Genomic DNA, 144,179 nt, shown 5'->3' with positions numbered 1-144,179 from the left:
TATTTATGTATCTGCTCCTTGAAGTTGCAAGCGTTCAACATTTTCTTGAGGAGAGTTGGTTGGCCGACTTCCGATTTTAGCTGTCCTATGAAAATGGAATCGGTAAGAGCTGCCGCCATCTTCTTGGCAAAATTGATGACACATTTGAGATTCATACACTGGCTGTGTGGTTTTACCAAGTACGCCTAGTAAGAATCCCAATTCAACTTGGTTAACCTTTGGATTGACTCTACCTTTTCTTGAGCCTTCTATCTCTAGCTTGTTTATAGATGCTGCACATTTGGCAGATATCTACATATTGCTTGATGATATACCTGATAAATATTACTGGTTTTGAGTTCCAATTTTACTTTCCGTCTTTAGCGCATTTTCCTACAAATTCCCGCGCTTACAGGAGACTGAGAAATTTGAGGCTTTCCATCTTGAGGGGTTTTGCCTCACGCATCAGAAACTGCCTCTGTTTCTTGATTCGAGCTTCCTTGATGTGATTTTCACCTCTTGCGTGTTTTTTTTAGAGGATATAAAGCTTAAATTCTGTAGAAAGAATGGTTTTATACGTCCTTGGTTCTGAGCTTTGATACGTGATATCAGCATTATTTAGTACTCATTTAACCATGTCCGTATACGGGAGAATTTTGGGTCTCACCATTGTCCTGTGCAAGAATGAACATGGTAGATCTGTAATAGACGCCTCAGAATACCCGTGTGAGCCTGCAATGGCCGTTACCTCCATTACCTTGGGGTCTTCATCCTCAAGTAAACTATACATGCCTTCCCAAGTAGTGATACCGGCGTATTTGTTGCAGGTGGTGTCTAGGTACAACAGAATCATCTCTTTATCTTCAGTATTGGGGGCTTTACCCTTCTTTCCCATAATATCTTGAACTCTGCTCTGTATACTTCTCAGTTCTTCGCTCCTGCAGTTTACAAGTGAGGTGAGAACGATGATAAGAAAAGGTGACGGGAAAGCTTTAAATGCAGAAAACATATAAAAGATATCACCTTACGTGAACTAGCTCCTTGATATGATCAAAAACATATTTCATTAATGATTGCCAACTAACTCGTTAATTAACATAAATGCCCATGACCAGGCCTCGGTTTATGGAAAAAGCTTTCTCGAATAATGGGCCGTGCAGATCTGCGATAAGGCGATTTTTTGATTTGCTTCACAATATCGCAGATCACAGTATCGTAGATTGTAATATCGCAATATCGCAAATCCTTTATGTGCAACAAGCATCCATTAATGTGTTTTCTGCGAAACGTGATTCGCGAGATGCGCCATCGCATATAGGCGTTTTAAGGCACTTCAATGTAGGTGAGATTTAAGGCATGTGATGCGATGAGGGTTTTTCATGCATGATTTCGCATCACGATTTCGCATTTTTAGAATTCCGCTTGTGAGAAGGTATCCTTTACCCTTTTTGCGATGTGACGTGCTTTTAAGGAGTGATTTCCTTCTAACTTATCATAAAACTTAAGTCTTTTTAGATGTTTGATGGTATTCTTCTAAGTTTATGATAGTAAGTTTTATTAAAAAGGAAATACAAGCATTAATTGATTTTTTTTAATTTTTGAATAAGGGTCCCCACTTATTTAGTATTAGTGATAAAACTAAATAAGAAGGGGGGTTGTTGCTGGCCACAACAGGCTCATATATCATATAGAAATAAAAGACTATTTCTATGATGAACCAAACGAATCAATCTATGAAACTGTAAATGCACTAGTGCAGGAATGCATGCTTGCATGATCCAGGAAGAAATGATATTAAGCTTTGAAGAAAAGGAATCATAAAACTAAATTCAACTGAGCATGCACACCACAGATCCGTCCCACAGTAATGAAATCCAATCTGAACTTTGTAGAAGAATAAAGCATATGTTTAATTCACACTTTGCATTAAACAAAATCAACACACCTTAACTGAAAAAGAAGAATATGAGGGAGAACGAGTTGGGTTGGCTGGGCCCTAGCCAACCAACTCGTTTCCCTGTTTAGGAAATGTGAAGATTCAACTCTTAACGATGCATCAACACATAATTATAACACAAGATTGAAATAACATGGTGTAGTCCCTTTCTATTAATAATCAGAAAATGTACCTCATGAGTTCGAATTTAGCCCAGAATGAGGGCAATACCAGCAAAATTACAGAAGAACAAAATTAGAATATCCTTTCTATAGCTATCACTCGCTACTATTTTCTATGTGAATCCTATATTTTATACATCCGTTCAGGCCTACGATCGTAACCAAATTACATTCATCATTCCAATTTGATCCTTTCAACTATAAAAAAATAGCAACAATAGTTCATACTAAGCCTTTCGGATATAACAAAATGCTAATCTAAGCATTCAACCGCCGATCCAATCTCCACCATATCCCTGACATATCTCCGCTCTGAGCCCAACTTGAGTTGACCATTTGGGAACAAGGTGTCCACATTAGGTAGTGAGTTGTCACGGTAGTTTATGATTCGCCAGTGGTGCAGGAATCCTACATGCACTCGACCATGCTAACGGAATGATCAATACATTTCTTATCAAATACTTTAGGAAAAGAAATATTAGTTGCAAAGAATATTAAAGGCACAAAATCTATGAAAATGATTAACTAATCACATTCGTAACCCTTAAACATGAAATATAAAGCTAGTGCAAGAAAAGGCATGATTCTTAGACTAGTGCAGGAATATGTAGGTTGCAAGGTTAAAACATAGGTCTATCGTTATGGTTTTGAAGTGGAAAAGGGGTTAAAAATGAAGAAATTTAGCATACCAATAGTGTTTCCCCTAAAAAGCTTCTTACCTCTGTAACTGTATTGGACTTGGGCCAATTCAGAATGAAATCAACCTTAGAGGGGTCTATCTTCAGCTCACCTCCTCCAACAATGTGTCCCAAATACACTAAATAAGTCTTTCCAAATTCAAATTTTGACATCTTTAAAAACAATTGTTCTTTTCTCAAGACATCAAGTACTTTGATTACATGCATGACATGTTCATCTTTGGATTTGTTGAATATGAGAATATCACCTAAGTAAACTATGACAAAGTCATCTATAAATGGTCTCAATACATCATTCATAACTCTCATGAAAGTAACTAGAGCATTTGTAAGACCGAAAGGCATAACAAGCCACTCAAACAATCCTTGTTTACTTTTAAATACGGCTTTTCAAATGTCTTCTTCAGCTATTCTAACTTGATGACAACCACTTCATAAGTCTAACTTAGTGAAATACTTTGCATACCTCAACTTATCAAGCAAATCATTAATTCTTGGGAGTGGATAACGATTCTTTACCGTGATTTTGTTCAGTGCACGGAAATCCAAACACATGCACCAAGTCTCATCCTTCTTTGGCACCAAGACAATGGCCGAACCACATGGCAAAGTAGATGGGTGGATGATACCTTTGTTCAACAATTCTTGAATTTTCTTCTTGATTTCCATGCTCTCCATAATTGACATGTGATACATGCCAATGTTTGGAAGTGGAACATCATGTTGCAGCTATATCTCATGTTGAATTCCCCTCTTGGGAGGTAACCCCTTTGGTTCATGAAACATCTCAACATGCTTTCTTACCACATCAAACAAATCAGATGTCAATTTTTCATCACAACCTTCAAAATATTCATAATCAATATCATTCTTTTTCTTGATCATGAGAAGCACAAAACTTTTACTTGCATTAACCAGTATCTTCATCTGCCCTGCATTAACCATAGAATTGTTTAAATTTTTACGACGGGCCCTCACAATGTACTCAATCCATTCTTTAGCAATAGATATTTGTTTTCAAGGTGATAAAATACTACTTTCCTATCATACAAATAAGGACTACCCAAAATAATTCCTGATATGTCAAGTGGAACTACATCTAACTCAACTTCATCAATGAACTTTTCAGTAATGGTGAACTTGAATAAACACTTCCTTATAACCTATAAATTTGCATTGTTGACTATCCAACCCAATGGATATGGCTTATGATGAGTTACAATTTCAAGGTTAAGCTTTTTGACAAAGTATTTTGAAATTAAGTTTGATTGTGACCCACTATCGAATAATGCATCAATCTTTGTATCATTTGAAATCAATCTTACATGTAACAATTCTATTCTTGATTCTTCATTTGGAGTGTTGGTTTGACTGTGTGAGGAACTAGTGCTTGCAATAGCTTCTTTTCATTTTGTAACCATGGTTGAGATCTTGGTCTCATCACCAGAATTTGATCCAAGGTCATGTTGTGTGGTAGCGGTTGTCTTTTGTTTTCCCTTGTTGTTTTTTTTAGGCTTTAGTTTGGGATGTAATTTCCAATAATGGGCTTCATCATGCCCAGCTTTGGAACAATGTTGTCATATGGTTTTCTCCCCTTCTTTATTCACACTTGCATTCTTCTTTCCCTTCCATTTTCCTCCCTTCTCTTTATCCTTACCCTTGAATGGATTCTTCCTACCCTCTTCCTGAATTTTCTTTCCCCTTGCTTAAAGGTGTGTGGTTTGCACACATACCTCATCCAAATTTCTTAGATTGAACATAAGGATAGTATGTTTCAAATAGGAATGTAAACCCCCAATATATTTCAACAGTGTATCTTGTGAATTAAAATTTACTCCTAACAACAAAGCCCTCTTTCTAAAGTCTTGAGTATAGCCTTGGATTGTTTAGCCTTTGAGCTGCCTAAAATTTTGCCAACTCATAATGGATTTTTGGATATATGATAAAGATAAAACTGTCTTTTAATTGCAGAAACAAATTCAAACCAAGAAATGGATATCTTACCATGAATTTTCATTTCCTCTTGAGTCTTTTCTTCCCACCAGAGTAATGCTGCTCCTTCTAGCCTCAATGAAGCCAACTGGATCTTTATGTCATCTTCCTAAAGGTTTTGAATTCTGCAATAAACCTCCAATTGTCGAATCCAATTATCTATCTTTTTTGCATTCACCTCACCATTGTACATGGGAAGTTCAAACTTAATATCCAATTTGAGTAAGGGAATTTTTCGTTTGCGGTTTAGGAATGAGTATGGATAGTTTTGGTGGTGGAAGTGGAATATTTTGTTGTTTGGGATGCTAAGGATGATGAATATGATGAGGAATATGAAGATGGTGGAGATGGAGGAGGATTTCCTCCATTAGCCTTTGAGTCCTTCTTATCATCTTTTTTATCTCCTGAGCTTCCCTCTCCATGTGCAGGCTTAGAACTCTCTCCAGTGTTCCTCTCTTCATAGAGGACTCTAACCATGTCATCCAAGTCATAGAAAGATTTCTTGAATGCTTCCTCTTATGAAATACCTTCAGTCTCTCTTGCTCCTAACATGATTGTTATGGATTCAAGCTCAGTTTCTAGTATTTCTTGTACCTCTTCAATCTCAATTGAAGGCAAAATTTGAGGTGTTTCAAGTGCAATTGGAATTGGAACTTTGGCTAGAGATTGTGGCCTTTTGGCTCTCCTTCTTTTGGGCATTACCTCAGGAGTTGTAACCAACAATTTCCCTTCTCCTCTCTGCAACTTTAACCTTGTAAACATCACAATTTTACAACCATTAAAACCCTACTTGCACAAAACTCAAGAAATAAAGAAAATAAACCTTTGCCCTGATACCAACTTGATATGTTATTGAATGTTAGTTTTGTTGTACTAATTTCAATTATAGATTTATAAACAAGTGCTTGTCCATTTCTTCCTATGCATAGGTTTCCTTATGTTGTTTGTGAATGTAAACAGATAAATTTTATCAAGTTTGATGTGACATTCATGAGAAAAATAGCATAAAATACAATTGTTGAATAACAGTAATGAAAAGTACAGCAAACCATCAACATGAACACTTAACAAAATGTTTTGATGAAGGAGTTCACCCTCCTAGGCTACATCTCCTTGGTCCAACTTCCATGGCTTGGGCCTCTATATTAGCTCAATATGGAAAAGAAATGTTGTTTACAAAGCTCTATTACTCCTGAAACCTACTTCAATGTGTTCAGAATGTCGAAATTAGCTAGGAACACCTTTTCCTGAGCTCAATTTGGTCAAAATTTGCTCCAGTTATGACCCAAACTATTTTTCCCTAGAAAACCTCCTCCAAAACTGGAGGAACTCCAGTTAGCTATGCTAAAATTGGTGGAACCTCCAAATTTATCAGATCTGCTAAACATGCCGCCAAATTAAACTGGAGTTTAATTAAATTTAAGTGCAATTAACTGGGTGTTAATCCAAGTTAATTAACATTAATCACATGGTTTAAGGGCTAACTATTTCCGTTTATGTTGGAAGTTTAGGCGGATGTTTCACATGGTGGCATTAACTATCACATTGGTCGCCAGTTCTCCTCACTGCAACCTTAGTTGTCACCACCAGATAAAAAATGTCACATGTCTTGGGTTCGTGGTTTCGTAACCGCTGATTTTTGTTAACCGTAACATGTTCCACTTGAGCATTCACATGGAGGGTTGGTCTACGGGCTACCTCTCCTAACCGCCAACATTAACCATTTTAAAACTAAAATATGCATTATGTGCTATACATGTTAAGAACTAATGTGTGGTGTAGCGGTTTGACTCGGAGTTTTTTGGAGGCAGGTCCCAGGTTCACCCCCTTGGCCTACCATAAAATTTTGGTTTGATGCATGCCGAGCCCGATCCTTTGGGTAGGGACAAGTGGCGGCCTCCTAGCTTGCCACTTGTCCCCTCCTCATTGGACCACCTTCAACCACTAGAAACCTACCACGTCACCACCTGTGAACCCAATAAAAACTTGACACTTGGTGAGCTCTAACTGGATGTTGATCATTGTTGACCTTTGCACAATCACCTGCCACATCAATAGAATAGACTGTTGACTGTGCATTTTTTTTTAAATTTCTCTTGTTTGGACAAGCAGACAGAACTCAATAAATTCCTCATATGAACTTGGTTTTCAATCAAACAAGTTTTTTTAGGATCTTTTTGCCGTGACGGACGCGGTCGTCCAGGTTTTGAGCCATTCTGAGAACTTTGATTTTTGAACTAAATACTGAGCACCTGATCAATGATCATTAGGTGGTGGGTAGTGGTCGATGGCCCCACATTTGTAAAACTATGAAAATATAATAAAAACATTAATACTGAAAACCTTTGCAAAATTAGTCCTTAGTGCAAATATCGAGGTTCTGCAACATCACCTACTATGTCATAGTTTTCCATGTGTCAATCCACATCAACCAATCAAAGCATGCCATGTGTTCTCTTTCGACACAAGCCTTCCACTATACTTCTATGTGTCACTTTCAAACTATTCATTCAGTTGTCCAAATAATACCAAATTCAACTGCCACATCTAGCACTTACATGTTTCCACATCATCATCTCTGACACCTGTTGTGCCACATGGAAGTTATATGGATATGTCACTTCTCCTTCCCCATGTGCAGGCCATCTATCATCCTAGTACAATGTTGAGTGCACTTTATTTTTCTCTCGGTTTGCTAATAAGCACCTTGGTGTTAAGGTCGAACTCCCTGTAACCTAGGGCTATGACTAGGGACTTTGTCACCTTGTCACATGTCATTCATCACTTGTTTCCTTGTTGTTGTTTATAATTTTACAGGACTCAATGGTTTGGCATGTGCCTAAGAACTTTAGCATAGCTCCCTATGATCAAGGGTTGGGACTAACAACTTACCACTCTACTACCTACCTCCCATCACTCTTCCTCTTGAGCTATGTTTTATAGTTTGGAACTAATTTGGTGAGGAAGGTCCCATGCTAAAACCATGAACCTTGGAAACCTACTCAAACTTCAAAGCATTATAACTTCTTATCCCTTTTGATTTATACTGAGTTCCATATACCATTGGAAAGGTCTCTAATAGGATTGTCTAACTAAATACTTGTCATGTACTTTTGAACAATGAAAATGTAGACAAATTACCTTCAAAGATACTCTACATAACCAATTCACACAATGATCATCATGCATGACATCTCAATAAGCTCCCCATGAACTTGACATCACTTGTTGACATCAATGACAACAAATTTCAACATGCTCAACAATATGCCCCTTTGGCATTGATGGAAACATCACCAAACATTGTTGTTCATTGATGGAAACATGACCACTTGGAAATACTCCCCCCGTCGGGTTGAATATATTGTTATTGTTTGCTCACTCTCCCCCTTTGTTTTTGAAGATATAGTGGTTGATAACTCTCCATCTTCAATACCTTTGTACACATTTTGTCTCATTCCATCTCATCTCCAGTGTTTGCTTACCATTCCCCTTTGACATCAATGACAAAGGAGTTATGTATTATCTTTTTGAGTATGTCCTCCTTGAAAGATATAATAGGATGCTAAATATTCTCCCCATGAAACCATCTAGTATAGATGTAATAACATCGTGACACTATTGTTGAATTTACACTCTACCTCCATTAACCTTGTACTAATCTTGCTAATCTGAAGGACAACCATTCTTGTACATATTTAAATGAATTCCTCCCCCCCACCCCTTTTCTCTCTTGTGAACAAAGATAATGAAAAGAAGAGTGAGATATCACTCCCAAATTATGCCATAATACTCAAAAGGTTCTCATGAAAGAGAGTTTGGTGAAGATATAAACAACTTGTTCCTTGATTGAGATATATTCTAGCTTTACGATATGATCAGCCACATGTTCTCTAAGAAAATGGTACTTCATGGGGATATGCTTCATTTTTTAATGAAGAACATAATTCTTGGATATGTTGATTACACTCATGTTATTACAAATTATTGGAATGGGATTATCATAAGTATCCTTCATGTCCTATAAAGTTTGTTTCATCCACAAAATTCGAATGCAACTAGTTGCAGTTGCTATATATTCAGCTTCAATAGTAGAAAGGGAGATATTTGATTTTTTTTGCTCAAATAGGTTAGTAATAAATTCTAAATAAAGAAACCACCACCACTTTTGATTTTCCTATCATTTACATTTATAGTCCAACCAACATTTGTGTATGTAGTTAATGAAAAATATTGACCATTGGATACCATAGACGACAGTACATTGTGGATTTTAAATATCTTATAATTCTCTTGGAAGATAAAAGATGAATTTGTTTGGGGGTTTATTGATACCTTGCAACTATACTAACAACTTGCATAATATCTTGTCATGAGGTTTTTAGGCACAAAATATTTCCAATTATTGATCTATGCAATTTTTTATCTACCTCTCGTGTCTCATCGTCTTTTCTAAGCTTGCAACTAGTGACATAGGATTACTGACTAAATAGCATTCTTTTGTCCCAAACTTCTTTAGCATTTCATTTAGATGCATACTTTGGGAAATGAATATACCTTTATTTGATCAAGTAATCTGCAATCCAATAAAAAATGAGAGTTCCCCAAGCATAGACATCTCAAACTCATTTTGCATATTTACTGCAAATTTTTTATTGAGTTAATTTGCATCACTACCAAAAATAATTTCATCAACATAAACAAAAATAATTAGAATATTTTCATTTTTTTCTTTAATATACAGTTTTTTCTATGTAATCCTGTTCTTCAATATCGCCATTCAAAAAAGCTAATTTCATCCATTTGATGTACTTTAAAAAATTTAGGACAAGGAAGAGTTAAAAACAGTTGAATTTCCTCTAATCTTGTCACATGAGAAAAAGTCTCATTAAAAGCAATTCCTTCAATATAAGCATAGCCTTTGCATATTAATATGGACTTGTTTCTTACCACCTATACACTTATTTAATTAGTTCTTGAATATAAATTTTGTGTCTGTGACATTTTTATTTAGTGGTCTTCGAACCAATGCCCAGATCTAATTTTTCTCAGCCTAATTTGGTTCCTCATTCATATATTTCTTACAATGCTCATCTTGAATCACCTTAAGAAAATATTTTGGTTCAATCAGGGTTAACATACCAATGTGTGCTTAGTTTCAGGTATTCATTAATCTTCTTCGAGTTTGAACCCTTGCTTCCTTATCACCAAAAATTTGATTTGTGGGATGATTCTTTTGTACGTATCTTGATGGAGTTTTTGGGTGAGATAATTCTTCTTATGCTTCTTCCTCTTCTCTTTATTCTTTAAGCTATTATGCTTCATCGTCATCGTTGGTTTGATCAGGTGGAGTAATAAATTTCATTTGCTTTCGTTTGAGAGGTAATTCCTCATCTACCATTACATAAATGCAATCAATTATTTTTCATAGCCTTTTATTGTAACAAATGTAATCATTGATCTTATTAAAATATCCCAAACATATTCCTTCATCAACCCTTGCATTGAATTTTCCAAGCTTATCATCATTGTTCTTAATATATCACCTACTCTCAAAGACTGTTACACAAAAATATCGTCACCATGATTATTTCCAGTCAGTATGGGTCTATCATCACTTGTACTGTTCTCCTAAGCAAGTCTCAGACCTCAGCTCTTCAAATCAAGCTTTGGAAATGAGAGAAAGACATTAAAAATCAATGTAACTCTGGTTCCGCACTTTCTCTCATGGTCACCTACGGTCCCGCACCTTCTGTGTACAAAAGCTGTGGACCTGCCCGCTCTGTCCCTAACGGTGTAGGTGCGGACCCCTATGAAAGTCAAAAGGCGCAATTTTTATCTTAAAAAACTCACTTTGGGTTAATTCTAGAGGTTTCTAGAAGGAATTTTGACGTGGATTGTTCGCTCTGAGGTGGTTCATGCATCCCAAAAGATAAGGAGCTAATCCCTTGATGAGAGGAGCTATCCCTTTGAAAGAGGGCTTTATCCCTTTGAAGGAGGACCTAGTAACCTCCCTCCATTGCACTATAAATACAGGCATTGGGCTGGTTGCTAGAGAGGTTAGAAGCTGAACATTTTTTAGGGTAAATGCTGGTGAAATCAAGACTTCCTAGTTGAGCTTAAGAGGAGAGATCACACATCTTTTTGGCTTCATTGGGGAGTGAGTGAAACTTGTCAAAGTAGAGGAGACTTCTTGCTAGACCCTGGGAGGAGCTTGTACAGTGTCAAGGCAAAGGTTGTAAAGTTCTTCTTTTGAATTAATACAATCAAACTCATTTTTCTCAACAAGTATCTTATGTTATTTATTTCATGGACTCCTTGACTTTCATGTTAAATATGTTTTATGCAATTGGCTCTTCATGTGCTATTTAATTTGTTTGCCTTGTTTGTGTTTGCAGATTCGCGAAAAGGAGCTCATTTGGATCGAAGGAGCAAGGGCATCCACAAGTTTGCGTTGGACCTAAGGTAGGCCCTAAAAACACTTGTTTGCTATTGTTTATTAAAGCATATTTAGAGAAAGATAGTGTCTGGTTGGTTTGCTTGTCATTAGGTCTTCTTTAGATTCTAGGAAGGTCTATCTTGTCCGCAAGATCGACTTATTCCGTGTGACAAAGACTTTGAAGTTCTTTATTGTGGATGGTTTTCCATGCCATATTTATATAGGGTCTTGTCACTATTTTGCTTAAAGTGGTTTTTATTTAAAATGTGAGTTGTTTTATGAATTCCTTCAGCCAAAAAATTGTTTAGAAAATTTCTTTCATTCATCATTGCGTTTTCCAATTGTTGCAGTGATATATTTTGTCTTTTAACTAGACCCTTCTATTGATGGGTGTTAGAAATAGTAAACTATCTTCTTATTCCATGTTCTTCACAAAAGTGATTAAATTCAATTGAAGTGAACTCACCACCTTTGTATGACCTAATTACACACTTTAATTTGCAATCAGTTTGGTTCTCGGACATAGCTTTGAAGATCTTAAACTTTTCAAATGCTTCAGACTTCTTATTTAGAAATGTAATCCATGTAAGTCTGTAATAATCATCAATAATCAACATGAAATATAGCTCCACTTGGAGTTTTATTTCTTGCAGGCCCACACAAATCTACGTGAACTTGTTGTAGCAGCTCGATGGATGAATTTTCTTTGTTTTTGAAGGGCACTCAAGTTTTCTTTCTAATTTGACATGATTTACAAGTTGTATTATTCATCTTGTAAATTTTTTCAAGTTGCTTACAAATCCCTTTTTTTACCTTCACAATATGGTGAAAATGTGTCCTGGTCTTCTGTGACACAATCAACTTTCATCAAGCCTTCCTAAATAATAGTTTTTATTTTCTTCCTTGAGTATGTATAAGTTATTCAAGGTTCTCACGTACTTTTCAACTGTCTCTCTTATATTTTTCACCTTCATCTCATAGCCTCTGGAGTGAAAGGTAACACTGTACCCTTCGTCACACTTAGCATATTGTTCTTGAGCCCAAATAAAAAGATAATGTTCTGAGCTTTACCTCATCCATTGTCCAGAATCACTATTCCTTTGAATTTGATGTTTCCTAAGGCATCATTGCTAAAACTAACACTTCCTATATTATTTTCATTTATTGGCATGAATTTTTTTCTATCGCTAGACATATGCCTAGAACATTTCTTGTCCACATACCAAGGACTTCCTGGGTTTTGAGCATACAGTATAACTCCACATTCTTCTTCTATTTATTCCTTTTTCTTTGTCCAAATCTTTGGTTCTTCATGTCCCTTGTTAACCTAATGGGTTGATCTAGGATTGTTTGTTCTACACTGAGTTACTTTATGTCCAAAATTGTGACACCAATAATATTCAATATCCTTGATTAAAGGAGAAAATGAATTGTTGTCCCCGAGATTATTTCTATGTGATTTTACAAATAAGCTTCCTTTTTTTGTCTGATAAGAATTATTTCTTCTATTTATTATCGACTATTCTCTACAGTCTATATCTTTATGCCCAAAAAAGCAATAACCATTGAAAATATTCTAGTACCTAGTAGCAAATTTCCTTTGAGAATATGATCTACCTATTATTTGATAGCCTTTCCTCTACTAAATTTTCACTCATTCTTTGTGGTTGTCTAAGTTGTTGTTATGAATTTTCTCTTGTTATTGTTGATTTCCATTGGTTGTATTGTTGTTATATTTTTTAACTGCTTCAACATAGTTGATTGATTCCTTATCTTCAAATTTTTTGGTGCTTGATTCTCCTTCATAACCCAAACCATTTTTTATGACAATGGATCTTTGAATACTCAAAACATCATTTAAACTCTAAGATCCTTCAATATACTTCATGTTCTGGTTCAACTGAGTTTTGGATTTTCTAATTCCTTTTTAAGGAGTATTATTTCTTCTTCTAGCTTTTCACATTCCTTTCCATTCTTATTTAGTTGTTATGACAAGGTGCCTTGAATCTTGTTTTCTTCTTTTAACTTAAATTTTAGAGGAAGAAGTGATGAATATAAATATTTATATTTTTCAAATTTCTCTGGCATCTCCTTCATCTTATTATTTTTTTCTTAAGCCTTTGAATATTTGCTAGGGAACTGATTAGCTCACCTTCCAAGTCTACTTCATATTCTTCTTCTTCATCGTCCCCATTTTTTACTTTATCTAGAGTTTATAGAGCCATGAGCATAAAGTCCTTTGTTTTTCTTTTTGTTATTTCTTCATTAGAGAACTATTCATCTTCATCTTCTAAGGAACTATTATCTTCTTGTGTATAGAAGCTCCTCTTCTTGAGCTTCTTTTCCTTCTTTCCTTTCCCATATTTATTCATCTCTTTATGGTAATAGTCATTGATTTCTTCCTTATATGAACATTTAGATGCATAATGACCTACTTTTCCACATTTAAAACATTTGGGGGGTAACTTACTTTTGTACTTCCTAGATCCTCTTTTTAATCTTGTGACAAAGCTTTCCTATACTTCATTAGATTCACAACTCCAATATTCTAGATCATCTTTGCTCTTTTTGTAAGATTTGAAGGCAACCTCCCTTGATGTAGATTTACTTTTTTAAGTTCACATTTCATAGGTGATTAGTATTCCATGTATTCAATCAAACATTAATGTGTTGAGATCATGAAACTCCTCAATGATTGATACTTTTACATCAAATTTTGTTGGAAGATATCTCAACACCTTTTGAACTATAAAGGAATCATCCATGGTTTCATCAATTCCTCTCATGGTGTTTACTATATCGTCTACTTGAATAAATAATTTGACTATATCCTAATCTTATTTCATTCTTAATAATTCAAATTGAATTTTCAATCCTTGGAGTTTGGCTTTCTTTAATTTTTTGTCACCTCCATAGCAAGTTATCAACTTATCCAATATATCTTTGGTTGTTGTGAAATGCATGACTTTAACCAACTCGCATTGGGGCAAACCACTCAGGATTTCATTCATTCTTTTAGCATTTTTAATGAACTAAGTCTTCTCATTCTTACTAATCAATACATCCAAATTTTTATAGCCATTTTGTATTGTTTTCTAGACATCTGAACCAAGAGACATTATGTAAGTTCTCATTCATACCTTCCATAATGCATAAGTTGTTCTAGTGAACATAGGGGATTTGTTGGTGGAATATCCATCCTATTAGCCATTATCTCAGATGTACCTCCAAATTTTTAGATTGTTCATGAAAGAATTAGCTCTTATTCCAATTTTAGAAACCAGGATAATACTGAGAGGGGGGTTGAACTAGTATTAGAGCCAATTTTAACAATTATAAATAATAATAAATATTTTAATTTATTCAAAAATCAATCATATAGGAAACACATAAAAATCTATAAAGACACCAAGTGTACATGGAAGCCCATAAAGGGATAAAACAATAAAACTTATTATTGTTACATCAAAAAATTTGGCTCCAACCAAAAGGAGGCATACATCTACTAAATTTACAAGCATCCATTTGAAGGAAGAACCAACTCCCTAGTATTTATAGGTTCCAACCTAAAGGAAGCACCAAATCCCTAATGTTTTACAGGATCCAACTTGAAGGAAGCACCAACTCCCTCATGTTTTACATGTTCCAACCTTATTTACCCAACAGGTCATTCTTTCATAAAATTTTCAAACCCATATCCACAGTTGTTCTTTATACAACTTTTTTTTATACATTTAACCTGTTTTGTGATTCAATTCTCGTTCCAAGTCCTTTGCTGAGCTTCACGGAAATTCTCTTGAAAATCTTCTGCAATTACACATCTCCAACAAACATCATTTCATTCCTTTACTTTATTCCTTCATGCCACAGAATATCACAGATAATTATTTTCAAAGACTTCACAAATGATTGAAGATTAAACTTCGAATTTCCAATCTCCTTAGCTTCATTACACTCTTCCATATCAATCAAACATGGTAGGGTTGATAATCAACCTATATTATTTTAATTTTTCCTTGTTGGAAATTCAGCCTGGATGACCCAGATATAACTTGATTCCTTATCTCTTTTGGGTTTAGATATAAAACCATATGACATAAATGTATTCCTTGAAATTTCAATCTGGGACCTTGTGAGAATTACAAATTATGGTATGCTTGAATTATTGTTGGCCTGGATCACAACCTTTAGCATTAAAAATCATTATTTACCTGATAGAACTAGGAGGCAAGACCACAGGATAAAACACCTAGATATTGTATCTAACATTCAGGTCCATCAATAAACATGCATACTCTCAAATTGATGGATATCTAGATGGCACAACATATAGAACCATGAGCTCTTGGAACTTTTTCATGGCACTCGACTAAATCTTGATCTAGGATTTAAAATATGTATTGTTGTTATCACTCACAACCATATTTCCTAAAACCTCAAATATATTTGAAACCCCAACTACCTAAACATTGTAGTAGTCCAAACGCATTTACCAAATTGTTATGTATTTTCTTGTCAACTACAACTGACTTTCCCATCCCTATCCTTGGGTCCCATAGTGAGCTCATTTAACCAACGTGACAAACTACTATGTAATTCAATAGCTTACTATTGAATCCTACCATGTCACATGTACCTCCTACATGATATCCATGTCATCTATATATATATATATATATATATATATATATATATATATATATATATATATAGCTACTTCATTTGATCACCACATCCCCTCATGACCTCAAGCATGACCGCGAGCTTTAACTACCACTCACCGCTCACTGCTGGTCAACATGTTTTGTCTTGGCCAATGGCCAGGATCTCATTTGACGATGCTAGACTTCAATTTTTTCCATATAATTCTTATTTCTCACCACTCTACCACCTATCACCATTCACAACGCTTGTTACCATGATCATTCAGTGGTAGGTGGTGGTCGATTGTAACAGCCCTGGTGAAAATTTCATGTAATACAAGTTAAAAACAATAACCACGGATGAATGGGACACTTATTCCATGTTGAATGTTGGGCAGGAGATCCTAGGGGGTGTTCATTTGGTTGTTTATGGCTAAGGAAATTGGCAAAGGCAATGGCTAAGGATTTGGAAAGGCAAAATGGCATTTTTGGCACAATTATTTATGAAAATAATGGAAATTAGGAGAAAAAGGAGGTAAAAGGTCAAAGGTTGCATGTGAGGAGGAAAATGAAGGAAAATAGAGGCTCCTTCATAAAAAGGCCTATGAGGATCAGTTGGTAATCTTTTGTCAGTTTAGCTTTAGAGCTCTTTCATTATTCTCTCTCTCTCATACTCTTCGACACAGAGTTTTCTTGGAGCACTTTGGCATTTGAGCAAGAAAGGCAAAGAAGGAAAGAGGAAGAAAATATCAAGTAGGAAAAGGCAGGATGAAGCAGCTACAACAGGCTTCATTGCAAGTATTGACTTACATGTGTGTTTTCCTTGCTAGATTTTGAATGCATGGGATTTCATGTGTTTCTTTTCTACCATGGCATGGGTTTTCTCAGGTGTGACAATATTTTCAACCTAGCCTTGCCATTTCCTGATAGCTTTGATGGGATGGGTTCTCTCATACGGTTTATGTGGGATGGCTAGATTGGATTTGAAGCTGAGTGGGGTGGATCTTCGAATTGACAAACACATGGTGGTAGTGGTCCCTGAACCAGAATTAGGGTGCACAAAGCCATTTTCCTAGTAACCCCTGAACTAGACTGTGGGTTGCAGTAAATCCAAATTGTGTGCCTCGATGGGCCTAAGAATCATTGCCGGTGAATGGCGGGATATACAATAAAGCCAAGAGGTGGATTTTATCTCCATTGGGCCTAGTGATTCCAGGATGGAATGCATAGTAAAGCATGGAGAGTATGTCTCGATGTAGGGCCTAGTGATCCTTGGATTTAACTACGAATGCACGGTAAAGCTTGAGAGACTAGGAGGCACTCAAATTCCTTATGGTGTAGGTGGAGAAATCTGGTGGAATCCACATTGATTTGTGTTCCTGATGTGTTCTATGAGTCCCACATTCATGCTTGGAATATGGCACGGGGGTGACTGGATGAAGAGAGACTTGGCTCATCCAATATATGGTCAGGCAGAACGTGGTAGTTCCATCTCCGGTTGGTTCATTGCATTGATTAATGAGAAATTCATTCCATTGATTTTCATGTGTAAATGTATTGATATATATATATGGATTTTGATGGTGGATATGTTCATTGTAATTCTATTCCTATTGTGTTGGTTAGATGTATATTTTCTGAGAGCAGCTATGTTTGGCTCTCAGCATGTTTTTACTTGTATTTGAATGGATATTGTATCTATGACCTAATAAGTGATAAGGTAGCAAAAGGCATGAGGAAACAATGGTTCATGGCGATTCTCAGATAAGTATGAGATCCCTACACTTAATTATGTTGTTTACACCAGTAGGTTACATGTTGACAATGTGTTTGATGAAATTATTGTCATGGCTAATAGGGGTCTAGTTAAGGTCTTGATCAACTATTTACTTTTGCATCATTGTTTTCCAACACATTACTTGATTATTAGATTTCATTCCATTTTGGGCAGTGGTCTGGGCTCTAGGCCTGAAAAAGTGGCTTAGTTCTCAGGGTCACTAGCACAGAATTGGCAAGTTTGGTCCACAGTCGCTAGGAGGAAAGCCAATGAGAGCGAATTTAGGTCTCTGGTCGCCCTCTTGACTATAGTGTGAGAGCGAATATGGCCTCAGAGGTCCAGAACGGCAGTGGGACCTAGGGACAGGCTGCCTGAGTGGCTGACTTGTCTCTTGAGGGTGTAGGTTTTAACCCCGTACAAAAATTACCTGCATATGAATTCTAAAACACATAAAATAAACAATGTGAGAGCATAACACATAAAACACATATACACAGAGATTTTCCCCTGAATCCAAAAACTGAGTCTACCAGCTTGATTTTTCATTATGTTCCTTTCAATGTTATAATACATATTTATACATGGCGAAGCATCCAATACCATGGACTGAAAACCATCGCATCCAAAACCATGGATTGAAAACCATCGCGTCCAAAAACATGTGCGCAAATCATGCACAAAACCATAGGTGGGTCCACCCAACCTAACATAGGTTCCAAAACCAAAATTTTTTGGGGCGCTACCCCGGACCCCATAGAGTGGGGTTACCTGCAACCCTCGAACCCCCTGTGACTCCCTCGCTACATAATTAGCGCAACGAAGGGGGGGCTCTGCCCCCCCTCTAACCCCCAGGTTAACTATGTGGGCTAGTCATGGAAAGAATATAACACAACCCAAAATTCTCCCACTTGTTTTTTTCTTTCCATAGGGGGCCACAAGAGAGCTTAGTCATTTATCTAGCCCTGCAATGCCCATTGTTTCTCTACACCAAGAGAACTTCTCAGAGCTCACAGATTTTTTCAATGCATCTGTAGTATTCTTCAAAGTGTCCACCTTTACCAGCAACACCTTTTTTTCTTCTATCATATCCCTCACAAAGTGATACGGAACATCAATGTGCTTTGTCTTTGAAGGATATGCAGGGTTCTTTGCTAAGAAAATTACACTTTGGCTGTCACAGTCTATCCTTATAGCTCCCTGTACTAACCCCATACTTGAACAAAATCTCTGCAACCAAACTTCTTCCTTGCTTGCATGAGTGGCTGCCATGTATTTTGCCTCTGTAGTTGACAGTGCCACTACAGATTGTTTCTTACTCATCCAACTGACTGCACCTCCAAATAGGTTAAACACATACCCACTTGTAGATCTTCTCTGATCCAAATATCCAGCCTAGTCTGCATCAACAAAGCGACGGATATCCAACACTCTGTCCAATCTTGGTCTTCCTTGGTAGCACAAACCATAATCACTAGTGCCATGCAAATACCTGAAATCCCACTTCACTGATGTCCAATGTTCCTTTCCTAGTTTTGACATAAACCTGCTCAATACTCCCACTGTAGGTGCAATGTCTAGTCTAGTACAGACCATTACATACATCAGGCTACTGACTGCACTTGCATATGGAACATGGGACATGTCCTCTTCCTCTTCTCGTGTCTTGGGATACTGTTCAGCAGATAACTTTACACCTACAGGAATAGGAACCTTCACCGATTTACTATCCTTCATATTAAATCTTTTCAATATTGTCTCGACATACTTCCTCTAGTTTAACCAGAGCTTCCTCTTTTCTTGATCTCTTTTAATTTCCATGCCCAAAATATAGTTTGCAGCACCAAGATCTTTCATGTCAAATTTGGAGTTGGGTCTTCAAATCTTGGATAATTTCTTTGTCATTTCCAACCAGCAACATACCATCCACATACAAGACCAAATAAATAACACAGTCACCAATTAAATTAAAATACACATAGTGATCTGCTTTGCTTCTGGTGAAGCCAAGTCCCTGTATAAATGTATCAAATTTTTTATACCACATCCTTGGTGACTGTTTTAACCCATACAAAGACTTCTTTAACTTGCATACCAATTCTTTCTTACCCTTCACCACAAAGCCTTCAGGCTGCTTCATGTAGATCTCCTCTTCCAAATCCCCATGAAGAAATGTTGTCTTCACTTCCATCTGTTCTACCTCAAAATCAAAAGTAGCACCAATAAATAAAAGTAATCTAATAGAAGCTACCTTGGCAATAGGAGAAAAAATATCACCAAAATCAATTCGCGACACCTGGGAATAACCTTTTGCTACCAACTAAGCTTTGTATTTCTCCACCTTTCCTTCTACATTTGTCTTCTTCTTGAGCACCCATTTGCTGCCAATGGGTTTCCTTCCAGTCGGCAACTCCACCAGATCCCAAGCCTCATTTTTGTGCAAAGATGTCATTTCATCAGCCATGGCCTCTTTCCAGAGTTTTCCATCCTCTGAATCTACTGCTTCCTTCACAGTTCTGGGATCTTCATTAGTAATAGATAAAGAAAAAATTAAACAAAAAGTAGATGGACTATACCATTATAGCTGTCTTCTTTCTCAAACTGATCTTCTCACACCCGGAGTTTGTGGCTCTTCATCTTCTGATTTCTCCTCCGTTGTAGAGTCTGATTCTTCCTCCTTTAGCTCAAACTCTATCTTCTCAGGTTCCTTTGGTTAGACTTCATGTTTAATAACATCTTTCACCTCTCTGAACATCACATCTCGACTATACACAACCTTCCTTGTTATTGGGTTCCAAAGCTTATAACCCTTTAAACCATCCTTATACCCAATAAAGATGCACTTTTCAGATTTACTATCCAACTTGGTTTGTTTCTCCTTCGGAACATGTACATATGCATCACATCCAAATACCCTCAGATGTGAAAGAGAGGGTTTCTTACCAGCCCATACCTCTTGTGGAGTTTTATCCTCCAACACTGATGAAGGTGATATGTTGACCAGGTAACATGTTGTCTCCACCACCTCTACCCAGAATTCATGTCCTAACCTGGCACCACTGAGCATGCTTCTTTCCCTTTCCATCAACGTCTTGTTCATTCTTTCTGCAACTCCATTTTGCTGAGGTGTATATGGAGTAGTTTTCTGCAGTGCTATACCACACTTCTTACAAAATTCTTCAAATTCCTTACTGCAAAACTCTCCATCATTATCTGTCCTCAGCACCTTTATCTTCTTCTCTGTCTGGTTTTCCACCAAAGCCTTGAATTCTTTAAACCTATCAAAGACTTCATATTTCTTCTAAAGGAAACATATCCATGTATTCCTTGAGAATTCATCTATAAATGATACATAGTACACAGACTTACCCAGTGATGGAACCTTCACGGGTCAAAACACATCACTATGCACAAGCTCTAATATATGTTTCACCCTCTTACCACCAGAGGGGAAACTCACCTGATTCTTCTTCCCCTTATACATTCAGAAATATTGAATCTAAGACACACAATTGTTTTGTGCTCTTTGCCTTCTGATTCAACTTCTTCCATTCTTCATCAGACACTCCCATTGGTTTAGTACCCAGATCTACTGCAATCCACTGATATTTATCCACCAATAGATCCTCCATCTTGATTTTCCACAACTTAAAACTCTGACCATTAAATTTCTCGATCTCTATCTTTCCATTGCTTGCCATCTTCCTTCACCACCAGAATCGATCTCACAAATATCCCACTGAACAAGGTCTACCATAGGCCCGAGCGAAACCCCTCAACAACAAAGGCATCCCCTTGAAGCCAAAATAGCTCTGATACCAAATGTAGGTTTTAACCCCATACAGAAATTACCTGCATACGAATTATAAAACACATAAAATAAGTAATGCGAGAGCATAACATGTAAAACACATATACACAGAGATTTTCCCCTGGATCCCAAAACCGGGACTACCAGCTTGATTTTTCATTAATTTCCTTTTAATGTTATAATACATATTTAAACATGCCGAAGCATCCAATACAATGGACCTAAAACCATCGTGTCCAAAACCATGGAACGAAAACCATCGTGTCCAAAAGCATGTGCGCAAATCATGCACAAAACCATAGGTGGGTCCGCCCAACCTAACATAGGTTCCAAAACCAAAATTTTCAGGGGCACTGCCCTGGACCCCATAGAGTGGGGTTACCTACAACCCTCGTGACCCCCCCACTACGCAATCAACGCAACGAAGGGGGGGCTCCGCCCCCACTCTAACCCCCCAGTTAACTACGTGGGCTAGTCGTGGAAAGAATATAACACAACCCAACAGAGGGTTCTATTGATGATGTTGGATGATTGTGTGTGATGCTCCGTCGGTTCCATTTTCCTTAAGGTCACATAGGAGGTTGAATTTAATCATAGTATCCTCTCATCTCATGTTTACCCTGTTGGCATGATTACTTTGGGTAGGCTCGAGAGGAGGGTGTTACATAGTGGTATCAGAGCATGGTTCAACTCTCCGACTGGATGGGTTGAATGTGTTATTCATGCATGCATGTCACTTACATGTGTGTCTCTTACACTTATATACTTGTTACATTTGCTTGATGTTGGATTAGGGTTGTAGTATGGGTATCATGGAGAATTTGATGTTGATTTTTTGAAGAATATTCGACACGAGTATGTGACTAGCTGTATATGGTTATCTATCACTTACATGTTGATTTTATGTCACCTACTTACATCCTTGTATGTTAGGTTACATTTTGAATATTTTGATTACATGCATCAATCTTGTAGGTTGATTACAAGAACTGATCGATTATGTTTTACTACATGCATTTATGCGTATTTGTAATTGAGTAGGCATTGCTTATGCATATTTTCAATTGCATGTAGCAATGTGTATAATGGAGTAATGGTTGTTGTCATGCATAAGGTCATAGCATGCATTGTTGATACAATTAATTGCATATGTCTATACGTTTTTATGATTATTTTATACATGTATCATGTTGATTTGGTGATCTTGCAGACAAGGTATCCTCCCCAAGCTAAACTAAGTGATGGCTTGTTGGGGCCTGACCTAGGTTCGGAGTTAATTACCCAAACAAATCCCTGTACTACTGGCCCTTTCGGAAACAGTCTATGGAGCGCGGACTGAGGTCTCACCTGAAGTAGTATGGGAGGGTGCTAGAACTAGGTTTCCACACTGTTGAGATGTCTGAGAGGTTCGACTGGACCACTATTTATTCCTATGAGTAGGTTGCTTCGTGCTCATTCTTGTTCCTCGTGGCCTAATACACTGCCTTCGCACAGGCCTAACCAAGGGCTGTGGAGCTCTCACACCGCGCTTTGTGCTATTACCCGAGATCTTACTTATCTTCCAGTACTAGTTAATTACCTTCGCCTACTTGAATGTCTTAAGTTATAATTAGTTATACAAAACATTCATATAGGTTCGCATAGTAAATAAATAGTATACTTGCAAATTATATCCAATCATGCATTAAACCAGGAAAAGATACACAGAAATATAGTAAAACTTCTCTTTATTGATTCTCCCAACGGTTATAGACTCGACCTGCCCTACGCACTCAGTTGCAGGGGTCTGCGCACTCAGCTGCGTACTATTAGGCCTCTGCACACTCAACTGTAGAGCCTTCTCCTAATCTATGACCCGCAAACACACTTTACACTTCAACTCAATCACTTAGACTTCTCATCTTATTCTATTCTTTTCTCTATTAGTTATCTTATACACTTAGAGCCTTGCTCTATTTATACAATCCCATGGTTCATGGACCATGGGTAGGTCTATCCAACCGAAATTACATTACAAAAACTAGGGTGGACAACCCTGTGACTCTATTATAATTTTGCACCCCGCGCCCACAATTCGCGGAGCTTTTACAAGAATATTCAGTCAAAACTTGGGCTTTAAGCCCCAAAAAATGCCTTGGGGGGATTCCATGCTCAACAAGCCCCCAACACAAACATCATGACTCGCCCTCGAGTCACTTTGTCGGTGTAGAGATCTTTGCATGGAGTCTTTCCAACTCTGCTCAAACTATGGCAAGGTCGACAGCACACTGAGCTATTGCTTGTTGGATTTGCTACATGACTTGTTCTGAGACCGTTGTGTCAGAAGTGCTTCTCTACATCAATGCGTGTATCCCCTACATGTTTTCGAGCTTGACTTCAATTTCTACTGTGATGGTGAAGGCCTCATTGATCCAAGGCTGAACGCGGGCCTTTAGGACTGTTTCCTTGTGTCATGCCGCATCCACCTGTTCTTTTAGCACTTTGGCCAGTAACATCTGCCCGAGCCTCTGAGTGAGGGCCACCATCTGCACAGTTACTTTGATGCTATCATACTGTTATTGGAGTTCTCGTGCCTCTATCTATAAGCACTGGATGTTGGGATCCTCCTTCAAATTTGTGAGGATGTCAAATGATTCTTCCAACATGCTGGTGCAGTCTCGCACTGCACTGCCAATTTCATCCAGTCCCACTGTGATAGCGCTAGTGCGCTGTTCTCTGACTTCCGGAGGGGTGGATGGTTGCACCTTTAACCACAGCTCGGCGATCTGAAGGTTCAACTCCAGCTAAACCTTTGTCATTTCCTCCCTCGCCTCATGTACCCCTGCTGCTAACCTGTGGATGCGCGCCTTTGTTGGTATGTCTGCTGGGATGGCCAGCTCCAGGACACTTTGGAAAGCTTCGTCTATTACCTATACCAGTTATCAATTCTACAACACCACTTCATCGCACTGCAAGCTCAATTTTTCCATATTGATTTTCTTCTCGCTGAGGACTTGTAGTGTGCGGCTCCCCCCAGCTCGCATCTTTGAATTTATCCCATCCTACAAAACATATAAGGTCTCTCGTGAGAGTGCAGCCATATTGATATCGAGACCCTTCATCACGTTTACCGTAGGCCTGTCGACCTCATTTGTTGTCACTAGTGCCCCTTCTTGCAGCACTATGGTATTCATCATCCGAGCACGCAACATTTGTTTTGCTGTCATTGGTCTAACTACGAGGCTAGTCGAAAGGGTACCATCCTAAGGAGGGCACACCTGCAACTCCTACAGCTATGCTCTGAGGGCCCCCTACACAATCTAGTTCTCCTGCATGAAATTTTTTAGGCCCTCGAAGGTGACATCACGCACTGTCTCGCCGATGTCATGCAGATCACCCTTGGTTAGGGTGATCGGATCAATAGAAAACTTTGATGCCTTGACCTTCTTGCATGGCCCTGTCTGCTCGGTTGGGTGTTGGTGCTTCAACTGTGTTGACACGGTTCATGGGTCTGTGCCTCCCTCTACTTCCTGCCCATGTGAAGGTGATGTTTTCCCCTCGCACGCCTTCGCGGCTGCCTCCTGCGTTGCTGCTGCTGTTGCTACTACTGTGGCCTTTCCCTGCTCAGTTTTTGTCTGTGCAGCATCCTGCGTCGTCGGCACTTCCGCTGTCGCTGCCTCCTTCCTTCTCTTTTCCACCAACTGTGCGATGCGCAATTTTGCCTTGTCTTTCTTCCTCTGTGCCACCTGTTACACTAAAATTTGTCACCATGACTATTTGTAGTCAGTATGGCTCCATCAATAACCATACTGTCCTCCTTGGCAAGTCTTATACCTCTGCTCCTCATGTCAAACTCCAAGAAAGAGAGAAAGTCCTTAAAAATCAATATAACTCTGGTTACGCAGTTTCTCTTACCCTTACCTGCATGTACGCACCTCAAGTTCATAACACCTGCGTACTTGTATGCTCTGTCTGTAAAGGGGTGGGTGCGTACTCCTGTAAAGGTCAAAAGGCGCAAGTTTTACTTCAAAAAACTTACTTGCGGTCGATTCTAGAGCATTCTAGAATATGGTTTGACGTGGATTGAGCGCCTCCAGATGGTTCATGCATCCCTATGAAAGAGGAACTTATCCCATGAAGTGGGGAACTATCCCTTTGAAAGAGGGGCTTATCCCATTGATGGTGGACCTGTTTAACTTCCTCCAAAGCATTATAAATACAGGCATTGGGCCAGAGGGAGGGGAGGTTGAAAGCTGAACATTCCTAAGGGTAGATGCTGCTAAAATTAGGACTCCCTTATAGAGCTTGAGAGGAGAGATTCTCATCCTTTCTTAGCTTCATTTGGAAGTGGGTGAGCTGATCAAAGTAAAGGAGAACTCTTGCTGGACCCTGGGAGGGACCTGCACAACACCAAGGCACTGGTTGTAATGGTTTCTTTTGTTTCCTATTAATACAATTAAGTTCATTTTTCTCAACAAGTTGTTATATATAATTTGTTTCATAAACTCCTTGGTCTTTATGATGAATATGTTTTATTATATGAGTTATTCAAGTGTTATGTAATCGTTTGCTTGTTAGTGAATGCAGGCTTCAAGGAGAAGGAGGAGCTCATCTGGATCGGAGAGGCTTGGCTGCTACAAACAGCGTTGGACTAAAGGTATGCTTTAAACACCTGGTTGCTTTTATTTTAAATGCATATTTAGGGAAAGATAGTGCTTGATTGTCTTGTTTGTCACTAGAAAGCCTTAGCTTCTAGGGAGGTCGGTTTTGTCCGCAAAATTGACTCTTTCGTACTGGGTACTTTGAGAGCCATTAACATCACTGGTGGTCTCTCTCACACTTGTTAACAGTTTACATCATTGACTGGTAATCAAGTGGTTTCTACCATGTTCGACATCAACTCATTTATTCGCATGGATAGAATCGTACTATTTCGGGAAGCAGAAATGAAGACCCTGGATCTAGTTTCCGCCATCCAGGCTGCGAGGAGTTTTGTATTCATTATACAGTAGACTAATTATAAACAGATGGTTGCGTCCATACTGTGTCTACATGTGTCTATGATTATGATGTATTGCGAAATCATTCCTATATCAGAGCAGTAGTTAGTTTGTTAGTTAAGTTTTTGATCTGAGTATGGGAATGCCTACCTCAGCGATGATATGATCTCATATATCTATTTTGTGTTGAATATTTGCAGGTTCTGACTGGGCTCTCCACAAGATAATCCTTGAAATGATAAAGTGCTTCACCCTTCCTAGATGATATAAAACCCTAATCTACTTCAGGCTTCGCACTTTAGGGGGAAATTTGTTAGACTAAAATTTGTCACCATGACTATTTGCAGTCAGTATGGCTCCATCAATAACCATACTGTCCTCCTTGGCAAGTCTTATACCTCTGCTCCTCATGTCAAACTCCAAGAAAGAGAGAAAGTCCTTAAAAATCAATATAACTTTGGTTACGCAGTTTCTCTTACCCTTACCTGCGTGTACGCACCTCAAGTTCATAACACCTGCGTACTTGTACGCTCTGTCTGTAAAGGGGTGGGTGCGTACTCCTGTAAAGGTCAAAAGGCGCAAGTTTTACTTCAAAAAACTTACTTGCGGTCGATTCTAGATCATTCTAGAAGATGGTTTGACGTGGATTGAGCACCTCCAGATGGTTCATGCATCCCTATGAAAGAGGAACTTATCCCATGAAGTGGGGAACTATCCCTTTGAAAGAGGGGCTTATCCCATTTATGGTGGACCTGTTTAACTTCCTCCAAAGCATTATAAATACAGGCATTGGGCCAGAGGGAGGGGAGGTTGAAAGCTGAACATTCCTAAGGGTAGATGCTATTGAAATTAGGACTCCCTTATAGAGCTTGAGAGGAGAGATTCCCATCCTTTCTTAGCTTCATTTGGAAGTGGGTGAGATGATCAAAGTAAAGGAGAACTCTTGCTGGACCCTGGGAGGGACCTGCACAACACCGAGGCACTGGTTGGAATGGTTTCTTTTGTTTCCTATTAATACAATTAAGTTCATTTTTCTCAACAAGTTGTTATATATAATTTGTTTCATAAACTCCTTGGTCTTTATGATGAATATGTTTTATTATATGAGTTATTCAGGTGCTATGTAATCGTTTGCTTGTTAGTGAATGCAGGCTTCAAGGAGAAGGAGGAGCTCATCTGGATCGGAGAGGCTTGGCTGCTACAAATAGCGTTGGACTAAAGGTATGCTTTAAACACCTGGTTGCTTTTATTTTAAATGCATATTTAGGGAAAGATAGTGCTTGATTGTCTTGTTTGTCACTAGAAAGCCTTAGCTTCTAGGGAGGTCGGTTTTGTCCGCAAAATTAACTCTTTCCGCATGACACCACCACCTTCTCTATCTCTGTGATGTCTAGAGTGCGCCACTCCTGCGGTGATGTCTCTAGTACATTAAAGATGATGTCGTCCATGGCTACAAAGGGTATCTTTCTCCATTGTTTGGTTGGGTCCTTGCGCGTTCTAATGTAAATGCTATGGATGTCCACTTTAAATTCCGCAAAACTTTGAAGCCTGTTGTAGACAGTCAGCGACAATCGTGGCTTGCGTTTGATCCCCATTTTGAGGTTCATCTCTATGAACACCCAGAATATTTACTGTCACGGATCCTAATGGCATCCTTTGTGGCCAAGAGCGAAGCGTACTTCATGGCCTCCGGCAGATCTCTGTCAATTATGGGGAATTGACTATCCTTTGGTAATTCTCCTACCACAAGCACTATGAACAGCGGAAGCCATGCATAGTGGAAAATTTTACCTTGTTCCTGAGCTTCACAGAAATTATCCAAAAACTCCTTGCATAGGAACTCGAACCAGTTAAACTAGACCCCCTCCATGCACTGCTCAACCAGTGTGACCACCGGCACAGGTACCTCGTTTGCACAGTGCTTGCACAGAACATTACCGGCTAGTATTTGGGTTGCCACTTTCACTGCTTTGTCATTGATGCTGGATATGGCGTAGCCCCTTTACTTCTTTGCTAGCATGTACTTCTTCTTCATGGTCTCCGTAATGGCCAAGTCACTGATCTTCCCTTCCGAGATGTCCGTGGGGTCCTCTCTTTTGCATGGAAGCTAGGAAATGTGGTGCAACAAGTCTGTCGTGATCAGGATGGGCTCCTCCAGCCACAAACACCCATCATGCACCAGGTAGAGTAGCTGCTTGATGACAAAAATGGTTATTGGGGTGCGGTGGAAATGCGGCACCTAGAGCAGGTTAAGTAGCCTGGCCTTTTCCACTCCACGCAACCACTTTCGCAACTCTAATTCTATAATCCCCGCCTCGGTGTTCTGCTTGGGCTTCATGAGGTGTGAGGTCTCAAGGTGAGGGAACTTCTCATGGTCAATGAGGTCCCAATCTTCAAATTTTAAGCTCGGTACCCATCCCAAGTGCATGCCCTCAAAAATAATGTTGTCTGGGAGGAGCGGAGTCTGGAACAAGCTCTTTGTCTCGTCAAGGTCCTTAGGCACTTTAGCCTTCCCTTTCCATGGGGGAACATAGCTTTTTCAGGGGGTTTGCAGGCTTAGTCTCCTCCTCCATGCCTTCATCCTCATCCTTTGCGATGATAAGATTCTCCACGTCTTCTTCTTCTTCATCAGTCTCTATGGTGACGGCTTTCCCCTTCTCCTCCATTTGGTGCGTAGCAGGTTCTGCGTGGACACACGTAAGGGAACCATCGCTTTTTTGTCCTTCTTGGGTCTTGGTGTGCACGGTGATTTCAGGATTTCTGCCACAATCCTGGCACCTTCCGGAGCATCCCCCATAGTCAAGGCCTGCGCAGCCTCTTCAGCAGTCATTTCTGTTATCTCCATAACTTCCTCAGTTGCTTCCATTGTGTCAGTCTAGAAATCTATCACTCGCAAACTCAGGGGCTCAATTAACGCTCGGCACCCAACAGTCAGGGCTCTGCTCAATAGCTCAATTCACAAATGACCAAGTGTTGTTTGCTAGGCAAACCCTTGTATTTTATAGCATTTTTGAATTTGAATTCGATCATTCCCCCCTAATACAGTTCATTAATGCTCCCTTAGAAGCATGTTTCCCAAATCTTACCCATAAATCGCATCTTAAGTGCTTGTTGCTCGCTCCATTTGGTCTTAAGTCGAGCATCCCATCATGAATAGTGACTTCAACAGTCACTTTTTGGCCAACCTATGTGGCAGTGCACCCCCCCATGCACTGGCGCAGACCTTGTGACTCTTTGCTTCTGCGCGCAGTTCCAACATCGCTCAGCTCTTGGGCAGAATAGTTCATAGTCCCGTGCTTCCTTTCAACTGCCTGGAGTGCTAGGATTGTACTTCCTTCGGCTAGTCAGGTGGTCTTACCACCCATGTAAAGTTTCATCCTATCATCCATCATATTTCCTGGAAAATACCCACCTTTTATTGTTACGGTCGGCATCACGCACTTTACCATCTGCAACGCGCTACCCTGGTCAATTCACTTAGTAATGTGTTGTCCAAGCCAAGGCATTAGACTGATCAATTCATGGTGATAGGCCTTAAACCTGTCATCGTGATCATATGCATCATGCCTTATCACCTTGGTCTTTTTACCAAGAAAATCTTCCTTTATCTCATCCTCCAGCTTCTTGACTTCCACGTCCACCAGAGTGCTTTTCTTCCTTAATCGTACCCTTTCTTCTTCCAATTCTTGGAGCCTAAAATTTCCCTGTTGGATTTCTTCTTCCAGGGTTCCATGAACCGTCGTCTCTACCAGTTCTATCATGCGTTGTCTAAGCTCTCTAGGTACTATAGGGCTTACAGCGATTTCTTCATACTCCAACCTCGGCGATGCCTACGCGATCAGGTTCTTGCACATGGTCCTATAAGCCCATAGAACCGTTGGTACGCGTAGGTCCCATTCAGTCTGCTTTGCATTATGGACCTTGTTTAGCACTTCGCATACTTTGTTAAAAGATTTTGAGTGGATATTCTTCTACGCACTTGGTCTTTCCATACTTCGTGGTCCCAACTAGAGGGGTCATTCGCGCCATTACCTTACCCGCACCTGCTTACTGATCGTGTCTCCTACCGCAAGGATGGTGTGAATTCATGCAGGTTTCGCACCATATACATGTATCCACCTAGATAAGTGGGTGCACAGGCTGGTGTGTCCGACAGTCTTGTCTGTTAATCGCATGGGAGGCTTCCCAAACTACATGCGCATCATCCTTTTGCATTCGTACCAATCCTCAAAACTTCTCTAGTGCTTCCCCCACCATCTTGCAGGTGTAGTTTGCAGTACCCATTTCAGAGCATCGAAATGCTATTATTCCGGTACTTCTATTTCAAATTTGTTTAGGAAGTCGTCCACATCAGTTAACCCGTCATACGTAGCAAGATCTCTTATCTCTTTTGCTACGCAGTGCAGCGATCTCATCATCATGTTATAGTTGAGCATGGTTACCTCGTGTAATCGGTTCTACCATCACTCTATATCCTTGTCAGAATCTGATGTGGAGGAGCTTTCGCGCTCCCATGAGATTCGGCCATCTGTGGTTGGATTTACCTAGTCTTGCTCCCATGCGGTTATCTTATAGATGTAGTCCAAATCGTTGTCATTGTCATAGTCATGCACTAGATCTGTGTAGTGTGATCCTTCTGAAGGGTCTAAAGGTACCACTACGCGTAGTGACTTTTTCTCAAAGATCATCTTTCGCTTCTTTAGATTTATCACTCAATTCATGTCAATGGCCCAATCTATTCCCAATAGCATGGGGTAGGGATTATTCTCATCAACAATCTACTATCACTTGGAAATATGCTAGCATGATTTCTCCTTCGATATCTACTGTGATTCCCTACAATATCCCCATAGGTAGGATCTTTTGCCGGTTCACCATCCGCAGTTGGATAGGAGACCATTACAACGGAGGCCAACCCATGTGCTCCCATGTCTGCTTTGGAAGGATGTTCATGTCTGATCCTACATCCAGAATCACTTGGTCCATCTCATATTCCCCGATATGCACGGTCAATCTCATTTCCCTTCCTGTTCACGTTGTGTGCTTCCCAAGCTTCTGGACTACGCACGGTTTTCCAGGCGTGGTCCCAACACATCTAGTTATGAGTTTTTATAGCCCCTTTACAGCCTTGTTATCACGTAGAAGCTCATGCATGTCTCCAAGAATGTAATGAGCATCGGTCTATTTCTAGCTCAAGTATGTCTTTACTTCCTGAAGTGTAGGCATCAGTGAAGCTCCTCTTAGCTTCCATGAAGGTCTCCTTAGCGCACTCCAAATCAAATTCTGGTTCCTTTTTTGGAGCCTTGCAAACCCAGGTACTTTCTTCAAGTTGCTTGCCTTTGTCATCGTAATCACTCTCGGAGCACGATATTTACATTAGGGTCTTCCTCGCATGGCTCAGACCTCATCATTTGTAGGTTTTGAGTCAGGGGAGGTTGGAGTGCTCCTTTATCATGTGACCTCGCTATCAGTGAGGGACAATCCTCTATCTCATGATCAAACAATGTACAATACGAGCATGATGGCCATGTTGGATTCATACAATCGCAGGCATAATGCCCTGGCCCTCTGCAATTGTAACATATCAACTATCCGCGACCTCTTCCTGGTCCCCCTCCACCTCGGCCTCGTCCGCACCCTTGAAATCCAGTGTGCACCATTCTTGTGTTTTGATCGAGGGCTCGTGTTTTAGCCTGAACTCTGTAGGTAGGAGTTTGATCCATCATCAGTTCATAACTTCTACAAGTGCGCTCATTATGTCCTATCGACCTACAGAAATTACAGAACAACTACTGTGAATTCTTCATATACTTCTGTAATAGATGGCAGTTATTTGTAGCATGCTTTTCTCCTATCTAAGAAATCGTGCACCATAATGAAAGTGCCATGCTTGGAACTCCTCCTGCAAGGTAATTCACGAACACCAAGTAGTGGTCCTTGTCGTGCCCTTCGCACTTGCATTTTATGCACCATACCTCATCGCGCATCTCTGGGCGGGTTGTCCTGTCTTGTTTCAAACTCTGCATCTCCAGGCACAATTTTTTCAATTGCACATCAATCTACTGAACAACCAGGTTAGGATCTTGTATTGGAGCCTCGTGCAATCTCATCGTGACCTCCAAAGCCTCAGCCTAAGTGGTTAGCATTTGTTGCGATAGTGCATTCCGTAGATGTGGCATTAACGATGCTACAAACCGTTCATGGTGTTTCCCATCTGTTAATGTCATAAGCGCTTCGTGAATTGTGCACTTTAGTTTTTGATCCATCTCCCACAGGGTCTCAACTGGTAGCATTTTGATTTCCTTGAATCCAATGATCGACTGTGCCTCTGACCTTTTTCGGCTAAATTATTTGTTTAGCGTAGCTTGGATATCTGTGATCCCTGCATTTGGATTGTCATTGGAATACTTAATGTACTAGTTCAGCGCGCAATCCTACAGAGTGCTGACCAATGTTGCCTTATTTATATTGTCGTCCATGACACCCTGTGCTTCCCATACAGCTTTTATCACAAACCAAAACTGGTCTGTATCTTCATTCCCTACTCCCTTGAACACTGGTAGCTTTACCATGCTTGCCATACTGCTTCGTGGTGGTGGCGGAGGTGGTATGGGTGAAGACAGGGGTGAAGACGGTAAAACTGGTGGTGGTGTGGGTGGGGGTGGTATGCACGAAATTCTCTGCCTTATCAGATTGATCGCACTTCTTGGCGAGACCTTCGTGACCTCTTCTTCACCCCCTCGCGGAGGTGAAATCAAGGGGCTAGTTTCTAGTTCTGTGCCACCTTCATTTCTTTAGATTCTCCCACTCCACATAGCCCCAAACATCAATTTATTCGCATAACCTACTTTTCACATAGTAGAATTTTAATCCAAGTGTTCAAATATTTAACATACTTACCTCACAGTCCCTTGAGGAAGCGTCGTTTTGCCTCACTATAGCTAACTGAAGTATCTACCATGAATTTGGTGATGAATCCTCCTAATATTTGATCGAGCCAGTGATCGACAAGTCACACGATCTTATCTTTTGATGTTTCTAGTCTACACACCAATTCCGGAGTCCACACAATAGGTCTAACGAGTTTACACCTTCCTTGGCTATCTGCTAGCTTCACGATCCACTCGTACAACTTAGTGGGGAAGGATGCAAAGAAAATTTCGTGGATCTTCGTATATAAGTAGCAGTCTAACCACTCTTCCTTTGATAGTCGTGGATTCTTGTTTTCCTGCGCCACGAACTTGTGAATCTTTCTATCCAACCAATCTTCAATTCCTTTCTTTGTCGGATTCCAGTGATACGACATCAGACATCTCTATGCATATCTTGGTCCTGGCAACGGAACCATTTGTTGGCTTGTTGGGGCCTAACCTAGGTTTGAAGTTAATTATCCAAACAAATCCCTGTACTACTGGTCCTTTTGGAAACAGTCCGCGGAGCGTGGACTAAGGTCTCACCCGAAGTAGTATGGGAGGGTGCTAGAGCCAGGTTTCTGCACCCTTCAGATGTTTGAGAGGTTCAGTTGGTCCACTGTTTGTTCCTCCGCACAGGTTGCTTCCTGCTCTTTCACGTTCCTCACGGCCTAATACACTGCCTTCGCATAGCCCTAACCAGGGGCTGTGGAGCTCTTGTGCCGCGCTCTGCGCTATTACTCGAGATCTTACTTATCTTCCAGTACTAGTTAATTACCTTCGCCTAATTTAATTTCTTAAGTTATAATTAGTTATACAAAACATTCATACAGGTTCGCATAATAAATAAACAGTATACTTGAAAATTATATCCAATCATGCGTTAAACCAGGAAAGGATACATAGAAATATAGTATAACTTCTCTTTATTGATTCTCCCAACAGTTACAGACTCGACCTACCCTGCGCACTCAGTTGCAGAGGTCCGCGCACTCAGTTGCCAACTACTATGCCTCTGCGCACTCAGCTGCAGAGCCTTCTCCTACTCTATGACCCACAGACACACTTTACACTTCAACTCAATCACTTAGACTTCTCATCTTCTTATATTCCTTTCTCTATTAGTTATCTTATACACTTAGAGCCTCACTCTATTTATACAATCACATGGTCCGCGGACCATGGGTAGGTCTATCCAGCCGACATTACATTACAAAAACTAGGGTGGACAACCCTGTGACTCTATTATAATTTCGCGGTCCGCGCCCACAATTCGCAGAGCTTTTACAAGAAGATTCGCTCAAAACTTGGGCTTTAAGGCCAAATAAATTCCTTGGGGGGATTCCATGCCCAACACTAAGGTACGTTGGTTTATTTTGATTTGGTTTATTTGACATATTATGCATTGCAGGAAGAAATAGATCAAATGGATAGCAAGATGGTTGACTACAAGGACTCTCCCTATGAATCTAAAGAGCAGTATGGTGTTGGGAACTCTTCAGATTTGGCAGTTACATTGAGAATTTTGAAGGAAGAGATAACGAATTGTAAGGAAGAAAACGATGGATCATACAGGTACAAGAGAGGGAGGCAGAAGTGAATGCTATACTTCTTCAAATTTTGTCAAACTTGCAGCGACAATGAACGCTTCAGATCAGCCATGGACATGAGGATAAAACTAATGGGGAGTATGGTAGTAGATCTCCTGGTAGATATAGGTCGGATAGATCTGATACAGTGAGAGATGGAAGGTTGTTGGACACTTCGGAAAGGAGGGGCGGTGAATATAGGTATCATTCAATTTCTGGTTCTAATAGACATCATTATCGTCGTCACTATCATCCTTATAGGAGGAATTATAGGGGATACTTACCGGATGAATTCAAGAAAGAAAAACCACCTACTTTTGATGGAGATGTGAAGCAGCCAAAATATGTAGAGGCTTGGATACTTGGGATGAACAAATTATTTGAGTTGCATGAGTACACAGATAACATGAAGGCCACAATAGCTATCCTCAGCTTGACAGGTAAAGCATACATCTGGTGGGAAGATGTTAAGTGGGTTAGAGACATCCAGACAAATGACTTGAGCTGGTAGGAGTTCAAGAGGCTTTTCAGGAAGAAGTACTTGTCTGAAAGGTACTACAACAGTAAGGAAAAATAATTCTATGGGCTAAAGATGGGATCAATAACAAACAAAGAGTACACGACCAAGTTTCTAGAACTATTGAGGTATGTACCATATCTTACAGATGATAACGCTAAAGTTGAGATATTTGTTAGTGATTTGGTATTGGCATTTGGAGATCGGATTGAGTATGATGAGCCTCGGTAACTTGAGGAAGTTATTGGGAAACTGAAGCATTTCTATGAATAATAAAAATGTAAGAATGACTCTCAACATGGAGCTAGGGAAAAGACAAAGGTAGAGGTAAATGGCTGCCTAAGAGGACAAGGCCTCAACATATAGATGGGAAAGAAATTGTGGCTCCACAAAAGAGATTTAATGCAGCTAGACAGGGACATGAGTCACAACAGTAGCATAGAGGTGTTGGTACTAGTCAGTTGGAGTATTGGACATGTGGCAAGGAACACCTTAAGAGATATTTTCCATGGAATTAGGGAGGTAGGCCTCATATATACAATGCACAGGGGGCACAGACTGTTAGGGATGTTGGTTAGATTATTGCACGTATCTATGCAGTAGTGAACAACAAGTAGGTAGAACACCAGGCATTTATCATTGAGATGGATGGTAACATTTGTGATCAAGTTATTTTTATTATGATTTATCCTGGAATTAATTATAACTATGTTTGTCCTAACTTGGTGGATAAGTGTGGTGTTGATGGTGTTGGACCCACCAACATGTCAAGGGGATCTCCCTGATAAGAAGTCCCAATTAGACCTCAAACCGTTTGGTGTGGGAGTCCCAGCAGTGGGTCGTAAGGTAATGCCTTGACCACGATGTCGCACAGAGGCAAGTAAGATAATTATGTCAATAGCAAGAGTGTGACTGATGCAGAGAGTCAATGAATGTGTACGAGAGGTTCCAACACTTCGAAGGGAGAGGAAGGTGAAAGTGAGTTCCAGGTTGAAAGGGATCAGTCCCAACATGGCTAGGAACACACCACACAAAGCACATGCACAGCTTCTGGCACAGTATTCCACTCAGATGCGGCAGTCACAACATACAAGGTCAGATAACACAAACAACACTCACAGATGAGTCCGAGATGAGTGTGATGGTTGATATAGCAAGGTTCATGAGAAAGGCATGTTTGATGTCCAGCAGAGTAGTCGACATGGACGGTGATAGTATTAAAAACACTTGCAACATGTTAACAACAAGATTCATATAATTTCATACAAATCAGTTCATATACAAGTACGTAAGTTAAACAACATATATCATTAAGGCAACCAGAATAGTCCAACTACAATAAAAACATATGCATGAAAATGTGTTGGCTCTTATTATTAAAGAAGTGTAAGTCAAAATCATACAATACACCATGTAAACTTGCTAGCCCCAACAGTGGAACGTTACAGCCACATCCACCTACTCCTCCAAAGAGATGTACTAGCTCTGTGCAATGGAGAATCCAAGGTGCATTATAATACTATCCAAGCTTTCTTCAAGATAGTCTTAGTAGGAGCTTCACTGACCAAAAGCCTATACAATGAGTTATGAGGGACTATTTATAGAAAAGGGTGGGGTGACCCTTGACATTCCCCTTTGTGGCAGTTCAACTACCCTCATGACTCTTCACCTACCCTATGACTATTACATCCAATGATTGACACTTGACTTACACTTGACATGACTCAACATTACAATGCACATGTACTCATGTGAGACAACATGGCTTGAGCGAGCCTTGCAAGACATCACTAAAACTCAGTTCGATGTGATGAGACCAACTCTTTGACATGCTTTTGATAGTGAAGGTGGTGAGCTGATGCCAAGCTTGGTCGTCCGTGATGGTGTGCATGCACCTCATGGTGACATCTTGCTAAAGCGGATTCTTGCCTTCATTGCAATTGGTGCATTGATTTGGCCCCTTTCATCCAACTCGTCTACTAACATGCACATGGTCTTCTTGGGTACAACTGAATCGGAAACACACTGATGCATAGTGTGCATGTTGATCTTCAAGTGTGTGTTGGTGGTCATGTGCATAAACTTGTCGAAGTACATGTTCAACCCTAGTTGGACTTGCTTCTTATCTTCGCCTTGGTGAGTGTGTTGAGTGGGTTGGATTGCATGCATGCACTCAACGACATGTATGCTGTTGGATCCTTTGCATGCAATCAAAAACACTGCTCACCATGTTTTCTCTATGTTAGCTGCTAGGATGGATCCTTAACTTGTACTGGCACAGTTTTATCCATGAGTGCATGTTGTGCCCACTGTTGTTTATGTTCCTACTGCAACTCATTGGAATGTTTGTGTAGCTTCATGTTCTTCCTAAGTTGTTGCTTCAGCACATGCAACTCCTTCTTTGTTCCATCTTCTACCTTCACGCGATCTTCATGTCGCATCGTCACTTCATAGCCTAAGTCTCCAAAGTTGCTTTCATTATAAGTGGATCTGCTTAATCTTGCAACTTTGCTCCGCCTTTATGTTGTCAACAACCTTCCTCTTGCATTCACTGCATTTGCTACATTCAGTATGCTACCTCCAGCTATTGTTCATAATGTTGCTTGCTATGATGTTGCTACTTGATGTCCTTGTCCTTGTTGGGCAACAGATCCCCCGCGTAATAGTTTTGTGGCTTAAAACCCACAATTTTGGGTATATAGTATGGTAAAAGTTCCACGAAGTGCGTGGAGCACGAATTGTAATGGGTCAAGTCAAAGGGTTGACCACCTGAAAATAATGTAAGATAATAGAAAGCAAGTTGGCCTGCCCATGGTCCGTGGACCATGGGAATGTATAAATAGAGCAAGGCTTTAAGGGTAGAAGGTAGCTTAGCTTAAGATCTGAAGTGTATGGGTTTGTAAAAGCAAGATTGCTCTGAGTCTGTAAGTCTGAGTCCGAGTTGGTAGTAGTTAGTGTAGGCTCTGCGGATGTGTGCACAGAGGCCTGGTAGTGTCCGAAGCTATGTGCATGGACCCCTCCAGCTAAGTGCGGAAGGCAGAATTGGATTGTACTGAAACAGAGGATTAATAAAGATAAGTGTTTCTAAATTATTGTGCATCTGGTCGCAGATCTGTATGTTTATTATTATGTTATAGTTTTATGCATATCTTTAATATTTATGGTTGCGCGCACTAGTTACAATTATTGAATGCTTGATTAAGACTCTAAGAATTAGATCATATCTATAATAACTGCAATAATAATAAGGAATCTAGAAAGTGCCTCATCGCAAAATGCAAGGGCCAAACAGTTGTCCAGCATAGCGCGAGTGCGTACATCGGTTCACGACCCCTCCAGACCTCATCAAGACACCCCTAGGGTAGTTCCAACACCCTCCCATACTACCTCGGGTGAGACTTCAGTCTTTGCTCTACGGATTGTTGCCGAAAGGGCCGGTAGTGCAGGATTTGTTTGGCCAAAACACTTCCGAACCTGGGTTAGGCCCCAATAAGGCAAAAAATGGTTCCATTGTCGGGACCAGGATCTGCTTAAGGGATGTCTGATATCGGAACACTGAAACCCTATGAAGAAAGAGATTGAAGATTGGTTGGATCAGAAGCTTCATGAGTTCGTGGTACAGGAAAGAAAAACCCCGTAGACATCTGAGAAGAGGTGGCTGGATCGCTACATATACATGGAAATTCACGAAATCCTCTTTGTGTCTTTCTCTTCAGAGCTGTATGATTGGATCGTAAGGCTAGCAGACAGTCAGGGAAGGTGCAAACTTGAGCAACCCATAGTGTGAACTCCAGAGTTGGTACGCAGGCTAGAAGAATCTGAAGATAAGATTGTATGAGCCGTAGATCATTGGCTGGATCGGATAATAGGAGGGTTTATCACTAAATTCGCGATAGACACAACTATCAACTACAGCAAAGAAGAAAGGCATTTCCTCAAGGGACTGCGAGGTAAGTACATCAAATCATTGAATACTTGGATTAAGATGTCATTGTGTGAAAAATAGGGGATGCAAATCCATTAATGAGTGGAATGACATGGAACGGAAGGGCCTACAAAGGTATCGAACAGTTAGGAAACAGTCCTTTAGTTTCACCTCCGCGAGTGGGCGAGGAAAAGCGCACTTGGGCATCTCCAAGGAGTGCGGTTAGTTTGATAAGGTAATGCATCCCGCAACTATCATCCCTGCTAACACCACCACTCGTGTCACCTCCTTCACCCACATCCTTTCCCACACCACCTCCACCAAACCAGTAGTTTAGCATGGCAAGCGTGATCAAGTTGCTTGTATTCAAAGGAGTAGGGAGCGAAGATCCAGATCAGTTTTGGTTCGTGGTAAGAGCAGTGTGAGAAGCGCATGGAGTTATGGATGATAACATTAAGAAGGCCACATTGGTAAGTGCACTACAGGATTGATCCAGGTGGATGTTGGTGGCCACCCACCTATCCCATTTGGACCCCCATAGCTGTCTCTTTCAGTCTTTTCAGTTTCCTAAATTATAGCACAGTGTACTATTTTTAGCAGTTTTTCGGGTCCTAAACTTCCAGAGCCGTTTCGAGGCCCTAAACGACGTTTTTTGGGAAATTTGGGGCAACATGGGTTACCTCCCAAAGTGGTAGTGCTCGGGTAGATCTTTCTAACGAGCTATTGTACGTGTCAAATGGAGATCGTATGCCAAAGTTACGACCCCGGGAAGTTGATGTACCAATTTACCCAAACGGGGCCCACAGTTTGGTGTTTCATCTTCTAGGGTTAGGTTTTGGAATGTTAAGGGTTTTCCATTGTTTCTCAACAATAAATAGGCCTTTGAGCCTCATTGTAAGACAGTTCAGAGGCATGTAGCCACCACATCTCTTCTCAGAGATAAGCTACCATCACCCTAGCTAGTTTATTTCCATTACTGTTTGTAAGCATATTTCAGTATTTTACATTAATGAAATGCAGTATTATTTCCACAGCATATCTGTATTTATTGTTATCTCTGTAATTTGTTGCATTCCTGTTTAAGTCGGGATCAGTGGTATCAGAGCGGTCTACCTTTTCTCTATTTTTCTTTGCATGTTCCCAACGAGGTCGGGATATAAGGAGTTAGGGCTTGAACTCGTCGAACCTTTGCAAGACCAGCCTCCCAAATCCCGACGGCCTCCCATGGTGGATGAGAAGAAAGATGAGGGGGCAGGAGATCCTATCAAAATATTGCTCGAAGAAGCACTCGAGCGACAACGGAACGCGATGATGGACAGCTTTGCCCAGATCCTTTAGTGGCTACCCAGAAGCGACGCATCGGCTTCCAGCAGCTACTCCGGAAACGCCACGCCCTTTAAGGTAAAAGTTAATTTTGAAATCCCCATATTCGAGGGTCAGATAGACGAAAATGCTCTAGATAAATGGTTAAATCTACTAGAGGGTTATTTTTTTGTTCATGAATTTTTGAGTCGGGAAAAGATTGTTTTCGCTCTTGTCAAAGCAGCCCCCCACGTCAAGGACTGGTGGGAAACCTACTGCGAGCAGAAGGATGAAAGTATAGGCTCACTATTTTCAGCTGCACCCACTTGGAATGACTTCCGAGATGCCATCAAGGAGCAGTGCTACCCTGTCAAAAGCTACGAGGATAAATACATCAGGTGGACCACACTGCGGCAGGGACGAGACCAAGATGTGCTGGAGTTCACAAATATTTTTCATACCCTTCGCACACAGTTGGGTATCAAAGATTTTGTGCTGCATCTAGTACTCAAATACCGCGGCTGCCTACACAGATACATCCAAGAAGAGATGGAGTTCTTGAACATCTCCTCACTCGGCACAACATACCGATACGCTGTCAAAATTGAGCAAAAGTGCAAATAGAAGAAGTAAGACTTTGGATCTGCAAATCCGAAGCCCAAAGGACAAATCCAAGGTGGGATGACCCAAGACAACCTGTCAAAGCCACAAGAAAAGAGCAACACCACGAAGCCGAAGAAGGACACAGGGAAGTGGTGTGAGTTCCACAAGAGTCCCACTCATAACACAAGTGAGTGTCGGACCAAGCAATCATTGGTGGCTGAGTTGAAGGCTTCCGAATCAGATGCATGTTCCGACCCTGAGCCAGAACCCGACAAGGGGAATGGAAAAGGGAATAAAATCATTGATCCGGATCCCAGCACCACTGTTGCCACCACTAAAATCCAGAAAAATGAGCCCAAAAATCCAGAGGAAGGGGAGCGTCTTTTCCACTCACAGATGTGGGTGAAGGGTTCACCACTGCAATTCATTGTCGACAGTGGTAGCCAAAAGAACCTCATTTCAGCAGAGGTCATGAAGCCGTTGGGCCTACTAACTACACCACACCCGTAGCCGTACAGTATCGGGTGGCTTCATGAAGGACGAGATCTCAAAGTTCGCCAGTAGTGTCGCCTTCCCTATAGCATCAAGCCCTTCACAGACGAGGTATTGTGTGATGTTACACCTCTAGATGTTTGCGATGTACTATTAGGCCAGCCATACTTGTGGAGGTGACATGTTGTGTATGAGTCAAGGCCTCGTGCTGTCATTATTTCTTTAAATAACTCATTATACAGGATACCGGAGGAAGCCCCACCTACCGTCACATATTTGATCACTGCTAAGAAACGTAGCAAGCTCATCTCCCAGACTAGGAAATTCATCTGTATGGTTCACTCCCAAAGTAAGGGGAAGATCGTTGCTACATCCATGACCCCTAAAAAGGGTTCCTCTACACAGCAGCAGCAGCAAAGGAATACGGTCATGACAGAACACAGGAACAACTTCTCCTCACCCACAGGGGTACCACACAAGCTTCAAGTGGGCAACAAAGTCTGGTTGCATCTACAGAGATAACGCCTTACCAAAACCCATCAGAAACTCAGACCACTCCGACATGGTCCTTACACCAGTACCAAGGCTACGGGCAACAATGCTTTGAAGCATAGCATTCCTCCATTCCTTCGCTTGCACCGAGTGTTCAATGTGAACCGTCTTCGACCATGCTTCCCACCATTACTGGACACATCATACATTGCATAACAGCTCACCAGAGACCCAGCTCAGCAGAAGCTTCCTCATCTTAGGGAGGAACTCAACGCAATGGGGACCATTGGTTCCTAATGGGGGAGGAATGATCCAGGTGGATGTTGGTGGCCACCCACCTATCCCATTTGGACCCCCACAGTTGTCTCTTTCAGTCTTTTTAGTTTCCTAAATTATAGCACAGTTTACTATTTTTAGCAGTTTTTCGGGTCCTGAACTTTTGGAGCTGTTTTGAGGCCCTAAACGATGTTTTTTGTGAAATCTAGGGCAACATGCGTCTGTGAATAAATGTTGCCTCCCAAAGTGGTAGTGCTCAGATAGATTTTTCTAACAAGCTATTGTACGCATCAAACGGAGATCGTATGCCAAACTTACGACCCCAGGAAGTTGATGTACCAATTTACCCAAACGGGGCCCACAGTTTGGCGTTTCATCTTCTAGGGTTAGGTTTTGGAATGTTAAGGGTTTTCCATTGTTTCTCAACAATAAATAGGCCTTCGAGCCTCATTGTAAGACAGTTCAGAGGCATGTAGCCACCACATCTCTTCTCAGAGACAAGCTACCATCACCCTAGCTGGTTTATTTCCATTACTGTTTGTAAGCATATTTCAGTGTTTTACATTAATGAAATGAAGTATTATTTCCGTTGCATATCTGTATTTATTGTTATCTCTGTAATTTGTTGCATTCTTGTTTAAGTCCGGATCAGTGGTATCAGAGCGGTCTACTTTTTCTCTGTTTTCCTTTGCATGTCCCCAACGAGGTCGGGATATAAGGAGTTAGGGCTTGAACTCGTCGAACCTTTGCAAGGCCAGCCTCGCAAATCCCGACGGCCTCCCTTGGTGGATGAGAAGAAAGACGAGGGGAAGGGAGATCCTATCAAAATATTGCTCGAAGAAGCCCTCGAGCGACAACGGAATGCGATGATGGACAGCTTTGCCCAGATCCTTCAGCGGCTACCCAGAAGTGACGCATCGGTTTCCAACAGCTACTCTGGAAATGCCACGCCCTTTAAGGTACAAGTTAGTTTTGAAATCCCCATATTCGAGGGTCAGATAGACACAGATGCCGTAGATAAATGGTTAAATCTACTAGAGGGTTATTTTTCTGTTCATGAATTAATGAAATGAAGTATTATTTCCGTTGCATATCTGTATTTATTGTTATCTCTATAATTTGTTGCGTTCCTATTTAAGTCGGGATCAGTGGTATCAGAGCGGTCTACCTTTTCTCTATGTTTCTTTGCATGTCCCCAATGAGGTCGGGATATAAGGAGTTAGGGCTTGAACTCGTCGAACCTTTGCAAGACCAGCCTCCCAAATCCCGACGGCCTCCCATGGTGGATGAGAAGAAAGATGAGGGGGCAGGAGATCCTATCAAAATATTGCTCGAAGAAGCCTTCGAGCGACAACGGAACGCGATGATGGACAACTTTGCCCAGATCCTTCAGCGGCTACCCAGAAGCGACGCATCGGCTTCCAGCAGCTACTCCGGAAACGCCACGCCCTTTAAGGTAAAAGTTAATTTTGAAATCCCCATATTCGAGGGTCAGATAGATGAAAATGCCATAGATAAATGGTTAAATCTACTAGAGGGTTATTTTTTTGTTCATGAATTTTTGAGTCGGGAAAAGATTGTTTTCGCTCTTCTCAAAGCAGCCCCCCACGTCAAGGACTGGTGGGAAACCTACTGCGAGCAGAAGGATGAAAGTACAGGCTCACTATTTTCAGTTGCACCCACTTGGAATGACTTCCGAGATGCCATCAAGGAGCAGTGCTACCCTGTCAAAAGCTACGAGGATAAATACATCAGGCGGACCACACTACGGCAGGGACGAGACCAAGATGTGCTGGAGTTCACAAATATTTTTCATACCCTTCGCACACAGTTTGGTATCAAAGATTCTGAGCTGCATCTAGTACTCAAATACCGCGGCTACCTACATAGATACATCCAAGAAGATATGGAGTTCTTGAACATCTCCTCACTCAGCACAACATACCGATACGCTGTCAAAATTGAGCAAAAGTGCAAACAGAAGAATCGAGACTTTGGATCTGCAAATCCGAAGCCCAAAGGACAAAGCCAAGGCGAGATGACCCAAGACAACCCATCAAAGCCGTGAGAAAAGAACAACACCACGAAGCCGAAGAAGGACACAGGGAAGTGGTGTGAGTTCCACAAGAGTCCCACTCATAAAAAAAGTGAGTGTCGGACCAAGCAGTCGTTGGTGGCTGAGTTGAAAGCTTCTGAATCAGATGCATGTTCTGACCCTGAGCGAGAGCCCGACAAGGGGAATGGCAAAGGGAATAAAATCATTGATGCGGATCCCAGCGCCACTGTTGCCACCGCTAAAATCCAGAAAAATGAGCCCAAAAATCCAGAGGAAGGGGAGCGTCTTTTCCACTCACAGATGTGGGTGGAGGGTTCACCACTGCAATTCATTGTCGACAGTGGTAGCCAAAAGAACCTCATTTCAGCAGAGGTCGTGAAGCGGTTGGGCCTATTGACTACACCACACCCGCAGCCGTACAGTATCGGGTGGCTTCATGAAGGATGAGATCTCAAAGTTCGCCAGTAGTGCCGCCTTCCCTACAGCATCAAGCCCTTCACAGACGAGGTATAGTGTGATGTTACACCTCTGGATGTTTGCGATGTACAATTAGGCCAACCATACTTGTGGAGGCGACATGCTGTGTATGAGTCAAGGCCTCGCGCTGTCATTATTTCTTTGAATAATTCATTATACAGGATACCGGAGGTAGCCCCACCTACCGCCACATCTTTGATCACTGCTAAGAAAGGTAGCAAGCTCATCTCCCAGACTAGGAAATTCATATGTATGGTTCACTCCCAAAGTAAGGGGAAGATCGTTGCTACATCCATGACCCCTGCAAAGGGTTCCTCTACACAGCAGCAGTAGCAAAGGAATACGGTCATGACAGAACACAGGAACAACTTCTCCTCACCCACAGGGGTACCACACAAGCTTCAAGTGGGCAACAAAGTCTGGTTGCATCTGCAGAGAGAACGCCTTACCAAAACCCATCAGAAACTCAGACCACTCCGACATGGTCCTTACACCAGTACCAAGGCTACGGGCAACAATGCTTTGAAGCACAGAATTCCTCCATTCCTTCGCTTGCACCGAGTGTTCAATGTGGACCGTCGTCGACCATGCTTCCCACCATTACTGGACACATCAGAGATTGCAGAACAACTCATCAGAGACCCAGCTCAGCAGAAGCTTCCTCATCTTAGGGAGGAACTCAACGCAATGGGGACCATTGCTTCCTAAGGGGGGAGGAATGATCCAGGTGGATGTTGGTGGCAACCCACCTATCCCATTTGGACCCCCACAGTAGTCTCTTTCAGTCTTTTCAGTTTCCTGAATTATAGCACAATTTACTATTTTTAGTAGTTTTTCGAGTCCTGAACTTCCGGAGCCGATTTGAGGCCCTAAACGACGTTTTTTGGGAAATCTGGGGCAACATGTTGCTTCCCAAATTGGTAGTGCTCAGATAGATCTTTCTAACGAGCTATTCTACGCATCAAACGGAGATTGTATGCCAAAGTTACGACCTCGGGAAGTTGATGTACCAATTTACCCAAACGGGGCCCACAGTTTGGTGTTTCATCTTCTAGGGTTAGGTTTTGGAATGTTAAGGGTTTTCCATTGTTTCTCAACAATAAATAGGCCTTCGAGCCTCATTGTAAGACAGTTTATAGGCATGTAGCCACCACATCTCTTCTCAGAGATAAGCTGCCATCGCCCTAGCTGCTTTATTTCCATTACTGTTTGTAAGCATATTTCAGTGTTTTACATTAATGAAATGAAGTATTATTTCCGTTGCATATCTGTATTTATTGTTATCTCTGTAATTTGTTGCATTCTTGTTTAAGTCTAGATCAGTGGTATCAGAGCGGTCTACTTTTTCTCTGTTTTCCTTTGCATGTCCCCAACGAGGTCGGGATATAAGGAGTTAGGGCTTGAACTCGTCGAACCTTTGCAAGACCAGCCTCGCAAATCCCGACGGCCTCCCTTGGTGGATGAGAAGAAAGACGAGGGGAAGGGAGATCCTATCAAAATATTGCTCGAAGAAGCCCTCGAGCGACAACGGAATGCGATGATGGACAGCTTTGCCCAGATCCTTCAGCGGCTACCCAGAAGTGACGCATCGGTTTCCAACAGCTACTCTGGAAATGCCACGCCCTTTAAGGTACAAGTTAGTTTTGAAATCCCCATATTCGAGGGTCAGATAGACGCAGATGCCGTAGATAAATGGTTAAATCTACTAGAGGGTTATTTTTCTGTTCATGAATTTTCGAGTCGGGAAAAGATTGTTTTCTCTCTTCTCAAAGAAGCCCCCCACGTCAAGGATTGGTGGGAAACCTACTGCGAGCAGAAGGATGAAAGTACATGCTCACTATTTTTAGCTGCACCCACTTGGAATGACTTTCGGGATGCCATCAAGGAGCAGTACTACCCTGTCAAAAGCTACGAGGATAAATACATCAGATGGACCACATTGCGGCAAGGACGAGACCAAGATGTGCTGAAGTTCACAAATATTTTTCATACCCTTCGCACACAGTTGGGTATCAAAGATTCTGAGCTGCATCTAGTACTCAAATACTACGGCTGCCTACACAGATACATCCAAGAAGAGATGGAGTTCTTGAACATCTCCTCACTCAGCACAACATACTAATACGCTGTCAAAATCGAGCAAAAGTTTGAACAGAAGAATCGAGACTTTGGATCTGCAAATCCGAAGCCCAAAGGACAAAGCCAAGGTGTGATGACCCAAGAAAACCCATCAAAGCCGCAAGAAAAGAACAACACCACGAAGCTGAAGAAGGACACAGGGAAGTGGTGTGAGTTCCACAAGAGTCCCACTCATAACACAAGTGAGTGTCGGACCAAGTAGTCATTGGTGGCTAAGTTGGAGGCTTCTGAATCAAATGCATGTTCTGACCCTGAGCCAGAACCTGACAAGGGGAATGGCAAAGGGAAGCAAATCATTGATGCGGATCTCAGCGCCACTGTTGCCACCACTAAAACCCAGAAAATGAGCCTGAAAATCTAGAGGAAGGGGAGCGTCTTTTCCACTCACAGATGTGGGGGAAGGGTTCACCACTGCAATTCATTGTCGATAGTGGCAGCCAAAAGAACCTCATTTCAGCAGAGGTCGTGAAGCGGTTGGGCCCACCGACTACACCACACCCGCAGTCGTACAATATTGGGTGGCTTCATGAAGGACGAGATCTCAAAGTTCGCCAGCAGTGCCGCCTTCCCTACAACATCAAGCCCTTCACAGACTAGGTATTATGTGATGTTACACCTCTGGATGTTTGCGATGTACTATTAGGCCAGCCATACTTGTGGAGGCGACATGCTATGTATGAGTCAAGGCCTCGCGCTATCATTATTTCTTTGAATAATTCATTATACAGGATACCGGAGGTAGCCCCACCTACTGCCACATCTTTGATCACTGCTAAGAAAGGTAGCAAGCTCATCTCCCAGACTAGGAAATTCATATGTATGGTTCACTCCCAAAGTAAGGGGAAGATCGTTGCTACATCCATGACCCCTGCAAAGGGTTCCTCTATGCAGCAGCAGTAGCAAAGGAATACGGTCATGACAGAACACAGGAACAACTTCTCCTCACCCACAGGGGTACCACACAAGCTTCAAGTGGGCAACAAAGTCTGGTTTCATCTGTAGAGAGAATGCCTTAACAGAACCCAATAGAAACTCAGACCACTCCGACACGGTCCTTACACCAGTACCAAGGCTATGGGCAACAATGCTTTGAAGCACAGAATTCCTCCATTCCTTCGCTTGTACCGAGTGTTCAATGTGGACCGTCGTCGACCATGCTTCCCACCATTACTGGACACATCAGAGATTGCAGAACAGCTCAGCAGAAGCTTCCTCATCTTAGGGAGGAACTCAACGCAATGGGGACCATTGCTTCCTAAGGGGGGAGGAATGATCCAGGTGGATGTTGGTGGCCACCCACCTATCCCATTTGGACCCCCACAATAGTCTCTTTCAGTCTTTTCAGTTTCCTCAATTATAGCACAATTTACTATTTTTATTAGTTTTTCGGGTCCTGAACTTCTGGAGCCAATTTGAGGCCCTAAACGACATTTTTTGGGAAATTTGGGGCAACATGTTGCATCCCAAAGTGGTAGTGCTCGGATAGATCTTTCTAACGAGCTATTGTACGCGTCAAACGGAGATTGTATGCCAAAGTTACGACCCCGGGAACTTGATGTACCAATTTACCCAAACGGGGCCCACAGTTTGGTGTTTCATCTTCTAGGGTTAGGTTTTGGAATGTTAAGGGTTTTCTATTGTTTCTCAACAATAAATAGGCCTTCGAGCCTCATTTTAAGACAGTTCAGAGGCATGTAGCCACCACATCTCTTCTCAGAGATAAGCTACCATCGCCCTAGCTGCTTTATTTCCATTACTGTTTGTAAGCATATTTCAGTGTTTTACATTAATGAAATGAAGTATTATTTCCGTTGCATATCTGTATTTATTGTTATCTCTGTAATTTGTTGCATTCTTGTTTAAGTCCGGATCAGTGGTATCAGAGCGGTCTGCTTTTCCTCTGTTTTTCTTTGCATGTCCCCAATGAGGTCGGAATATAAGGAGTTAGGGCTTGAACTGGTCAAACCTTTGCAAGACCAGCCTCGCAAATCCCGACGGCCTCCCATGGCGGATGAGAAGAAAGACGAGGGGGCGGGAGATCCTATCAAAATATTGCTCGAAGAAGCCCTCGAGCGACAACAGAATGCGATGATGGACAGCTTTGCCCAGATCCTTCAGTGGCTACCCAGAAGTGACGCATCGGCTTCCAGCAGCTACTCTGGAAACGCCACGCCCTTTAAGGTACAAGTTAATTTTGAAATCCCCATATTCGAGGGTCAGATAGACACAGATGCCGTAGATAAATGGTTAAATCTACTAGAGGGTTATTTTTCTGTTCATGAATTTTCGAGTCGGGAAAAGATTGTTTTCGCTCTTCTCAAAGCAGCCCCCCACGTCAAGGATTGGTGGGAAACCTACTGCGAGCAGAAGGATGAAAGTACAGGCTCACTATTTTCAGCTGCACCCACTTGGAATGACTTTCGGGATGCCATCAAGGAGCAGTACTACCCTGTCAAAAGCTACGAGGATAAATACATCAGATGGACCACACTGCGGCAGGGACGAGACTAAGATGTGGCGGAGTTCACAACTATTTTTCATACCCTTCGCACACAGTTGGGTATCAAAGATTCTGAGCTGCATCTAGTACTCAAATACTGCGGCTGCCTACACAGATACATCCAAGAAGAGATGGAGTTCTTGAACATCTCCTCACTCGGCACAGCATACCGATGCTGACAAAATTGAGCAAAAGTGCAAACAGAAGAAGCGATACTTTGGATCTGCAAATCCGAAGCCCAAAGGACAAAGCCAAGGCGGGATGACCCAAGACAGCCCGTCAAAGCTGCAAGAAAAGAACAACACCACGAAGCCGAAGAAGGACACAGGGAAGTGGTGTGAGTTCCACAAGAGTCCCACTTATAACACAAGTGAGTGTCGGACCAAGCAGTCATTGGTGGCTGAGTTGAAGGCTTCTGAATCAGATGCATGTTCCGACCCTGAGCCAGAACCCGACAAGGGGAATGGCAAAGGGAAGCAAATCATTGATGCGGATCCCAGCACCACTGTTGCCACCGCTAAAATCCAAAAAAATGAGCCCGAAAATCTAGAGGAAGGGGAGTGTCTTTTCCACTCACAGATGTGGGTGAAGGGTTCGCCACTGCAATTCATTGTCGACAGTGGTAGCCAAAAGAACCTCATTTTAGCAAAGTTCGTGAAGCGATTGGGCCTACCAACTACACCACACCCGCAGCCGTACAATATCGGGTGGCTTCATGAAGGACGAGATCTCAAAGTTCGCCAGCAGTGCCGCCTTCCCTACAGCATCAAGCCCTTCACAGATGAGGTATTGTGTGATGTTACACCTCTGGATGTTTGCGATGTACTATTAGGACAGCCATACTTGTGGAGGCAACATGCTGTGTATGAGTCAAGGCCTCGCGTTGTCATTATTTCTTTGAATAATTCATTATATAGGATACCAGAGGTAGCCCCACCTACCGCCACATCTTTTATCACTGCTAAGAAAGGTAGCAAGCTCATCTCCCAGACTAGGAAATTCATCTATATGGTTCACTCCCAAAGTAAGGGGAAGATCGTTGCTACATCTATGACCCCTGCAAAGGGTTCCTCTACACAGCAGCAGCAGCAAAGGAATACGGTCATGACAGAACACAGGAACAACTTCTCCTCACCCACAGGGGTACCACACAAGCTTCAAGTGGGAAACAAAGTCTGGTTGCATCTGCAGAGGGAACGCCTTACCAGAACCCATCAGAAACTCACACCACTCCAACATGGTCCTTACACCAGTACCAAGGCTATGGTAAACAATGCTTTGAAGCACAACATTCCTCTATTCCTTCACTTGCACCGAGTGTTCAATGTGGACCGTCGTTGACCATGCTTCCCACCATTACTGGACACATCAGAGATTGCAGAACAACTCATCAGAGACCCAGCTCAGCAGAAGCTTCCTCATCTTAGGGAGGAACTCAACGCAATGGGGACCATTGCTTCCTAAGGGGGGAGGAATGATCCAGGTGGATGTTGGCCACCCACCTATCCAATTTGGACCCCCACAGTTGTCTCTTTCAGTCTTTTCAGTTTCCTAAATTATAGCATAGTTTACTATTTTTAGTAGTTTTTCGGGTCCTAAACTTCCAGAGCCGTTTTGAGGCCCTAAACGATGTTTTTTGGGAAATCTGGGGCAACATGGGTCCATTGTTGCCTCCCAAATTGGTAGTGCTCGGATAGATCTTTCTAACGAGCTATTGTACGCGTCAAACGGAGATCGTATGCCAAAGTTACAACCTCGGGAAGTTGATGTACCAATTTACACAAACGAGGCCCACAGTTTGGCGTTTCATCTTCTAGGGTTAGGTTTTGGAATGTTAAGGGTTTTCCATTGTTTCTCAATAATAAATAGGCCTTCGAGCCTCATTGTAAGACAGTTCAGAGGCATGTAGCCACCACATCTCTTCTCAGAGATAAGCTACCATCGCCCTAGCTGGTTTATTTCCATTACATTTTGTAAGCATATTTCAATATTTTACATTAATGAAATGAAGTATTATTTTCTCTCCATATCTGTGTTTATGGTTATCTTTGTAATTTTTTGCATTCCTGTTTAAGTCTGGATCAGGGATCATGCGCTGACTTGTTATATCAAGCACTCGAATGATCATCTGAATGCCAGAATAGCAGAAATCCAGATTGCATTAAAAAAAGAATTTAGCCGGTCAAAATCAAAGACGTAGTCTATCATCGGATTTAAGGAGATCACGATGCTTCCATGTGAAACCCCTAGGATCTGGATCAGAGACTGAAGTGTACCATCCATGAGGCTAATATGACGCTAACGGATGTGCAGCACTGCGCGTGCTTTGTGGCATCTTTGACATCACATATAAGGACGGCGCTATCGTAGCAGAAGATTTAAACCCAGGTAGAAACATTGGAAATAGCGATGAGGTTACACAAAACTCCAATACAGGACCCTGGGTCAGGAGTCCAACAGATCCACGTGCAACTACAAAACCTATGCTTAGAGATCCAGAGCTTGAAACAGGATAGGGCACCTCAGCCAGAAGCATGCAAAGAAGTGTGGTGCATAAAATGTAAAGGCCAGGGCCATGATAAGGATCATTGCCTGCTATTCACGAACTATTTGGTGGGGGGGGGGGGGGGAGGGGGAACCAATGTCGTTGAGACCAGAGGCACAGGTAGGGCCAAGTGCGGCACCACCGCTCTAGTGCGCGATCTGTCAGGTGGGAGGAAAGCACATGACGAACAACTATCATCTATTGCATAAGTTTACACAGACCCCCCCGCAGCGATTTTGTAATTTTTGTAGATTAGTAGGTCATGATGAACAAAATTTTCGGAGTTATGAATTGTTGATGGATCAAACTCCTGCCTAGAGGATGCAGACTGAGGCGCAAGGTCAGGATCCAGCTGCAGCAATAGTGCGCGGTGGGTTCCAGGGACGGGGATGAGGACGAGGAGGAATGGGACCCGGACGAGGGCATGGACAGTTAATCTGCTACAATTGTGGAGGACTTGGGCACTATGTGCATGACTATACAAACCCAACCAGAACATGTTTCCCACATTGTTATCAGTTTGATCATGAAGCGGTAGATTGTCCCACTGATCGCATAGATGTGCGAAAAAGGGGTACTTCAATCTACTCCAACGCAGAACATCCTAATGATGAGGTTTGAACTGCACGAAGAAGACCCCAACGTGAACATGATGCTCAGAAGCAGTGCAACCACAAGGGAAGATAAGGCAAAGCAAACCGCGGAAAATACATGGGTTAGCAAGGCCCCTAAAAAGCAACCTGAGTTTGACTTCGAACATGCAAAGGAGACATTTAAGGAAGCTAAGAAGAGCTTCGCAGAGGTCTCTACTTCAGGTAGTAAGGATCAACCCGAGCCAGAAATGGATCCCTCTATGCTACTACCTTGTTAGAGACATGCATGAAGCTTCTACGCAACAATAAGGCAGTTAAGGGATTGCAAGAGCTAATAACTAGGTGCACAGTGTTAGGTGAACCACGCATGGTCTGAAAACTAGGAAAACATGATTTGCGCACCGGGCGGGAAATGCGATTAACGGCACAAATTGGCGACTTTGAGATGGATCAGGTCATCCTAGACTTGGGTTCAGATGCGAATGTGCTACCTAAACAAACATGGGAATGCATGGGCAGGCCCGCATTACAGTGGTCCCCTATTCAATTACGGATGGCAAACCAACAAAAGATCTTGCCCATGGGGAGATTGAAAGGAGTCACAATGGATATCGAAGGCGCAAGCACCCAAACGGATTTTGAGGTAATAGAAATTGTGGATGACAGTAACCCTTACCCCGCCTTGTTGGGAATAGATTGGGCCACGGACATGAATGGGGTTATCAACCTAAAGAAATGAAAGATGATATTTGAGAAAAAGTATCTCTGTGTAATAGTTCCATTAGATTGAGCCAAAGGAGCGCGCTACACCGAACCTGTGTGCGATGAGGAAAGTGATGGTGAGCTGGACTACATTTATCAAATAACGATGCAAGACCAGGATTGGGTGAATCTGACATCGGACAGGAGAATCTCATGGGAGCGCGACATTTCCTACACGTCGGATTCAGATGAAGAAATAGAGTGATGGCAGAACTGATTACATGAAGTGACAACGCTAAATTGTAATATGATGGCTATATCACTGTGACACGTGACGACTAAAGCAAGGGAACTACCAACATATGGGGGTGCAACAAATGTGGAGGAATTCGTAGACTGCTGTGAAATTGCAATACTGAAACAAAAGTAGCACGGTGTGTGAAAATGGGCACGGCACGTGACAACTGCACAAGGGTGGAGTACGCATCAGAAGACTAGGGGGAACTGGTGCAGATGTAGAAAGTAGGTGCGTGTACGGGTTGGAGGTCCCCAATGTTGACCGCGATCGGGACAGCAAGGACAGAGTAGTTTGAGCACCTACCTGAGATGAGGAATGTAGACATATGTTGTGCAACCACCTTCCCAACTAAGAATCAAAACTCAAAACCCGACGTGGTAGCAGGGAAGTCGCCGCACTCCGTCAGTAGTTCACAACAAAGCATTTGAAAAAACATGCGAGATCCTAAACAGAGTTCGCGAGATAAAATGAATCCATTGGAATCTATGTGTACCAGTGGCTCGATGGCCTTATAGGACCAGAAGGAAAAAAAGGAATGCAAAGGTAACTCTATCATTGATAAAACAAGATGAAACCAAGAGGCCAGAGAGAATTCCCCAGACCACAGCCCCCGCAATTCAGACGAAACACGAGGACCTGGGTAAAGGAATACGACAGTTATAGAAAGACATTTGGTGAGGGAGTTTGAAACTTCACGCATTCGATGAAGAATGGGCATGGCTGAGGAAGAAAAGTGTAATATTAGGCAAAGGAATCAGCCAACTAGAAACTAGAGTCGCATAAGCAGGCTACGTGAAACTAAGCATGATACTAGGCCTAGCCGACCCTACTACTACAAGAACAGTTGCAACCCTGCTATCATAGTTGCAACTTTACTTTACCAAGCAGGGGGGGTGCACCATACAAAAAAATACGAGATGCACTAATGGACACAAGGGTCAAGGAAGGGTGCCCACAGCCCGGGCTAGCAGGGAAGTTGAAGTCGCACACCTGGGGTGAAACCACCTGACTATCTATGGAAAGCATAGTCTCAACACTCCAAGCAGTTGAAAGATGGTGCGGGACTATAAATAAGTCTGCAGGAGAGTTGCACAGACAGGAGGTTCCGCACAGGGCTAGTAGGTCACCAGGATCGTGGTCACGCATAAGAGGTTGCGATGCTATGTGGGTAGGCTGGGAGGTGATTGTTGATGTCACTATTCATGACAAAAAGTCTGACTTACGGCAAAAAGGAGCGCATGGCAAGCCATTACGACCAGAATTCAGAGCTAGATATAGGAAGATTTGCTACCAAGAAGATATTAATGACTCAAAAGTGGAGGGAATGGTCAAATTCAAATTCAAACATTACTATAAAATCCCTTGGGGTAGCCTCAAAACAACACTTGGATATTTGAGATTCGAGCCAATACAGAGTAGCAAGCACCAAGCTACCTTGCCACCCATGACTAAGTACCCGAGCGAATCCAGGATAGAAACCATGTCAGCTGCTAGAATCAGAGTGAGATTCGCGGAGGAGCCCCATCTGACTCAGGAGGAGCTTGGAGAAGCGGCCACTGCCCCAGAGGTTCCAAAGTCTCCATGCACGTTGCGACCCCAGAAAGACAAGTAGACTATGGGGCCAGTCCGAGTATCACCGCGATTCAGTAAATTGTCAATGGCCGAAAAGGGCAAAGCTATCACCACTGAACCTGAGGAGGAAGAGGAATATTTACAAGCCCTGATCGCTCAGATTGAAGCATAGGACGAGGAAGAGGAAAATGTTTCCCAAGTACCTTTGGCAATAATGCTACCACCATACATCTCCCCGTGGAAAGGGATAGCCAAGATACTGAAGGACCTAGAGGCCATGAAGAACACGCTCCAGACGTTTCTCCTTCCGATGAAATAAGGTTTGACGATCTGTCACTGGGCCGGGTACTGAATATCAAGTTCGAAGATTGGGACCTCACGGATAGTGAGAAGTTCCCCCAATTGGATGTGGAGAAATTACTACAACAGAAGTGGTTGCGGGGTGTGGAGAAGGCAAGATTACTCAATCTGAGGTGGATACCCCACTATCACCGCGTGGCCATCACAATTTTTGTTATCCGATAGCCACTATGTCTAGTACATGATGGGTATCTCTAGTTGGAGGAATCGATTCCCATCATAGCCGATTTAATACATAGAATTTCCAAACTACCTACTAAAGGAAACGATCCTGCAGCCATAGTAGGAATGAGTAGCGACGTGGATCTCGCAGAAGCGATGAAGGATAAAAATAAGACGGAGAAGTGGAAGTGAGGGTATGTAATAGCAAGTATCAAAGACAGAGGGTTTTGCGTCGCCACCCAGTTACTGGCTGGTAAGCTCATGAGGAAATTCCACGAAGACGAGGTGCCAACATCTGTCATTGCGCTCGCGAAGCAGTGTGCAGAGGGGGTTCAGTTCAACTGGGTGCAGTTTCTCTGCAATGAATTATTTACGAATTGTAGGGAAGCCCAGGAGCAAGGTAGGACTTTCAACTACACATGGTTGCTCCTATCGATTCTGCTAGTTTCAGGGGAGTTGCCGAAGGGCAACTAGTTTCCCAACATTGAGAAGAACCTACCTGAAGCTGTGAGGTATAACTTGCTCTGGGCTACAAAAGACACCACGAGGGTTCGTGAGATCAAGGTGTTTTGGATATTTATGGAGGTGAGTATCCAGACATGGATCGACCGCAGACTGTGGTTATCCCTGACAGTATACAATAGTTTGCAAAGCGCGGCCGAGTTCAAGGCGGATATGCATAATCTGTATATCCGGGCGCGAAAGGATCCAACTCGAACATGGGTGAAGCTTTTGTTCATTGCAACTGATGATGTAATTTTTGAGGCGATGGCGGCATGGCCTTTGGAGCGGCACGCCTTGGACTTGGCCAAATTAGAAAAGATTTCAGCATAGTAGCGGAAGAAGGAAATCAAGCTACGCATCACAAAGTTGGCGGAAAGAACGTGCCAGGAACAGAAAGCAGCCATGCAGCAGGAGGTGACCAATGCAGCAACAAAAACCACCATTGTGCCTGCCGAAGAGATTGTGGAGGATCAGGAAATGTCCATAAAGATGGACATACAGGGGGAAGTTGAGACACAGGAACACACGAACCTAACCACAACATCGACCCAACTTAAGAGGCCGCGCATCCAGGAGCAGCCACCTACACGCAAAAAGACAAAGACAGCAAAGACCTTGGAGGGAGATTTTCTTGCCAGAAGTGAACCAGTACACGATGTCACTAAGGGTGCTCTGGAGGAGTTGATGATGGAGCAGAAAACTGTGTTGGGGGTACTTAGAGCACAGTTGCAGGCATTACAGGTGCGACCCCTAGGAGGGATGATGTCGAACCTTGCGGAAGGTACATTCGTAGCTAAGTAGATGGTGCACTCCCTCACAATTAATACTGTAGTGTTACCAGCAGGCGTCGTCTTAGCAGAGGTTGAAGGTGACATGAGGGGTTGGGGGTTGAATTTGGTCGCCCTTCCTAGAGAGACCCTATACTAGTTGCAGGATGGGGTAACCGTTGAGCTCTGCGTGAAGGAAGGCCACACCCTCTAGGTCTTAATGGAGCAAAAGGGAAATCTGGAGGAAATCAGTCTACAGCGCGATGACTTGGTTGCACACAACCAAGGATTGGAATAGGCCGTGGTAGAGTTCTATAGCAGTGTACCAGAACTGGCTATGCCAGTGGAACTCCCAACAACCGAAAAGATTCATCACATGGCAGCAGGATTCTGTAGGGCACAATAGGAGGCCGTGAAAGCTTAGTTGGAGTTGAACTTGCAAATCGTGGAGCTAAGGTTGAGAGCACAGACCCCTACACCACTAGAAGTCAGAGAGCGGCGCCGCTACACCATTCAAGCAGGGTTGGAAGTGATAGAGCACGTTGTACAAGATTGCATGGGATTGTTGGATCAGTCCCTTCTTATGCTCACATCACTGCAAGAAGACCCAACATTACAGTGGTTAGAGACAGAAACACGGGAGTTGCAGCAGGCCTATGATAATGTCTAGGGGACTGTGTAGACAGTTTCCATTACTCAGCGATTGGCCAAGATGAGGGAGGCCCATGCTCTCAAGGCACAAGTCGACGCTGCTCGCCAGAAAGAAGCAGTGCTTAAAGAACGCATCCAGCCTTGGCTTGATGAGGCATTCGTGGTCACCGCCAACATCGAGGGAAAGCTAGCACACATGCAGGCAGTATACAAACTCATACAAGCAAGTGAAATTGATAATGACGCATCGAAGGCTTGCGCACAACGGGTACAACAAATGGCGGAAGAATGTGTTGTGGATGTAAGCGAAGTGCAGAAGTGGTTGGATGACCTCTGCGTGAAGATCACCGCACTAGCCAAGTGACTCAGGATGAGTCACGATGATTGTGTTGGGAGCCTATTGGGCAGCGGATTCCCTGCGTAATGGTTTTGGGGCTTAAAACCCACAATTTTGGGTAATAGTATGGTAAAAGTTCCGCGAAGTGCACGAAGTGCGAATTGTAATGGGTCAAGTCAAAATGTTGTCCACCAGAAAATAATGTAAGATAATAGAAAGTGAGTCAACCTACCCATGGTCCGCAGACCATGGGAATGTATAAATAGAGTGAGGCTCTAAGGGTAGAAGGTAGCTTAGCTTAAGACCTTAAGTGTATGGGTTTGTAAAAGCAAGATTGCTCTAAGTTTGTAAGTCCGAGTCCGAGTTGGTAGTACTTAGTGTAGGCTCTGCAATTGTGTACACAGAGGCTTGGTAGTGTCCACAACTGTGTGCGCGAACCCCTGTAGCTGAGTGTGCAGGGCAGAATTGGATTGTACTGAAACAGAGGATTAATAAAGATAAGTTTTTATGAATTATTGTGCATCTGATCACAGATCTGTATGTTTATTATTATATTATGGTTTTATGAATATCTTTAAGATTTATGGTTGCACGCGCTGGTTAAAATTATGGAATTCTTGATTAAGACTCTAAGAATTAGATCAGATCTATAATAACCATAATAATAATAAGGAATCTAGGAAGTGCCTTGTCGCAAAGCTACGCAAGGGCCAGACAGCTATGCAGCGTAGCGCGAATGTGCAGATCGGTTCACAACCTCTCCAGGCCTCATCAAGACATCCTTAGGCTGTGGAAACCTAGTTCCAACACCCTCCCATACTACCACAGGTGAGACTTCAGTCTGCGCTCCACGGATTGTTGCTGAAAGGGCCAGTAGTGCAAGATTTGTTTGGCCAAAACACTTCCGAACCTAGGTCAGGCCCCAATAAGCCAACAGCCCTTGAACAACTTGATGTCTTCGTGAGTAGGTAAGCTCGTGGACACTTGATCGACTACATCCCCAAGCATGCTCTAAATGGTGTCTTCATCTCTGCTCTCTTGGAAACCATTGTACCTGTACTGTTGAGAGGCAAATGAAAACCTATGATACCAGGGTATATTACAACACTCATAGGAAGCAATATATCAGTCGAAAACCAAAATGAACATGAGAGCTCACTTGCAACATACCTGGGTGAATGATCATGAAGGTTGCACAATTTCGACCAGGAGGTCGAGAGACCGACTACCAAGACTGGATAAGGCACAATTCGGGCTGCTAGGAGACTGACTAACTGTTGGAACTCCAAAATGCACAGTCCAATCTAGATGTTGAATGTTGGGATTGCATAATGCACAATTCTAGTTGGGAAGGACTGCTGGCCCAGGGACAAATTTGCGCAATTTCTTGGGCCAAGCAGCCACTGTCCTCCAAAAATGCGCAAAACAGTCCTAGAAGCCAATGCTAGGCAGGAATGCACAAATCTGGAGAGGAAGGTGAACCTTTCTTTCCCAAATTGTGCAATGCAGCCTTGGTGAAAGCAGAGCTCGGGCCAAGCTTGGCCCGACTCATCGACGAGAAACTGAAAGCAAGTAAGTCAGTGAATGCATGGCGACACTAAGTGATAGCAAAAGTTATTGACAATACATGCGACACATGAATGAAAGATTCAGCAAGAAGATCAACATGAATGTGAGTGAGGCAGTTTGCTGGTTGGGCGAAAGTCCGTCCAAAACAATTTCATGCATGCGACAGCAGTGAGATAGCAACAAAAACTGAAACATATCTAGGACAAGCTAGTATACATGTAAATGACAGCAAGTGTTCAAATAAATTAAGCAAACTATACTCCCACAAGTGAAAACACAAAAAGAGACAGAAATCCAACACAAGGCATGGGAAGCAATCTTACCCCGAAGCATCTGAGTTGAATGTGTCGACTACTCCTAGATGTGATGTTGGATGTTAGAGCTACAAGGTTGATGTGAGGAATGAGCTCTGCAGCATCTAGTTGATGAATTTTGATAACATCAAGGTTATGAAGTGCATGCCACAAATCTAAGGGAACAGACACTTGCTGGGAAGTTTCTGAAATGATCCTTGCATGTAACCTCCAACTGCTAAACATAGCTCCCTGAAACAAGGGATGCCTTTTCATGCTACCTTGGGAGAAGCAGCCCATGCATGCAAGTCAGTTTTGCTCAGTCCCAGAGGGAACCGATCAACTCAGCTACACATGCAAGATATTGTTTGACTGCTAGAGAAAAATGCGTGTTTCCGACTGGGAACTGGGCATGCTACCCAGGAGATTTACGCAATTTCTAGGTAGAGCAACTGACTACTACCTAGATTTGTGCAAATCCTAGGCTAAATAGCCTGCTTCTAGCAAAATTTGCGCAAATCCTACTGGGAGAGTTGGCTGGCAGGATTGCGCAATCTTGGAGCCCAACAGGTTTTCAGAGAGGATTTCACAATTTCTGGAGGGAAAGTTGGTTTCCCTCTAGAAATGCGCAATTTTCAAGGGGAAGCTACTCAGCTTGTAGCTGGACCAAGTCCGAGTGAGCAACTTGTGAAGGAAAAATATCACACTGTGATTGACAGGCTGCCTTTGAGCAAGAAAGACATTGAAGCTTGAGGACTTGAGGAAGCAAGGCAAGCTGCCGTGAAGGTTGATAGGAGAGGCTTCAAAATAGGCTAAGGAAAAATTTTGGAGGGTGGTTGTAGCCGCTACAACACTTGGCGACACACTGGTAGAACTCCAACTTTCTGAATGGACCTTGTTTGTGAAAAACGAGTCTAACACCTCCAGAAATATTGTTCAGATCTTATCTTATCTTGGTTTCACACTAGCTTGATGTAAGGTGTAGCATCTGCCAAAATATTGGTCGATTGACACACATTCCAAGCCAAGGCAACACAGTTTTTTCGATTGGGGTTGAGAGGTATATAGGTGCACAAGCAGTATAGTCGTCAGAGTCTTAGTTTCATCTCTGGTATTGCTCCACTGCCAGCAGGTTTGGATAGTACCCCAGTGGAGTCACATAGGAACACAAGCATGGCTCCACTACCAGTGAGCTTGGTCAGTACCTCGATGGAGTTACTTGGATCACCCCCATGCATAGGAAGCATTTCTCTTCTTTCGCCTTATTCATTTTTCATTTTGAATTTTTTGAATTTTCATCTTTTCATTTTCATTGTGCATAGCACTTATTCATTTCAGAGGCAGATTAGGGATCCTAAGTTATTGAGAGCAAAGGAGGTTGTTCCAGCATAGAATTAGTTTATTATATCTCTAATGTGCCTATTAAGGTTTTCCCCCTCACCTTAATCTACTTGACTGAGCTGACAAGGGTTAACCCAAAAATAATCGACTAGAGAAGGTGACACTAGTTAGCACGCAAGCGTTTTGTTTACACCAAGGTTCACTTTGAAGAGTACGTATTTTCCTTCGACGTATCATGGACTAATAGTAACAAGTTCATCATACAGAGGCAAGATGACAAATAACCAAGTAGTGATAGTTGTACAAACCCTCTTGTACTTTACCCAGCTCGTTTCATGAGTCACACATGGTTTCATGTGAACTAATCTACGAACAAAATAAGCGAACGAACTAAAAACAAAGCCAAGCAAAAGTAGAAGCAAAAATGAGAGCAAAGCAAGCAAACAAACAAGCAAGCAAACAATCAAGAAATCAAAGCATGAAATAAAACAAGCATGCAAGCAAACAATTGAAAGCAAACACTATTCCTACTCCTACACTAACGGTGCATGGGCCTGATAACATGAAGTGATACTTCCAATGCAGCCACTAGCGCATTGGTAGACCCATGTGGGTGAAGGCTTGGTCCGCGAGTAACCCAGTTGCGCAGACTAGCATACAAGAGAGATATAACAGTGAAGACAGCCACACTTTGTGTTTCAAAGTGACCACGGTACATAAGCGAGTGCATGTGCATGACGGACGGTCTGTGGACTTGTCATGATGTTGTGTGACACTACGTGCAACTTTGAAGCAAAAGCACACTCTTGACTAAGACATGCAAGCAACGAAAGAAATAAAGATAACTTGCATCGTGAACGAGTTCTTGCAATGTAAGACTCCCCCAATGCATGAACAATGGGATCGTACAGTTCAAGTGGAGGAAGTGCGATCTGTGAGTGAGATGGATCTTCAATGCATACAAATGAGTGATGAGACATTTTCATGATCGGAAGTGAGACTAACCCCAAGAGAGCGAGGTCCTGACATAACCATCAGCTCGACCTAAAGTGCCTCGATATTCTTGGGTGTCTAAACTTCATCGTCAAGTAGATCATCATAAACCGGTGGCTTCAAAAGATCAACTATGATAGATTCATGATCGTGATAAAAAATGGTAGAAAATGGATCACGACTACCATGATCAGAAAAATCAATGAATTCTTTGGCATTCTCATGATCAGATGAATTAAACAGAGGGGTAGATGAAAAGCGAACGAACTTATCCTCTGTGTTTCTAGAAAAGACAGATGAAGGATCAAGTGGATCTTCAATGACTAACTTATCCTCTTTGTTGTCGAATGATAGACTAGCATCCAGTGAGTTGTGCAAGTGATCAAAAATGGGTACATCTGTGGATGAAGACACACATGCAAAATCATGGATGGCAGGTTCACCAAAGAAGCTAGGAAAGAATGTAGGGGGCTCGGACAGAATGGAGTCATCCTTCACCAAGTGTTGATGTTCAAGCTACCACTCATACTCTTCATGAATGAAGTCACATGTTGGTCGTGCAACACCAACTCCGTCAGTGGGTTGCTCCTCATTCACAACAAGTGAAGAGTCTGGAATGGATGAACACAAGACAGCATCATCCAGAGGAATATCTGAGTGCAAAGACGGAGGTCAAAGAAAAGAATGCATATGGGAACACGAAGGACTCACAACCAACTTTGCGCGAAATTTGAGTGGAGTGATGTTGGTAGGGTGTGAAGAATGAACATATGTGCAAACATGATCCTCAGCATCATTGGGTGATGGTGGAACTATTGAATGAAAAGGAGGCGAATAGTCCATTAAGACAATGCATGCTCCCACATGGGATTGCACAGTTCCATCAAAGAAGAAGGTTGAGCAAGGATTGACATCAAGATTCCTCTTGGGATGGGTATATTTCTTAAGACAGTACTCAAACTGGTCCCATAGGTAAGCGAACATCATCTGGCTCCTTGGAGCCTGAAACTGCAACTCACAAAAGTGCTGCCAAAAATCAATAACGGATTCATGCAGATCCCTCCATTGCTGTAATAGTTTCCGGTCAAGATGGTCTAGATCAAATTGATAGAACGTGTCTTCGATAAGATCATAGAAGTTCTCACATGAGTGAATGGTTTCATCTAGTAGGTTGAGCACCCAATGAAATGGAGACTCGTGAAGTTTGTATGTGAGCAGCAACCCGGCCTGTTCGTCAATAAACTCATCTTCCTCATAAATCATGGAAATAAAGTTATGTCAGTGCTCAAGCCAGGCCACTTTTCCTTCACCATCATATGTGTGAGTGCACAAGAGATTGAAAAGCTTCCCCAAGAGGGAGAGATCTTCACGATTTGAAAAACACCTTGGGGGAAGAAGAATGCAAGACTCCATGAAAGATATGAAAAGGTTCAAAACTGGATGAGAGGACACTACTTGTCATCAGGCCCTCCTTCTAGCGCTACAAATGTTGATGGTGTTGGACCTGCCAACATGTCAAGGGGATCTCCCCAGTAAGAAGTCCCAATTAGACCTCAAGCCATTTGATGTAAGAGTCCCAGCACTAGGCCATAAGGTAATGCCTTGACTGTGATGTCGCACATAGGCAAGTAAGATAACTCTGTCAGTAGCAAGGGTGCGATTGCTATAGAGAGTCAAGGAATGTGTACGAGAGATTCCAACACTTCGAAGGGAGAGGAAGGTGAAAGTGAGTTCCAAGTTGAAAGGGATCAGTCCCAACTCAGCTAGGAACACACCACACAAAGGACATGCAAAACTTCCGACTGAGCAGTGCACTTGGATGCGGTAGTCACAATAGACAAGGTACGATAACATGAACAGCACTCACAGATCGGTCCAAGACAAGTGTGACAGTTGATATAGCAAGGTCCATGAGAAAGGTCTATCTAATGTCCAGTAGAGCAGTCGACACAGACGATGATAGCATTAACAACACATGCAACACGTTAACAACAATATTCATATAATTTCATATAAACCAGTTCATATACAAGTACGTAAGTTAAAAAACATATATCATTAAGGCAACCGGAACAGTCCAACTACAATAACAACATATGCATGAAAACGTGTTGGCTCTTATTATTAAAGAAGTGTAAGTCACAATCATACAATACACCATGTAAACCTGTTAGCCCCAACAGTGGAATGTTACAGCCACATCTACCTGCTCCTCCAAAGAGATGTACTAGATCTGTGCAGTGGAGAAGCCAAGGCGTGTTACAATATTGTCCAAGCTTTCTTCAAGATAGTCTTAGTAGAAGCTTGGCTGACCAAAAGCCTATACAATGAGTTATGAGGGACTATTTATAGAAAAGGTTGGGGCGACCCTTGACATTCCTAACAGTTCAACTACCCTCATGACTCTTCACCTACTCTATGACTGTTACATCCAACCATTGACACTTGACTTACACTTGACATGACTCAACATTACAATGCACGTGTACTCATGTGAGAAAATGGCTTCAGTGAGCCTTGCAAGACATCACTAACACCCGGTCCGTTGTGATGAGACCAACTCTTTGACATGCTCGTGATAGTGAAGGTGGTGAGCTGATGCTAATCTTGGTCATCTGTGATGGTGTGTGTGCACCTCATGGTGACATCTTGTTGAATCGAACTCTTGCCTTCATTGCAACCAGTGCATTGGTTCGGCCCCTTTCATCCAACTCATCTGCTAACATGTGCATGGTCTTCTTGGGTATGGTTGAACCTAAAACACAATGATGTATAGTGTGTGTGCTAATCTTCAAGTGTGTATTAGTGGTCATGCACATCAACTTGCCGAAGTACATGTTCAACCCCAGTTGGACTTGCTTCTTGTCTTCGCCTTGGTGAGTGTGTTGAATGGGTTGGATAGCATGCGTGCACTCAACAACATGCATGCTATTGGATCCTTTGGATGCAATCAACAACACTAGTCACCATGTTTGCTCTGTGTTAGTTGTTGGGATGGATCCTTAACTTGTACTGGCATAGTTTCATCCGTGAGTGCATGTTGTGCCCACTGTTGTTCCTATTCCTGCTGCAACTCATTGGACTGTTTATGCAGCTTCATGTTCTTCCTGAGTTGCTTCTTCAGCACATGAAACTCCTTCTTTGTTCCATCTTCTACCTTCACGCAATCTTCATGTCTCCCATCACTTCATAGCCTGAGTTTCCAAAGTTTCTGTCATTATCAGTAGATCTGCTTGTTCTTGCAACTTTGCTCCGCCTCTATGTTTTCAACAACCTTCCTCTTGCATTCGCTACATTTGTTGCATTCAGTATACTACCTACAACTATTGTTCATGATGCTACTCATTGTGATGTTGTTGCTTGATGTCCTTGTCCATGAACAACTTGATGTCTTCGTGAGTAGCTAAGTCCATGGACACTTGATCAATTGCATCCCCAAGTGTGCTATGAACAGTGGCTTCATCTTTGCTCTCTTGGAAACCATTGTACCTGTACTATTGAGAGGTAGATGAACATTGTGATACTTGGAGACATGGAAACACTCATAGCAAGCAATTTGTTTGTCGAAAACCAAAATGAACATGAGAACTGACTTGCAACATACCTGGGTGAATAATCATGAAGATTGTGCAATTTCGACCAGGAGGTCAGGAGACCAACTACCAAGACTGCACAATGCAAAGTCTGGGCTGATGGGTGGCTGACTGACTGCTAGAATTGCACAATGCATAGTCTAGTCCGGCTACTGACTACTGGGATTGCGTAATGCGCAATTTCAGCTGGGAAGGACTACTAGCCCAGGGACAGATTTGCACAATTTCTTGGGCCAAGCAGCCATTGTCTTCTAGAAATGCGCAAAACAGTCCCAGAGGCCAGTGCTAGGCAGGAATTTGAAAATCTGGAGAGGAAGGTGAGCCTTCCTTTCCCAAATTGCGCAATGCAGCCTTGGTGAAGGCAGAGCCCGGGCCAAGGTTGGCCCGACTCACCGGCGAGCAACTGAAAGTAGATAAGTCAGTGAATGCATGGTGACACTAAGTGATAGCAGAAGTGATCGATATTACATGTGAAACATGAATGAAATATTCAGCAAGAAGATAAACATGCATGTGGGTGAGGCAGTTCACCAGTAGGGCAAAAGTTCGTGCAAAACAGTTTCATGCGTGCGACAGCGATGAGATAGCAACGAAAACTAAAACAGAGCTAGGACAAGCTAGTATACATGTAAACAACATCAAGTGTTCAAATAAATCAAGCAAACAGTACTCCCACAAGAGAAAACACAAAAAGCGACAGAAATGCAACATAAAGCATGGGAAGTGAGCTTACCCTGAAACAATTGAGCTGAATGTGTCGACTACTCCTAGATGTGATGTGGGATGTTAGAGCCACAAGGTTGATTTGAGGAATTATCTTTGTAGCGTCTTGTTGACGAGTTTTGATAACATCAAGTTTGTGACATGCATGCCACAAATCTAGGGGAAGCGACACTTGGTGGTAGGTTTATGAAATGATCCTTGAATGTAACCTCCAACTACTAAACATAGCTCCCTGAGACAAGGGATGCCTTTGCATGTTGCCTTAGGAGAAGCATCACATGCATGCAAGTCAATTTTTCTCGGTCCCGGAGGGAACCGGTTAACTCAGCTGCACATGCAAGATACTACTCGAGAAAAGTGTGCATTTATGTCTGGGAGCTGGGCTGGGTGCCCAGGAGATTTGTGAAATTTCTAGGCAGAGGCACTAACTTCTACCCAAATTTGTGCAAATCCTTGGTTAAACAGCCTGATGCTGGGGAAAATTTGCGCAAATCTTGGTGGGAGGGTTGGCTAGTAGGATTGCAAAATCTTGGAGCCCAGCAGGGTGTCAAAGAGGATTACACAAATTATGGAGGGAAGGCTAGTTTCCCTCCAGAAATGCATAATTTTCAAGGGGAAGTTGCTCAGCCTGCAGCTAGACCAAGTCTGGGTGAGCAACCTGTGAAGGAAAAAGATCAAATTGTGATCAACAGGCTGCCTTTGAGCAAGAAAGACACTGAAGCTTGAGGACTTGACGAAGCAAGTCAAGCTGTTGTGAAGGTTGGTAGGGGAGTCTCCAAAACAGGCTAAGGAAAAAAAATTGAGGGTTGTTGTAGCCACTACAACTTGTGGTCTGAATAAGGAATTGCATGTAGAGTCTTGGTTAGTGCAATTGGCTACAGGTATAAAGAAGCGAGTTCATCATTGGGTAAGAGCTTGTGCATTTGATTTAAATGGTACTCCTACAACAACACATTTGAATGTGTTACCATTGGCATCACACAGTATGTTGTTTGGCATGGATTGGTTGTATCTTCATAGAACCAAGGTTGACTACTATGACAAAGCTATTGAGTTTGTTGATGACAATGGAGAACCAAGAGTCTTTCAAGGTAAGAATAAATCCACATCAGTTAGGATGTTTACAACTGTGCAAGCAAAGCGTAGCCACAGAAAAGGGTGCAAGCTATTTGCAGTACACATTTCTATTGATAAGGATAAGGAGGTTGAGGATGCAGATGTGTTGAGTAGATACCCAGTGTTACAATAGTTTTAGGATATATTTCCTGAGGACATTACAGATTTTCCACCTCATAGGGAGGTATACTTTTTTATTGATTTAGTGCTAGGGGTAGCCCCAGCATCTAAAGCACCTTTAAGGATGAGCATGCCTGAGTTGGTTGAGTTAAAATTACAGTTGACAAAAACATTTGACAAGGGATACATTAGGCCAAGTGTGTCACCTTGGGGCACACTGGTCTTGTTTGTGAGGAAAAAAGATGGTACCCTCCGATTATGCATTGATTACAGGTAGTTGAAAATAGTGACTATCAAGAACAGATATCCTTTTACAAGGATTGATTACTTATTTGATCAGCTGAAGGGAGTAGCAGTGCTCTTAAAGATTAACTTGAGATCCAGATACCATTAGGTACGGATCAAAGAAGAAGACATTTACAAGACTGCGTTCATGACTAGGTATAGGCATTATGAGTTTGTTGTTGTTCCGTTTGGCTTAACTAATGCTCCAACTAGATTCATGTGTTTGATGAATAGTGTGTTCCATCCATATTTGGATAAGTTTGTTATTGTGTTCATTGATGATATACTAGTATATTCTAAAAATTAGGAAGAGCACACCGAGAACTTTGCAACAGTGTTGAGATTGTTGAGAGAGCACCAGTTGTATGCTAAGCCTAGCAAGTGTAGTTTCGTTCAGACTAAGGTACACTACTTGGGGCATGTAGTCTCCGAGGAGGGAATTGTAGTGGATCTAGAGAAGATAAGGGCCATCATGGAGTGGGTAGGTCCTATGAGTGTGGATGAGGTGAGATATTTCATGGGTCTGGCAGGCTATTATAGGAGGTTCATCATGAACTTATCACATATTCCTTATCCTATTACATCATTTCAAAGGAAAGGTAAGAAGTTTGAATGGACAGAGGAGTGCGAGGCTAGATTTGAGTAGTTTAAGCAGTTGTTGACACATGCACCAGCACTACAGATTGCAGATCCGGACAAAGATTTTGTGGTATGCGTTATCACTCCTCCGGATCTCCAAGGCTAAGAAAGAGTCCAACTGAGGTAACCACAGACCAACCTTTTGACTTGGTAGCTAGCCCTACCAAGCCAAATAGGGCTCTCTCCAAAGAATCACAGCCAAGAGGGCTGGATGAATTAGGGTTTTAGGCTAGGTATGATGTGCAAAGATTATTTGATTTGATTTGGTGGGGTTGTTGGAAAAGGATTAGGTAAAAAAAAACTAGGTCAGGGCAAATAAGGGTATGATTGTAGATATCTGATGGAGCAAGGTAGGTGGGCACTCAAAAACTTTAAGTTTCTGAAGTGAGATGGATAAGACCGTTGAGGTGCTATAAAGAGAAAGACAAGCATGTATTCTTTCTAAACTGAAGAAACTGGACAAATTATGAAGATTTCCCAAAACAGAGCATCTAAGATGTATTCTGCTCATCAACTTGAAAATCAACATATCATAGAAGTGAACTGAAACATGGGAGTTAAAAACATCCAAACATATGAAACATAAGAAGAAATTATGTCAAAATTACATACCACAGGTATTCCACCAAAATAGCTGCAACTCATTCATTAAATTCTGCCAAATACTAATTACACTAGTGTCTCTTATCAATAGTATAACATCCAACTGAGTCCAACCCTTCTCTATGGTGAAGAAAGGGACTAAATAGACATGAAAATGACTTCCCCGCATCCTCATGGGTCGAATCCATGAGATGAGGAAGATATTACACAAAAATCTGAACTGATAGCTAACTTGTAGGATGGTCCAAGTGACTCATTCCTATCTTAAATGAACTGATTCATTACACCTCATCTACTTGATTTACCTACTGCAATTACCCTATGTAATAGTAAAAAAATGATAATTACATCATCCTTATCAATTACATGAGTAAAACATCAATTTACCATAGGTGAAAATCAATTTGGAGTGAAACAGTGAAAATCTGGGTTGACTGTCAAACACGCCCTCTCTTTGTCAAACACACCCTTTCTTTATCAAACGTGCCCTCCAAGTTCAGGGCTACTTTTAGGTGCCTTCCTAGTGTCCAAATTTTCTCCAAGATGGCTTGTTGGAAATCCCTTCAAGTATAATTTCTGGGCATGTCTTCAGTTTTCAATTTGGAGCTCATTTGCCTTGTCCAAAACTCAACCTCCCAAGACTGGTCAAAATGTGCAGAATGAGGGTGCAAAAAAGAAGTGTGATCTTGCAAGAAACTTTTGGAGGTATTTATCAACTCCAAATTGAGCTCATGATAGCTCATTGGAAATATCTTTCTTCATTGTTATCATTTTACTCATCAAGAAAGTCATTTGGACACACTCGCTAGGATAAAAAATGATTTTCCCAAGGGCACTCCAGAAGTGCAACAACTCTCTTGTAGCAACTGTATTTTTTACATTTCTCCAAAACCATAACACTTGTGTAAAAAACGAAGGAATTTTTTCATCCTTGGACTATTATGGACAAAAACCTCTCTCACTTTTGTAAAATTCATCTCTGTTTGGTTGGAAACATACTTGGAAGCAAAATTGGCCCTATGTGTGGAAAATGATTTGTCCCTTGGAATGAATTCCTGAAAAATGATGGAGGCATGATGTTTATGAGTTAGAATGGCCTCATACTTGCCAAAATCACCTCCCTTAGGCCTCCTCTACTCAGATGTCTCTGATTCCACAGCCAACCCTAGCTCAGTGGGAGAGGAAATTAGGGTTGAATGCTTGTGGAAAATGATGATTTGGACACCCTTACGAAAAGACAACTCCCTTTGGCATTCATTAATCTTTCACTTGACTATTTCCTTTAACATATTTTGATGGTCTTTGAGAACTCTTTGAATTTGACTTTTCTTTAATGAAGTTGACAGATAGAGATTGAGTTGGCAGCTTAGGAATAGTACTTATTACATATAGTGAACATAAAATTACATGATGAAATAAGCATTTCTCTTTACAAATCATCTTCACATGGTGAAGAGATGTTATTTGATCACCCTTTACTTTTCAGTCTTATGCAATGGAATGGAGTTTTATTGGAACCTTGGAAACCATAATGACCTAATGAAACCTTGAAAAACCCTAAAAGACCTAATGAGACCTTGAAGGACTGAATTTCAAGATGACATGATTGATGTGATGGCATGATGTGATTAACTTTATGGACAATGGATACTCAACAAGGTTGAAATGAGCCAGAAAGGGGTAAATTTCTAAAAGGAGTAAAGGAAACCCTAATTCAACCTTCAGTGACCAAATTTTTGCATGACGACCTAGTGGAATGACAAAAATTTCAAAATGGGAACCTAATAAGATATGAAAAGAGGATTTTTTATCACTATTGGCAATATGAAAATGCTGACATTAACAGTATGCATAGATTCTTGCAAGGGAGGGCTTGGTGGATTCCTTAATCAGGATGGACGGGTGGTATGTTATCAGTCCCGGAAAACTAAATAAGAATGAGAAAAACTACCCAACACATGATCTTGAGTTAGAAATTATTATACATGCATTGAATATGTGGAGGCACTATCTTGTTGGCAGGCAGTTTGTGCTTATGAGTGATCACATTGGGTTGAGGTATTTGTTTGACCAGTTGAATATGAATGCCAGGCAAGCTAGATGGTTGGCCAAGATCACTTCAAGATCAGGTACATCAAGGGTAAAGATAATAGGGTGGAATATTATCTCAGTAGATGGATACAGGTACATCACTTAGCAGCTGTGAGCTCTTATGGGACGAACTTACAGGATAGGATCTTGCAGGCAGGATAATAGGATGTCAGGTATATGGAGATTGTGCAAAGGTTGCAGCAGGGTGATAGTAGAGGTACAGGTACAGGTCATGGTACAAGTACAGGTGCAAGTACAGGTACATGTAGTGGTACAAGTACAGGTGGTAGTACAAGTATAGGTAGGTGCAGGTTCACAGGGCATGGACTATTGTCTTACAGCAGATGGATTGGTCAGGTTCCAAGATAGCATATATGTACCAGATAGTAGTGAACTCAGGAAGGTGTTCTTGAGGGAGTTTCATGTGAAACCATATTCATGTCACATGGGTTATCATAGGACACTGAAAGTGGTGAAGAGGTATTACTATTGGCCGAATTTGAAGAGGGATGTAGCAGATTTCGTAGCAAGATGCTTTGATTGTTAGCGAGTGAAAGCAGAGTGTAAACATCTAGGTGGTCTACTACAGCCGATTGTGATTCCTGAGTGGAAATGGGAGGTCATTTACATGGATTTCATAACAAGGTTTCCGAAGACATTAAAACAACATGATTCCATTATGTTCATTGTGGACAGTTAACAAACGCTGCACACTTCATTCTGGTGAAGTCTATATACTCATCTAGCAATGTGGCACAAGTTTTCATCAGAGATGTGGTTAGACTAAATGGTGTTTTGAACAATATTGTGTCGGACAAGGATATAAAGTTCACTTCCAAGTTTTGGAAGGAGTTATTTTTAGGTTTGGGCACAGAGTTGGCCTTAAACAAAGCTTATCATCCGCATACATATGGACAAACAAATAGGGTCAGCCGGATGTTAGAGGACATGTTGAGGATGTATGTGATGCATCAGCAGAGTAAGTGGGAAAAGTATCTCCCTTTGGTATATTTCAGATACAACAACGGTTATTAGGAGTCATTGAGGATGAGTCATTTTGAGGTACTATGTGGGTGGAATTGTAACACTCCTATTAGTTCGAGTGATCCAGTTAGCAGAGTATTTATTGGACCAGATATGTTGGCAGACATGAAATAGGAGATGCAGGTGTTATATGGAATTTGTATCTACGGATAAACACATTTTCCCTAAGTGGGTAGCTACACTTAGAACAATAGAAATAAATTGGTTTAACCTTTTCCTATTATAGATGGATGAGATGAAGGAACTTACTTGTGATCTTTCTCTTCCTTGATCTCTTTTGAATTGCTCCCATTGCTCCCACTTGAACTGAATTTGCTCAATTCGTACCTACCAATAGAAATAGAAAATTACAATGATCAAAGCATACATGATCTATCTACTATAGACCAATGGAATCGACAACATTGAAACACATAATCATCATAGATATGAACAAGAATATGATAAAAGGAATAAACAACTTTATTATTGTAGAAGAAAGAGTTACACCCAATGTGGTTCGATCCCATGTCACTCATCCAACTTCAGTCCAACCCTCGTCACACCAAAATCACACCAATCTAGCAGCATAACATTACTTGACATGAACTCAAATCTCAAACCAACAGTATTTCTCTACAATCTTCAAATTCCAGCCTCCTGATCACTATGATGAGTGGTCAATTTATAGGGAAATGGAGGTGGTTATGTCATAAATTGGGCATTGAATGGCTTTCCAAAATTGGAGTTAGTTTCCATGGAGAAAGGGATGAGAGGATAGAGGGCTAATTGATCCATAGCCTATCCAAATTCGACCTCATAGGATGAGATAAGAGTTGGGCATCCTTTTAGAATGCTCTATATTAGAGGACCTGAGTGCACTGTAATGCATTCCTAAATGGGCCTGCCTACTTTGCAGTGCAGTTACCCCTTACCAAGACTATACTGGTGTCCCCAGGAGGCATTTCAGCAGGGTTTCAAGCTAGGAAACTTTCATGGATGGAAGCATTCAATTTGATGACTTGTCTAGGGCGTGTAACAACTAAATTAGGGTTTGATGAGACCTAATTGTATTGAACTGAATGTCGGGAGTGATGTTCCCAAATAGACTTGTAACAGTTTCCCCCTAAAGCATGAATTTGAAAATGATAATGTCGAGTGATATGCTTTATGATGTGATGGGGAAGATCTGAAGCGGACGGTGACCTGCATCGATTACAATACATAATATCATGATATCTTTGAATTTTTTCATGAATTGCTAAGGGAAGGCATACCCATACTCAGCATATAAACTTTTCATTACATGTACATAAATCAGATAGTCGTCTACAGATATAGACCCATGATAGGATGACCATCTGTGTAAAGCCATCATACAGATGATTTAGTACTCTCCTGAAATCGTAGCCTGGATGGATGAAACTAGATCTGGGGTCTTCTATCTCGTCCAATCATTCACTAAAGTACTAGTCTAACCATGTGAAAATGTGATCTGAAGTTGAACATGGGAAGACACCGTCTGATTACTAGCCAATGATGTAAGCTGTTAACAGACACGAGAGAACTCACTGATAATGATAATGGTTCTCAAGTACTACAGCACATTCTGCATGGTGTGAATAAATATTTTGATGTCGAACACCATACAAAGTCTTTCGGTCAAAGGCTTGTGATTTAAACCTATCACTAGAAGCGAGAAACTTGTCATTGATGTATGCAAGCCTCAAGGTACTGGAAGGGTGTTTGTAAGTCAACTTATTGGATAATGTTTTGATGTCGACAAGAAATGACTCGTCGCAGGAGTGTCTTGATGTATCCCCCATCAACAACATGAAACAAGTGTAATGATTTAGAAGATAAAATGTGGCTAACAACACAAGGTTCAGGAATGGCGGTCATGAAAATGAAGGTTTATGAGTATTGCAAAGGATGAAGTTTACTGAGTGACTTCTCTTTAACATTTCAGCGACGCTGAATGAATTGGTAGCATTGACCCAAAACCAAAGTTATGGATGGTGTGATATACCATAGGTATGATAACCATCAAGTAGATAACCCAACCCAAATAGTCATAGAGATGAAGTGAAAGTGTCATGTTCAAGAGCGACTTGCTACCATAAAGTGATTTACCCCTTTTCCCATTTTCCCCAGTCATTGCTGACCAATACCTATTTATTTTTTAACAAGCTTGAGGAGGATAACATATTCTTGTAGTATAATTCCACCCTTCGGGTGAATCCATCGCTATGTGATGTTTTAACGAGTCTAGTAAAGGTGAAACTCGATCTTGTCATGATGGACAAGTTTGTCGCTATTTGATGTTTTAACGAGTTTAACGACAATGAGAACTCGGTCCTTTTCATGTTTAGAGAGTTTGAAAAGGGACAAAAAGAAAACTCCACAAGTTCTTTTTCGTAAATTTGTCTCTCAAGTCCGAAAAAGCATAAAATAATACAAGAGATAACCTACTGACCATGTTCAATCAACGTATTCCTTTTTTGTAAATAATATATCTCAGTCTGGAAAAGGGTTAAACTTATATTTAGTAGATGTCATTTCCAATCCATTAACAAGCTGAAAAGGACAAGCACTCGACAATATTTTCATATTTCAAGTCTAAAAAGAGCTTAAAGAGGACTCTAGGGGGGTTCCTTTTTTGATGTTTAACAGAGCTCGAAAAAGAGATAAAAGTATGCTTGGTGGTCAAAAGTACAATTCATGATCGTGCATGTCAAATTCACTGTATCAGCTAGTAACCTGCTCAAAGAACCACCAAATGGATTAAACATACCTGTTTCACTGGTAAAAATAGGTAAAAACTATAATTTATTCATTTAATTAACATGAAATAACCATAAAACAAGAATTTACCAAGTCATTTTCACCATTTGATATTTACCATTCAATTTTGTGCTTTGAACAAGTTTTTACCTCAAACTTCAGCAGTTGTTTATGAGAGATTCTATGGACCATTTGTCGCACCGTCAAGACCAAGTAGGAGATCTACCTTTTCACTTCCATTTAAGTTCATTCTTTTTCATTTTCAGGCAAGTTTTTTAGGGTTTTGGGGTCCCTAAGGAAAATATACCTCACCTTGGTATCAGCGCAACCTAACACATCGAAAATTGCACTACAATGCACCCAAGCAGAAGGGTACCTGCTCTGTAGTGCACTATCTCAAGGCTAGGGCTGCCCTGGGCATAGTTTAGAAATTATTTTCTCCTATTTTACCCAAAAATCCTCTAGTTTTTTGCATGAAATGGATCCTAACTAAGTCTATGGTTTGATTTCAGACTTTGATCAGATCAGAATGGCTATTACTTGGCATGAAAGAGAACATGAAGAATAGGATATGGTTGCACTAAATGATCTGGGTACTGTTGAGGCCCTCAAATACTGAGGGTTACTCAAATACTTCAGGTTGTCTGGGATGAGGCAACAACTAGAACTATTACAGTTCTTAGTTTATTCATGGGATCCAGCAAATCAGGCTTTTCACGTAGGGGGCAAGGTGCTCCCTATATTGATCAATGATGTTTACTTCCTTTCAGGATTGTCAAGACGTGGTGACCCCATATCTCTTTCAAGTTCTGCCCATGGGGGTGAATCAGTGAGGGACTACATTCGACAGTTTTGTCGCCCACGTAAATAGCCTAGAAAATATGGGAAGATAAACATCAGGGATGTTCGTGATTTTCCCTTGTGAAAAATCCTTTTCACTATCGCAAAGTTGGCGGGTAGTGCGACACTTCATCTGGCGAACAAATCATACATGCAGTTTGCACTTGAGTTCCTTGAGCCAACTATATTCAACTGGTGTGAGGCAGTTCTCTCTTTGATGAAAGAGCAGCTGACCAAAGTAAAGAGCAATAAGACGAATAATTTTAGCTATGGTTCGATATTGATTTCCTTTACCTTAGAGAGAATCCCATTGATGCAATCCTAGCATGTGTCACTAAATTTGACTGGTCCTAGAGATCCACAGATGCGGAGATGGGTTGAGTTGATGGCTCGACATGCTGGTCAATCATCAATCTCATTTCCTCCTGCATTCTTTAGTTGGCCCAGTTGAAAACACATTGTAATTGAGGGGCATCCATATGCAGGGATGGATTTTCATGGAGATCCAGATTTGAGATTACTAGTGGGTGCTCAATGGGGTGCTATAGGTAAATTGTTTTGACCATGTGTTTTTAATTTTTTAAGTTTCTACATGTTTTTGTGTTTTTGATGTTTCCAAGACTAAACTGAAAAAATTTTCATGCATACATATGTTGGCACTGTTCAACCAATGGGTCATCAATAGGAGGTGGGTGAACCAACGTGGAGAAATGTCGGAAGAGAAGTTCTCCAGGATTTGGATTTGACCGAGACACTGGCAGAGTTATAGGATCATATAGAGGGGTTAACCCTCGATATTTGGGATGTCTAGGTCGAGGATTTACCGATGAGGTTGCAATTCCATACTATTGGTGTCCCTAGTAGTTGGATGAGGCTATTGCGCATGATAGCTCAGGCTGTGACCTGTTATCATGAGCATCATTAGGTCTACTTAGGATGATTTTCTATATGCATTTTGAGTTTTGAGGTCAAATGACCAACATGCCTTGTACACAAATTTTGTAAAAACTCTAAATATCTATCTATTTTACTTTAAGTGTTTTTATATGGTTATGTGCAATCTTATTCAACTATTGATATGAATTGAAAATTTACTTTTTACATGTGTTTCAAATGTTTGTTTAACACATAATTTGCTAAAGAATCAATTAATGTGTTAAAGTTCCTGGAAATGTGTTGATATTTCATGTAATCAAAAAGTCTTTCCAAGAGATGAACTCTAAGGAACATATGATAAATAGTTGGATTTCGAACGGTATAAACATTTGTAAGTTACAGTACGACAAGTTGTGAGTCCAGCCTAATGATGATTCGGCGAATGCCAAGTGAAATGGCATTAGAGAGGAGTTCATTCAATGCACTATACTCAGCAATATTCTTCATAGAACGATTAATACAAATCCCTTGAAAACTCACTAACTCACCACTTGGAGCAAATATGGCCCATGCTGCAAAAGATAGGTTATGCGTACTACGACTAACATCATCGGCATAACCAAAAAATGGTTCCAAAGATTCTGACATCTATAATAAATGCAAAGCGTATTACTTAACCACATAAAAAACTCTAAAAGTCACATTGTGACACACACACGCAATCAAAGCATATATACAGTGTTTTTTACTATGCAAATCAAGCATACTAACATTTCAAATACAACTTGTTTTGAGGCTGAAACAATGGAATTCCATCATAATCAACTAACTCATAAGTGCCTTTTGCCAAAACTTGCTTGACAATATAGGGTCCCATCCACAATGGTTCAAATTTTCGTACTCCTAATTTATTAGCTTCCTGATCATAAAGCAAGACCAGGTCTTCTTCTGAGAAAATGTGAGGCTTGACATTTTGGTCATATTGCGCCTTAATTCGTTTCTTATGTGCTTCGTTGGCCAAGGTGGCTTCATGACATGTTTCATCTAGATGGATGAGTTCTAAGAAACGTGCTTCTTCATCAGAAGTGTCAGGTAACAGGTCAATTGCGAGTTTTAATGATGAAATTTCACATTGTACGGGCAAGATTGCCTCCAGACCATACACCAATTGAAAAGGTGTGAATCCAGTTGCATTTCTCACCGAGGTTCAATAATCCCACAAAATTGAGTACAGGATTAAATGCCAGTTTCACTTATGAACTCCTATCATTCGTTGAAGCATTTGCTTAAGGATTTTGTTAATAGCTTCAACTTTTCCATTAGCTTGCGAATAATAAGGAGTATAACTATCATGTGAAAGTCCTAACTTGGCAGTCAATTCAGTCATCTTATCGTTGCAAAAATGTGAAGCATGATTTGTAACTACATATTGTGGTACACCAAACTATGCAACCACATGGTTGAATTAAAAAAGAGTAGTTGCCTCACCATTGTTGTTTAATGTATGCATGGCCTCGGTCCATTTCGTAAAATAGTCTGCAACAATAATAATATACCCATGCCCCCCGACCAAGGTAGGGTTACATGTCTTAAAATCAATGCTCCATTTTGCAAATGGTCCAACAGCGATGATAGGATGCAATGGTGTAGGTGGTAATCGAGTCTTACGGTCAAAAATCTGGCATGCATGACAACCTCCGATAGCAATAATACAATCGTTAAATATGGTTGGCTAGAAGTAACCAGCACGGAGAATCTTCTGTGTGGTAGCATAACCAAATAAATGTCCACTATAAGCACCATAATGGAAATCATTCAGAAATTTCTCGGCTTCCTCATGTGTGAGACACCTCCATAAAATCATATCGATACCGTGATGGTAAAGGGTGTTGCCAATGAACAGATAACCTTTGGCTTGATATCGGATATGTCGATGTTGCGAGTGAGAGGTATCGAGCCGAAAAGTCTGGGTTTGGAGATAGATCAGTATATCTCCATACCAAGGGTCAGATGACGAAATCAAAAACAGAGACTCATCTAGAATTTATGGTTCCATTGTTGAATTGATGTTGGTAGAAGGAAGGTCGCAAAGAAGCTCGGAAAAAACTAGAGATTTATTTTACTTGGATTTGATGAATTCCAAATCAAATTCCTGCAAAATGACAAGCCATTTCGAATATTTTCCCCCCAAAAATTGACGTGACAAGATGTGTGTCATAGGGTTTCATTCCAAAATGACAGTGGTCTTTCAAAGCAGGATATAGTGGCAAAATCTTTGTATAGCTTGAACAGTAGCCAAAGCTAGCTTTTCGACATAAGAGTACTACTTCTGTATCTTTGAGATTGCGACTCAAATAATAGATTAGATGTTCAGTCCCATATTCTTCTTGGACTAAAACCATATCAATGGTTGTATCTGCAGCGGTGAGATACAGGAAATAGTCGTTTTGATAATTAGGGGCATACATTAATGATGCTCGGATCAGGGTATCTTTGAGAGCATCAAAGAAAGCTTGCGCAACCTAGTCCCAATTGAAGGGAATCCCCTTTTTCAAAAGACAAGTAAATCCTTTAGCCATTTTGGCATAGTTGGGAATGAACCTCCTTAGAAAGTTAGCCTTCCCTTGGAGTCTCTGTAACTGCAGTAAATTGGAAGGTGGAGACAGATCAAGAATTTCCTTAACCTTCAAAGGTTCAAGTCAAATTCCTTCTTTAGACACTATGAAACCAAGAAAACGACCAGAACCAACACAAAACACACATTTATGTGGATTGAGTCAAATTTTGTAGTGTCAGCATCGTAAAAAGATAGCTCTCAGATGTTGTGGATGATAGATACGTTTCCATGAATGAGCAGGTAAATCATCTAGATAGGGTTGAACAATGTGTTTGATGTCATGGAAGGCATAATACATTGCCCTCTAAAAAGTTTCCCCAATGTTCTTCAAACCAAAAGTGAGTTTCCTATATACAAATGTACCCCAGGGACAAACAAAAGTAGTTTTATATTGGTCTTTTGGGTGGATATTGATCTGATTATAGCCAGAAAATCCATCCATAAATGAAAATATTTCACATCCAGCGCAATCATCAATTATCTTGTCGATAAAGGGAGTGGGGTAGTTGTATTTTGACAAGAATTATTAACATCCCTATAATAAACACACGCTTGTATTTTTCCTTGTTTCTTCATGGTAGGAATAAGATTAGAAACCCAATCGGTTAGAGGAACAGGGTATATGAAACCAACATGCAAAAGTTTTTCAATTTCTTCTTTTATGGCAGTAGCCTTCTTCAGATGAGCAAGATGGAGGCGTTTTCGTACTGGTTTGACATCAGGATACATTTTAATCTCATGTTCAACTATACTAGAATCAATATCTAGCATTTCCTCATATGACCAGTAAAATATATCGTGGAATTCACAGAAAAGAGCTTGGTAAGTTTCAAGTTCTGATGGAGAACAAGATTTTCCAACATGGATGTTTTCTACAATTCCAGGTTTGGTCGAAATATTGATAGAAATGGTTTATTCAATATTTGATAAGTTTCGTACGGAATCGAATGTGTCTATAAATATAGAATTTGAAAGGAAATCAACAATTGAAGGGTGATTTGGTTCATTTGAAATATCTTCTATGTGATCTGGAATATCGGATCGATGGTGATAATCTACCCATGGTTCTTCTTCTGTCATCATTGATTGGATGATTCCTACATCAGTAGAAAATATACGTGAAAAAGGATCAGATGAAGTACCATATTCTAACAAACGATCAACCCATACAATTGGTGATGATGGATTTGGGTTTGCCACACAAGCTAAAAAGATTAATTGCTATGCAAGCTCAATGGGGCTTAGCGGTATGGTTTCATTACGCATATCAACTTCAGAATTATTCGAAATCTTCCATGAATCAAATGAAGTGGAAGATATCATGTTACAGATCTCAACTTTTGCAACTTCCGCCATTTGTGATGGTGACGGTAGCAAAAAAGTACCCATTAGGGAAGAATATTTGAAGAGACCTACTCCAACATTCTGAAGAGATATCGGGGGTCCATGAACTAACAGAACGCTTCCAGTAGCCTGTGAACTAGAGGAAAAGAAGCTGAGCTGATCAATTACTATAATTCTGCCTTTATGAAGGAAAGCAATCATATGAAAGTATGTTGAAACCATAGCAGTCGTAGCATAAACCCATAGTCTTCCTAGTAAAATGTTGTAGTCAAGGGGTCTGTCAAAGACTTCAACTTCAAAAGTTACAATTTTTCCCCCTAGTTCTATCTGCAGGTTACTTAAAATTCCACAAGGTGTATAAGTGCGATCGTCAAAAGCTTTTAACGTTGTAGGTGATTGTGACAAAGGCGGTGAGCCAAGTGTTTTCCAACAATTCATTGACATGATACAAGTAGATGCACCCTTGTCAACAATGGTTTGGTTAACGAGTTTATTCAAAGCCTTTACTTGGATCAAGAAAGCTAATTGTGCTAGTAATTGTGGCATATAACCCGCATGGTTAAAAACCACAAGATTGGAATCTGTTGGATTAATTCCACCAATTGTTGAAAGTAAATCCTGCTTTTGGGAGGGACAATTTTGAAGCACCTCAACCGTCGACATAGCAGAAGGTGACTGAGCCAAATCTTCTACTATGTTATAATTTTGTGCTGCTCGAGCTTGAGGATTAAATGTAGATTTATGTACAACTCCTTTAGGTAGTTTTATTGTTAATGCTGGTGCAATGGGTGGTGGAATAGAATCTGACAAAGTTGAAGTTGAAGCATTGAGTTGATCTGTAGCCTGGTTATTCGATGATGACAATGGATTACCATAATCTTTACTTCGTGGTCACCAAAACATCAATCTGAGGCTTTGTGGTGGATAGCATAAGAATTTGTGAAGTGGAAGCTTGATCTGTAGCAACCAAATGAGTATCTGGGTTTGGAAAATGGTTTATCAACACAGCAGATGCACTAGAAGTCGTAAGAAGTTTTGAGACTTCAGAGCGGTGAGGACAGTCTCACGTAAAATGCTCCTCGTTATAGATTAAACATGGGTAATGAGGTTTCCTATCCAGAGAAGAGGAATCAGATGATTTCCCTTGAGGGGGAGGATTTTGTTTCTTCTTGGTTTTCCCCTTTTTCTTGCTTCCTAGTTTCTTTTCATTTTTACCTTTGTCAGATGACACGGGATTTATTTCGGAAGCAAGTGTATTATCAGATGCACTAGAAGTTTGATTGGAAATAGCAAGTGTTTGACCAGATGGTTTACTTGCTATTTGTGTGCTTGAAGAACCAATCACATCGTCACTGGCATGACAGTCCTTACTAGATGGAGGTGGTGGAACTATAAAAGCTGGTCTGGGTGCATTTGGGATTTTATCATAGAGCATTCCAGACTGGGTGTAAATCAAATCTAAGTATTGGGCACGAGCAATTACTTTCTCTTCAATGACAATTCCTCCTTTAGCCACATCCTCATTGATAGATGGCAACAAGGATTTGATAAACCACTCAGCTAAAAGATTATTAGGAACATAAGTTTTGACCATTCAATGATGACAACACCATTTGTGAATATGATCAGAGATGTGAGTAGCAGTAGTCTATTTAAAGTTGTTCAACAGTTCCATTCCAGTTTCATATCTGATGAGCAACTGGAAGTGGGTTAAAAATGTAGTGGCTAAGGATGTAAAGTTGTCAAATGAAGCTCATGGTAATTCAATATACCACTTTTCAGCAAGACCAGTAAGCGTTCGCTGGAAAAGACGTATTCTAATTGAATCATCATTCAGGGAGTTGGATGAACACCATAAATTAAAAGTCATAACATGGTTGGACAGGTCTTCTCCAGGGTTTCCATTGAACTTAAGATTATCAGAAGGCAATTTGTGAGGAATCACCGGCCACAAAGGTGCATAAAGAATTGGATCATTGGTAAGTCGATTTAAACCTGGTAATTCAAGTGTTGCGACAAAAGGCAACTTTCGTTTTAGGTTAGGTTGAGCGTAACTAGGGTAAGATGGAATTGCCTGGGTAATAGGCCTTTTCATACCAGCATAAGGAATCTGTTGTTGGTAACCTTGATAGGGGTAAGTTTGTTGAGAAAACCCGGTGTAAGGTGGTTGTTGGGCACTAGGATAAAGTTTCATTTGTCCAAACCCAGCATAGGCTTGTTGACCAGGACCTGGGTAAACTTGTTGTTGACCAAACCCAGCATAGGCTTGTTGACCAAGTCTAGGATAAGTTTGGTATTGTTGGAATTGTTGTTGTTGATATTGTGGCTACCTTGGATGTTGATGTAACGATTGTTTCCCGCCAATGTAAGTTTGACCAAGTTGTGAATAGATTAAACCAGTATAAGTCTGAGTCATTCCAGTAAATGGTAAACTGTCCTAAGTTTGCTGGATTCTAGGCACAAATGGTTGTTGTAAAACTGCCTAGGAAGACTGAGTTTGTAGACCTGAAACTTGAGGGTTAGAAGTTGAAGGACTAACTTGCAAAGGTTGAGAAAAAATTAACTGAACTTGCGACTGTGGTAAATTCGTAATGATAGGCATAGTAGGTATGGATGAAATAGATTGCGTTGGTTGTGATGGATATGAAAGCCTTGGTTGAATGGGAATTTTAGGTTGCCACTGATAAACAGTCATTCTGGGCTGACCTAAAGACGACGGTATACTACCATATGGTTGCCCCCCAAAAAATGGAGGATAAGGAGATTTGGCATATTGTTCTCCATATGGAGGTAATCGAGTGTAAAGTGGATATATTGGATGGTAACCAGATGGACCAGCTTGATATTGACTTGATGAATCAAACTGTTTAGTATCTGTAAGTGAAGAACCACGTAAAATTCCTGTGGACCACGTGGGTGAAGACGAGTGAGTTCCAAATAAAGATTGGTAACCTGGTGGGACGGATGGAACACCATACAAATGTGACTCAAGTGTTGTGGTAAACATCGAAGAAGTAGCGACAGTAGATTCTGTCGCAGCTGTAACAGATGGTACAGTCTAGGATGTTGATTTAGCCATAGTAAAATGACCCAATAAATGTCCTAATGAATTAATGGGAGTTTGAAAGTAAACAGGATCAAAAGGAGTAGTTAAATGAGGAGTATGAGGATAAATATAAATCCTGGGTCCAAAACAATTTGGAGTTCTGGGTTTTTCTTCTTCAGATTCCTCTTCAATAGAAATCAAACTAGGTGGAAGGATTTCACCATCAGGTCCATAATAGATTTTCGGTGTTTGACTTTGTGTTAAAGGGGAAGTCTCAACAACTACAGACGTCAGAGGATAAACCGGTTGATCATCTTCCAATACGGGAACAACTTCTAATTGTTCAACTTCAAGGTCCAAGTGTTCTGGTAAAAGAAAAACGGGTTTAGGATGAGCTTCTTAAACAACTTCTAGTTCAAAAGTAACTTCTGATTGAACTATGATAGGTTCAAGATCAACTTCTGGTTGAACAGTTTCAAGTTCAGAAGTAATTTCTTGTTGAACAACTTTGGGTTGAGAATCAACTTCTTGTTGGACAACTTCAGTGACCGTTTCACTAAGTTCACTTACCGGTATAGTGACTCTTGTAATTCAAATGAAGAACCAGAAGTTTGTGATGTACTGGACTCAGTTAAACGAGACCGCTTTTGCTGGCTAGGTGTAGCTTCAGGGGGTAAAGGTAGTTTACTTTTTGTCCTCTGCAAATGATGAGGTAAAGGTTGAAGTTCCTCCATGTTTGCTGATTGATTTTATTACAAAAAGAAATATAAAAAAAGAGGGTAATCTAGGCAAAAGGATTACCAAGCAATTGTGAACTGCAGTATATTGCCTCAGTAAACCAAGGACTTAACATACGTGCAGGAAATCTACCTGAATGTTTTGTTCGGTGTCTCAAAATGTACAAGGTGGCTGACTCGGTTACCTAAGGATGGATAGCAACCTAATGTATTCGTCCCATATATACCTGAAAGTACGTGGAGGCCCATTCCGTGTTAACACTATCTAATGTGAAACCGCACAGTGAGAGCATTCCTTTATACTTTTCGTACTATAACACTGCCCTATATACCCAAAGGTATGTGGATGAGCTATGATATACTTATGTATGTGGAATTAGGTATCACACTCGGAATGTATTGCAGACAATTAATGACAGCTACTATGTTTTGTGACATCAGAACATGTCTCTAGCCTAGAACCTCTAAGTGTTATGTGTTAAGTTACAAAGCTCCATTAGGTTAATTGAGATAACTTTTAAGCTAATCTTGTTTAAGGGTTTGTCTTTCAGGTTCACCGCATGATGTCTTTGAAATTCCTAGAATGCAACTATGATTAGAAACATTCTTTTCATTTGATTTGAACAATGAAAACCTTAACTACACGAGATAGAGCAATCAAAATATTTAATCAAAGAGCATAGAGCACATTTAATGCAACTTTCCCTATACTACTCCTACAAGCACACACAAACCTCTAAATGCATAATGCATGTTTTTCTTTTCATTTCCCTTAATGTTTAGATGAAAAAAAGGAAACTAAATGCACATACAATAAATCAATATTTTTGCAAGAAACGAAGACTTTGCGACAATTCCTTTTTCAAATAAATTAAGACTTTACAACACTTCCTTTTCAAAAAATACTAATTGATTATAAGCTATCTTTGACAGTGAATTGATAATGATAAAGAAATAATTTAAGAAACACTAAACAATCAATGCCAAAGTAGGGCTAGGAGGAGAAATACAACTTGATTTCAGAATCATAATAAACAGTGATATTTCATCAAACAAAAATATAAGCAAATTTGGAAAAATCAAACCAAAGGTGGGTTTTTTAGACTAAGGGGGATCACCGTAGGCTAGAGTGGGAGACAGTGCACTGCAGTGCATTGTCTCTAAGCTAAGGCTTCTTTGTAGTGCACTGTGTCAAGACCGACACTGCACTGGTGCCAAAGAGTCAAATCAGGAGACATTCAAGCACAATGTTTTGACCAAAAACACTTCAAAATGACTAAAATAAGATCAATGAGGTCAAGCAAAGTCTACTAGGATGTAATATGATGAGGGTAAGCTACCAAGAATGACATTCATTCCCCAATGGAGTCGCCAATGTGTTATATGGAATTTGTATCTACGGATAAACACATTTTCCCTAAGTGGGTAGCTACACTTAGAAAAATAGAAAGAAAGTGGTTTAACCTTTTCCTATAATAGATAGATGAGATGAAGGAACTTACTTGTGATCTTTCACTTCCTTGATCTCATTTGAATTTCTCCCTTCACTCCCACTTGAACTGAATATGCTCAATTGGTACCTGTCAACAGAAACAGAAAATGAAAACAATCAAAGAACACATAATCTATCTATTGTAAACCAATAGAATCGAAAATATTGAAACACATAATCATCATAGATATGAACAAGAATATGAGAAAAGGAATAAACAACATTATTATTGTAGAAGGAAGAGTTACACCCAATTCGGTTTGATCCCATGTCACTCATCCAGCTTTAGTCCAACCCTCGTCACACCAAAAGCACACCAATCCAGTAGCATAACATTACTTGACATGAACTCAAATCTCAAACCAACAATATTTCTCTACAATCTTCAAATTCCAACCTCCTGATCACTATGATGAGTGGTCAATTTATAGGGAAATGGAGGTGGTTATGTCATAAATTGGGCATTGAATGGCTTTCCAAAATTAGAGTTAGTTTCCATGGAGAAAGGGATGAGAGGATAGAGGGCTAATTGATCCATAGCCTATCCAAAGTTGACCTCATAGGATGAGATAAGAGTTGGACATCCTTCTAGAATGATCTAGAATCAAACAATATGCCCATAATCCAATGTGAATTTCACTCATTCTCACCCAGCATAGGTTAGAGAGGGCCTAAGTGCATTACAGTGCAGGCCTGAATGGGCTTGCCTACTTTGTAGTGCAGTTACCCCTGACCAAGGTTGCACTGGTGTCCCAAGGAGGCATTTCAGTAGGGTTTTAGGCTAGGAAACTTTCATGGATGGAAGCATTCAATTTGATGACTTGTCTAGGGTGTGTAGCAACTGAATTAGGGTTTGATGAGCCCTAATTGTACTAATCTGGATGTGGAGAGTGATGTGCCCAAATAGACCTATAACAGCAGGTGATCAAGAATAATCTCAAGGCAGCACATGATAGGTATAAGATTTAGAAAACATGAACAAGTTGTTCAAGGACTTTCAGGTTGGGGAACAGGTATACTTACACATCAAACCGGAGAAGAGCTCCTTACGGATTGGATCATGTGACAAGATTACACCATGGTTTTTTGGACCCTTCAGTATCATTGACAGGATTGGGCTAGTAGCCTATCGACTTGCACTTCCTTCGATAGTAAAAATCCATGATGCTTTCCATGTATCTTTGCTTAAGAAGTATGTTAAGGATGGTGATCATGTGATTGATTGGTCTCTATTGTAGGTGGAACCAGATGGAGAATTCTAGCTGGAGCCTCTATGTATGTTGTAGAAAAAGGTGCTCATGCTCCAGAACCAAGAAATCGAGCAAGTTAAAGTGCAATGGAAGCACTTTTGGCCTGATGAAGCTACATGGGAGATGGTATATTAGATGCAGGCCACATATCCTTCCTTGTTTGTTAATTCAGGCAAAGCATCTTTGATATGGTGGTTTGGTGATTTCTTATGGTGGTTGTTAGCTGCTTATTGTGGTTTGGTAGTTGCTTTATGGTGGTTTAGTATTTTCTTTATGTTGATTTAGTGTATGATTTATGGTGATCGATATATGCTTGATGATGGTTGATATATGCTATATGATGTTTTGATATATGCTTAGGTATGATGTTAGTATATGTTTGATATGTTTGATATGTGTTTTGGTATATGATTTGGCATATGTTTTGGTATCTATATTTATGGTGATGTTGCTATATGTACACCTATGTATGGATGTAAATACCGTAACAACATGTGTTATAAAGCTCCACTATGCGGTATGGGTGTCATGTCATTGTGGTTATGTTATCATGTTATTATGTTATCATGTGGTTATGTTATCATGATGTTACGATGTCATGTAATACAAGTTAAATAAAATAACCACGGATGAATGGGACACTTATTCCAAGCTGAATGTTGGGCAGGACATCCTAGGCGGTGTTCATTTGGTTGTTTATGACTAAGGAAATTGGCAAAGGTAAGGGCTAAGGCTTTGGAAAGAAAAGATGGCATGTTTGGCACAATTATTTATGAGTATAATTTAAATTAGGATAAAAATAAGTTGAAAGGTCACAAGTTTCATGTGAGGAGGAAAATGAATGAAAATAATGGAGAATGAGGAAAATAGAGGCCTCATTCATAAAAAGGCTTATGAGGATCAGTTGGTAACCTTTTGTCAGTTTAGCTTTGGAGATCTTTCATTATTCTCTCTCTCTTTCATACTCTTGGACACTTATAGTTTTCTTGGAGCACTTTGGCATTGGAACAAGAAAGGCAAAGAAGGCAAGAGGAAGCAAAGATAAAGTAGGGAAAGGCAAGATCAAGCAGCTACAACAAGCTTCATTCTAGGTATCGACTTGCATGTGTATTTTCCTTGCTAGATTTGGCATGCATGAGATTACATATGTTTCTTTTCTACCATGGCATGGGTTTTGCCAAGTGTGACAACATTTTTAGCCTAGCCTTGCCTGATAGCTTTGATGAGATGGGTTCTCTCATACAATTTATGTGGGATGGATAGATTGGATTTGAAGTTGAGTGGGGTGGATCTCTGAATTGACAAACACATGGTGGTAGTGGTCCCTGAACTAGACTGAGGATGCATGAAGCCACTAGCCTAGTAACTCCTGAACTAGACTGTGGGTTGCGGTAAAGCCAAATTGGGTGCCTCGGTGGGCCTAATAATCCTTTTCAATTAATGGTGGGATATACGGTAAAGCCAAGTGGTGGATTTTCTATCTATTAGGCCTAGTGATTTTGGGATGGAATGCATGGTAAATCTTAGAGAGTATATCTCGGTGTGGGGCCTAGTGATCCTTGGATCGAACTGCAAATGCACAGTAAAGCCTGAGAGACTAGGAGGGAGTCAAATACCTCACAGTGTAGGTGGATAGATTTGGTGGCATCCACATTGATTGGTGTTTTTGATGTGTTCTACGAGTCCCACATTCATGCTTGAAAGAGACATGGCTCAGCCAATCTATGGTCAAGTGGAACATGGTAGTCCCATCTCCAGTTGATTCATTGCATTGATGAATGAGAAATTCATTCCATTGATTTTCATGTGTAAATGTACTGATAGATATATATATATATATATATATATATATATATATATATATATATATATCTGTGTGTGTGTGTGTGTGTGTGTGTGTTTTAATGGTTGATATGTTCGTTGTAATTATGTTCCTATTATGTTGGTTAGATGTATATTTTGTGAGAGCAATTATGTTTGGCTCTCAGCATGTTTTTACTTGTATTTGAATGGATATTGTATCTATGACCTAATAAGTGATAAGGAAACAAAATACTTGAGGAAACAATGGTTCTTGGAGATTCTCATATAAGTATGATATCCCTACACTTAATTTTATTGTTTATACCTATAGGTTAGATGTTGACAATATGGTTGGTGAAATGCCTGTCATGGCTAGTACGCGTTTAGTTAAGGTCTTGATTAGCTATTTCATTTTGTATCATTGTTTCCTTGTACTTTACTTGATTATGATATTTCATTCTATTCTAGGCAGTGGACTAGGATCTAGGCCTGAAAAAGTGGCTTAACTCTCGAGGTCGTTGGAACATAACTAGCAAGTTTGGTCCACAGTCGCTGGTAGGTAGGCCTACAAGAGCGACTTTAGGTCTCTGATCACCCTCTTGCCCATATAATGAGAGTGACTATGGCCTCAAAGGTCCAGAACAATAGTGGGACCAAGGGACAGGCTGTCTGAGTGGTTTACTTGTCTCCTAAGGGTTTTGTTGATGATGTTGGATGACTGTGTGTGATGTTTCATTGATTCCACTTCCTTGAGGTCACATAGGAGGTCTAATTTGATCATAGTAGCCTCTCATCTCATGTTTACTCGGTTAGCATGGTTACTTTGGGTAGGCCTGATAGGAGGGTGTTACATCGATGGCCCCACATTCATAAAACTACGAAAAACCATTAAAATATAAGCACTAAAAACCTTTGCAAAATCGGTCCTTGGCATAGATCTTAAGGTTTTGCCACATCACCTGCTATGTCACCATCTACCATTTTTCAATCAAAATCAACCAATAAGATTATTCCATGTCTTCTTTTCCAACACACCTCCCACTATACTACCACGTGTCATTTTACAATTGTTCATTCAGCCATTTGAAAAACACCAAATTCACCTTTGATGGTTATACACACATGCTACCACATCATCATCTCTGCCACTTGGTAGTTACATTGAGACACCACTTGTCCTTTCATGTGTGTCAACCATCGCTTATTTCTCATTACAATTTTGAGTGAAATTTAGTTTTCTCCCTAAAGGTCGATAAGTAGCATAATGCTAATATCGATAAATGTTTAGGTCGAGCACCCTGTAACTAGGGGCCATGAATGGGAGCCTTTTTTCACTTTTGCATGTTTCTTTCCCCTTGCCACATTGTTTTTTTCACTTGGATAGGACGAAGGGGTTCAATAAGTACCTAAGTGCATTAACCTAGCTACTTATGATTAGGGGATGGGACAGACAACTTATTACTCTATCGTCTATTGCACATCATTCTTCCTCCTAATATTTTTTCTATAGTTTGACATTGATCTAGTGACGAAAGGCCTATGTTGGAACCATGAACCTTGGTACCCTATTAAAACTTCAGTGTGATAACTCCTTATCCCTTAGGAGTTATACCAAGTGACATATGCCATTGGAAAGGTCTCTAAGAGGATTGTCCAACTAAGTAATTGACATGTACTTCTGAACAAAAAAACCTACAAACAAATTGCCTTCAAATATTTTCTACAACCAATTGACCCAATGAGCATCATGCATGACATCTCAATAAGCCCCCCTAAACTTGAAATCACTTGTTGACGTCAATGACCAAATTTGACATCAATGACAAAAATTGTTAACATGCTCAACATATAAAATTAAAAAAGGAAATGAATAATAATGAAATGTCATTTTATAACTTGGACATATGCTCGCATGGACTTTCCTCCTTCTCCATTCATTATTTCTCTCATTTTAATCTTTGAATAAAACAATTTGGTAGTTCAACTATATTTTTGTCATTATTTAATATTATGTTTTAAGAGAGAGTGAAAATGTTTTAAGGGAAAAGGTCATGAATATACAAAATGATAATTAACTTAAAGTAGGTGGGGTCCCATCAAAAATAAATATCATTGTATCCCAAATTATGCCTCAAATTTCCATCACGCAAAAAACATTAAAATTAAAATGACTCATGATGCATATCTTTGAAAGAGATAGAAAGAGATATCCATCTTTCCTTCATCTCTTGTTTCAACTAAATTTCCTTTTTATTATGCAAATGTTGAATCAAATGGGCCAAAAATGTTATCCTTAGTGGATTTTCACCTTTTTCTTCTTAGCAAATAATTGGAGGTTTTTTATGAACTTTAGGTACAGAGCATGCAAATGAAGTATTATAAGGAATAATATGATAAAAATAGGTGCAACAAGAGTAATTTTAAGATTCTTGAGTCAATGGGAAATACCATAAGGAAGTTCTACAGGGTTGTTATACCACCCATCCTACATGGGCTATGGAGGCTTAGGAATATCCATGATACTAGGATGTGGTTGTAAATGGTCACCATGTTGCATGTGTTATTCCTTTGAGATAATTTTTGGATAGAAAACTATGATAAGGAATCAATAATGTTTTTGAAAGAGATCACTCCTTGTTTAATAAACTACAGGGAAATACATTTCAAATATCTAATCAAAAGGCTAGATTCCAACTAAGGTAGATGACTAATTGGATTAACTGAGGTGATAGGAGGAAAAGGAAAAGATATAATATATCTTACAGCATTTGTTGAATACTTTGATGCATGCTATTGCAGAAAATGTAGGGGAATAGTATTCCAATGGCTCTATAACAAAACAAAAAAATACTTTAGTTATATGAAATATCGACAATAATCTAACCATTCATTCAGAGGTATGATAAAAACAAATTGATCCTATCATAAATATCAGTGTATAGCATAACCATGCTATAAGATAGGGAAATTGATTCTCAATTTAGCCTCTTCAGGATATTGTATATAACTTGAAATAATTGTAGATATGAAGAAAAAAATGCAAACTCGTAAAAGGAACACTACTACAGAACATACACAGTGCCAATATCTAAAAGAATATTATCTTAATTAAAATTGTAGAAATATTTTCCTCATATACAATAATATACTTTGACTCTCAAAATATGAACCCTTTCTTTGATTTCTCCAGTTTTTTTACAAAAATATTGCAACATATTGTCGAAAAAACAATTTTTTAGGAACAAATTTATAAAAATGTACATAGTTTACAAATGTACAATAGCTTATGTTCACCTATCCATTTTTCCAAATAATTTTGTTGATGAAATCAAGAAGATTTAGAGGGAAAATTTAGACAACCACTCTTAAATTGACCCGACTGCATAATTTTACAATGCCATTTTCCTATAGGTAATATCCAAATCTATGTATTTTTGGTGAAAATATAATTTTCACTTGACAGTGTGTTGATGGTGCTAGACCCACCAACATTCAACGGATCACCCCGGTATGAAGTCCCAACTAGACCTCACACCATTTGGTGTGGGAGCCCCATCCCGTATGATGGCCCTTTTCCATCGTCTTAAGGATTTGCCTCAACTCTTGCTTGTCAGCACAGGAGAGTGGTTCGCTTTGTCTTCAAGAAGTGAGGTTCACGTGCATGGTGAGTGTAAGTGTACTTGTGTCAATGGTTCTTTCACTGTGAGAGGAAAAGGTGAAGATGAGTTCTAGGTTGAAAGGGGTCAGTCCCAACTCGATTAGGAACACACAACACAAAGGACATACACAGCTTCTGGAGGAGAAGTCCACTCAGATGCGGAAGTCACAACATATAAGGTAAGATAACACGTACAATACTCATGGATCAGTCCGAAATGAGTGCCACAGTTGTTACAGCAAGGTTCATGTGAAAGGTTTGTCCGATGTCCAATATAGCAGTCGACCCGGACAGGACAACATTAACAGCATATACGACACATTTCCATTAATAGATTATGCATTACAACAAATGAATCAGTTCAAATGTAGAACATGTTAGAGTCAGTCTTGTCAGTCCTCCATCAGAGATCAAAACTCTTTTTGCATTTCATTTTTAGGCGTCTCACTCGATTCATTTAGTTGCATTCTGTTAGGGGCATACCATTGACTGGCAGAAGGGTCTCTTCACCTGTTTCTCTCATGCTTGTACCTGCTGGGCTGGTCACAATTTCTCAAAGATCATGAAGTTGATTTCAGTCATTTACAGTCATAGATGGTGTTTTGGTCAAAAAAGCAGTCTTTTAGTTTCTAGGTCTAGGGTTTGGTCTTCAGAATGTCAAATGATGCCCACAGGTCATGAGGATGTCTTCAAATAAGTTTTCATTTCAAATGTTTTCATCATCATCTTGCTGGACTATGACTTTTCTTCAAAACTCTGTTTTGAAGAAAATTCGTCATTTCATTTTGTAATAAATTGTCATGTAATTAGCAAAGTTTTTCAATTGTGAAAGTCTTCAGGAGCCGTCCTGATCCTCTGTCGAAGTTCCAGCCATCCATTCCCTGCAAAAGAACAGACAGAAAGGACATCATCAGCCCAAAAATCAAAGCAAACAGTGAAGTGTCAAAGCTACATTTCTCATAAAAGATGGATCAATTGCTGCAATAAGTATTGGTGCCCTGCTGCTAGGTTTTGGCTGGAAGAAGTCAAAAGCATCAAAGAAGATGTCCAGGGTCAATGATAAGACAATATGTATGCATTTACATGCTGGTAGAGATTCTTCAGTAGGCATGTTTTCTTCACTAGACTCAGTTGTAGATTCTGATGAATCTGTTCCTCTGGTAAAGATGTGTGGGATTACCACTGTCCATGATGCAGTTCTTGCCGTTGAAGCAGATGCCAAGTTCATAGGGATGATTCTATGGCCCAAGTCAAAGAGATCAGTGTCACTAAATGTTGCAAAAGAAATTTCAAGGGCTGCAAGGGAGCATGGAGCGGAGCCTGTGGGAGTTTTTGTGGAAGAGGATGCCAATGAGATTGAACAAGCATGTGATGCAACTAACATTGTTTTTGTACAGCTTCATGGAGAACGTGCACGTGGTGCCATTTCAAATCTGATACAACATCGCCACATTATTTATGTTTTGCATGCAGACAAGGATGGAGAACTATTGACAAAACCCCCGAATGGGAAATGCTCAGATTTAGTCGATTGGCTTTTGATTGACAGCTTACAAAGTGGAACTTGTGAATTTTGAAGCCAAACTATGTGTTTAGAGTGTGCGCGGTGCATCAAGAAGATGGCACAGTGCACTGGAGGAGCACGGCGCATTGGATGCCTCTGCGTAGTGTAATTTTACATGGGCGCGGCGCACTGAACCGACAAGCAAAAATCTTATCACTGGAATCCAAAACTTCAAACCGACTCTGTTTGCCTTGCACCAAGGCATTACATGAGTGCATCAGCACTTATGTGGGTGAGCACTCACAATAAGGAAACTCTAGTTGAAAATGCACGTTGTTGTTAATGCCAACGTAAACTAGGGACAGGCTATCTGTTGGCATTTTCTTCAGAGTTGTTTGATCGTTTTGAAGCTACTCAACCTGTACATGTTATGTCTAAACACACAATTGAAAGGTTGAAACTAACCGAAGCTCAGAGGAATATGATCCTAATCACGAGAGTATGGCAAGACGTGCTTTGAAAAATACGGCCCTTGCTTACCTTGCCTCATTGAATGAGCCAGAAATGACAGAGCTTGTATTACATGAGTACAAATCAGCTACAAATATGACTGAAAAATTTGCAGCTTTGGGTGCTATTGCCCAAAATGCTGGAGATGTACGAGATGAAGTTTTGTCTGATTTCTATCAAAGGTGGAAAGAGGATGCCTTGGTGATCAATAAGTGGCTTGCATTGCAAGCTGTCTCTGATATCCTGGGCAATGTTAAGAATGTACAAAGCTTGTTGGAGCACCCTGCTTTTGACATTCGGAATCCTAACAAGGTTTATTCTGTCATTGGAGGGTTCTGCAGCAGTTTGGTTAACTTCCATGCAAAAGATGGTTCTGGTTATGAATTCGTTGGAGATATGGTATTGAAGATAGATAAAATTAATCCACATGTTGCATCCCGCAACATTTCAGCTTTCTCAAGGTGGAAGCGATTTGATGAGGGCAGACAAACTCTTGCAACGGCTCAACTAGAACGTATTCTATCATCCAATGGGTTGTCAGAAAATGTGTATGAGATTGCCTTAAAAATTTTGGTTGCCTAGTTGCGTAGGATACGGTTCTCTCACTTGCAAGCTATGATACTTGAAGGGTTATCTCAAGACCTTAAGAATTGTATAATCTACATGTTGCGTGTTGAATGGTGAGATGCGGAGACTGCGGTTACAACAAGTCTTCGATTCTTGTTAATGAATGGTCATGGGTTAAATCTTGCCCTTTACAATTGTTCTTGTGCATGTATCCTGTCTCTTTGAGTACATTAAAAAAACAGTTGTTTATAGCAATCGATATAAATATCACAACAATAGTCAACAATGGAATTGGATGTAATTATCGCAAGTGAACTATAAGACTAGCTGTATTGATTAATGTTGAGTGGATGTGCAGATCTGTAATCTAAGTAAAATTTTAAGTTTTCATAATCAGATGCGGCAAAAGGGAAGGTGAAAAGTCAAAGACCGAACACCACAAAGACATCTACCGTGGCAAAGAAATAGGAATAGATGGTCTATTTCTGACTTCAGTTATGATTCAGAAGGGATATACAACTACAGTTTCTGCCTCTTCATTGGTTATCAACAGATTTCACATGTAACGCTGCCCCTTTTCAGAACAGATGGTTGGCTCTTCATCTTTTGTTTGTTAATAATGATTAAATAATCCCTCATTTTGTGTCGATCTTTTTTCCCACTGATAGTTTTATTTATTGTATGAAAAATCATTTGTAAGGGGTTGGAGTTTCTGGGAGTAGCGTGGAGGAAAAATTCAGTGCTTTCATTGTACAGTTTTGGCAGAGGATTAATGAAAAGATGCAACTCTAATTTATGAGATTCATGTGGTGTGAGTTTGGCATAAGTGTTTTCTTACTATTTCATATGTGTCTTGTGATGTTTTACATTTCATTCATAATCATTTCCAGTTGAATGTTTCTAAGTAAGAAAGGTAAAATTTAGTTTACTGCTCTGCCTTGGGAAAGCATTCAAGTTTTGTATGGCTTCTTCTGTCTGAAAAGGATTCATCACATATGCCCTTTTCAACCTCTCAACTGTCTTTCCACTCCATATTATTCAAATTTGATTGCTAAACTTCCTGCCTATCTTGCCTCATGAAGCAATCTGTGTCTTTGATTTAATTTCTCAAGCTCATGTTGTTCTTTGTCCCATACAGCCCTGAAAACTCAGTCATTTATTAAACTACCTCTTTCATATCTATTTACTAGCCTAAAATCAGTTTCCCATTTCAAGTCATCTCAAGCCCCATTGAAATACTTTTCGCTGAGATTAACCTGGAGAGAGTCCTCTCCTGTCCTCGTAGGGCTAGCTACGAGGCTGAGCATGGTGTGCTGTTGACCTAGAACCTTGCCTTTTCAGCCTGAGGAAAATCTAGGCTCTAACATAGTGGTGACCATACTGGGGAAGAAAATGGTTTTCTTGTTGATGTCATTTGTTTTATAAGCTACAGACGGAGCCTGAAGTTATGCCAGGTAGCCTTCGAAATGCTTTTTCTTTGCATTAGCGGAAGTAGATAAACGTTGCTTCAGTGAATATCCAGTCTAGATTGTGAACGTGACACTTGACTTGTGAATTACCCCCAGTACCTCAAATCATTCTAGACTTTGGGTGATGAGTCTAGAATTTGATAGGCTGAAATCATTCACTTTGCAACTTCATTCACTGAAAAATCCAGAAATCAATGCTTCATGGTGACTCCGCTGCAGGAAGATCAGTAGCTTTAAGGTTTTCAAGATGGATCAGGTTGCAAGAAGATACACTCCCATGAGCCGAGATCACATCCCAGGTTTTCCAAATAAAATGCCCAAGGTGGATTGGCTTCAGAATTTGCCCATGTTCAGAAATGTGGAAGGTAATGACGCTGCTCTTCATCTGGTGAAATTCCACATTCATGTGCATAAATTAAAGATCAATTTTTCTGAAGACTGTTTGATTAAAATGTTTATGGCTACTCTAGAAGACGAAGCCCGATCTTGGTATGAAAGTTTGCCACCTGCTTCTATTTATTGTTTAAAAGATTTTCATGCAATATTCTTTGAAAGGTATAAAGAATCATATCCATCCTTGGCTTTAGTTCAGGACTGTTGTAGCCATGTTCATAGTTTTATTGAAGATCTTGAGAATTTTTATGGACATGATGACTTGATGGACGGAGAAATCATGGAAGCATTGTATGAGAATCCATTTCAGCAGCATAAAGAGAGTGATACTTATCAAGATGATCAGGAAAATTTGCAGCAGGATCAAGATTTTAGTACGGTGGAAGATGAAGGAATTTTGCATCTTGACAGTCAACAGGAATTACATGAAATGGATCAGCAGTATGAGGAAAATTTGTACACTCCTTCACTTGAAATTAATGAAGACAATCACTGTTTGAGCAAGAGAAAACAAAAAGTATTATCTCCTCTGTCTGAAGACGAGATAGATCAACTCTTGAATGGTCATGTTCCAGCTCAAGTTAACAGAGATCTCTAGTGTGCACATGGTCAAGAAGGTGATGGTGGAACTTCTTCCTTTTCTAAAAAGGATGGCAGTCCTGTAAGCAGCTTTATATATCAGCAGCTTGAAGATGTCCATATGGCTGAAAGTGATGAAAGAAAAAGTGTCGTTTCAGATCTGTCCATAGAAGATGACAGCATGTATGAAAGTCAAGTTTTCATTTCAGAATGTGATGAAGTTAAGTCACCCATTTCAGATTTAGATTCAAATTGTGAAGACCAAGAATACCTTGTACTGAATCCCATGAAGGAGAACCCTGCTGTTGAAATCATTTGGAATGAAGAAGACAGAGTTATGGATCCAAATGTTTTTGTGTCATCAGAACAAAGCCTTCATAAAGAAGTAATCCAGTCAGTTCATGAACAACAAGATGAGAATTTTGTTCAAGTAAGTGAAAAAGCTCTGGATGAATTCATGGTAGATGATATAAATGATAGTGTTGGGTCTCAAGAATCTTTTGAGGTTTCTTTTCTTATGATTGATGAATGTAATGAGAATTTGGTTGTCATAGCATATGAAGATGACCTACAATATATTTAGACTGCAGAAGATCAGACCATTCAGGATTCCCTTTCAGATTCTTCTTCATATGTCTCATGTTTTGAAATGTTCTTTGAAAAGGAAATCTGCTCATCTACTTGTTCAGAATTTTTTGAGAACCAGGAACATACTTTTACTAAAGTACATGATGAGGAAAGATCAAAATCAAAGGAGAAAGACACCTTGCTCTTTCAACAGGAGGATAGACTTCATGTTTTTCAAGATCCTTTGGCAAATCTGTTGCAGTCAGTAGTGAAGGTGATTATTGCAGTGTTCAGTGATGAAGGAGATCATGGTCAATTATGTTTTTGGATGCCCAGTTACAAGTATCTATTGTTGACCAGAAGATTTGATCAGGATAATCAATCAAGAAGGCATCTGCTTGATTGGTTACATTGGAATTTTGATATAGTTTGATGGTATATTGTCTTGTAAGAAACGCAGGTGGTCATGTACTACCACCAAGCTTTAAGTTTTAAGTTCAGGTCTTAGTATTTTGAGTTAGTTTGTTCGAGTCAAGTTTTTTCAGTCATTCCAGTTTGCATCAAGTTAGTTTGAGTCAATTTTTTAGTCAGCAAAGTAGTTAACAGTCTGGTATTGATTTGGACTCCATTGCCCAATGGATGAAGGCACTGTCTGCTCACCCAAAGATCTGCAGTTCTTGGCACCTCCAATGAGCTAGAGCTACCATCCCCATTGGAGCCAATGTTAGAGTCGGTCTTGTCAGTCCTCCGTCAGATATCAAAATTCTTTTTGCATTTCATTTTTAGGCGTCTCACTCGATTCATTTAGTTGCATTCCATTAGGGGCATGCCATTGACTGACGGAAGGGTCTCTTCACCTGTTTCTCTCATGGTTGTACCTGCTGGGCTGGTCACAATTTCTCAAAGATCATCAAAGTTGATTTCAGTCATTTACAGTCATAGATGGTGTTTTGGTCAAAAAAGCAGTCTTTCAGTTTCTAGGTCTAGGGTTTGGTCTTCAGAATGTCAAATAATGCCCACAGGTCATGAGGATGTCTTCAAATAAGTTTTCATTTCAAATGTTTTCATCATCATCTTGCTGGACTATGACTTTTCTTCAAAACTCTGTTTTGAAGAAAATTCGTCATTTTATTTTGTAATAAATTGTCATGTAATTAGCAAAGTTTTTCAATTGTGAAAGTCTTCAAGAGTCGTCCTGATGCTCTGCCGAAGTTCTAGCCATCCATTCCCTACAAAAGAACAGACAGAAAGGACATCATCAGCCCAAAAATCAAAGCAAACAGTGAAGTGTCAAAGCTACATTTCTCATAAAAGATGGATCAATTGCTGCAATAAGTATTGGTGCCCTGCTACTAGGTTTTGGTTGGAAGAAATCAAAAGCATCAAAGAAGATGTCCAGGGTCAATGATAAGACAATATGTATGCATTTACATGTTGGTAGAGATTCTTCAGTAGGCATGTTTTCTTCACTAGACTTAGCTGTAGATTCTGATGAATCTGTTCCTTTGGTAAAGATGTGTGGGATTACCACTGTCCATGATGCAGTTCTTGTCATTGAAGCAGATGCCAAGTTCATAGGGATGATTCTATGGCCCAAATCAAAGAGATCAGTGTCACTAAATGTTGCAAAATAAATTTCAAGGGCTGCAAGGGAGCATGGAGCGGAGCCTATGGGAGTTTTTGTGGAAGAAGATGCCAATGAGATTGAACAAGCATGTGATGCAACTAACATTGTTTTTGTACAGCTTCATGGAGAACGTGCACGTAGTGCCATTTCAAATCTGATACAACATCGCCACATTATTTATGTTTTTCATGTAGACAAGGATGGAGAACTATTTACAAAACCCCTGAACGGTAAATGCTCAGATTTAGTCGATTGGCTTTTGATTTACAGCTTACAAAGTGGAACTTGTGAATTTTGAAGCCAAACTGTGTGTTTAGAGTGTGCGCGGCACATCGAGCAAATGGCGCGGCACACTGGAGGAGCGCGGCACATTGGGCGCCTCTGCACAGTGTAATTTTACATGGGCGCGGTGCACTGGGAAGGTGCGGTGCACTGAGCCGACAAGCAAAAAACCTTATCACTGGAATCCAAAAACTTCAAACCGACTCCATTTGCCTCGTGCCAAGGCATTACATGAGTGCATCAGCACTTATGTGGGTGAGCACTCACAATAAGGAAACTCCAGTTGAAAATGCACGTTGTTGTTAATGCCAACGTAAACTAGGGACAGGCTATCTGTCGACATTTTCTTCAGAGCTGTTTGATCGTTTTGAAGCTACTCAACCTGTACATGTTATGTCTAAACACACAATTGAAAGGTTGAAACTAACCGAAGCTTAGAGGAATATGATCCTAATCACGAGAGTATTGCAAGACGTGCTTTGAAAAATACGGCCCTTGCTTACCTTGCCTCATTGAATGAGCCAAAAATGACAAAGCTTGTATTACAAGAGTACAAATCAGCTACAAATATGACTGAACAATTTGCGGCTTTGGGTACTATTGCCCAAAATGTCGGAGATGAATGAGATGAAGTTTTGTCTGATTTCTATCAAAAGTGGAAAGAGGATGCCTTGGTTATCAATAAGTGGCTTGCATTGCAAGCTATCTCTGATATCCCGGGCAATGTTAAGAATGTACAAAGCTTGTTGGAGCACCCTGCTTTTGACATTTGGAATCCTAACAAGGTTTATTCTTTCATTGGAGGGTTCTGCAGTAGTTTGGTTAACTTCCATGTAAAATATGGTTCTAGTTATGAATTCGTTGGAGATATGGTATTGAAGATAGATAAAATTAATCCACAGGTTGCATCCCGCAACATTTCAACTTTCTCAAGGTGGAAGCGATTTGATGAGGGCAGAAAAACTCTTGCAACGGCTCAACTAGAGCGTATTCTATCATCCAATGGGTTGTTAGAAAACGTGTATGAGATTGCCTTAAAAAGTTTGGCTGCCTAGTTGCGTAGGATACGGTTCTCTCACTTGCAAGCTATGATACTTGAAGGGTTATCTCAAGACCTTAAGAATTGTATAATCTACATGTTGCGTGTTGAATGGTGAGATGCGGAGACTGCGGTTACAACAAGTCTTCGATGCTTGTTAATGAATGGTCATGGGTTAAATCTTGCCCTTTACAACTGTTCTTGTGCATGTATCCTGTCTCTTTGAGTACATTAAAAAAAACAGTTGTTTATAGCAATCGATATAAAGATCACAACAGTAGTCAACAATGGAATTGGATGTAATTATCACAAGTGAACTAGAAGACTAGCTGTATTGATTAATGTTGAGTGGATGTGCAGATCTGTAATCTAAGTAAAATTTTAAGTTTGCATAATCAGGTGCGGAAAAAGGGAAGGTGAAAATTCAAAGACCGAACGCCACAAAGACATCTACCATGGCAAAGAAATAGGAACAGATGGTCTATTTCTGACTCCAATTACGATTCAGAAGGGATATACAGCTACAGTTTCCGCCTCTTCATTGGTTATCAACAGATTTCACATGTAACGTTGCCCCTTTTCAGAACAGATGGCTGGCTCTTCATCTTTTGTTTGTTAATAATGATTAAATAATCCCTCATTTTGTGTTGATCTGTTTTCCCACAGATAGTTTTATTTATTGTATGAAAAATCATTTGTAAGGGGTTGGAGTTTCTGGGAGTAGCGTGGAGGAAAAATCCAGCACTTTCATTGTATAGTTTTGGCAGAGGATTAATGAAAAGATGCAGCTCTAATTTGTGAGATTCATGTGGTGTGAGTTTGGCATAAGTGTTTTCTTACTGTTTCATATGTGCCTTGTGATGTTTTACATTTCATTCATAATCATTTCCAGTTGAATGTTTCTAAGTAAGAAAGGTAGAATTCATTTTACTGCTCTGCCTTGGGAAAGCGTTCAAGTTTTGTATGGCTTCTTCTGTCTGAAAAGGATTCATCACATATGCCCTTTTTAGCCTCTCAACTGTCTTTCCACTCCATATTATTCAAAATTTGATTGCTAAACTTCCTACCTATCTTGCCTCATGAAATAATTTGTGTCTTTGATTTAATTTATCAAGCTCATGCTGTTCTTTGTTCCATACAGCCCTAAAAAACTCAATCATTTATTAAACTACCTCTTTCATATCTATTTACTAGCCTAAAATAAGTTTCCCATTTCAAGTCATCTCAAGCCTCATTGAAATACTTTTCGCTGAGATTGACCTGGAGAGAGCCCTCTCCTGTCCTCATACAGCTAGCTACGAGGCTGAGCGTGGTGTGATGTTGACCTAGAACCTTGCCTTTTCAGCCTGAGGCAAATCTAGGCTCTAACAGAACACATGGTTAAAGAAACATGCATTAAAACTGTTAAATATCAGTCTTACAACAAATACAATACATGTGTGAAAGCGTGTTGGCCTGTTGATAAGCTTTTGAATTAAGCGAAAGTTCCAAGACACATTGTTAAACCATATATCACTAACCCCATCAGCAAGGCGTTGGAGCCACTACTTACTCCTCAAAGAAAAGATTACAGACTCTCTTGGATATGTGGGAGGAGCTAAGGTGAAAATTCCTTTCATGTACAAATGAGGGGGGTATTTATAGCCAAGGGTGAAACTGACCCTTGTGGTTGTTTGACTACCCTCATGACCATTCGACTTCCATGACTTTCTGACTTACATGACTCTATGTTCAACAAGTGGGTCTCTTAGACTTCCACGTTACATCACATTGATTGACAAGAAGCCCATAGTAGAGATGTGGGCAACATGACTCATGACTTGACATGACATTGTTGGTGCATTCGTGCTGCTGCTGGAGTGCATGTCGAGCTAGAGTGCTGCTGAGTGATGGATGTCTTCATGGTGTACCATAGCTTCACCTCCACATGGTGAATCTCATGGAGTTGCTTGATGAAGCTTTAGCATGTTGTTCCTTGCTTTCATGCTGGAAGGCTTGACAGGCTCACTTGTTTGCGAAGGTGCATGTTTGTCGCGTTCATCCGCTTCACATGCTTCATTCATTCATCTATTGGTGAACATGTCCATCTGCATGTGCTCCCTTCATTCATCTCATTCTTCATATTGACATGTTTTTTGGTGTACCTATACATGCAGCCACTCATGACGAGACGACATCAAATCTAAAACCTCCTAGTCTACCATGACACATGATCATTCGAATGCAAGTGACCGGGAGAGGCAATAGGGCTATGATGCGGGATGGTGGCTCTAGGAAAATACTGATGAAAATTGTGTAAGAGTCACTGAGAGATGGAGACAAACGATCTGAGTTGACAATGACTGACTACAATATTTAGCTCGGCTGGGAGGCAAAATTGTGAAAATTTTGGGGGGAACAGTCCAAGCTACTGGAAGGCAAGGCATGCATGCTCTGTGCATTTTTTGGAATGAACATTCAGCAAGGCTAAACAGCCAAATTTGCACAATTTTCTATAGGAATGGGTCGAGCTACATGAGGGGTCAGCAGGTAGGTATTGCGCAATTTTTCTAGGGAACTGCCCAGGAGACTCGCAACCAAATCTGCGCAATTCTGAGAGGGAAATTTTAGTTGGTTTTTGGGGTCACTAGTAGCCAAACTTGCACAATTCCTAGAGGGAACTACCAATTGGCTACTGGGGTCACTGGCAGCCAGAATTGAGCAATTCCCAGAAGGAACTGCCAGTTGGTTTCTCAGTGATTGGCAGCAGAAACTGCACAATTCCTGGAGAGAACAGGTAGTCTGCTACTGGGAGCTGCTGGCTGGGAAAAATGCATTAAGTTCAGGAGGCCGGCCTACTAATCATCTCAATGCAATTTCTGAGCTAAGCTGACTGATGGGCAGCAGGATGCCTGCTCATGAGAAATGCACAATTTCTGGGATGAACAATCGGTCGACTGTCCGGGTGGCCAGCATGAGTGCTGATTGAATTGCTTGCAGGGCAGCATGGCTTGAAAGAACTAGCTTGGTGCTTCTACGTTGTTCTGGTTGACAATCGATAAAGTCAAAAGCAGGGTGATGGTCTGGCTGTCAATGAGTCTGGTCATCAGAACTTCATCAAAAATGACTAAGTGTGTGAATAGTCAAAATATGAACATGTGATTATACGGACACACACTCGCATGATTTGATGACGAAACAACCAAACCATCAAGACACACGTGTTCAACATGACTGACTGACAGTGCAAGCGAAAAGTGCGCACTCATGATTGATCATTCATGATCGAGACGATGCTTGCATGATAATGAATATGACTCCATGTGTGAGTATGACAGATGCCTTCATGGCGAACACAATAGACACATACGAAGCAAAGACTTCAAGCATAACCAGAAAATGGTTGCAAGCATGACTTAGACATCAACATGCAAAGACTTGAGTGAAATAAACAAGAAAGGCGAGTGTTAAGACTAACACGAGTTCACGGAGTGAACTTGAATGTGGGCAGTCATCAAGTGAAACTCTCCAAGGGAGGCTCTGAAATTGGTGCAGGAAAAAATTTTGGAGGGTGGTTGTAGCTGCTAGAACACTTAGCGACACACTGGTAGAACTCTAGCTTCTTTGTTCTGGTTCAGTGCTAGCACAGGACCTTGGTCTTTCAGGAAGTATTGAATTGTTGTGTAGTTTACTTCAGTTTCCCCACATACCCCATGGACATATATGGTTCACCCTTTGCCAACTCAATCAAACACAATCAAAAGTTCAGCTTAGATCTCAGTGTTTCAAATCCGGGAAGGGTAGTTTAGTTCGCGAGTTGAATATTTTCATAGTATAATTTTTCATCTCTGGTGTTGCTCCGCTACCAATAGGCCTGGATAGTACCCTGGTGGAGTCATGCAAGAACACACACATTGCTCCACTGCCAGCAAGCCTAGTTAGTACCCCGGTGGAGTTGCATGCTTCAGCTCTTTGTTCAGGAAGCCTTTCTCTTCTTTTGCCTTTGTATTTTTAAAGAGAACTATGCATAGGCACTTATTTATTTTTGGGGCAGAAGAGGGATCCCAACTTATTGAGAGCAGAAGAGGTTGTTCCTTCAAAGAAGCATGTAAGACCTCTGACATAGGTTTGCTCATTTAGATTTTTCCCCTTCTCCGTTTCTACTAATTGGATTAGCTTCAACACATAGAGCAGAAGGATGAGTATAGGCAAGGGGCTTCCCAGCATGGACACAGGTTCACGGTTGGACCAAACCTTCCCTTACAGACAGTTCGTATTTTCCTTCAGGACTTCATCAGCCGAAGGTTGTAACCAAGCACAAAGAAAGTGGACACAAGACAAGCCAAGTGTTGCAGTGTCACAAGTCTCTTCAAATTTCAGTGACAAACTCTATTCAAAAGCCAGAACATAGTAGTTGGCAGCACTTACTCCCGAAAAAAAATAAAAGTAAAAATAAAAAATAAAAAAATAAAAAAAAAGAAGAAGAGTAATATATGAAACAAACAAAATGCATGTGAAAAAAAATAGAAATCAAAATAAAACAATGCAAAAGTAAAGATAATAAGAAAAATGAATCAAATGAAACAACAAGCAGCAAGCAAACTATGTACATGGCATGGGCGTGGCTCGACTTATTGGAAATAATGCTTGAGATCTTGGCCGTTGACAGGAAGGTTGTCAATCCTCCCATTGAGTGATCGCAAATGATACATGTATGGGCCAAGCTTCTCGTGAACTATGTACGGGCCAATCCACAAGGACTGGAACTTCGTATGTTTGCCTTTGTCTTCATGGGGTTTATCCCATTTCAAAACTAAGTCATCCACATCAAAGCTAGCTTTCCCTGCAGACTTCTTATCGAACCACCTCTTGATACGGTTCTGGTGGAGTATGAATTTTTCTTTTTCTTTCATCCTTTCTTCCTAGAGCTTATGGAGAGCATCCATCCTACGTCGAACCAGCTGGCAAGGCTTGCCTTGGGATTCCTGGGAAAGCTGAAGAGCAGGCAAGTAGATATTTGGTGGGAGGATGGCTTCTTTACCGTAGACTAGGAAGTATGGTGAAGTGTTCAGAGAGGGCTTAGGTGTTACACGGTCAACCCATAGTGCATTCGTCAGGGTGGTATGCTAGTTATGTTGTTCAGAGAAAACAATCTTCTTGATTATACAGATGAGATTCTTATTTGTAGACTTTGCTAGACTGTTTCCTTGTGGGTAGTAATTCGATGAATGATTTAACACAATACCATTTTGTAATGAAAAGTCATAGAGTTTCAAAGATGAAAAATAATTTTCATTATCAAAAACAAGTGATACTGGAACATCGAAGAGTGAGATGATATTCTGCTAGAGGAAGTTGATGACTTCTTGGTCATTCACTGCATAAAGTAGTCAGTTGTTGTTAGGATATAGCAGTGTTGCTTTGACGAATGAGGGAAAATTTCCCCAATAATTTCCAGGCCCCACTGTTGGAATGGTTCAGTCACTACAACAGGGTGTAGTGGGGCTGCTGATCTTCGTGTTCTACTTGCACACCACTGACAGACTGGCCATTTGCAGGCATACGCATGCGCATCCTTGAATAATGTGGGCTAGTAAAAATCGGCTCGCATAACCTTGTGTGTTGTGATATTCCCCGAAAAGTGACCCCCGGCGGGTCCATAATGGAGATCTTGATGTACCTTCTTTGATTCTTATGCCTCCAAGAACCTAAGCAAAACTCCATTACTATGTTTTCTATAAAGCACTCCATGCTCCGACTGGTATGCTAAGGATTTCAATTCTAATGCCCTCTTTTGTCTGATAGAAAAGTGAGAGGGTATGGTGCCATGCTTAAGGTACCAGCATATATTTGCGTACCAAGAGGTTCTATTTTCCGTGGGGGCTAATCACCTTATTTCGTACATTTCAATCTCCTGCTCCCAACCGGCGAGCTCTTCTTCACTCTCCTAGGCATGTACTGCTTCAGCTACAATTCTACAGAGCCCATGTCCTTTGATCGTGTGTACTGTCTTGATTTCAAGATCATATTCTTGCAAACCTGTCATCCAGTTTGCACGTCATTCTCCTAGCTCTTGTTGTACCAGCAATATACACACTGTTGGGTAGGGAATGAAGACAATGCAGTGGTTTTTCAGCAAGTAGGGCCTAAAGTGTTTCACCACCTTGTAAACTGCATAAGCTTGTTTTTCAATGGTGGGGTAGTTAATTTCCAGTCCCTACATGCTTGTACTCATGAAAGAGATGGTATGTTCATCATTAGCTTCATATTTCTGAGTGAGTACTACAGCTAGCGAGTTGTCGGAAGTGAAGGTGTATAGCAAGAATTCCTTTTTGAAATATGGGTTGTATAGTGTGGGTTCTTCGACAATGGCTTGCTTAATCTGGGTGAATGCATGCTTTTCTTTCTCACCCTAGGTGTACAGTGCATCTTTCTTGATCATGTCCTACATGGGCTTGACTATTTTTGCATAATCCAAGATGAATTTCTGGAGGAAGTTTATCTTGCCCAAGAAGGACTGCATGGCTTTCTTGTTGACCGGGTGAGGAATGTGTGTGATATCTTGGACCCAGTCTGGATCCACCTTGATACCGCTCTTGGCAACAATATGTCTAAGGAGGTTCCCCTCTAACATGGCAAATACACTCTTTTTGGGTTCAAGGAAATCCTGTATCTTCAGCATCGCTCAAAAGTTTTCTTAAGATAGTGTATGTGGTCTTCTCATCTTCAGGAGAACACGGTCACATCGTTGAGTTATACCACCATGTTTTTCCCGATGAGTCCACGAAAGGCGATGTCCATAGCGTGCTAAAATGTTGCGCCTGCATTTACAAGCCCAAATGGGATCCGTCTATAAACGAACGTATCCCACTTGGTATGGAAAGTAGTTTGAGTCTGTTAGGTTCTGCTACTAGAATCCGATTGTATCCTGAAGAACCATCAAGGAGAGAGAACATCTGTGCCCCAGATACTATTTGCAAGATATGGTCCATATATAGAATGGGGTAGTTATCCTTCTTTGAGGGGCAGTTAATATTCTGAAAATTGACACACAAGCGGATTTCCCCGGACTTCTTTCATACAGGCACAAGGTTAGAGACCCAAGTGGAATGACAAACTTTGTATATGATATGTACATCCAACAATTTAGTAAGCTCTTTCTGTAGTTCAAGTGACAGATGTAGTTTTCTCAGCTTTTTTTGATATGGCTTGACCCCTTCCTTGATTGGGATGATATGTTGGATGATCCGTGTGTCATACGTTTTCAAATCATCATACGTCCATGCGAACACATCTCAGTACTATTTGAACAAGCAGATGAAGGCTTGTCATTCTTGCTTTGTACAACATGTACCAAGGTTGACAAATTTCAAATCCTTTTACATTGCTAGGTTTATCAGTTTGTGCCTCATGGTGGAACAGTGGATCTTATTGTTTCTTAGCCCTTGGAACCGCTCTTGCAACTCATATAGCTTTTCCAGTCATACCAAACCTTTTGTGATAATGTGGCATTTCATGTCATTAGCTCCTGCTTGTAGAGAGTGCTCGTGCTCGTCGTCATCTATTGCTGCATCTTTGAACATGGCAGCGTTGGCCATAAAATGTAGTATCTGTTGATCACCACTAAACATGCATAAGTTAGTTAAGTTATCTGGGATAGATGGCTTGTACAAAATTTCAATAGTAAATCTATCCCTAATCTATGACATTCTTGAGGATGCATTTGCTAATGCATTGGCAACTGCATTATGCGTACGTGGCAGAACAATGATATTAAACGGTTAGAAGTTTGGGATTAGTCACCATACCTCTTCTTGGTAGTTTTTTAGATGTGGTGATAAACAATGAACGATGTCACGTACCTGCCATACCACTATCTCTAAATCACCTAACACTTTAAGCATGACCACATTGAGGTTGATGGCTTTCTACAAGCCTAATATGAGTGCTTCATATTCTACTACATTATTTGTGCACTCAAACTCCAAGCAGCTTAACACCAAATGCTTCTTGTTGCAAGGGTCGATCAGAACACACCTCGCTACTGAGCCACCCTGTGTCTTTGATCTGTCGAAGTATAAAGTCCACAACTCATTTATACATGAACTACTTGATGTGTTAGTACTTTTGCTACTACTGTCACTGCTACTATTGGTACAATGTGTTATACAAGTTTCATTATCATCAGTTGGGCAAGGAAGGAGTCCCAACTATGTGTCTGGTGGGCTTGGAGCTGGTCGTGCAGGATAACACCCCAACATTTTTTCAAGGAGGAAGTTTTTGAACATGAGTTTTGTGAGAGCCAACAATTCATTCTCACCATTGATGGGAGTGACATTATGCTTCATGTACCTCTACGATTCTACCCATATTTGGTTGCACTTTCCCTTGTATGGAAGCCACATGTGGGATTAGTCTGTAGAAAAATATCCACCCAACTTGTTGGACCAGTCCCTACTAAGTAATAGACCATATGCTTCTGAAATGTCCACGACCACTATATTGATGCATTGGTGGACTCGACGATCATGGGATAATTGGTTGATCACATCGCGTAGTTCACCAATGGCTGATACAAATGTTCTATCAAGTTGGATTATTCTCACGGATGTTTCGTTCCATTATGCATTGATCCTCTTATCAATGGAGAGTAGTATGACATTGGATGTTATGCCAGAATCAACCAAGCAGCTGTGCACATTGTAGTTAAAGACTTCAAAAAATAGTAGGAATAGAGGACAACATGAGTTTGCTTCTTCCATCTGGAGTGTATTGAGCATAGTTGAAAGTGGTCTGGGAGGTGTGCTTCCTTCCTTTCTAGCAGAGGTTGTGTTGTCTGTCAATGTTTGTCCCAAAGCGCGCAGTAGGATATCTTGCTGACTCTAGATCTTAGCCAACTCGAAAAATTTGTCATATGCTCGAGTTTTCGTCATGTCATAAACAATGTTATAATCCAAAGGTGGTAGACTCACTGAGGTGTCTAGGGTGGAACGGGTGTTCGTGTTGTCCGGCAGAGTGTTCTGCAATTTGCTGCTCATGGATGTACTCTGACCCACTGCAGTCTTTCCAGACTTATTTTTTGTTTGTTGCTTCGAGGCAGCCAGTGGATCGGTCTTCCTTATCAGCAGTCTGACCTTTTGTTGCATCTCCTCAAGTGTGGGGGGAGCCCCTTTACTTCTAAGACTGTAATGGTCAGTTTTCCAGGGCTGCTTCTCGGTGTTCGTCTTTGCCATTATTTGTGAGCACTGATACGTGTTCACCACATGCTCAAAGCTTGATGGCTCATCAAGTGCAACCTCTGCATCATTATATGTGTCTTCCAGTTGTTCTTGCATATCACTTCTCGCCTCGAGTGTACGACTATAAAAAAGTATTTCTAACTTGCTTCCGGCCCAGGCAATAGTTCTCAGGATGATGTTCTTCATGGAAAGAACAAAATTTCGGATCTACACACCATTTGAGCTGGAACACAGGCTTCTGCGTAGTTTTTAGAACTAACTGGTCACTGCTTGATGAGCTGGTTGATGAACTACTTACATGTATCTGTCTGGGCAGGTGACTACTTGCAGATGTGTCCGATCTACGTTGTTTGAGTTCGGACATTTCAATGGACAAGCTCTTGACAAGACGAGTAAGGGTCTCAATGTCAGTTGCTTCCTTGTCTCTACCCTTGTTTGTCGTTGCTTGGGATTGTCTGCTCACATCCTTGGAGTCCTTTGTCGATTGATCATCTTTGATGACTCCAACTTCACGCAGGTCTTTCTCAACACTAATAACCTCTTCACAGTTTTCCAATAGTGTTGGTCTCGCAGCTCACTTGACGAACTGCACAATGCTGGTTGGCAGTGCAGACGTGTAGTAATCAGTGGTGATGGAGTCATGAGGCTTAGTGTCTGCTGGGAACCTATTCAATATAAGCGTGAACCTCTTATTGAAATCACTCACTTTCTCTTTTCCCTCCATCTTGAGGCTTCCCAATTCTTTGGGTAGCATGGCTGGGGTCTTGTCATCAGCAAACTTTTCAAGGAACATACATTTGAAAGAACCCCAGTTCTGTCTAGATTTGGGTGGAAGGCTGTGATAGCAAGTAGCTGCCTGGCCATCCAAGGTTAATGGAAACAATATACATGATACATCATCATAACGTACCTCAAGGGTCTGGAGATGTAGGTAGAATTTGTCTAAGTGGTCTTCCGCCTTCATCGCATTGTCAAGGTTAAACTTGATGTTCATTCTCTCTGCTCGCTTCGGCATCTTGTGCAGAATAGCCAAGAGAGCCAATGGTCCTTGAGTCATCCATTCAAGATTGGGGTCATCCATCTCTTCGTCCTCTTCATACTCTTCCTCTCCTTTGGAGTCTGATGTGTCCGACTCTGAGCCCATTGGTCCGCCTCCTCCATTGCCTTCCCCTCCGCCTCCTATACCCAAGTCTGATCCCGAGACCACAAGAGTGCCTTGTTCACTTTGCCGAAGGATGGGAGATTTATTTTCATCTTCGATAACTTCTCCTAGACCTTCAAGTGTGGAAAGGGTTACTTCTTCCACTGACGATACAACAACACTCATAGGAGTGGCCTTTGGCTTCCTTGCTGCATGTGGAAGATGATGTCTATCTAGGATCAGTTCGACTTCTTCCCCGAACTAGCGAGTGATGGGGCAAATGGAGCAAAGGTGTTGATCTGAAGTCTTGTCCTCAACACTAAGAGGTGAGTAGTAACCAACTGTTAAGTCGTGTGTAGGTGAGAAAGAGTGCAAGTTTTTGCCTTGATCAGATGTTTTTTGAATGAGTGTGAGGGGAATTTCAGCCATGTACAACTAGCTACCCTCCTTCTAGCACCAGAAATTTTGAAGGTGCTAGACCCACCAACATTCAAGGGATAACCCTGGTATGAAGTCCTAACTAGAACTCACACCGTTTGGTGTGGGAGTCCCATCCGGTATGATGACCCAATTTCCATTGTCTTAAGGATTTTCCTCAACTCTTGCTTGTCAACACAGGAGAGTGGTCCACTTTGTCTTCGAGAAGTGAGGTTCATGTGCCTAGTGAGTGTAAGTGTACTTGTGTCAATGGTTCTTTCACTGTGAGAGGAAAAGGTGAAGATGAGTTCTAGGTTGAAAGGGATCAGTCCCAACTCGACTAGGAATGCACAACATAAAGGACATACACATCTTCCGATGGAGTAGTCCACTTGGATGCGGTAATCACAACATAAAAGGTAAGATAACATGTACAACACTCATGGATTAGTCCGAGATGAGTGCCATGGTTGTTATAGCAAGGTTCATGTGAAAGGTCTGTCTGATGTCCGGCAGAGCAGTCGACATGGACGAGACAGCATTAACAGCGTATACAACACATTTCCATTAATAGATTATGCACTACAACAAATGAATCAGTTCAGATGTAGAACACATGGTTAAAGCAACATGCATTACAAGTGTTAAAGATCAGTCTTACAACAAATACAATACATGTGTGAAAGCATGTTGGCCTATTGACAGGCTTCTGGATTAAGCGAAAGTTCCAAGACACATCGTTACACCACACATCACTAACCCCGTCAGCGGGGCGTTGGAGCCACTACTTACTCCTCAAAGAAAATGTTACAGACTCTCTTGGTTATGTGGGAGGAGCTAAGGTGAAAATTCCTTTCATGTACAAATGAGTGGGGTATTTATAGCCAAGGGTGAAATTGACCCTTGTGGTTGTTCGACTACCCTCATGACTGTTCGACTTCCATTACTTTTTGACTTACGTGACTCTATGTTCAACAAGTGGGTCTCTTGGAATTCCACATTACATCACATTGATTGACAAGAAGCCCATAGTAGAGATGTGGTCAACATGATTCATGACTTGACTCGACATGACTTGACATGACATTGTTGGTGCATTCGTGTTGTTGCTGGAGTGCATGTCGAGTTAGAGTGCTGCTGAGTGATGAATGTCTTCATGGTGTACCATAGCTTCACCTCTGCATGGCAAAGTGTGCGGAGTCTTCGATGGTCCTTGGTTCGCTTGATGAAGCTTTAACATGTATTTCCTTTCTTTCATGTCGGAAAGCTTGACAGGCTCACTTGCTCGCGAAGGTGCATGTTCATCACATTCGTCCACTTCACATGCTTCATTCATTCGTCCGTTGGTGAACCTATCCATCTGCATGTGCTCCCTTCGTTCATCTCATTCATTATCTTGACATGTTTGTTGGTGTACCTGTACCTGTAGTCACTCAAGACGAGATGACATCAAATCAAAAACCTCCTAGTCTACCATGACACATGATCATTCGAATGCAAGTGACCGGGAGAGGCAGCAGGGCTATGATGCGGAATGATGACTCCAAGAAACTGCTGATGAAAACTGTGCAAGAGTCACTGAGAGATGGAGACAGGCGATCTGAGTCAACAGTGACTGATTGCATGATCTAGCTCGGTTGGGAGGAAAAATTGCACAAATTTTGGGGGGAATAGTCTGGGCTACTGCAAGGCAAGGTAGGCATGCTCTACGTATTTTCTCAAAGGAAAATTCGGTATGGGCTAAACAACCAAATTTGTGCAATTTTCTAGAGGAACGGGCTGAGCTACATGAGGGGTCAGCAGGCAGGGATTGTGCAATTTTTCTGGGGAACTGCCTGGGAGACTAGCAGCTAGATCTGCACAATTCCTAGTGGGAACTTCCAGTTGGCTGCTAGGGTCACTAACAGCCAAACTTGTGCAATTCCCAGAGGGAATTTCCAGTTAGCTGTTGGGGTCACTGGCAGCCAAACTTGCACAATTCCCAGAGGGAACTGCTAGTTGGCTGCTGGGGTCACTGGCAGCTAAACTTGTGCAATTCCTAGAGGGAACTGCTAGTTGGCTGTTGGGGTCACTGGCAGCTAGACTTGTCCAATTCCTAGAGGGAACTTCCAGTTGGTTTCTCAGTCATTGGTAGGAGAAAATGCGCAATTCCTAGAGGGAACAGGCAGTCTACTACTAGGAGCTGCTGCTTGGGAAAACTGCATTAAGGTCGGGAGGTCGGCCTGCTGATCATCTCTGCACAATTTCTTAGCTAAGCTAATTAATGGGCAGCGAGAGGCCTGCTCATGAGCACTGCACAACTTTTGGGATCAACAACCAATCGACTGTCCGGGTGGCCAGCATGAGTGATGATTGAATTGCATGCGGGGCAGCATGGCTTGAAAGAACTAGCTTGGTGCTTCTGCGTTGTTCTGGCTGACAGTCGATCAAGTCGAAAGAAAGGTGATGGTCTGGCTGTCAGTGAGGAGTCTGGCCATCAAAACTTCAACAAAAATGACTATGTGTGTGAATAGTCAAAATGTGAACAGGTGATCATACGGACACACACTCGCATGACTTGACGATGAAACGACCAAACCATCAAGACACACGTGTTCAACATGACTGACTGACGATGCAAGAGACAAGCACGACACTCATGATTGCTCATTCATGATTGAGAAAACACTTACATGACAGTGAATATGAATTCATGTGTGAGTGCAACAGATGCCTTCATGGCGAACACAACAGACACATATGAAGCAAAGACTTCGAGCATAGCTATAAAATGGCTACAAGCATGACTTAGACATCAACATGCAGAGACTTGAGTGTAATAAATAAGTAAGGTGAATGTAAAGACTCACACGAGCTCATAGAGTGAGCTCAAGTGTGTCTAGTTATCAAGTGAAACTCTCTAAGGGAGGCTCTGAAATTGGTGCAAGCCAAAATTTTGGAGGGTGGTTGTAGCCGCTATAACACAGTGAATGTAAAAATCATCCATCAACTTATCTACTATGGTTGACCACTTCAACATTCCACTCATTTTTTAAAATTTATTGGAATCTACTATGGTTTTCAATAAAGCTTCCCTATATGCATCTAGAGACATCCCACTGCCATTTTAATCTTAATAGTAGGGTAAACCCATTTCCTTTAAAATATTGAACTTATAATTAAATAATTCAAATTCATTTTTAACAAGCCTGCATTTATCTTGTGCCTATTGTATGAAGTTTATTTTAGTCAAAATTTTATTAACCTCCATAATTAGATAAACTTTTTCATCCACACCTAGATTTCTCAATTTTTGGTGTTGAGAAATTTTACTATCTTAGCAAAAACATGGGGTTTTTCTCCTAATTCTCTCTTAATCCTATTAATTCTTTTTCTATGGACAAATTGCTTAGGATATCAAGGATAATGAGGTCAAAAAATCATTTTCCCTTTTAATGGTTAACCCAACCATTAATACATGTAACAAAATTTAATTGGACATAAATCTTTTTGTTTTGAAAAATATAATGGACTCCCACTCCTTTATTATGATAAAGTCATTCCCACATTCCTCAAACATGGACCAATACCTTTGTGCCACCTGGATGTCACCTTTATACCATTTATATTGCCTATCATTCACCTAATATGTTCCATTACTTAATGTAATACTTTGTTTTTCAACAAGGGTCCCACTAGTCACATCATATAAGTAATGTTCAGGGGTGCATAGCTAATTTGGAAAACCCTCGGGGGAGAATGTATACTTCTTTCGATAACACATTTCCTAGTGGTAAACTAATTGGGCACAATTCCTATCACCCACCCCTCTTAAACTTCAAATGCTCAGGGGGGCTCGACATAACTTTTCTACCATCAATCTAATCACACTTCAATGGGCACTCCCAAAGATGAAAGAAAGTTAAATTTGGGTGATAGGGTGAAACATAACTCTGTTTAAAAAAAAAAAAATAAAAAAAATTCTTAAGTAAATAAAAAATCACAAATACTAAAAACTAGTTTATGTTACAATATCGGCTCCATCTAGGGATGGCATGTCACTATGGGATGTTGAGAACCATAACAAGTGCCTTCACCTCGAGCTATGGAGTCAAACCTTGTTAGAAAACCATCAAACCATGTACTGTAAAATTAAATCACATTGGTATTCATAAGGAAAAATGAAATAACAAACTTTCAGGACCTTCAGAATTGTATAAGATATTTTAAATATTTTCCTTTCGCAGGCAGTGATAGGACTTCATTATCTAGATTTTGTAAGATGAATATATTACTACCTTTGGCCTTGGAAATTTTAAATGGTCCAAACCACAGGTTATCAAACATTCCATGCTTTTATTTCTCCTATCTTATGGTATCCCACCTAAGCACCAAATCTCTCTGATTGAATTCTCTCTCCCTAGCCTTCTTGTCAAAAATATTTGTCATCTTGTCTTGATATTGTTGTAACTTAACCTGCACCTATTCTTTATCTTGTTCAATATCTATTTACTAGTGTATGCATATTTTAAAATCACTGGGCTATTCATAGGAATTTTGTAGAATTTTCATAATAGTAAATGTTATTTGAGTAGGAAAAATAGTTTAAGTCCCATATACCAGCTAGAAAGGTGATTTCCTTGTTGTTATTTTTGTAGAAACCATGTTGGCCCAGGGTACAAATTTTAAATGAGCATCCTAATTCTTTTTGTGATCCACTAACACCTTCTTAATCATTCCAACAAGACTTTTATTAGAATACTTGGCTAAAGTATTTCCGTATGGATAATAAGTAGTGGAATGATTTAGGGAAATATCATAGTTTTGACACAATTCAATCATTTTTACTGAGTTGAGATCCTAGGCATTGTTTGCGATGATTGCTTTGGACATCCAAATCTAGACGATATATTCTCTTCTAAAAAAATTGATTACCATTGTATCATTTATTACCCTAGTTGAAATCACTTCTACCCAATTGGTGAAGTAATATGTAGCTATTAAGATCCACTTATGTTGAATATTTCAAGATGGGTGAATCTCTCCAACTAAATCAAGGCCCCACCTAAAAAAAAATCCTCCACCAAGACTGGAATCAAAGGCAGCGATGGTAAATTCTACTTTGCTATAAATATTTGGAACTATACAAACCTTGTAACTTTAGTACTTACCTAGGCAAACAATTTAAGTGAATAAAAGTCTCCTCTAAGAATTTTATGTGTTGTGGCCCTCCAAACAAAACTCCCTCCACATACCCCTTTATGGAAACCATCAATGACTTGATCCATTTCATCTTCAGTCAAGCACAAAAGGATACCCATAGGGACTTTCCAATACAAATTTTCATTCAAATGCAAATTTTAATTGTTGGAAGCTTGAGAGATCTTTCTTTACTTTTATTGAGTTCAAGTGGACACAGAATATTACATAAATAGAATACAATGTCTTTGTACCAAATTGATTAAGAAAATGTGTCCTTTAACATTAGAGAAGGTTCTTATGTATTATTATCTGAGGGAAAATTAGACTTTACTAACATCTTAGCTAATCCTTGTTCCTTGATCAACTTAGTTGGTTTGATTTCTAAATCTAACTCTTGAATATTAGCAATCCAATTTCCTCTCTTGCCATCATTATCAACTTGAGGCAAAATGATCTCTACTATAGTATTTGGCACACATAAAATTATTCTGGACTGTAAAACATAGGTCCTTAATGAATTAAGACCTGAAAAAGTGTATAATATTTCTTCTCCATAATATTGTATTTCAATTATGCATCCTACATAGTCTTACTAAAAAATCACATTGGCTAATCAAAATTTTCTCGATTTTTCTTCAGTAAGACTACTACAATAATTAAATAAGAAGCAACGAAAAATTTATTGAAGGCCTTACCATAATATAGGCTAGCCAGAATTGGAGCTCCAGTGAATACCTTTTTTATATAAGTAAAATATGTCCTTACCTATAGTGTCCATTTCACTTCATGGTCCTTCTTTGGCATGCTAGTGATATACTTGACTATTTCTACATGGTTTGGGACAAATCTTCTCATGAAATTAATCTTGCACAAAAATGATAGTATCTTTTCTTTTATTCCTAGGAAAACCAATGAATTTAATTGTCGTCACCCTTTTATGATCTATTTTGACTCCTTCTTGAGAAACAATATGACCCAAAATGTTCCCTTCTTTCATTTAAAATATGGATTTCTTGGAATTAATGGAAAATCCAAATTTTCTTAACTTTTGGAATGTATGTTGATGATGTTTCAAATGTTAAGAATTTGATTTTGAGAAAAAAAATAATATCATCTAAATATATCACAATGAATTTTGTTTTCCACCAATAAAGGCCAAATCCATGGCTCTCTAAAAAGTGGCAATTGCATTCATTAGACTAAAAGGGAACTTTGCACACATAAAGGTGCCTTAGGGTGTAGTGAAAACTATCTTACTTTGATCCTCCTCAATGAACAACTATTTCTTTGTAACTTGGAAAACCATCAATCATGGAGATCCTAGTTGCACCAATGACTTTTAGTAGAAGATAATCCATTTTAGGAAGTGGATAATTGCCTTTAGTGATGCCCTATGTAGATCTATGAAGTTGACACATAGCTTGATTTCACCACTCTTATTTCTAATAGGAATCAAATTAGCTACTCACACAGAGTATCTCAGAAGGACTATAATTCTCGCATCCAATAGTTTCTTCACTTCCTTTTCTATTGTTGGAAGTAGAATGGTGTAGAAATTAGACTATATATTTGCAACTTCTCATGAATTTTTAATCTAAATCACAAGACACAAATCTACACTATTGCTCTGCGGACATTAATTCACAATTTAGAAAAAAAATTCAAACATGCAAGAAAGAATAACACAAATGCAACAAGTATTTTTATCTGGGGAAATAAATTTGCTAAAAAACCCTAATGCCTCTTGCATTAATAAAATGAAATAGATATGTATTACAATTTATTTTCTCAACTGAGCTCACCCTGCAAGTGCAAAACTTATCTCTTTTCTCACTGAAGGCCTTTGACCCATAGTCAATTTTTGCCTCTACTTGAGCTCCTATTTCCTTACGTTGTTCCTTGAGGAATTAGCCCCTATTATTTAGGAAATTACCTCAAATGAATTGTGAAATTCCTTTAGGTTGATCATATGATTGCATGGAACACCTGTACACATAATACTAGTTACAACTGATGTTACATTGCCTTGGAATCTCCACCTCAACTAGGTAACTCGAATTCTATGCATGCACTAGTTATTTTGGGTTGATTAATCAGTTAATTGGATGATCACTATGTTTTACTAAAGTGCCACTGCTTAACTGACCTTCCACTAGTTCCTCCAAAAGTTAAAACTAGTTTAATTGAAAACAATCTAATATAACTAACCTTAATTGCTACAAATTAGCAATCACTCATGCAGAACTGAACTCTAACTCCTCCAACTCGAATTTACTAAGTGAACTGGGTGACACAAGCCATGTACCATAAGTTAACATCATCCAAGTTTCCTGTTGATGTGGAAATTCGAATTTTCTCAATTTAATCAAGGCAAAATCAATTTGAAAATTTATTGCTGCATTTTTCAACAAATGGGATTGATTTGCCTAATTTTTTCCTTAAAAGGCTTGGAACCAGGATTCAAATGTATCTTATGCTAAATGATAGATGTTTTATAGGTTTTTAGGTCTTCATACTTATAGGTGAATACATCTATATGTTGTTTGAATAAACCTATATACCTTTCCTTTACCTCATATGGAAATAAATTTGCAAGTTTAATAAACTTTGGATATTTTATTGCTTCAATATTATAATATTATATCTCTTCTATTTATTACTTTGTATATGCATTTATGGTAACATAATTATGATAAAAAATCCTTTCTAGTAACATTTATCCTCTAGGAATAAAAATGTTTTTTAATTGGAAAATTTGATGATTGGCAATTATATCTTTCCATTCTGATTGTGAATGTGGTGCTTGGTCTTCTTCTTCCTGATCAGATTCAATCATATTATTGATAAATACATGTGGAATATAATTTATTTATGACCTCCATAAACATATTGATCATCCTCAAAAACTTTCCAATGTTTAACATTATCAGGAACAAATGGATGATCTCTAACCTCCACTTGATATTGTAATTATGGAATATTAGTTTTTAAGGTACTCACTGATATGGCCAAAGAATTTTCTAGATGTTTTCTTCTCTTTGAATATTATTTATATTAAAATCTTGGAAAAAAATTATATGATATCACATACCTCATTTCTATAAGATCTTAGCCTTGGATGCTTGTTCTGACAATTTTTTCTCACTTGCTTGATTAACATCTCTGAATCACCAAAGGCTATAATATTAGAAATCTTAAATTTTTTGGCTGCTTCAAACCCCAATATGAGGGCCTCATACTTTGCTAAATTTTTGGTTACTTCAATCTCTAACTTGTAGGATCAAGATATGAATTCTTTATAAGGTGAAACTAATCAAACCCTAACTCTTAACCCTTCTTGTGAATAAGCCCCATCAAAATATAATTTCCACGCCTTATCATCTAAAGAATAAGTAGTATTAACAAATTTATTTACAAAAACTAAAGAATAAAACTCAAAATATACATATAATATGTAATAACAAAAATATTGGTTGACAGAATATACAGGGAAGTTGTTAGGATGCTTGTCATCACTAAAATTAAAGGTGAAATTGGATTCTTTGTATGACCTCATACTCTCTCCACCATATACTATAATTGTGGCATAGGTCATGTTTAATTAAAGGAAACCACCCAATTTGACACCCCATAACCTATAAAGAAGCATCCTAAACTTGGCTATAATGTTTGCAACTACTACATCCATGACCATACTTTTGGTAGGAATTTGTGCCAAAGACGCAACCATATCTTTGATTAATCCAATGCACTAAACCTTTCTTGAATCAAATGAATATAGCTCATGATACAACCTTCTAATTTGCAACTCCAACTTTTCCCATTATTGTCTAAAGAATCAAGTTATAAGAAGCCCTTGAGTCTAGCATATAGTTATGAAGGAGGAATTAATGAATATTTAAGGTAATAACTAAAGGATCAACTACTTCATTTCCTTCCTCAACATAAGGACCAAATAACATAGAAGGTTTTTCATCTTGTAGATTCAAAGTATATTGATGAGGTACAATATGAGGATATTGAATCACTTTTCCCACTTACTTATGATAAATAGGACTTTTGCCCTATTTAATCAATGGAACAAGAATTTTAACCTTTTCAATATTCTTCTCTAAGCTACACAAATGTAGAGATATTCTTTACCTTTGGTTGTTCTTCATTATCTCTAGGAAGTTGTTGATGAACTTTTGAAATGGAAGGTTCTTCTTTCTTCCCTTTAGATTGATCAAAAGTAACATTATTACTTTGATTAGTCCATTTGGTTGGGGTCACTCTAGGCCTTAAATGATATTTCTTGTGAAGCTCAAATTGAGGAAAAATTGAAAACACTTTATATTGAGAAAGAAGAGAAGGATCTATACCTTGAAATGTTCCATACTCATGCTAATGAGAATCTTCACATGAACCAAAAGTTTGAGAATCTTGACCTTCGAGACAATTTATTTCATCTACTAACTACTTAGGATCCTATTTAGCATATTCATCAATTACCAAAGGAATTTGAATAGGCTGATCAAAATTCCTTATTTATCTATGTAGAATTTGAGGACTGAAACTGGTTAGGTGATCTATTTGTAGGTTCTTGGCCTTGTATGGGAATATTTATTTGTTACAAATCATTATGGAAATTTTATTAGACAGATTCCTAATTATTCTCATTATTTCCTCCATATTTTGATCATGCTCTTCTTTAATTACTCTTGAAGGGCCTAATTCTTCCTTTGTTTTTTGTCTTTCCCCTACATCTACCTTTTTTTTTACTTTCCTGAGGTTGCTAAGTTGGCCTCAACCTGAATAGCATCATCCTTCATAACAAATATTATTATAAATTTACTCTCTGTCAAAATTAATGCAATGGATCAAAAGCACCAACAAAAGAAACTTTTTCAACTATAAAGGAAGGCTTAATATTAACAAGAATTTTGTTATAAAATTTATTAAATATTTTGATAAAACCAGGAACAGTTTTTCCAACTTTCCTCTTCATGGATTCAAACTCTGTGAGATAATAAAAATCATCATTTTTCTCACCCCACCTTTTAAGGAATGTATCAGTTAGATCTTTCCATGAATGAATGGAACCAACATGCAATTCCCTAAACCATTTTCTGACCTCCGCTTCTAGAGATTGCACCAAAAGTCTTATATATACTTCAACTTGCTCAATATTCATATTATTAACAAAGCTTAAGAAAGTGGTCAAATGATCAACTGTAGTGATTTCTCCTCCACCATTATACCTAGGAAAATGCTTCAAATAACCCTATGGAAAATCATGCAATTGAGTAGGTAACCTCAAAGGAGCATACCTAGCAGTGACTAAGTTAACTACTCCATCCATTTTCTGTTGTAGATTTTGTGGAAAACTTTGTCGTTGTGATTGTATATATTGAGAAGCTTTTGCTTGTAAACCCTACTCTACCTTTGGGGAAATATGATTAACATATAATTTTAGTCTCTTCCTTTCCTATGACATAGGAAGAGGGGTAGAATGGGAAAAGAATGAAAAGGGATCTTTAGGCTTAAATCTGGGTGACTCTGGGTCGAAAAAAGTGGGAAATGTTTCTTCAAGAACTTCAAGTTGTTCAATGAGAAAAACAATTTGGAATGGAACTCATTTTTCAAAAAGAGAAAACATTATTGGGGTTAATTCAAGGAATTAGTTCTCATGGTTTTCTTCAAACTACTCAAGAAGAGAGATAAACTATTGAGGAGTAGCTAAAGAAGTATATTATTGTCTTCATATAAGGTTTTATTTTCTAATCAATCTCTTAATATCAGAGAGGACATGGATCTCTTCAAAGTTATGGTTACTCCTTGTAAACTTCTTGCAAGATGCCGAGGTACATACAGTGAAGTTTGCTAGGTGAAAAATTTCAGCCATCCAATTCCTTTTTCACCATCAAGGAAAAGGTATAGCCATTTTCCTAGGGAACAATATCTTCATTCCTTTGATACCCGGCAACGACAACAATTTTTTATTGTTCCCTTGATAATTTTTTGGCTAGAAAACTATGCCAAGGCACCAAAAATGTTTTTGAAATATAGATTTTGGTTCAAATCATTTTTTGTTTAATAAATTGTAGGACAATAACTTCCAAATATCTAATCAAAATGCTAGCTTGCAACTAAAGTAGATGGCTAGTTGGATTAATTGAGGTGACAAACGGAAAATGAAAAGATATAATATATTTTACAACATTCACCAAATACTTTGAGACCTATTATTGGAGAACACATAGAGGAATAATATTCTAATGGTTCTATAATAGGAAAAAAAAAACTCCAATTATATGAATTATCAACAATAATCTAACTATTCATTCAGAGCTATTATAAAAACAAATTGATCCTATCATAAATCTTTGTGTATAACATAACCTTGCTAGAACTTAGGAAAATTGATTCTTAATTTAGCCAGGCTTAGGGATATCTCATATGACTTGAAATAATTACAAAGATGAAAAATAGAATGTAAACTCATAAAAGGAACACGAATACAAAAGATACACACTTCCAATAGTTGCAACAAGAATCTCTTAATTAAAATTGTAGAAATATTGTCCTCAGATACAATAATATACTTCAACTCGTAGAATCCAAACCCTTTCTTCAAGTTCTTCTTCAGTTTTTATACAAAAATATTACAACAGATTGTTGTTGCAAAAGCAGCTTTCTAGGAACAAACTTATAAAAATAGAAAGAGTTTACAAATTTGTTAGGAAATTATATATTACGGAGCAATGGAACACATAAAATATTGCAGAAATATAAACACATAAAACACACAAAACAAGAGAGACACAGATATACGTGGTTCACCCAGTTTGGGCTACGTCCACCCCGAACAGCCAGTCCTTCCTTTTTATTATCCAGCAAAATGAAGAGACACAACCTACAGCAAAACCGCTGTAATATCCTCTGTTTTCTCTCACAGTCTCACCTCTCTGTTTCTCGCTCACAAAATACACATCTATCACACAGCCTCAAATACAATACCCTCATACAAAGAGAGGGGTTGCCTTCTAGGGAAAAAAAACCCTAAACTAAACATAAGTTCTACCGTCAGATCATCCGCCTAATGAACGGCCCAGATTGACTAGAAATTACTATACTTTTACAAGGCAGTTTTACAGCTGTTTTGAGCTTCGGGGGCGCTGCCCCCGAAACCCCCCGCCAGTGGGGGGCTCCCAAAGGTCGCAGCCGCCCCCCCTGGACCCCCCCTGCAGCGAATATTTTACGGGCGGCGTTGCCGCCCCCATTTCGAACTGGGGTCCTATGTGGCGATACCTTTGAATATAGAAGATAATCAGGCTCCACACCCAACAATCTCCCACTTGGAGACTGATTGTAGCAACTCCACCGCTGCTCCATTTGCTGGACAATGACTCCTCTTTGGACCTGGCTGTTTCTCATCTTCATCGTCATCCTTGAAGACCAACTGAAACTGAGCATATTCTCAGTTTCTCCCTGGTTACAACTTTTGTTAGCATATCTGCAGGATTCTGGCTAGTGTGTATCTTTTCCAGCTTCAACTCTCCATCTTCCAACACTGATCGTATGAAATGGTACTTGATCTGTATGTGTTTAGTCCTGGAATGAAATGCTGAGTTCTTTGCAAGATGAATGGAACTTTGGCTATCACTGTATAACGTGCCCATATCATGCTCCTTACCCAATTCACCCATAAACCTTTGTAACCAAATCATTTCTTTACTAGCCTCTATAGCAGCAACATACTCTGCTTCTGTTGTTGAAAGTGCAACAACACTTTGGATTTTTGAAACCCAACTGACAGTTGTTCCTCCAATAGTAAATACATATCCAGTAGTGCTCCTCCTGTTATCTCTGTCACCTGCCATATCTGCATCAACATATCCTTGTAGGGAGATGTTTGAACCACCAAAGCATAATGCATGATTTGTGGTACCTTTCAATTATCTGAGAATCCATTTCACTGCCATCCAATGTTCCTTTCCTGGATTGTTCATGTACCTGCTTACAACTCCCACTGCATGTGCAATATCAGGCCTTGTGCAGACCATTGCATACATTAAGCTTCCAACTGTTGATGCATATGGAACTTTAGACATATAATCCATGTCTTCTTGGGTCTTTGGGCACATTTCCTTGCTAAGTTTGAAATGGCTAGCAAAAGGTGTACTAACTGGTTTTGCATTGTGCATGTTAAATCTTTTCAACACCTTTTGTATGTACTCATTCTGAGACAATGTTAATTTACGATTTTTCCTGTCTCTAGTTATTCTCATACCAAGGATTTGTTTCGCAGCTCCCAAATCCTTCATTGCAAATGAATTTGCCAATTTTCTTTTGAGCACATTTATTTCCTGCCTGTTAGATCCTGCAACAAGCATGTCATCTACATACAATAACAATATAATATAGCTGCCATCATTTTGCTTTTTCAAATAAACACAATGATGAGAGTGACATCTAGTATAACCTTGTTCAGACATAAACTTGTCAAATTTTAGATACCACTGCCTTGGAGCCTGTTTTAAGCCATACAAGCTCTTCTTCAACCTGCACACTAGTTTCTCCTTCCCTTTCACCTCATATCCTTGTGGCTGCTGCATATATATCTCTTCCTCCAAATCCCCATGGAGAAAGGTTGTCTTTACATCTAACTGTTCAAGATGCAAATCTTCAGCTGCTACAAGACTTAAAATAGTTCTGATTGAAGTCATTTTAACAACAGGAGAAAATATTTCATCAAAATCAATACCTTTCTTCTGTGCAAACCCCTTGACCACAAGTCTAGCTTTATACCTCTGTTTTCCTCCATCTTCTTCCTTCAGCCTGTAAACCCATTTATTCTTCAATGTAGTTTTTCCTACAAGCAACCTGACTAAATCCCAAGTCTGGTTATGCATTAAGGAGTCCATCTCTTCTTCCATGGCTACCTCCCACTTCTTCCTGCTTTCAACCTTCATTGCTTCTTCATAACATTCGGGTTCACCGGAATCAGTCAACAATAAATAATATAATGAAGGAGAGTATCGTTCAGGGGGTCTACCTATCCTGGTAGATCTTCTAACACCACTTTCAGGTGTTTGGGGTGCCTGTTGCTGTTGTGGTGGTTGTTGTTGTTGTGGTTGTTGATTATTATTATTTTCAGGCACCTTTACTTTTTCAGTGATTTCATCAAGAACTGCATATTCCTTGTTTTCCTTTTCATGTTTCTTTTCCTGCAACTGATTCTTATACAAGACCTTTTCATTGAATATTACATCTCTGCTCCTAATGATTTTGTGATTTTCGTAATCATATAAGCGATAACCAAAATCATTAACACCATATCCAATAAAGGTACATTTCTTTGACTTTGCCTCAAGCTTTGTTCTATTTTCTTTATCAATATGGACAAAGGCCTCACAACCAAAAGGCTTTAAAATAGAGTAGTTTACCTTTTTACCTGTCCATGCTTCCTCTGGAATACCACCATCCAAGGAACTTGAAGGCCCTCTGTTTATTAGATAAACAGCAGTATCTACAGCATCTGCCCAAAATTGTAAAGGCAATCATGCATGTAATCTCATGCACCTTGCACGCTCCATGATTGTTTTGTTCATCCTTTCTGACACACCATTTTCTTGTGGTGTTCTTGGAACTGTCTTCTCTCTGCGAATTCCATGCTCTGAACAGTACCTATCAAACTCTTTGCTGCAATATTCACCTCCATTGTCTGATCTAAGACACTTCAATTTCTTTCCTGTCTCAATCTCAACCAAAGCTTTCCATTTCTTGAAAGTATCAAATACATCAGATTTATTCTTAATACAATAAATCCAAGTTTTTCTAGTTGCATCATCAATAAAAGTAACATAATAATGAGAGCCACCGAGAGATGATACCTGAGCAGGTCCCCATACGTCTGTATGCACAAGCTCTAATTTTTCGTTCTTCTTTTCTTTCCCAACTCTGAGAAATCTGACTCTCTTCTGTTTTCCATAAATACAGTTCTCACAGAAGTCCAAATCAACATTCTTCAAACCCGGCAACAAATTCCTTGAGTGAAGAATCTTCATCCCCTTTTCACTCATGTGTCCGAGCCTATGATGCCATAATGTTGCATATGCTCCTCTGGAAGTTAAAGCATTAACAGAGTTAGAAATACCATTGCATAAATACAATGTACCAACCTTTTCGTCTTTTGCTATTACCAGGGCTCCTTTAGTGACCTTCCAAGCTTTATCTGTGAAAGTTGTCACACAACCTTCACCGCCTAACTGCCCTGTTGAAATCAGATTTTTCTTTAGATCTGGAACATGCCTTACCTCCTTTAATAGCCATTGGTTTCCATTCTATTGTTTTACAAGAACCTTACCCATTCCAACGATTTTACAGGGTTTATCATCACCTAGACGAACTTGTCCAAAATCTCCTTGAACATAGTCATGAAAGTATTTCTTATCAGGTGTGGCATGGAATGAAGCCCCTGAATCTACCACCCAGGAATCAGTAATATTTTCGAAAGAAAGGATCAAAGCATCTTGTAACACCTCACCTGTCACATTTGCTTCATGATTGTTTTCTTGATGTGCATCTCCTTCTTTTCCCTTCCGAGATCTACAGTCTTTCTTTAGGTCTCCTTTCTTTCCACATTTCCAGCACACTATCCCCGATCTGGACTTGGATCTGCCTTTCCTTGATTTACTGCGATATCCTGAGCTCTTTCCTCTTTCCATTTTTCTTCCTCTAGACTCTGCACTCAAAGCATTTCCCAATGTCTCACCGGAGCTTTTCCGTCGCATTTCCTCGCTAAGGATAGCACCGACAACGTCATCAAACTTTAAAGTACTAGATCCAGAAACGGAGTTACTAATGGCCATTACCAAACCATTCCAACTTTCTGGTAATGAGCACAAGAATAACAGAGCTCTAACTTCATCATCAAAGTTTACCCCTACAGAACTTAACTGACTTGTAACTGTATTAAAATCATTTAAATGGTTTGCAACAGATCCACCTTCCGACATATTCATATTAAATAACCGTTTCATAAGAAATACCTTGTTTGAGGCCGAGGGTTTTTCATATAGTTTCGACAACGTCTGCATCAAACCCTCTGTCGTGGTTTCCTTCGAAATGTTGAAGGCGACTGACGCAGCAAGGCACAACCGTATTGTTCCGAGTGCCTTTCTATCGAGAAGGTTCCATTCTTCGTCTTTCATACCCGTCGGCATCTTTGTTTTTCCGCCCAATGGTAGGTATAGATCTTTCTGATACAGATAATCTTCCATCTGCATCTTCCACAGCGAGAAGTTTTGGCTGTTAAATTTCTCGACCCTAAACTTACCATCTTCTGCCATTGCTCCCACTCGAACCAGGAACCCTTCTTTCCTGCGAGTTTATCAGCCAAATAAACCTGGCTCTGATACCAGTTGTTAGGAAATTATATATTACGGAGCAATGGAACACATAAAATATTGCAGAAATATAAACACAGAAAACGCACAAAACAAGAGAGACACAGATATACGTGGTTCACCCAGTTTGGGCTACGTCCACCCCGAACAGCCAGTCCTTCCTTTTTATTATCCAGCAAAATGAAGAGGCACAACCTACAGCAAAACCGCTGTAATATCCTCTGTTTTCTCTCACAGTCTCACCTCTCTGTTTCTCGCCCACAGAATACACATCTATCACACAGCCTCAAATACAATACCCTCATACAGAGAGAGGGGTTGCCTTCTAGGGAAAAAAACCCTAAACTAAACATAAGTTCTACCGTCAGATCATCCGCCTAATGAACGGCCCAGATTGACTAGAAATTACTATACTTTTACAAGGCAATTTTACAGTTGTTTTTAGCTTCGGGGGCGCTGCCCCCAAAACCCCCCGCCAGGGGGGGGCTCCCAAAGGTCACAGCCGCCCCCCCCTGGACCCCCCCTGCAGCGAATATTTTACGGGCGGCGTTGCTGCCCCCATTTCGAACTGGGGTCCTATGTGGCGATACCTTTGAATATAGAAGATAATCAGGCTCCACACCCAACAAAATTTCCAATAGATTTTGTTCACTTGTCACTTTTTCCAACTAATTTTTTTTTATGGAATCAAGAAGATTTAGGGAGAAAATTTAGATAAACACTCCAATCTAACCTCACTGGGTAGCTATATGATGTCATTTTCCTGTATGAAATATCCAAATATGTGTATTTTTGGTACATTGGAGTAGCACTCATGTTTTAAAATTTGTTGGAATTTTCTCTTGTTCTTAATAAAGCTTCACTGTATGCATCTAGATATATCAAACTGCCATTCTAATTCCAATAGGAAGGTTAGCCCATTTCCTTTAAAACATTCCACTTGGAATTAAAAAATCAAATTCCTTTTGAACAAGCCTACATTTATCTTGTGCCTATTGTACGAAGTTTTTTTAGTTAAAACTTTATCAGACTCCATAATTACATAAGTTATCTCATCCACACCCATAGTTTTCATTTGTCCTCAATTTCTAATGTTGAGAAATTTTTCTATATTAGTAGCAATCTGGGGTTTGTCTCCTAATTATCTCTAAATCTGGTCAACAAATTTTCTATGGACAAATTTCTCATATGGTCAAGTATAATGAGGACAAGGAACCCATTTCCCCTTCTAATAGTTAACCCCGTCATTGATACATGCGGTAAAATTTAATTAGACATAAATATTTTTCTTTTGAAAAATATAATGGACTCTCACTCCCTTATTATGCTTATGTCATTCCCACATTTCTAACACGTGGACCAATATATTTGTGCCACTTGGATGCCACCTATATGCTATATGTATTTCATATTAAGCACCAAACTTGTGTCATTTCTTGATGTGATGCTTTTTTGTTTGGAAAGGGTCCCACTAGCCACATCATATAAGCAGTATCAAGAGGGGTGGGGGGGCGATATACTTCTTTGGATAACATGTGTCCAGCAGTAAACCACTCGGGCGTGATTTCAAACCCCCCTATTAAATATAGGAAGATCAGGGGAGCCTCACATAACCCTTTAATTATTGATCTAATCACACTTCGATGGGATCTCCTAGATCTACACAGAATTTAAATTTGGTTAGAAGGGTGAAACATAAGCCCTTTTAAATTAAAATTGTATTTTTTTAAGTAAATAAACAAACTGCAAATACTAAAAAATGGTTTATGTTACAACAGGGTGAGGGAAGGAGGTTTAGCCTTCAATATCAATACAACCAATTTGTATAAGTTGGTTGAGTTATTTAGAGTTGGCATCAAAATGGATTGAGAATATTATTATCTTGTTTCTACCCTCTTGTCAAACTACATTTGGCCTTCTTCCTCTACCTCTCATATTTCCCCTACTGCCTCTACTAAAAAAGATCATTTATAACATCCATAAAGGGAATAAATATGTTAAAGTATAATACTAAATCCAATAAGAACAACTTACTAGAATTTGTTAAATATATTAAGTATGGCTCATATCATAATATAAAATACCAAGCATTAAAGGAATATGACAAGGGAATTTATGGAGGAAAGGAGCATCTCTAATAAATTTTTATACATCTAAATTCTTCCTATATCCCCTATATATTGTCAAACATCAAATAACATGTTCAAATAAGTGTAATCATCTCATATTCTATTTAAGAAAGAAGTCATATCAATCCCATATATATACTTTAGCAAACAATATCAATAGTCTTCAACAATGATTGGGATGGGGTACATATTATTTTTTGGAGAATGGAAGCATGAAGGCATTAATATGGCTCTATGTAATACGAATAATCATTTTGAGTCTATATTAATGTTGAACAATATTATTCATTTTGGTATTAGATAACATATGTTAAATGAATATATGGAATATGTAGGCTTTCAATTATAAGATTAAGCATTTATTCTATTCTTCATTTTAGAATATTCCAAAATTGTTATAAATTTCACATTCTTCAAACTATTACCAACACAAGTTCTATTATACTTTTTAATAATTCACTGAAGTGGTTATTGTAGGAAGAAGGCATAGATGATGTTCAATAATAGGGACTATATATGTTTCATTTACCATTAGATTAATATCATATTCATTGTGATACAATGATTCAAATATCATATACAAACAAATACTACAACCCAACATTGCAACTTATAATATTTACCTTTTTGAAATCCTGGGTTAAATTATTTTACCACAAAAACTTATTTCTATATGTCAACATCCATGCTATTATTTTTTTTGTTTGTCTTTTATCATGTAGTTGACTACAAATAATGGGCACATATATTTCCAAATAAGAAATAATGAATACTCAAGTATGAATTATGTTTGAACCCAAGCCTTACTAATACAATACCATCACACTTATCAACATGAAACTAGAAGTCATATATCATAGTATTACTTACCCTAAGTTCGAGCTAGGTATTTTGTTCCTCAACTTGTGCTCTTTTCCTTGTTAAGAATTTTAACCATAAAATCTTGTTACAATTTTTCATATCATCAAATGTTAAATTGATAATATAAATATTTATCACATGAACCCTAGTTTCAACTTGGGTTGTGGACCAAGTTGGAACCCAAATCAATATTTAGAGACATAATTTTAGAGTGTACATTACATATAATATCATTATTTTTATTACACTTGGGTTAGGGTTTCACCCAAAAAAACATTGTTTCCTCTTAATATGAACCATTATAAAATAACAACATGGTTTTACATAACCAATACCAACAAATATTTTGCATCTAACTCAAAACCTATATTTTTCACTATTGACTATTCCAATTGGAGTTCAAATCTCTTCAGAAGTTTACTTTTTACCAAACATAGTTCAAATAATGTCTACAACCATCTTATAATGAACAACCAATTTCATTCAACTCAAAACATCCAACACAAATTTCATTATGAAAACCATAGTTCTAACCTACTATATTTCCTTCAAACAAATCCATACAAAACTTTTGAACATAGTGAGATGAGAAAGAAGGAAAGTGTGGAAAGTGAAAATATGAATTTTTGCTAGAAAACCCAAAACAAAATCATCATTGTATAGAGTAATTTTCTTGACTATGACCAAAAAAAAACCATGTAGAACCAAAATCAACATCTCAATAGCACACAACCTCATTTTTTGAGTGAAAAAAAATAAGCAAGGAAAGAAAGTATCTAAAATCACCCATACTATGTCCATGCAACATTTAGCATGTAATAAAACAAAAAAAAATAGTAACTTGAGTGTTAAGTTATAAAAAGCACTAAACTTAACTAGTGAAAATACCAAGTACCAAGCTTATAAACTTGCACGGGATATTGAGAAACGATATATTTTAGAGTTCCAAATTCTCTACAAATCCAATGTTATCAGTGATAGAGATTTCCAAATTACCAAAAACCACTGCATCTCAGAATACAAAAACCACTGCATCTCAAAATACCATAATGACTTCCAGGATGGGTTGGTTGCAAAGCCGACAATGCTAATGCATGATTCCATTAGTGTTAGATCATGGATTTGACCACCACTAAAATTCATCAACTACACCACCTTTGCAATCATATTAATCCCATAACATTAATGTATAGGATCCATTGAATATGTCACCTTGGATATGACAATTTATTTATATATAATGAATATAATGTTTAAATCATCAACATTGTATGGTATTGTGGGTATGACATAGCCCCTTATGCAATATATCTAAACCATATAATATCCATAATATATATGGCATGATTTAAAACAAAAACATATACCACATTCAATACTTAAACACATATGTTGGAAGGTAGAAGCAACCATAATATAACTTCAAGGTTTGTGTATAATGTTTCCTAGTGTGTATGGATTTCATATAGTTTAGTGATTCTCATTTATTTCTAAAAATATTTATATCACAACAAGGCTCATGAAGATTAAGGCCTGACGCCTTAAATGTTACTTATACAACATATTATCACTACGTGATCAAGTGTAGAACTAGACGCAATACATATAAGTAGTGATGGAGTCTTTAGGAACCCCTTCTTTTAAAATATCAATAAGTATATCATGAATTTCAACAATATGCTTCACAAATACTTATTTATCCTTTTAAATGATATGTACAATCATGCATATAAAACCATTTTTGTTATCAATAATTGAAGTATTCTCCAACCTAAATAGAGATGCATAAATAAGATCAACAAACTAGTAACTTTCATGCCCAATATAAATTCCATATCAAATAATTAACAAACTTATCCTAGGGGACCCCATCTACTTTTTTTTTTTTCAAAACGTGAGATTGTAGGATTTGCAACACTTTGTCAGCCTTACAATAAGTGAATGATGCATGAGTCAATAGAAAATACTAAGATGAAGGACACATAAAATATTTTTGTAAATTTGGCAATGATTCATATGTTTGTTTAATGCAATCCAAAATCTATTATGAAAATTTTCAACCTCTGACAAATCATAGTATAAGGGATTGTCCTCTCAATTTAAATAACTTTAACCTAAGCGTTGTGGTACTTTTGAGAATAATATTCATTAGACATGGGAGTGTCATCTAAATGGTTGCAACAAGCCTAACTTTCACATCATATAGCATACATAGGCATTTGACCAAAATATTGACCAAGGAAATGGAATTGGGTACCAAGGTCATGGAAGAGGAAAATAACAAGGTAGGGAAAGTTTTAGAGGAGCTACATTTGGAAAAAATTGTTAGCATGGTCGGGGCATATCTTACTACTTTATCTTCTAGAAGGATGACCATATAAAGCTTAACTGCCCTATAAAAGGAGACCTCGACATAAAATTGTAGGACATATGTGGAGTGGGTGACCACACCTTATAAGGTTTCCTAATATTTTTGGAAAATGTAATGAACAAAAAAATTTAAATATACTACATAATGTTCCCAAGAATTAAGTTCTAAAATTAAATAATTTACACATTGTCACCAAATTAGGAGGGGATTGAGAATTTTATATGAAAAAAGAATCACCAGTTTGATCGGTGGGTAAAAGAATTAATTATCAAGATCCCAACCAAGAAGAGTGAACAATGTAGAAAGAATTTCAATTCTTCAAAAATATTGATAAATCTATGAAAATTTGGGGAACATTGAAGAACACAACAGTTATTAGAGATGTTGTATTATATGAATTTATACATCTTAAAAAAAACAATAAGTTGTTTTACTTCTTTAACTATTAAATATATTAAAGTAATATAAGGACCACTGATATTATAAATATTTTTAAAGTTGTCATAAGAAAAACATTTGAATTATTTTCACCCCCAAGTCAATCTAGAAATCAATGACTGCATGATACACTTGGTTGTCATCGACTTTGGATCACAGGTGATCCGAATTTAAATGGGAATGTGACAAATTACAAATATAACCATAAATACATAGATGCAGTAGAAATAGCACTTCATTTCATTAATAGAAAATATTGAAATATGCTTGCATACAGAATGGAAATAAGACTAACTCGGGCGATGGTAGCTTATCTCTTAGAAGATATGTGGCTACTACATGCCTCTGAACTATGTTAGAATGAGGCTCAAGGGCCTCTTTATTGTTGAAAAACGCAAGAAAATCCTAAAAAACCAAAACCCTAACCCCATGAGAAGTAACGCCAAGAGTTTGTGTGCCACGTTGGGGTTAGTTGGGCATCCAACTTCTCGGGGTCATAACTTGGTCATATTATCTCTATTTGGCACATACAATACCCTGTTGGAAAGGTATCTCTGAGTACTATAAGATTAATCCCAAGCCTCTAGATTTGGCTATGGGTCTACAGCGAACCTCAAAAAAATTTCATTTAGGGGGTCAAAACTCCTCCGGAAGTTCACGACCTAAAAAACTGCTAAAAATAGTAAATGCTTAAAGAAACAAGGAAAAAAATGAAACTGACAGGAGTTATAGGTGGGATAAGTTGGTTGCCACCAATATCCACCTGGATCATTCCTCCCCCCTTAGAAAGCAATGGTCTCCATTGTGTGTAGATCCCCCATGAGTTTCAAAAATTTATGTTGAACCTTGTCTTTGGTGAGCCACTTGCCTTGGTGCAGGAGTTGGCCAGCTTTGACAACCCGATATAGTTGGATATTTTGTTGGTGATTTCTCTTGACCTTTGTGTCCATAATCTGATCAGTTGTGGCTTGATCCATGCAGTCTAGGATTAACTTTGTTGGTGTGAGTTGTTCTGCAATGTCTGAGGTGTCCAACAATGGTGGGAAGTATGGTCGAAAACGGTCCACGTTGAACACTAGGTGCAGGCCAAGGAATGGGGGAATGTTGAGCTCAAAATAATTGTCTCCCACAGCCTTGGTAATGGTGTAAGGACCATATCAGAGTGATCTGAACTTCCGATGGGCTCCAGTAAGGCATTCTTTCTGCAAATGTAACCAAACTTTGTCACCCACCTAAAACTTGTGTGGCACCTAATGTTGATCATGTCGTTGCTTGTACTTGGCATTTGACTTCTCCAAGATGTCAAGAACCTGTTGACGAACGTGTTAGATGCGTTCAATAAATCTGGTCACTTTATCAACCTCAAAGAGTACATGTGTCGATTTTGTCTGTGTAGTCACATGAGGCATGGCAACATCAATAAAACACAATGGTTGAAATCCTAGACCCACTTGAAAACAACTATGACCAGTCGAGCTATGGAGATCTCTATTATAAATGTCTTGCACATATGGAAGACTCTCATCCCAGGTTCAAGGATTCTTGGAGTTGTACATGTGGAGTATGTGCATTATCATCTTATTGATGGCCTCCGTCTGGCCATCAATCTAGGGATGGAAGGTAGTCGATTTGGTGAGTTTGGTTTCCAATAGTGTGTTGGCATTATGAGACAAGTGTTGTCCTTGATGGAAAATCTCACAGATGATAAATTATAGTGCAGAAAAGTTATTTTCAAGTTCACGCACATTCATGTAAAGAAAAGTTTCTTTCATGTAAAGAAAAATTCATGCACTTTCATGCAGAGAAAAGTTTCTTTCATGTAGAGAAAAGTTCACACACTTTCATGTAGAGAAAAGTTTTTTTCATGTAGAGAAAATTTCACGCACTTTCATGCAGAGAAAAGTTTCTTTCATGTAGAGAAAAGTTCATGCACTTTCATGAAGAGAAAAGTTCACGCACTTTCATGCAGAGAAAAGTTCACGCACTTTCATGGTTGGTTCATGGTATTAGTCCGACAGTTTTTGATCTTATGGTTTTGGTCCATGGTATTGCATCCAAAAGTGTTAATCCCAGGTATTGGGTCCATGGTATTGAATTGTTATGGTTTTTGGTCTGTGGTATTGTGAAAGGCCTAAGGCTATAAAAGAGGAAGGACATCATTTGGCAAGGCATCTTCTGATTAATTGAATATCTGATAAAGTGCTAGATCTGGAATACGGTGATTGGGTTATGGTGAAGATCTAGATCTGAATAAAGAAGGACCCTGAGCGCAAGGAGAAGGATAAGTTCTATTGATGGGTCAAAATCTTAAGCCTGGAATAGTGGTATCTCTATATGATTTTGATCTGTGATATGTGGCGCATGCTTGATCTATAAATCTAATAATCTGGGTTAACTAATATCTGAATGTTTGAAAGAATGAATTTATAGATCTATACGCAGGTTTCTATTGGTGAAGTTGCGGACTTTACTTGAAATATGTTTTAGCTGTTTTTATCTATCACTGTGGTGTTCAAGGTTCTGATTTGATATCTAGTTGTTGTGTGCTAAGAAAGTATTAATTCAGTTTATGCACAAGGAAGTTGGTTGATTGCAGATCTATTTGATACTTGATGGATCAGGATCTTAAGGATTGGAATGTTTATCGTTATCTGGTTTGATAGACTAGATCTGAATTATTGACGTATGTTTTATGAATGGTATGATCTGGGTATGTCTGATGTATGGAACAGATGCAAAGTTATATTTTCATATCTGTATGCAGGTTGGCTTTGGTGAAAGCATTGATTCAGTATTGGGTAATTTAGAGATTGATGATGCTAGTATTGATTGATTATGAGCTTCAATGATATTAATGGGTCCAGTATGAAAATTGGATGAAACGTGGCCTTTCAGATTATGATGTTGTGCTTCAGTGTATCCAGTCTGAAAATTGATGAAACGTGGTACCTGGAGGAAGAAAGAAAAGGTTGTAGCCTTCGGTAGGTCGGCACCTACGTACTAGTACATCAGCTAGTACAAGAGCCAAGGGGGTGGTAGCTCCCTTCTAGTAGCAGCTTGAAAACAAGTAAAAGTTGGAGCATCTCAGCATGTAGCAGCCTACGCAAAGGGGGTTGTAGCTCCCTTCCAAGAGAGTCTGGAGAATGAGAGAAGGTTGTAGCCTTCTGCAGGTAGAAGCCTGTGTACTGGTATAAGTCTGCACCAATACAGAACTATTGTAAAAGGTATTTCTTATTAAAGAAGATTGAGACGACTTGCAGCAGGTGGTTTTCACCCACATTGGGTTTCCACCTTACATCATGGTGCTCATGTGTGCTTCTTGTGTGTGATGATCTATTGTATTTTACTGCTCCGGTTTACTGCTCATATGGTTAATAATGTTCTGATGCACTCATTAGAGATCAACTAACTGAATCATATGTTTAATGGATATATACTTGTTGCATCACATATGAATCTTAATATGGAAAGAGAAAAAGTTATATTGATCTGATAATACTGATTCACCCCCCCCCCCCCTCTCAATATTATTTACAACAATTGGTATCAGAGCAGGTCCTTTTGTAGAAGCTTGATCGCTTGAAGGAGATCCGTGGAACAATGGGAAAGAAGCTTAAGACAAAAGCGCCTAAGCAGAACTATGACAGTGGGAGAATCGATTGGGGATTATGTGGAAGAAGCACTTCAAATTCAGAATCAGATTCAGAATCATTTCAGAATGAAGATGAACTATCATGTATGAATTTTTTATCCTCTAATGTTCCAGAGATCTATCCATTTGAAGGTGATGTAAGTGATAACGAAACAACTGAATGTGCTCTTATGGGTGAGCAAGAAGGATATCAAATAGAGGCATAATTTAAGAGGCTGACGGGCAAAATTAGAGATCAAGAAGATCTATTGAACATAAAGGATGGTGCCTTCAAAGAAGTAGCTACTAGACTAAAGGCTCAACAAGAGGAAGGAAGCAAGGTAAGGAAGTTATTCAAGGACAAATATCAAAAGTTGCAGGATGAAGTAACATCACTAAGAAATGAAGTCAATGAAAAGAGCACAACAATAAAGAAACTCAGAGATAGATCCAGTTAAAGGCTTGAAGCTACGATCCTCTCACTAAAAGAAGATCTTGAAGAATCAAAGAAGCAAAATAAAGATCTACTCCAAGCTATTGAAAAACAAGAAAACGAAGTTATCAACTTAAAATCTCAGCTGGAATGTGCCTTTAGAATTCGTCAAATGCAACAAGATCTGAATGAAGAACAAGAAAAGGAGATTCTCAAACTAAGGAAACAAATGGAAGAAGGAAGAAAGTCTGAAGAAATTTTGAAGAAGCAATGTCTGGAAAAGGAAGAACAACTTCAGATTGAGGTAAATATCTTAAAAGAAGAAAAGGATAAACTGTTACGATTTCAAGATAGTACTAAAGTCTTGGATGATATTCTTAGTAGTCAAAGGTCTCCTGCTATCAAAACTAGTCTTGGTTTTCATGAATCTGTTGAAGGTGAATCTAGTTCACAAGGTGAGACAAGGGACTCTAAAGATAAATCTAAAATGATCAACAAGGAGAGGAGAGGTCAACCCCATCAAAAATCAAGGAAAGAGATTCTTCAAAGAAAATCTTTTACTCCTAACTATGGAAGTAATAGTCGTCCATTTACTCATATGAATAATATTGAATGTTATGAATGTCATAATCTTGGACATGTTGCAGCTAGATGCAGAAGAAGAATGGTTCAATATCATCACACAGAAAGATCATCACATTCCAGGTACTTTAATGGATATTGCTTTGCTGGCAATATGTTTGGTCACAAAGTTACTGATTGCTACAGAAGGAATATGGAACATGTAAGATGTTATGCATGCAACAAGCTTGGACATATAGCCAAGGAATGCAGGAAAAAGGTACGGGCACCACACCAAAAGGAGAAAACATCATCACACTTGAAGATATGGAAGAAAAAGGAAGTACAGTTAGAAAAATGTGGCACAGCACAATGTACAGGCACAACAGACTCAAAAGGAGCTGAAAGTGTGAAACTTCAATATCCTGAATTTCATACACAAGTTTCATAAAGGAAAGTCACGTATATACGCGAGTTGGTCACTGCACAGTCGCGTATATGATTGTTTGAGGAAAAGCAGTAGGGACAGGCTCAGGAAAGAGGGTTTGATATGATTCAGTCCATTATTTAACATGTTTGATAATGGTTACAATCTGTTAATGTTGTGTGGAAATGTCTTGATCCTAACTTGATGATGATGATGTCTTGATACTTCTCGTTGATATATGCATGATCATATTTGACAGTAAACAGATGGCACAGGTTCAGGGGGAGCAGATACTTTTAATAATGCATTGTTGGCATTATGGTTAGTGGTCCTTGGTGATGATGCTTAGGATACATCTTGCTATGATATGATTCTGAGTTGTCTATGACAAAATCTCATGTGATGTTTGGGGTTACATAGTTGATGATCAGATCAGATTTGTGGTTGATTCTCTGATATAGTGCTTACATGGTGATCTTTATAAGGATAAGGAAAAGTACAAAGCTTGTATACACATCTTCATTACTTGATAATGAGTCTATCATATGTTGCTATCGTCATATGCATAAAGATCATATAATATAGTTGATGCAAGTCTCCTATAGTTCTTGGCTCTCATGTGGATGAGGATTGATGCGGTTGATGATCTTGAGCTAAAGATACATAGTACTATATACAGTATGTTGGATACATGAATGATTACTCAAAATTGCATTGTCAGAGACATGATGATGATAAAATGACAGATTGATACTTACATATGTTGATTGATATAGATGTCCCCAATTGATGATACATGGATGATATTGATGAGATGGCTATGATGTCTTGATATCTATAGGCAGACATACCTTGCTACAAGACGTTTACAGGTTGCTGATCTGAATAGTGATTGACAGATGCTGCTAATATTAGTTATTAATAACTTTCATAGTCTTGCTCTAGATATTTCGTCTCTATGTCTTTTGTTATCAAGGTCATGTAACGGCCTTTTTTTTTTTGGTTTCCCCACTATGCCTGGGATGAATGATGCAAAGTACTTGTTTATCATGTGTAAACTTCTGGTGTAAGCCCACTTGGATGGGTGGATGAGTCAATATTTGTATATCCTCACTTGGTTGAGAGATGTATGTATGTATGAGTCCTCGGTGATAGGAAGGTCATTTAAGATAGAGTCATGTTCTTCTTGTAGAACATCTTTTTACATATCTTGCCTACAGTCAGGGGGAGCATGAACAGCACACTTCAGTAGTGCAGAGACTCAGCATGTACTCAAGGGGAGCATGGACAGATTGGTACACCTTGGCATATACAAAGGGGGAGCTCATTCAAAAATTTCGGCAGGCACTCAAGGGGAGTATGGACAGCAAAGGAAGAGAATATCTTGGTCCGCCCCTTGCCCTTGATGTCAAAGGGGGAGAGTGATTTGGTATTTTTGCCATCAAATCCAAAGGGGGAGATTGTTGGCATTATGATGCATGTGTTGTACTTGATGGAAACCAACTTGTAGAAGATCAACTCTCGTATATATATCTAGATGAATCTACGGAAAATATATCAGATGTGACAGAATACATAGGATGCAGGACAGCTCAAAGGAATCAGATGTCAATTCTCAGTATGACAAGTTAGCTTTGCCATCAAGTCCAAAGGGGGAGATTGTTGGCATTATGAGGCAAGTGTTGTCCTTGATGGAAAATCTCACAGATGATAAATTATAGTGCAGAAAAGTTATTTTCAAGTTCACGCACTTTCATGCAAAGAAAAGTTTCTTTCATGTAAATAAAAATTCACGCACTTTCATGCAGAGAAAAGTTTCTTTCATGTAGAGAAAATTTCACACACTTTCAAGTAGAGAAAATTTTCTTTCATGTAGAGAAAAGTTTACGCACTTTCATGCAGAGAAAAGTTTCTTTCATGTAGAGAAAAGTCCACGCACTTTCATGAAGAGAAAAGTTCACGCACTTTCATGCGGAGAAAAGTTCACGCACTTTCATGGTTGGTTCATGGTATTAGTCTGATAGTTTTTTATCCTATGGTTTTGGTCCATGGTATTGCATCCAAAAGTGTTGATCCCAAGTATTGGGTCCATGGTATTGAATTGTTATGGTTTTTTGTCCGTGGTATTGTGAAAGGCCTAAGGCTATAAAAGAGGAAGGACATCATTTGGCAAGGCATCTTCTGATTAATTGAATATTTGATAAAGTGCTAGATCTGGAATACGGTGATTGGGTTATGGTGAAGATCTAGATCTGAATAAAGAAGGAACCTGAGCGCAAGGAGAAGGATAAGTTCTATTGATGGGTCAAAATCTTAAGGCTGGAATAGTGGTATCTCTATATGATTTTGATATGTGATATGTGGCGCACGCTTGATCTATAAATCTAATAATCTAGGTTAACTAATATATGAATGTTTGAAACAATGAATTTATAGATCTATACGCAGGTTTTTGTTGGTGAAGTTGCGGACTTTACTTGAAATATGTTTTAGCTGTTTTTATCTATCATTGCGGTGTTCAAGGTTCTGATTTGATATCTAGTTGCTGTGTGCTAAGAAAGTATTAATTCAGTTTATGCACAAGGAAGTTGGTTGATTGCAGATCTATTTGATACTTGATGGATCAAGATCTTAAGGATTGGAATGTTTATCATTATCTGGTTTGATAGACTAGATCTAAATTATTGACGTATGTTATATGAATGGTATGATCTGGGTATGTCTGATGTATGGAATAGCTACAAAGTTATATTTGCATATCTGTATGCGGGTTGGCTTTGGTGAAAGCATTGATTCAGTATTGGGTAATTTAGAGATTGATGATGCTAGTATTGATTGATTATGAGCTTCAATGATATTAATCGGTCCAGTATGAAAATTGGATGAAACGTGGCCTTTCAGATTATGATGTTGTGCTTCAGTGTATCCAGTCTGAATTGATGAAATGTGGTACCTGGAGGAAGAAAGAAAAGGTTGTAGCCTTCGGTAGGTCGGCACCTACGTACTAGTACATCAGCTAGTACAAGAGCCAAGGGGGTGGTAGCTCCCTTCTAGTAGCAGCTGGAAAACAAGTAAAGGCTGGAGCATCTCAGCAGGTAGTAGCCTGTGCAAAGGGGGTTGTAGCTCCCTTCCAGGAGAGTCTGGAGAACGAGAGAAGGTTGTAGCCTTCTGCAAGTAGAATCCTGTGTACTGGTATAAGTCTGCACTAGTACAGAACTATTGTAAAAGGTATTTCTTATTAAAGAAGATTGAGACGACTTGCAGCAGGTGGTTTTCACCCACATTGGGTTTCCACCTTACATCATGGTGCTCATGTGTGCTTCTTGTGTGTGATGATCTATTGTATTTTACTGCTCATATGGTTAATAATGTTCTGATGCACTCATTAGAGATCAACTAACTAAATCATATGTTTAATGGATATATACTTGTTGCATCACATATGAATCTTAATATGGAAAGAGAAAAAGTTATATTGATCTGAAAATACTGATTCACCCCCCCCCCCTCTCAGTATTATTTACAACATAGTGTCCAGAGGCTTGACCAGAATGTGCTTAGGAACCTATTATCCTGATCTAATATAATGTTCTGTAGGATCCCAAAATTTACCCATACTCGTTCAAAGAATAGTTTGGCAGTGTCCTCTATTGTGATACTCTTCTTGCAGGCCGCCAATATAGCCATCTTAGAAAAAATTTCCACGACCACAAATACACATCCATTACCATGCTTGGTAGAAGGGAGGCTAGACATATAGTCCATGGATATGGATTCCCACGACTGGATGGGAGTAGGCAGAGGAGTGTACAAGCCTTGCTTCTTTATGGTTAGCTTGGCGATGGAGCAGGTAGTGCAGGATCTGTTATATTTCCCAACATCCAATCGGAGTTTGGACCAATAAAGTACTTTTGTATTACATCCACAGTTTTCTCTAGACCAAAGTGTCCTGTGACCCGACTATAGTGCACCTCCAAAATCAGCTTGGCACACTCACTTGAAGGAACACAAAGGTGGCCTAGGTAGCATAATAATGCATCCTAAAGGTGGAAATTGGGAACTTTATTTCTAGCTACTAGAGTCTGGTATGTCAAGGTGAACTCTAGATCATTTTTATATAATTGTGGCCATCCAAAGTTCTCATGACCAAAAGAGTTGATAATAGTAGTTAGTGTTGCAACTAGGGGCCAGTTGAGGCAATCTGCAACATGATTGATGTTGCCTTTTTTGTAGTTATTGTTAAAGTGTAATTTTTGTAGATATGTAGACCACTTCTGATGTGGATCATTCTGCAACTTCCCCTATGCCTATATAAACTAAAGAGGTCAGTGATCGGTGTGGATGACCATATCCTTCCCTAGAATGTAGTGCTTCCACTGTCAGCAAGACTGCACGATGGAATACA

The 144,179-nt window shown here is 39.8% G+C and overlaps 1 protein-coding gene and 1 pseudogene across 1 annotated transcript; both read left to right on the top strand.

The window, feature by feature from the left end:
* Positions 1-56,850: 56,850 nt before the first annotated feature.
* On the top strand, positions 56,851-94,616 carry LOC149239421 (uncharacterized). Its single transcript, XM_089369854.1, has 2 exons — positions 56,851-57,229; positions 94,048-94,616. The coding sequence occupies exons 1-2, from the start codon at positions 56,851-56,853 to the stop codon at positions 94,614-94,616; spliced, it is 948 nt and encodes a 315-aa protein (XP_089225980.1).
* Positions 94,617-95,044: 428 nt separating this feature from the next.
* On the top strand, positions 95,045-100,553 carry LOC149239420 (uncharacterized; annotated as a pseudogene).
* The last annotated feature ends 43,626 nt before the right edge of the window (positions 100,554-144,179 follow it).

The sequence above is a fragment of the Pinus tabuliformis genome, chromosome 8, assembly GCF_031772625.1.
Source record: "Pinus tabuliformis cultivar Carrire ecotype Pingquan chromosome 8, CPIR1, whole genome shotgun sequence".
Classification (NCBI taxonomy): Eukaryota; Viridiplantae; Streptophyta; class Pinopsida; order Pinales; family Pinaceae; genus Pinus; species Pinus tabuliformis.
The sequence above is the reverse complement of the archived record's forward strand: the minus strand, read 5'-3'. Positions and strand labels throughout refer to the sequence as shown.

Coding starts and splice junctions, on each gene's coding strand:
- LOC149239421 (XM_089369854.1), top strand. CDS start 56,851: ATGCAGCAGGAGGTGACCAATGCAGCAACAAAAACCACCATTGTGCCT. Junction 57,230..94,047: donor GATGTCGAACCTTGCGGAAG/GTACATTCGTAG, acceptor CCCTGCTGCTAG/GTTTTGGCTGGAAGAAGTCA.